A 144,179-nucleotide genomic window follows, 5' to 3' on the forward strand; every position below is an offset into this window, starting at 1 on the left:
TTGTGGGACTGCGGGGCTTGGGGAACCTGGAGAGAAGCCCTCCAGCAACAGATCACCAAATGTCAGCACATTTTAAAGGCGTATGGAGGGGAACAGCTTTCTGTTTGTAAAAGCAGTCTTCAGTATGAAGTAGATAATCAACAGAAACAAGCATGGGATATTTTTAGAAAGAAAATAGCATTCAAAGGTGCCAATGGGATTGTTGGTTCTTGAAATTTCAGGAGAGCGAAAAGGTTGTAGGCAGAGAGGGCCTGGACAATGGTTTGACATTGCAGTCTCCAGTGTTTGTGAAAGTTGACTAACTTAACCTAAATGACATACAGGACAATGAAACCTTTGCCATCTCCAGGAGTTCAGCAGAAAAGGTAACTTCCACCCATGGTTAATCTGAACAGTATGTTCTTTCTTGCTATAAAATGTTCTCCACGAGCAGGACGAAGCATAATATCTCTGCTTCAGCTATATTTCCAGAATCCTGTCCAGCACAGAGGGCACACTAGGTCCTGCTGCATCACCAGGACATCTAAACCCCACCTTTCTTCAAAAGGTAAAAAGTAAGATGGTCCACAACAGTGTGGGGAAAGTAGTCATAAATCAGCTCTTCCTAAATATGGTCTAGCTATGGAAATACAGTCACAGTTACCTGTGACATGTCACCATCCTCTCAGGCTCCTAGTGAATGAGGGGCCATTGTATTGGGAAGTTCTCAAACTGCACATTTGTGACTCCATGTACTTTCTCTCCCTGCCTATTATGTGGATTTATAATCTAAAGAAGACCAACCAAAGGACCAGAAGCCCTACTACCATCCTGATGCCTCCATGAACTCAAATAAAGCCCCGGTGGCTGACTCATGTGGGCTCACATTAAGTCAGAGTTCCCCGTTTGATTCCTAAAGCCTACCTATTACGTCTGTAAGAGGAAAGGGGAAATCAGAAATAAGGGTTCTGAAGAGTCACACTCAAGATTCTGCAAACAGGAGACCGTGGGTGTTTTCTCTTGTGCCTTGTGTCCACCTTCTCTCAGTAGCTGCAGTGCACCAGTCTCTAGAGCTGCAGTTCACCATCTCTAGAGCTGCAGTGTAACATCCTCTCTAGAGCCGCAGTGCATCCTCCTCTCTAGAGCTGAAGTGCATCATCCTCTCTAGAGCTGTACTGCATCATCCCCTCTAGAGCTGAAGTGCACCAGTCTCAAGCTTCAGTGCCTCATCCTCTCAAGAGGTGCAGTGCATCATCCTCTCTAGAGCTGCACTGCATCATCCCCTCTAGAGATGCAGTGCACCATCCTCTCTAGAGCTGCAGTGCACCATCCTCTCTAGAGCGGCAGTACATCATCCTCTCTAGAGCTGCACTTCATCATCCTCTCTAGAGCTGCACTGCATCATCCCCTCTAGAGCTGCAGTGCACCATCCTCTCTAGAGCTGCAGTGCACCATCTCAAGAGCTGCAGTGCATCTTCCTCTCTACAGCTGCAGTGCACCAGTCTGTAGAGCTGTAGTGCCTCATCCTCTCAAGAGCTGCAGTGCAACAACTTCTCTAGAGCTGCAATGCACCATCTTCTCTAGAGCTGCAATGTATCAACCTCTCTGGAGATGCAGCGCATCAACCTCTCTTGCAAAAAATAATGAGGCTACAATCGACAACCCAAGAGAAGTCAGGTAAAGAGGAGGTCCCAAAGAGGGACATGCATGGATCACCTCAAAAAGAGAAAACAAATATGATCTCTGTAAACTGGGTAGGGGTTTGAATGGATGGGATGGGAGATAAGAGCATGAGGGATCTGGATGTCCAAGCTGGAGTAGGAATGGAAAGGGAGCACAATGAAAGAGATATCTTGAGAGAGCCATTATGGGTTTAGGGAGAAACCTGGTGCTAGGGAAATCCCCAAAAACCCAATGCCTTGTTCAGCCTTGATGCATTGAGGAGGGACTTGGTCCTGCCCCAAATGAATGTGCCAGGTTTGTTGACTCACAATGGAGACCTTACCACCTATGAGGAGTGGATGTGGGAGTTTGGGGAGGAAGTGGGGATGAGAGCAGGAGATGGGGAAGGAGGGGGAAACTGTGGTTGGTATGTAAAATGAAAAAATTCTTAAATAAAAGAAATGCCTAGGACAAGGCTTCTGAAGACATGAGGAAGGCTATAGATTGACTGTTCAATGTCTTTGCTTGGATTTACTGACCTTCACTTTGACTTCAGGAATATTCAAAGCTTGTGCAAGTTCTTTTCTGTGGAAAGAAAACCACAAATGTTTAGCAGGCAATGTTTCACATGAACTGCAAAGTCATAAATGATATCTATGCTTTTTTAATATTGCTGTGCTCCCTCACACCCCCATTTAACTTTCTTTCTCAGAACTAGTCTTGCTTTTCCAATGATTTCACCTCTTATAAAAGTTTCTAAACAATAAAGATTTTAATTTTAACACACTATTAAAATTTAAATATAAATGCCAAAGTATGCAGTGAGCAAATTGTACTAAATTAAAAAACAGCACCAGGGGAAGGGAAAGGGAAACCGAAAGGAATTGATGGATAGGTACACAGTCCCTGAAAAGATGACCAGGCTACTGGTGAGGAGGTCACCCAACAAAGTGTAAATCCTTAACACTGGTGAACTTTACACTAGTGAGTATTTTGGCACACTGTACTCATGTTTCTATATTTTACAGAAATTAAAATATGACAGGAATCTCATGGTGTTGACTATGTACACTTGTTTCGGCTCAACACTACGAGCTAATACTGACTTTTACACCTACACGAGGTACCCTCCTGTACCCACCACTGAGGGAGAAGACAGCAGTGGCTTTGGGTGGGATGATAGGAAACCATGGCCTGGAAGAACAAAAGGACATCTCAACCTGAGACAACAGGGTGGTTGGGGATAGCTCCTGGTGGCAGACACATACCTGGCAAGCGCATGTGGGTACTGGGTTTCTTTGAACATTTTTTCCATTTCCTCCACCTGCCACAATGTGAACTGCAATGTGGTTCGCCGATGCTTTCGTGAGGAACGGCGCCTTGGAATCTTAATCACAGGCTCGGTTGCGGGCCTTGGCTCCTCCTGGTGATGCTCTGACGAAGAGGAGTTCGGGTCCCTACTATTCTCCTCAGAGTTGTTTTGGCCCTCACGGAACTGGCGGCTTCCGTTATTTAGTTCAAATATGCAGCAGGTGTCTCCTCCACTAGGGTTGCCACCCACCATCGCCAAGGCAGCCTCTAAGGTGGGGACCTCAGCTATCTCCTCACCAGTATCATTCTTGCTGGCCATGACTAGTAGTGGGCCGAAGCCACAGAGAGAAGTGGGGCCCCAGGAATGCCCACACTCAAGGCCTATTGTTCAGTCAGTCTCAACTACTGATCGGTCATCAAGGGAAGGCCTGAGGAAAGGGTGACGTCAATGCGTCCTTCTGCGCATGCTCCACACTTCTCCACATTCCTCCAGGTTGACCTCAACAAGCTCCTCTGCAGATGGGCGCCATAGGCTTTTCCCTCCCTGACTGACTGCTCTGGGCTTTATGACCTCTTGGGGAGGTAGGTGGTATTTGCTTTGGTGCACAAATGGTGGGTTTGGCACAAAGATGAGGAACTGAGGCAGCCACTGTGAACAGGCTTGTGAAAGGTCCTGGGAAGTTAAACCTTGCTTCCAGGGCATACATGTAGAATGAGTTTTAGCCTGCATGCACACTGCCTGTGCCTCCTAGGTTGTAAAGATGACACTGAAGGATGAATTGTGTAGCATTGCAAGATAATTGGGGAAGAGAGTATAGGAGAAAGGTGGGAACACACACAGATCACAGGACCCTTGCGTGAACATGTAGAAAATTTCTGTGGACCTCACCCTCCACCTACCACTGCTGTTCAGAGAATGGGCTTAGAACTAAGTGGATATGATCAAAATAGAGCATAATAGTTCAAGAGTGTCTGTTAGTACACTGAATGCTGGCTAGCCATTCTTCTTCATGCTCAACATCAAGATCTTGGAACTGGGTTTGAATATAATTCTAGTTAATGGCACTGTCGAAAACCAAACAAAAGACAATTTGTCCTCTCAAAAGACAAATGATCTGCTTAAGAAATAATTACCTCCGATTATAATAGCTTCATAATATCTGTTAAATTCCCCTTGTAATATTTGCCTCAGTTCTTATCACTGAGGATGTCGATGCAGTCCCTTAATCTGAGTCTCTAATATCCTTATCTTTGTCTTTTGATTAGTCTGCCTACTCATACTTTTCAAAGAACCAACTTCTAGTTACATTGATTCTTTATTGTTATTTTTGTTTCCATTTAAATAATTCCTGTGTTGATCTTGATTTCTTTTCATCTCCTGATTTGGGGTTTGGCTTATGCTTCATTTTCCAGGGCTCTCCTATGTATCATTTATTTGCACTCTCTGTCTTTTTTGTTGTTGTGTTTTGGAACAGGGTTTCTCTGTGTAACAGTCCTGGCTGTCTGGGAAGTCACTTTGTAGACCTGGCTGACCACAAACTCACAGAGATCGCTCTGCCTCTGCCTCCTGGGTGTTGGGATTAAAAGAGTGTGCCACCACCTCCGTAGTTTCATTCCATTGTGATCAGGTAAAGAATTGTTTTTCTGTATTTGTTCAGACATGCTTTGTCTCAGAATATGTGATCTATTTTGGAGAAAGTTCCATGGGAAAAATGTGTATTCTGCAGAGTTTGGATGGAATAGTCTATAGATGTCTGTTAAGGCAAAATAAAACTTTAAAATGTAATCTGAACTTTTCAGTAAATGAAGACAAGAAGAACAGCTGCCAGGAGCCAGAGTCCTCTCTGTACCAGCTTGTTCCCTATGAAAGGACTTGAAGCCACACAAGGTGCTTACCCTTCTTCAGCACTGGATTGTGATTTCTCTGGAAAAGCTTTTCCAACTCCTTCAGCTGTAGCCCTGTCACAGAGGCAGCAGCAGGACCCCCATGCTGGCACAGGCTGCATTTTGGGCACGGTAACTGGAATGGACTGTGCACTGGGCGTCAGAACTGACACAGGCTGGACATGCGGTCCTGTAATGGCACAGGCTGTACATGCTCACAGTAACATGCACAGGCTGTACCTGGGGCACAGAAACAGGCACAGGCTGTACCTGGGGCACAGGAACCGGCATAGGCTGTACCTGGGGCACTGGACCTGGCACAGGCTGTACACCAGGCACTGTTACTGACACACACTGTACTCAGGGCACCAGATGTGACATATGCTGTACACAGATCACAAAGCTGCACAGCCTTGGTGCCCCCTTTGCTCTCAGGAACTGACTTCTGAGGTGGATGCTTGTTCTTCTGGCTATTGGGACTGGCACCCTGACTGTGGGTGGGAACAGCCATGAATAGAAGAAACACAGTGTCCTGTACCGGGGACTTGCCCCACCTGACATTAGAAATAATTGTTCCACAGAGGTGGAGTGAGTTGACAAGACCATAAGGGGACAGGGAACCATGTTGAGTCAGCATGAAGCAGCATAGCACCTGAAAATCTTTCTCACTCAGCAAGGCATAGTGACCACAGATTACCAGTGTCTCCTCCTGCCATAAATGCCATTTCTGTAATACGTTACTATGGTTCAAATACTTATACCCATAGTTTAGTATCCTAAAAAAATGGAACCAACATACTGAGAATCCACCTCTTTATTGCTGAGATAATTGCAGGGAAGAAAAGGATGTCATGGCCAGCATGTGTGGCCGACACACTGTGGGCAGGGCCAGGTTCCAGGTCATCTGGCTCACAACAGAGGTGGCACTCATGTGCTGCTCCAAAATCTTCAGGGATCGTTGTTCTGGGGACCAGAACATCGATCAGCACCACCATTCTATTGCTTCTCCTGAAAATGGCTCTCCTGGTCCTAAACCATTCCTACAAACAGAAGAAAGGGTTGCTTTAGTACACTGAAGTGTACCACCACTGAAGAACACATCCTGTAACCATGTACACTGGCTCAATTTTACTAACATTTTAGAACATATATGGATTCCATCCCTGTGCTACAGGACAGAGCTACTCCCCTAGAAAAGCACCACATTTCTGATTGCCCAGGAACTGTTTATCTATCTAACCCCAAGAATGGTTAAAGACGTACCGCAAGTGTTTACTGATTGTTCAGAATGCTGGAAGCAACAGGTTTTTGTTCTCATGGAACCAGTCAAAACACCCCCATGAACCCCCTGCGGACATGGACCACCATACCCAGTCCTTCAGCTGTGGGACAGACCTAGAATATTGACTCTTCACTCTATTATTTGATATTTTTAATGCATTTGTTCAGAAGAGGATGCAGATCTAGTGCGTGGGTTGTTCCTGGTCCCTGCTGTGTGCTGAAAAGTATCAAAAAGAGTTCTTTTGGAACCTGGGAGAACTATCTCAAGGCCCATAGTTGTCTGTCAAAGGCTCCATGGTGATAGCCTTTTATGAGTATGCAGAATGCACATTTTATGAGACAAAGGGCACTTCTTCCTGCTCTATGCTTCCTCCCTAGCCTCCAAGCATACTGTCTATAGGCCTTTTTCCTTGTGGGCATGTGGTCTGGAAAAGCCAGGGCTGATTGTAATGCTGAGCAGAGTTCACATTCATAATCAACAAAAGACAGGTAAAAGGGCTATGGACCATTTGAGGTCCCTGGTCCCAGTATTGGTTCAGAACCCTGCCAAGCATGTGACATTTACAAAGCAGAGCAAGAAGTCTGAGAAAAGGTTTTCTGAGACAAGCAGAGTGAAAGAGTTGAAAGTGGACAAGAACATGGTCTCTTCACTTAAGTGAGGCATGCAGGCTGCACAGCCTTCAGAACGTCATGGAGAACACACTATGTCCTCCAAGGGACAGACAATGCACCGAGGCAACTTATGTTTCAGGTGTCCAGGTTGGCATTTCCTGCCTGAGAAAATGGAGGTCTTTCATCATCTTGAGCCTAGCCTGGTTTTGGACTTGTCTGGCGTCCTTGGGATACAACTTCAGGGTCCCACTCTTCTGCTATAATTATCCTCTAGACAACAACATCACAAGATGTGGAGTCCTTCCAAAACATTATTTTTTTTATATACTGTCCTGCAAATCTTCTTCCGTCACACCCATAGATCTTGTAAGAGCCTTCCTGAAGTTAAAAGATTCCAACATTTAGGCCTTGTGGTGGAAACACTCTATATAAGGACATATTCTGATTCCTTTTAAATGTGTACGTGCTCACACACACAGACACACACATACATACACACACACAAACACACACTCCAACTGGCACACATACAGTATTCCTCATACCTACTCTGCGACTTATTTTAGTAACAGGTTTCTTTCAGGGATCAAAATTAAGGGTACCCGCCAAACACAGGTATGTTGTCCATGTACTTAACATGTAAAGCTTCATTAAGAGAGCCTCCACGATGTAAACTGTTAGTCAAATTTTAATCTGAGCTGGAATCCCTCCTGCATTTTCCCAGGCACACCTCAGGCTTCTCACTCATTCTTACAGAGACTTATTTAGAAAAAGCACTGTCTCAATTTCCCACTCAAGTGCCACTTAAAGAGGCAACAGAACACAGTCTTTCCAGTTGGACTAGGGCACATCTTCCTACTACAGAATCCAATTTCTGCTGGAGGGTCCAGACATGGTGGCTTTGTTTCTAGAGGAAATGAGGGGTTCATGGAGCACCAAAGGACAGCCTGGATGCACTGCCTAAAAACCAGGCGCCTAGCAGGGTGTTCTGCTTACCTTACTTGAAAGCTGGGGAAGTGATTCTCTTCGAAAAGACGCTTCAGTTCCTGCAGCTGAGACTGGGTGAATCTGGTGTGGCTCTGGAATTCCCCAACCTGGAGACTCTTGGTGCCCTCAGGCATTGCCGACTCTTGCTGAGGCTGCTGTTGAACACTGCTGCTATGGCCACCTTCTGCCTGGATCCCCTTGTCCATGGGGCCAGAACTACTATCGCCAGCATGTGCTCCTTCCATTTCTTCTTCCTTTTCTCCCTCCTCTACCACTCCTGTGGCTTCCTGAGCAAGATCGGACTGAGCAAGATCTTCTTGAGCAGGCTTGCTTGGAGCAAGTTTACCCTGATCAAGCTCACCCTGAGCAAGCTCGCTCTGTACAAGCCCTCTCTTGCCTCCTTTCTCTCCAGGCTTCAGGACCACTGTATTCTCACCGGCTAGAGAGAAAAACACAAAGATAAAAATCTGAGCATCTTGGCCATGGATCATTGGAAAGCCTGGAGAGGGGCCACCGGCAGAGCCTGGTAATCGAAGTGCATGGCCACTGGCCATTCCAACAGGTTTGCTTCCCAGATTTTGCCCAAGTCCAGTCAGAACCATTTTACTGACCATGCTGTTTTTCCTGTTGCTCATCAGCTCCTGGACTCAGCATCCTGTTTAAACACTGGCTGCAGCCCTGACGAGTCTCTGTGCAGGGAATCTTTCAATCAGACCCGAGTTCCGAAGCTTTATAGCCACGTCCTCACTGTCTGGAGCCACAGGTACAGCTCTGATTCTTGATCCAGAAAACTTGTCTTCTGGACACTCAACGTAATTACAATGTGTCCAATCACATTCTGGCCTGCATAGACTCAGTGTCTTTAGGCTTGTCCTCTGAGGTGCCTAGCCTGAAGCAAGTTAGGGCTGAAAGAGCAGGGAGTACTTTAAAAAATGCAGTGAGTGTGTATGGGGTGGGGGTGCGGAACCTGTGGCTCTGGGTTGCTCCTTAGCTGACACCTCTAGTTTTGGGTAAGGCTGGACTGTTCAATTTCAGTTACAGGGAGTAACACAAAGACCTTCTCAAACTCAGCAGGCCCTTGAGCCCAGGTAAATCATTTTATTAAATTAAGGCAAAGTCCTTTAAACAAAAAGCCCCAATCTTGGATGTGCTGTCTTGAAGAGCCCAGTATGATGGCAAATATGTGGGTAGGCCAGGGCAAGATCCTCCTGAGAGACTGTGCTCCCAACAGGGCTGAATTCCACTGGTATTCACAAGCTCATTCTGATGGAGACCTTGCTCTACATAGCTGTGCTTGACCAAAGTCCTAGGGTGACCCAGATACCTGAGGACATGAAAGATTGACCCTAGGTACTGGCTCCAAACCTGTCTCACAGCTGTGAAGGTGAAAGACAGGAGGAGTAAGCAATTCTGGATTCAAGCTCTACGATGAATAATTGCAGGAAGGGGCAGAACTGAGGAAAAGTTAGTGACTCCTCAGAGTAGGTGACATTCCCAAAATTTAAAAGACCTCTGAGATCTGTCATTTCGTGGTTTTTGTTTTTAATAGGATCATGGCAGAGTCTGGACAATGGCTGAGGTAATTGTTAGAAGATGGGTTAGTTCTCTGTGTTAGCATAGGCTGAGATACTGGAGGTCCCACGGTCCACATGGTCTAGCCCACACCAAGCATATGACCATGCTCTGTTCACCTATTGCCCACCTAGTCAGGGGTGGCTCAACCCCCTCCCACCACAGGCCCCTTTGTCCATCCCTGACTAGGGCTTTGTGAGTTGTGGGCCTTGACTGTCTGGTCACCATTAGACACTGGGTGGTCATGTGTCCTCTGACATATCAGCTGTTCCAGGTGCTTTTATTTATCCTCAGCTCTCATTCTTCTCAGTCACCAAGAAGCAGCTGCAACTGTCCTTCCTCTTCTCCTTATCTCCTGTGTGGTTATGAAAGGCTTCCCTGAAACACTGAAATGGGAGGCTCTCTTAGACACAGACTTTACTCCCTCTCACAATTAGCTGCTGTAGAAGCCAGGCTATATAAGGAGACAATAGTGCCATGTCTGCTTTCCTGAAGGACTTGGTGGCCTGGTTGGACTGCCCACACTAGCTGGGAGCCCTGTCTTTATCAGTGTGAGACAGCTTTACTGTCCTACTGATAGCAGAAACTCTTTGTGTCTCATCTTCAGTGTTCCTGGCTTGGCTGTTTCAAACCAACACTCCTTTAAGCCCTCCCATCCCTGTAACATATGCAAGCAACTTAGAAATTTGAACGTGAGTGATTTTTCTTACTAAGGACAGACACCTGACTTCTGCATCCATACCAACCCCGGATTCTGAGATAAATTTCCCAATGTGCTGTTCACAGGGTTGGTTTGAAGCAGGTAAGCAATCATGCATTCAGGGTGCCCCAGAGACTGTTCATTTCCTCCCCTTTCTACAGAGCTCACAGGACACTTGGTGTATTCTTTTATTTCTGGCAGTTTGCTCCCAGGACTTAGCAAAGAGTGATGCAGAGGGATATTCCTCTCTGATGGGTGACACAGCACCCATAAAGAAGAATGCTTGCTGTGTAACCCAGAGGAGCTGTGGGGTGCACTATGGGAGTAGATAACACAGGTAAGCATCAAGGCCTGCAATGCTCCAATCAGTTATCTGTGTGAGTCTGGAAACCAGCACCTGTCTCTGCCTTTACCCTTGGTCCTCTTGACTCTCCTGTCCCCGTCTTGAACCTGGGGAAGGGACTCCACTCTGCTGATTCCTTAGGATGTCTGCTGCTAGCTTGCTGCTATCTAGTTGCCCATTCCTACATATCCGGGCAATGACAGGGAACCTGTATCCATAAGCAGCTTTTGCTGTGTAACAGCTGTGATTCATGAGCCCAATTGCAGCTCTGTGTGATTTTCTTATAAGTTATAATCCCTGAGGGACTCTCCATGATTGATATGCATTAATGAAATCTTGTGGCTCCTTCTTGTTTACTTACATGCTCAATGCTTTAGGTCAGTGATTCTCAAACTTCCTAATGCTGTGGCCCTTTAATATAGTTATGCTGTGGTGACCCCAACCATTTTTGTTGTTGCTTCCTAATTGTACTTTTGCTACTGGTATGAATCATAATATAATATCTTTGTTTAACGATGGTCTTTTAAAGGTCTGTGAACCCCAAAATTAAAAGGGTCTGCATCCCCCAAGTAGAGAACCACTGCTTCAGGTTAAGGCATGTGATTTTGGGATTTCTACACAATTTTCCCATGGGACTCTGCTCCTCATAGTTGTTAGAGGGGAAACCTACTTGCACACAGATTTTCCTGAGGGATTTCTTGGTCAGCATGTACATATCCACACACAGGTGCATTCACAATCACAATATTCACAGGCAGAAACATCTGTAGTCAAAGCCCTCCCATCCCATTGGCTGATCCCCTAGAGAGAGTCTAATATGCAGAATTTAAGAGTAGTTGTAGAAATATGAAAAACATAAAAGAAAAGTTGTCCAAAACGTTTCATAAAGCTAGTTACTGCTGAGGAAAAAAACACAAATGAATTCTAAGTCTGTTTTATTGATGAGCACAATAAAAAAAAACCTGTTTCACTGCTTAACTGAAACCCAGGACAATATTAAGTTTACCTTGAAGAGTGTTGAGATAATTCAAATGAGCAACTTTAAAAGCAATTTATCATCTGTAAGAAGAAACACAATTGTGGGATCAGGATCTATACCTGGTGCCTGTGCGGCTTTTTGGATCTCATTACCTATGATGGGACACCTTGCACAGCCTTGGTACAGAGGGGAGGGTCTTGGACCTTCCTCAACTGAATGTACTATGCTCCACCCACTCCTCATGGGAGCCTTACCTTTTTGGGGGTGGGCATAGGGCGGTAGGTGCGGGGGTTGGGGTATAGTGACTGAAGCATGAGGAGAGATGAGACAGGGATCTGTTGTTGGTGTGTAAAATGAATAAAAATTTCTTAAAGAAAATGAAGAAACACAATAAACAGAATGAATTCTTTGATGAGCTTATATCTGCATATGACATCATGTAACATACAGAAAGAATAATAAATGGGGAAGATTTCCTAGATTTGAGTCATCTTCAACAAACCCGTGGTCAGCATTGTTAGGGACACCTGAAAATCCGTGAGCCAGCTCTGCCCAGGTTGGCTCTCCCATGGGGCCTTTGTTGCTCACTGGACAGGATACACTGACCCCTGCACTGCCCACTTAGTCACAGCTCACTATGTCTTTTCTCTGTTCAGGGCTCCATGGCCTGAATTTTCAAGCCATCAAGTGATAATCATGTCTTTGTCAGGAAAGTCAGAGGCTGCCACTTAGCTCATCTGAACAACAACTGCTCTCTCTGTCTGTCTCTCCCTCTCTCTATCTTTCCCCTCTCCCTCTCTCTTTTTGTGTGTATACTGGTGTCTTGTGTAGAAATAATGAAGAGTGAGCCCCTCTCTGAACCAGGAAAGGAGTGGACAGTTCAGGGATCCTCCCTTCAGTCTTTCAACCAGCCACATGACTTTGGAGTGTTCTTGCTGAACCCCTCTGGTATGCTGTATCCCAGCAACAGTCCCTGGAGCATTCTTGCTGTGTCCAGGCCATAGGTCCTATCCCTGGTCATAGGTCTCATCCGACATGGACTCAATAAGGACTCTTCCTGCTGTTTGTAAGAGGAACATGGTTGAGAGAGACAAGGGTTGATATAGAGGGAGGCAAGGACTGGGAGAAGCCTGGGAAGACATCTAGAAAAATTGTATCCTGAGGAAGGAGAGGGTGCAGTGGCTGAAGTGATCTCCAGAGAAGTGTAGCTCTGATATAGATGGTAGAGGTATGGCCAGGAGATGGTCTGGAGACAAGCTGGGCTGGGCCAATTTTCCAGTGGAAAGGAGTCAAGGTTGGGCATAAAGATGTACCAATTATGAGCCTCGCCTGGCAGTGGTAGCACATGCTTTTAATCCCAGCACTTGAGAAGCAGAGCAAGGCACATCTCTGTGAGTATGAGGCCATTCTGGTCTACAGATCGAGATCCATGACAGGCACCAAAACTACACAGAGCAACCCTGTCTCAACACCCCACCCCCCAAAAAAATTATGAAGCCCAAGAAGGAGGTTGGAGCTGGGGTTATCCAGCAGTGCCCAGGAGAGAGGCCACTGAGAAGTCAGAAGACTGTGAAGCAGGAAGAGAGATGATGTGAGCATGACTGACTGTGCATCAGTACAGAAGTGAGGCAGGCTACAGGACAGTGGTGGGGATTTCTCATGTAAGTCAGCCTGGTCAACCAGGATCCAGTGTACAGAAGGAAACCTGGGCCTTTGTAAAATCTCCAGGACCCTAAATGTGCCTTTGTGGGGCTCAAAGACCAGTAAAAATGGTTCTGTTGTGTAGATAGTTGACCACATAAACTCCCCTGGTGCTCTCTGAGAGGGGCCTGTTCTTCCTGGATGCAAGTTTAGGCTGGAATGACAAGCTCTCAGATAGTCCTCTCGTGGGGTGGTAAGAACATTCAACTTCTTCAGTGACACCCATGTAGAATGAAGAACACTTACTAGTAGACATTGGTTATAATGACTTAGTGTGTGTTGATTTGGCTGTGATACTCACTGCAGAATTATGTCTAAACAAAACTCTGGGAAGGGCCTTGATATCCTTCATTGGAGAATTTACTCCATAAGCAAAAGTCTTACATGAGGATACATGATTTTACAGAGCATGAACATCATGCTCTCACAAGTGCATTCAGGGTGATCTTTCCAAAACACCAATCTGACTCTGCTGCTTCTCTGCTCAGACACTGCCCACTGCTGACGTCTGCCCTTTTGACTTTGCCAGAGCCCAACACTGCCCTTCTCTGACCTCATGTTCCATTTGAAGTTGTCACCATCAGTGTTCCTTGGTCCACATTTGTGCCTTCTGTTTTTATATCTAATTTAACTCCGAGGCCCTGTTGTGTGCACATTTCCTGGCCTTCACACCTGTGTGAGCAGTTCTGTACTGCCACTAGTACCTCCTATTACTGAGTTGGCATCCCTGCGGGCCTCTGGGGATAGGCCTGTCTAGTGTTGGCTGTGTTCCTGTGATTAGAAACTTATGCTGGGAACAAACAAGCAATTAAGCAGGTAGCCTGCTCCCATGTAGGAGGGAATGCAGCCCACCAATGTACCTGGGCCAACTCCAGTGTACCTGGGCCTCTCCACAAGCCTGAGGGGGTGGGCATTTTGCTGGCTACCAGATAATAGCAGTCTGCCAGAGGTTTATTCATGAGGCTATGAGACATTCTTGAAACATCTGTCCCTGTACTTACACAGGAACAAGATATTCAAATCATAATAAAATTAAAAAGGTCAGCAAGATTTGATGGGCTAGAGGAATTGTCTGCAGTTCAGATTACAAGCCTCTTCCCACTGTACACTCAGACAATTATGTGTCATGCAAGTCTTCCCTACACAGAGACATGTGGATGAGCAATGTATGGAGTGGAAAGACAATAAAAGTATGAGGTGTGAGGACCTCCCTCTCTTAAAAGTTAGCTCATGTAGAGTCATGATACATGACCTCAAAAATTCAACCAGAGACTCCTACAGCTGATAAAGTCCTTCAGTAATGTGGTAGGATAGAAGATTTCAACTCAAAAAATCAGTAGCCCTCCTGTATACAAATGATAAATGGGCTGAGAAAGAAATCAGAGAAACATCACCTTTTACAATAGCCACAGATGATATAAAATACCTTGGGGTAACTCTAACTAAGCAAGTGAAAGACCTGTGTGGTAAGAACTTTAAATCTTGGAAGAAAGGAATTGAAGAAGATATCAGAAACCTGAAAGATCTCCCATGCTCATGAATGGTAGAATTAACAGTAAAAATGGCAATCTTACCAAAAGCAATCTACAGATTCAATGCAATCCCCAACAAATCTGATCACAATTCTTCACAGACCTGGAAAGAAAAATGCTCAACTTCAAATGGAAAAACAAAAAAACCCATGATAGCTAAAGGAATCCTGTACAATAAAGCAACCTCTGGAAGCATCACCATCCCTGACTTCAAGGACTACTATAAAGCTACAGTAATACAAACAGCTTGGTACTGGCATAAAAACTGACATGTGGACCAATGGAATCGATTGTAGACCTGACACCAATCCGCTCTCCGATGAACATATGATTTTTCACAAAGAGGCCAAAACTGTACCATGGAAAAAAGAAAGCATCTTCAACAAAGAGAGCTGCCATAACTGGATGCCAACATGCAGAAGATTGCAAATAGATCTATATCTGTCACCATGCACAAACCCAAGTCCAAGTGGATCAAAGACCTCAACATAAATCCACTTACACTGAACTTGATAGAAGAGAAAGTAGGAAGTAGTCTTGAACGCATTGGCAGAGGAGAACACTTCCTAAATATAATACCAGTAGCACAGACATTGATAGCAACAATTAATAAATAGGACCTCCTGAAACTTAAAAGCTTTTCTAGAGCAAAGGATATGGTCAATAATACAAAACAACAGCTTACAGAATGGGAAAATGTCTTCACCAGCTCCACATCTGACCGAGGGCTGAACTCCAAAATATGTAAAAAACTCAGAAATCTAGACTTCAAAATACTCAACAATCCAATTAAAAAATGGGCTACAGAGTTTAACAGGGAATTCTCAACAGAAGAATCTCAAATGGCTGAAAGACATTAAGGAATAGATCAACATCCTTAGTCATCAGGCAAATGAAAATCAAAATGACTCTGAAATACCATCTTATACCTGTCCGAATGGCTAAGATTAAAAACACTCAAGACAGCTTATGTTGGAGAGGATGTGGAGCAAGCAGAACACTACTTCACTGTTAGTGGGAATGCAAACTTGCACAGCCACTCTGGAAATCAGAATGGTGGTTTATCAAAAAATTTGGAATCAATCTTCCTCAAGACCCAGCTATACCACTCTTGGGCATATACCTAAGTTATGCTCAATCTAAACACAAGGACACAGGCTCAGCTATGTTCATATCAGCATTACTCATAATAGCCAGAACCTGGAAACTCCCTGGATGCCCTTTAACTGAAGAATGGATGAAGAAAATGTGGCACATTTACACACTGGAGTACTACTCAGCAGTAAAAAAAAGCAGTGATATCATGAAATTTGCAGGCAAATGGATGGAAGTAGAAAATATCATCCTGAGTGAAGTAACCCAGACTCAGAAGGACAAAGATGGTAAATACTCCCTCATAAGTGGATACTGGATGTAGGGCAAGGGTTAGCCAGACTGCAGCTCATGGCTCCAGAGAGGCTAGCTGACAGGGAGGGACCCTGGACACAGCAATCATCCAGTGAAGTAGTAGTGGAAGGGATCTGCATTAGCAGGCTGGGGGTGGGGGAGGTGGCAGAGGGCAAGGAATGGAGGGTGAGAACATAGGGAAATGGGAGGGTCGAGCTGGAGCAGGGCTAGAGTGGGAGAGCAGGGAAGGATATACCGTGATAGATAAAGACATCATGGGAATAGGAAGAGGCAGGGTGCCAGGAAGCTCTCAGGAATCCACAGGGATGACCCCACCTTGGACTTCTGGCAGTGGTCAAGAGGGTTCCTGGACTGGTCTACTCTGGGGACCAGTCTAGTGAATAGCCTAGCTGTCATCATAGAGCCTTTGTCCAGTGACCAATGGAAGCAGATGCAGGGATCCACAGTCAGGAGGAGGAAGGAGATGGCATTTGTGGGTGGTATGTAGAGTGAGTAGAAAATTTGATAATGAAGAAAAAAGAAAAAAAGAAAATCTAATTCATTTGCTTTTGGTTACTGCTTAGGGGACCTGCAATTTTAAATGGTTATTTTATGTTCAGGAAAGTTAGGTGTTATTGATGACTCTCTGGTCTCTTACAACCCCAAGCACAAATGTGTATGTAGCCTACCTTCTAAATACTGGGTGAATTCATCTACTTTTTCCATGTTATTATGGTGTTCATAATTCACTCTGAAGTTATTCATCGTCTCTATTACCGCAAAATATTTCCATTCTCCATGCTTCTAGGTTTACTGCACTCTAAATGATCGTTCACACAGTATGTTAAACCCCAGCTACTTGTCAGAGAATTAAACATTGTTTTATGTGTAGTGTGTGCAGGTGTGTATGTGTGTGCATGTGCATATGCACATGTGTAACTGTAGAGGCAGAAGTAGGGGCCAGAGGTTGACCTAGGATGTCTATCTCGATTGCACTCCACCTCATTTGTGAGACAGAATCTCTCACTGGAACTCACTGTTTCACTTAGGCTGGCTGGCTGCCTGGCAAGGGAGCTCCAGTATCTGACTGTCTGGACATCTCTTGTCCCAGCCCTGAGAACACAGACGTGTATGTCACATTCCCTAGATTTTACATAGGTAGGGATCGGAACTTTGATCCTCATGCTTCTGTAGAGCATTTCATTCATCACACCATTTCTTTAGCCCTTGCACAAAATGTAAGACAAAACAAAATGACAGGAATTCCCTCTATCTAATCCTCCAATTACTTTTTTTTGGTATTTTTTTATTTTATTTTATCTTATTTTATTTTATTTTACATTACTATTCAGTTCTACATAACAGTCACAGATGTAATTTCCATAGACATTTTGGGACAGACAGAGAAGGCCTTTGATTTGCTTGAGAAGATGTGGAATGTGCAAGAAACCCTTGAGCAGATTAGCCAAGTCTCACAGTCTTGTGGTCTCATGTTGAAGCCAAGTCCCACAGTCTTGTGGTCACATGTGGAAGTCAATTCCCACAGGCTTGTGGTCACATGTGGAACACTCCAGGGCCTTTTGGTCAGATAAAGAAGTGAGACTCACCTGAGGAGTACTTGTAGCTATTGATGTTTCTTTGGGAGCAGGAGATGATACAAGGTCCCCCTTTTGCATTAGGGAGAAGGTTGAAACTGTCTTCCCCAGAGGAGATAATACTGACGCCCCCTTGATTGGAAGGATCAACTCTCAACCTCTTTTTGGTAGACATGAGATGCACTTGGTCCACTTTGTTAGAGGGAGACTATCTAATATTAACATCCTTAGAAGGGATATACTTGAAACCCTCTTGTGTGGATGCAGAAGATCGTAAAGCACCTTGGTTGGATATGGTAGATCCTAGGGCCCTTTGTGAGATGGGGAAGGAAGGGTCTATAGCCTCTTACATAGTTGTGGCAGATTTCTGATGTTGGAGACCGACTCTGGACAGCTGTGTCTTGAACCTTGTGTTACCTGCCACGATTTATCAAGCCTCGTGTAAATAGGAGGCTTTCAGTCTAACCTAGGAATGTAGGATTGAATAAACCTCTTTAAATCAGCTAGCTGCAGGGGCCTGGGACCAAAGCGACCTCCTGCTGACCCTCCTTAGGAATTTTCTTTGTCCTCTCCTCACTCCTGCTCCCCCTCCCTACCTGAAGCCCTGTTTATAAGCTCTAACACCCAGTCAATAAACGAGGCCTTGACGCAACTCAGACTGCTTTGTCTTTCTTCACGCGCTTGGTCTCCTTTCCCTCTCACCCCCCATTGATTCACAGGTGGTCCCTCCTCGAGACCCTCGAATAACCTGGCCTGCTGGACGGGTCAAGTGGCGCCCGAATGTGGGGCTCGAGGCACGGCGGCTCACTACTGGACGGCAAAGAGAAAACGTGGTCTGGCCAGACTCACTAGGGTAGAGGTGCCCCAACAGCATCACTCGTGCGCCGCGGGCAGCCTTGAGGTAAGTGCCGTTCATCAATCAATGGGTAAAGCACTCTCTAAAGAGGCTCTCTTCATTTAGGAAATGAAGATTTCAGGGAGAGGGGAATAAGAGTCAAAAAGAAAGAAAAAAAAAGATTTAATTAAGTTTTTCTATTTTGTGGAAGAAAAATGTCCCTGGCTGGTTATTAATGGCCCGGGCATCTACCCTTTGACGTGGAATAAAGTCAGAAAGGATAACAATAACTTGCTTAAGGATGGAGAGAATGTCCCCGATGCAGTCTTTAGTTTCTATGGAGTAATCAGAGATGTTTTATAGGATTCAGAAAAGGATAGTAGGGTGTCACATCTTCTGGCACTTGCTGAGGACCTATTAAATGATATGTCCGTCCCAGAAGACGGTAAGAGTGAGGTTGTCACAAATCACATTGAACAAAAGACCAAAAGACCCCACCGGGACCCTCAAGGGTCTAGAGGTTTATTGACATCTACCGGTAAGAGCGCTCTCTGTCTTGTCTCTGTCTCTGTCTTGTCTCGTTAAGTTTTGTGCCGGTCGACTGATTCGTACTTTGCAGGCTCTCACTGGGACAGACGTGTCCGGACAGTGATCCTGGGAGGGAAAGAGAGACGTCTCATTCCCTGATTTGGGCAAGGGACCCCCTAGTCCCAAGCCATTTGGGGCCACCCCAGAGGTGACCATTTGATTTTAGGAGTCTCCTCCAGGGAGTGCTCAGGAGAGGAGCATCTTTGGGTACCTTTCTCCATGGTGGGAGGAAGTGCCACTTTGTATTTTGTCCCAGGAAATTGTTAGAGACATCTTGTGGGGTTTTTTGTGTGTTTTATTGTGGTCATTGTTACTTGACACTCTGTTTCTCTTCCAAGAAATAAGGTACATGTCTGACTGACAGGGATGTGAAAGCCCCCTGATGTCTGTTTGATCAAGGACAGAGATCCTTGAGTCTGGATTGTTTTTGGTGTGATTGAGCCTGGAGGGTAAACTCTCCACAGAGCACATCAGGCTGTCATTGTTCTTGGAGCTTTGTTGGTTGTCTCGTTGGGGCAAAGTTTTTTTTCGTGTGCCCTTTGTCTTGTGTGTAGTGTGTTAACTGTTCTCATTGTTGACTTGACTGTGACGGACGCTATGGGACAGTCCCCTTCTTCTCCACTAGACCTTTGCCTAGCCCACCAGAAGGATGTGCGAGCCACAATCGAGGGGCTTGCTTGCTGTGAGTGAGGCCATCATCATCTCAGTGCTGATGTGCCGGTACTTGGATTGTCTGTGTAAATGTCATCTGTTTCTGCTACTCATCTCCCTTATTTTTCCCGGAGAGAAGGAGAGAGAGGCACAGCGAGAGCCACCTCCCTCCCTCCCTAGCTCTCTTGCTGTCAGGACTTAGGCAGCTGGCTGCTCTCATGAGGGTGGGGGTGCGTGCTCTCGGTACAGGAGGGCTAAGATTCTCATGTCCTGCTCTGGACAGGACAATGGCTGCCTGCAACTGACAAAACTGTGTGAACACTGAACAGAGAATCTGACTTTAGTCAGAGGAGTTAACAAAAACTTTTTTTCAGGAACACTGGCAGCCAAGGACATACTTTATGACCACTGCTCCCCCTCCCTTCCTTTACTGTGATAACTTCAAAGTCTCTTCTGCCAGCCAGGAATTTCTCTTGTTAACCCTTCTCTGTCCTGATTGTGAAACCTCAGTAACCTCCCCCCCCACAACTTCATCCCCTACAGACAAAGAGAAGCTAAAACCAGGATTCTTAAATGTAGATAAGAACTTAGACGCCTTTTTCCAGGTGGCTTTATCAACTACAGAAACTTAAGAAAACACAGAGTTAGGATATATGTCCATCTGACAGAGACTAAGTGGTCATAAAACATCCCAAACTCCCCAAACTCCCCAAACCCGGGAGACAGCTCATAAAACTCCTAAACACGGTTGCTAAACTAATGAGAAATAAAGATAACATAAAAAACTACTGATATGAACCAACATAACATAAAAAACTACTGATATGAACCTAAAAGAGGGATGTGGGCGGTGGGAGATGAATTATGTGGTCTGTGCTAGCCTTACAAAGAAAGACATGTGCTCCTTCCAACCTCCCTGCTGTGTGTGAGAAGTTTGGAACTAGCCCCCCTGCCGAGGCTTGTAAACTTCATTTGTATAAACCTTGCTTTTGCATTCTGTACCTGAGGTCTCCAGTGGCTTCTTGGGGGACGCGATCTGGGCATAACACTGATATTGCTTAATAAAGAAATGTTAAATTACCAGTTCAAGATACTGGGGAAATTATGCTTTTGTTTTCACAGGAAAAATAAAAATTTACATGGGTTTTGGTCATTTGAGTTGAATGTGTTACAAATACTTGCCATCATTTAAGAAAATTGGTTTCAAATTATTGTTGGTTAAAATAAAAGTTTAAATAAATGAATTTTTGACTTGAGGAAGCAGTTTAAGATATAAAAATTTAAAGGCTTAAGCATGTCATGATAGTTTAAAAAAATATAATGAAACTTTAAGGTCTAACTTTAAAGTTTAAGTAAACATGTTTCAGATTTCTTTCTCTTGCTATTCTGCTGTTACATGGAGACTCCAAAGGGTCATAGTTTTAAAAATGTCTGTCTACTCTGCAGGTATGAATGAAAATGTGGCCACATGTATGTTTGGTTTTGAATGTCTGAGTTTGCATGCATGTCCTTCTGTGTCAAGGAATACAAGTTAATACTAGTCATCTGGCTATCCAGATACTAGTTTAAAGCATAAACGGTTCTATTTAAACAAAAACAAACTGAGAGGTATATTTGACTAAGATATCTATAGGAGAACAAATTAGCCTGGTCATTATTACCAAACTTAGAGATATTTTCAAGATTAGGCCTAGATTTGTTTGACTAAGATACATTTAATAGATAATGGTCCTCAATCCTGTCAATGATCTGATGAATATGACATTTAAATTATTTGATTAAAAACTTACTATCGGAAACAGAGACTCCCAGCTCCCCAGATCCTAGCAATGACTCCCAAGGTCTCCAAAGAAGATATGGAATGACAAGAAGATGCCACCTGAATTGCAAACAACACTGACCACAGGGCAAGATGCCTCAATGCAACACCTGCCTCCAGGACCCAGCCCAGACTGTGGACAAGTAGTAGGACACTGTCAGTCTTCCGTGTCCCTATTCCACAGAAAAGGTACTCTGCCTTATGGGCTTGATGGTGGCAGAAGATTGATGTTGTTCTGACTGGTACCTCCAACGCTATAGAGACCTGGGTAGGGATTGATCACTGTAATTTATAGGATTGGATGCTTCTTGGTCTGCACTCAGATATAGTTTATCCTTCTCAGATCTTTGATGGCTAGGCTAGCTCTAACTTTGTCAGCATGGCAGCATCAGACAACCAGATCCTTCTGCAAGGCCATAGCTAGCCTGTTAGCTCACTTTAAAAGAAAATGTTCTAAGATGTAAAAATTTAAATAAATCATAAAGGTTTGGATATGAGTCTAAAATAAGATATGATTCAGATTACTCTCCTGTTCTATGGTTCAGAGCTTAACATTTAGGAGTCCTGATGAGCTGATAGAGCAATGACCACTTACTGTTCAGTCACAAACTCAACATTTTCGATTTGTTTTAGATGTCATCTAGATATGTCTAAATGTAAACCTAAAAGTGCTTCTCACCAGGCCAAAAATCTCTGTCCAACTTACACCTGGCTTTCTGGACAGAAGTAAAATGCCCAAATCTGTAGTTCTTGTTGGGACTCAAAGGTATAAGTCTACTTCTGCTGTTTTACAGATACCCATTATCTGCTTTGTCTACAATATGGATTTCAGTACAGATTGGTAATACTAATGTATCTAAAACTTTTATGTCATTCTGCAAAAAGGCCTCAAAGGATCAAAAGAGTCATAAAAACATAGATCCACTCCACAGAGGTCGAAAGAACCCCAGATAAGTATTCCTAAAGATGTTATTTTTCCTCTCTCCTGGTCTTGGGATTAGTGCTTTCCCCATCACTAAGGGTATGGACCTAAGGTTTCAAATAAGTTCATAAATTTTAACCTCTCTTCCTAGTTTAAATCTGTCTCAACAGATTTCTACTTGGCTGGCAGACACCTCCAAGTTTCAGTTGCTGACTCCACCACTCCAGACGACTGTGGACTCCTCCGGAAGTGCTATAGGCTAACGTGGACCAGCCCAGCTAACATGATTCTTCTCTGTCCCTATGGGGTCAGGCAGCTACATGCTACTGACAAATGTCCCCTGCCCAGTATTTGACCAGTTTTTCAGCCTTTTGGGGGAGGGGCCCTGATAACGACGTCCCAATGCCAGCTTGAAGCAGTTCAAGAAAGAAAATACATCGTCCCATTTTCCTTGTTCAAAAAAGGCTGAAATGCTGGGTCAAAAGAAAACTCCCTGGCATAGAGACCAGATGGCTATTTGTACATGAACTATGCATGGCCATTACAGGCCATGAGTTACTAAAATAGGCCATGAGGTACCAAATGTAATGCCATAATTTTAAGATTAAAATTTGCCAAAAAGAAAACGGGGGAGTGAAAGACCCTAGCCCTTCAGGCTTACACCCCCAAGCCTCAGGAATAGAGAAAACTTCAAGCACCAGGAAATGAGAAACTAAAAATCTAGTTCCAAGAGCAATCTGACTTAGCCATTGTTCAATCTCCCCTGCAACCATATAACAATGTAAAGAGATTTCTGGTAAGAGATGTGCTCAACTGTGACTGGGATAGTTGCAGGTGTTCCAGGAAGGACCACCATGACCTGTGTGTAAACTCCACTCCCGCCTTGATACCCCCCTCCCCTTTGAGGTTTCAGGAAAAATGTACCTGTTGACGCAAATTACCTGTCTGTGATCACTCTGTACCCAGACCATGATCTTGTGAAACGAAATTGTATGGGAATTGTAATCTTGTGGGTTTTTCCTTTATTATCCTATATGGGGCTTCAGTAAGATGCGGCTCTTGCTCTTAGGAGCAGGGTTTGCCCTTCTATATAGAAGCTTTAAAGAATCCCCTTGGCTTTCTACCCTGATCCCCACCCTCCTGGACCCCTGATTATTTTCCTTCTCCTTCTCATTACCTTTGGTCCCTGGGCCTTTCAGCAGTTGACTCGGTTTATCAAAAATCAGATTGATTCGGCCTTACCACGACACGTCTAGATTCATTATCACAGAGTAGATGCCAAGGAGGCTGGCCAGGAGCCCCATCAAGGACTCAGATTCAGTGTCATAAAGCCCTAACGTCCCCACGGTCTTGCTAGAGAGTACTCAATGACGGGAATAGTACAGGGCCCACGCAGGAGACAACAGTGTACAGAGGTCGTTGAGACCGGTTCAACGTGGCACCTGCCATGCGTGGGAGTCCCCCTGTATAGCCTAAGACAGAGGCTCTCTCGGACCTCCGCAACCCCGATCACATGGACTTGGTCCATTTTTGAGAAAAGAGGAGGATATGTTGGAGACCGACTCTGGACAGCTGTGTCTTGAACCTTGTGTTACCTGCCACGATTTATCAAGCCTCATGTAAATAAGAGGCTTTTAGTCTAACCTAGGAATGTAGGATTGAATAAACCTCTTTAAATCAGCTAGCTGCAGGGGCCTGGGACCAAAGCGACCTCCTGCTGACCCTCCTTAGGAATTTTCTTTGTCCTCTCCTCACTCCTGTTCCCCCTCCCTACCTGAAGCCCTGTTTATAAGCTCTAACACCCAGTCAATAAACGAGGCCTTGACGCAACTCAGACTGCTTTGTCTTTCTTCACGCGCTTGGTCTCCTTTCCCTCTCACCCCCCATTGATTCACAGGTGTCCCCTCCTCGAGACCCTCGAATAACCTGGCCTGCTGGACGGGTCAAGGTTGTCACAAATCACATTGAACAAAAGACCAAAAGACCCACCGGGACCCTCAAGGGTCCAGAGGTTTATTGACATCTACCGGTAAGAGCGCTCTCTGTCTTGTCTCTGTCTCTGTCTTGTCTCGTTAAGTTTTGTGCCGGTCGACTGATTTGTACTTTGCAGGCTCTCACTGGGACAGACGTGTCCGGACAGTGATCCTGGGAGGGAAAGAGAGACGTCTCATTCCCTGATTTGGGCAAGGGACCCCCTAGTCCCAAGCCATTTGGGGCCACCTCAGAGGTGACCATTTGATTTTATGAGTCTCCTCCAGGGAGTGCTTAGGAGAGGAGCATCTTTGGGTACCTTTCCCCATGGTGGGAGGAAGTGCCACTTTATATTTTGTCCCGAGAAATTGTTAGAGACATTTTGTGGGGTTTTTTGTATGTTTTATTGTGGTCATTGTTACTTTAAACTCTGTTTCTCTTCCAAGAAATAAGGTACATGTCTGACTGACAGGGATGTGAAAGCCCCCTGATGTCTGTTTGATCTGGATTGTTTTTGGTGTGATTGAGACTGGAGGGTCACTCTCCACAGAGCACATCAGGCTGTCATTGTTCTTGGAGCTTTGTTGGTTGTCTCGTTGGGGCAAAGTTTTTCTTTCGTGTGCCCTTGGTCTTGTGTGTAGTGTGTTAACTGTTCTCATTGTTGACTTGACTGTGACGGACGCTATGGGACAGTCCCCTTCTTCTCCACTAGACCTTTGCCTAGCCCACCAGAAGGATGTGCGAGCCACAATCGAGGGGCTTGCTTGCTGTGAGTGAGGCCATCATCATCTCAGTGCTGATGTGCTGGTACTTGGATTGTCTGTGTAAATGTCATCTGTTTCTGCTACTCATCTCCCTTATTTTCCTGGGGGGAGGAGAGAGAGGCACAGTGAGGGCCACCTCCCTCCCTCCCTAGCTCTCTTGCTATCAGGACTGCAGGCAGCTGGCTGCTCTCACGAGGGTGGGGGTTTGTGCTCTCAGTACAGGCGGGCTAAGATTCTCATGTCCTGCTCTGGACAGGGCAATGGCTGCCTGCAACTGACAAAACTGTGTGAACACTGAACAGAGAATCTGACTTTAGTCAGAGGAGTTAACAAAAACTTTTTTTCAGGAACACTGGCAGCCAAGGAGATACTTTATGACCACTGCTCCCCCTCCCTTCCTTTACTGTGATAACTTCAAGGTCTCTTCTGCTAGCCAGGAATTTCTCTTGTTAACCCTTCTCTGTCCTGATTGTGAAACCTCAGTAAATCTCCCCCACTTCATCCCCTACAGATAAAGAAAAGCTAAAACCAAGATTCTTAAATGTAGATAAGAACTTAGACGCCTTTTTCCAGGTGGCTTTATCAACTACAGAAACTTAAGAAAACACAGAGTTAGGATATATGACCATCTGACAGAGACTAAGTGGTCATAAAACATCCCAAACTCCCCAAACTCCCCAAACCCGGGAGACAGCTCATAAAACCCCTAAACACGGTTGCTAATCAAATGAGAAATAAAGATAACATGAAAAACTACTGATATGAACCTAAAGAGGCACGCGGGCGGTGGGAGATGAATTATGTGGTCTGTATTAGCCTCACAAAGAAAGACACAAGCTCCTTCCAACCTCCCTACTGTGTGTGTGAGAGAGGTTTGGAATGAGCCCCCCCTGCCGAGGCTTGTAAACTTCATTTGAATAAACCTTGCTTTTGTATTCTGTACCTGAGGTCTCCGGTGGCTTCTTTGGAGATGCAATCTGGACATAACACTGATATTGCTTGAAAAAGAAATGTTAAATTACCAGTTCAAGATACTAGGGAAATTATGCTTTTGTTTCCACAGGAAAAATAAAAATTTACATGGGTTTTGGTTATTTGAGTTCAATGTGTTACTTGCCATCATTTAAGAAAATTGGTTTCAAATTATTGTTGGTTAACATAAAAGTTTAAATAAATGATTTTTTGACTTGAGGAAGCAGTTTAAGATATAAAAATTTAAAGGCTTAAGCATGTCATGAGGGTTTAAAAAATATAATGAAACTTGAAGGTCTAACTTTAAAGTTTAAGTAAACATGTTTCAGATTTCTTTCTCTTGTTATTCTGCTGTTACATGGAGACTCCAAAGGGTCATAGTTTTAAAAAAATGTCTGTCTATTCTGCAGGAATGAATGAAAATGTGGCCACATGTATGTTTGGTTTTGAATGTCTGAGTTTGCATGCATGTCCTCTGTGTCAGGGAATACAAGTTACTACTAGTCATCTGGCTATCCAGATACTAGTTTAAAGCATAAATGGTTCTATTTAAAATAAAACAAACTGAGAGGTATATTTGACTAATATATCTATAGGAGAACAAATTAGCCTGGTCATTATTACCAAACTTAGAGATATTTTCAAGATTAGGCCTAGATTTGTTTGGCTCAGATACATTTAATAGCTAATGGTCCTCAAACCTGTCAATGATCTGATGAATATGACATTTAAATTATTTGATTAAAAACTTACTATCGGAAACAGAGACACCTAGCTCCCCAGCTCCTAGCAATGACTCCCAAGGTCTCCAAAGAAGATATGGAATGACAAGAAGATGCCACCTGAATTGCGAACGACACTGACCACAGGGCAAGATGCCCCAATGCAACGCCTGCCTCCAGGACCCAGCCCAGACTATGGACAAGTAGTAGGACACTGTCAGTCTTCCGTGTCCCTATTCCACAGAAAAGGTACTCTGCCTTATGGGCTTGATGGTTGTAGAAGATTGAAGTTGTTCTGACTGGTACCTCCAATGCTATAGAGACCTGGGTAGGGATTGATCACTGTAATTTATAGGATTGGAAGCTTCTTGGTCTGCACTCAGATATAGTTTATCCTTCTCAGATTTCTGATAGTACTGATGGCTAGGCTAGCTCTAACTTTGTCAGCATGGCAGCATCAACCAGATCCTTCTGCAAGGCCATAGCTAGCCTGTTAGCTCACTTTAAAAGAAAATGTTCTAAGATGTAAAAATTTAAATAAATCATAAAGGTTTGGATATGAGTCTAAAATAAGATATGTTTCAGATTACTCTCCTGTTTTATGGTTCAGAGCTTAACATTTAGGAGTCCTGATGAGCTGATAGAGCAATGACCACTTACTGTCCAGTCACAAGCTCAACATTTTGGATTTGTTTTAGATGTCATCTAGATACGTCTAAATGTAAACCTAAAAGTGCTTTTCACCAGGCTTAAAATCTCTGTCCAACTTACACCTGGCTTTCTGGACAGAAGTAAAATGCCCAAATCTGTAGTTCTTGTTGGGACTCAAAGGTATAAGTCTACTTCTGCTGTTTTACAGATACCCATTATCTGCTTTGTCTACAATATGGATTTCAGTACAGATTGGTAATACTAATGTATCTAAAACTTTTATGTCATTTTGTAAGTAGGCCTCAAAGGATTAAAAGAGTCATAAAAACATAGACCCACTTCACAGAGGTCGAAAGAACCCCAGATAAGTATTCCTAAAGATGGTATTTTTCCTTTCTCCTGGTCTTGGGATTACTGCTTTTCCCATTACTATGGGTATAAACCTAAGGGTTCCAAATAAATTCATAAATTTTAACCTCTGTTCCTAGTTTAAATCTGTCTCAACAGATTTCTACTTGGCTGGCAGACATCTCCAAGTTTCAGTTGCTGACTCCACCACTCCAGACGACTGTGGACTCCGGACGTGCTAAATGCTAAAGTGGACCAGCCCAGCTAACATGATTCTTCTCTGTCACTATGGTGTCAGGCAGCTACATGCTACTGACGAATGTCCCCTGCCCAGTCTTTGACCAGATTTTCAGCCTTTTGGGGGAGGGGCCCTGATATCAATACCCCAATGCCAGCTTGAAGTAGTTCCAGAAGAGAATACATCGTCCCATTTTCCTTGCTCAAAAAAGGCTGAAATGCTGGGTCAAAAGAAATCTCCCTGGCATAGAGACCAGATGGCTAATTGTACATGAACTATGCGCGGCCATTACAGGCCATGAGTTACTAAAATAGGCCATGAGGTACCAAATGTAATGCCATAATTTTAAGATTAAAATTTGCCAAAAATTTGCCCAAAAGAAAATGGGGGAATGAAAGACTCTAGCCCTTCAGGCTTACACCCCCAAGCCTCAGGAAAAGAGAAAACTTCAAGCACCAGGAAATGAGAAACTAAAAATCTAGTTCCAAGAGCAATCTGACTTAGCCATTGTTCAATCTCCCCTGCAACCATATAACTATGTAAAGAGATTTCTGTTAAGAGATGTGCTCAGCTGTGACTGGGATAGTTGTAGGTGTTCCAGGAAGGACCACTGTGACCTTTGTGTAAACTCCACTCCCGCCTTGATACCCGCCCCCCTTTGAGGTTTCAGGGAAAATGTACCTGTTGACACAAATTACCCGCCTGTGATCACTCTGTACCCAGACCATGATCTTGAGAAACGAAATTGTATGGGAATTGTAATCTTGTGGGTTTTTCCTTTATTAGCCTTTATGGGGCTTCAGTAAGATGCGGCTCTTGCTCTTAGGAGCAGGGTTTGCTCTTCTATACAAAAGCTTTAAAGAATCCCCTTGGCTTTCTACCCTGATCCCCACCCTCCTGGACCCCTAATTATTTTCCTTCTCCTTCTCATTACCTTTGGTCCCTGGACCTTTCAGCAGTTGACTCAGTTTATCAAAAATCAGATTGATTCGGCCTTACCATGACACGTCTCGATTCATTATCACAGAGTAGATTCCCAGGAGGCCGGCCAGGAGCCCCATTAAGGATTCAGATTCAGTGTCCTAAAGCCCTAATGTCCCCATGGTCTTGCTAGAGAGTACTCAATGACGGGAATAGTACAGGGCCCACACCGGAGTCAACAGCGTACAGAGGTCGTTGAGACCGGCTCAACATGGCACCTGCCATGCGTGGGAGTCCCCCTGTATAGCCTAAGACAGAGGCTCTCTCGGACCTCCGCAACCCCAATCACATGGACTTGGTCCATTTTTGAGAAAAGAGGGGGAACTGTTGGAGACCGACTCTGGACAGCTGTGTCTTGAACCTTGTGTTACCTGCCACGATTTATCAAGCCTCGTGTAAATAGGAGGCTTTCAGTCTAACCTAGGAATGTAGGATTAAATAAACCTCTTTAAATCAGCTAGCTGCAGGGGCCTGGGACCAAAGCGACCTCCTGCTGACCCTCCTTAGGAATTTTCTTTGTCCTCTCCTCACTCCTGTTCCCCCTCCCTACCTGAAGCCCTGTTTATAAGCTCTAACACCCAGTCAATAAACGAGGCCTTGACGCAACTCAGACTGCTTTGTCTTTCTTCACGCGCTTGGTCTCCTTTCCCTCTCACCCCCCATTGATTCACAGGTGGTCCCTCCTCAAGACCCTCGAATAATCTGGCCTGCTGGACGGGTCATTCTGATACTCTTGAAGGGATTGGAACAATCTCACAACCTCCTGTAAAGTGTGGGGAGGTCCTGTGGGTGCTCATGTACAGGTGGAATCAAAGGAATCCCCTTCTCTAGATGTGAAAGTTGCCACAGACTCTTGTGTACACCTGTCATATGCCATGGCCCCTTGATCACATAGGGATCCAGAACTCTGTGTACAGGTGGACTATGTCCTGGAACATCTTTTGTAGATGTGTTGAATCAGAGAAGCATTTCTTAAGGTGGGGATGTGGCTGGAGCCCCTTTTGTAGATGTATCCCTTCCCAAAGTACCTTCATCAGATAAGGTAGAACCCTGAGAAAGCTGGGCAGGTGGGGAATGTCCTGATATCCCTGGTGTATATGGCAAAAAGCCAAGAGCCTCTCCTACAGATGTTGAAAGTCTTAGAGACCCCTGGGAAAGTAGGGAAGGATGTGTTGTGTCAGCACCTTGGGCAGATGGGGAACTTGTGTGTCACACTTGGAGTGTCTTGGAATATATTTGTTTATTTTGGGACCTATGAGAAGACAGGAGGGCCATTTTGGCCAGCAGGGCCTATTTGAAGCCCAAAGACCAGTCATGAGACAGGAGGGACTTTTTGCTCAGCAGTGGATGTATGAAGCTCGCTTGGTCTGATAGGGACACCTTGAAATTCCCTTGGGCAGAGGGAGGATCTCTCCCTCTCCTTTTGCCACAGTGGGAATATCCAGGGTCCCTTTTCATAGCAGGAGAGTGTTTGAAGCTCTTTTTCTGAGAGAGAATAGGTCTTTGACCTCTGCTCTAGATGTGGAAAATCCTGGAGTCCCCATTACAGATATGGAAGCATTCAGAATCCCTGGGGAAGATGGTGAAGGTGCTAGAGCCCTTGGTGTGTGTTGAGAAGGCCCAAGCGTCCAGTTGGCAGACTTGGGAGTTCCTACCACCTCTTATGTATATGTGGAATTCTCTAGGGCCTCTTCTGAAGAGGGAACAGGTCCTTGAGTCCCCGGTGTAAATGTGGATAGTTTTGTTTCTGCTTGGGCATGTATAAGTGGTATGATGCTCACTTTGGGCAACAAGGGAAGATCTGAGCCCATTTTTAATAGTGGAGGACATTTAAATCCCTCTTGGTTTAATGGGCAAGCAATGAAATTGCCTTGATCAGAGCAGGCACGACTCAAGGGCGCTTCAGCAGAAATAGATTGCTTAGGGTCCTGGTGAGGAGAGGGGGATGTCCTCAACTGTCTTCATTAGAGGGAGTAGCTCTTTAGGCACCTTGAGCGGTTGTCAAAGGTGTTAAAGTCCCCTGAGGAGAGCTGGTGGGATTCAATCCATTTCAGGAAAATGAGAAATCTGAGAGTCACCCCTTTGGAGAAAGTTTGAAACCCCCTTTTTCTGATGAGGTTTTTTGGAGACTCCTTTGATCAGAAGAGCCTTGTCTAAAACACTTTGGGGGAGACCTCTAACAATTGGTGACCCTTAGGTAGAAGATGAACTTCTGTAACCCCTTCTGGAAGAGGAGACATGTTTGATTTTCTTTTCAACACGAGTGGCAGGTCTCTGAAATGCCTGGGCAAAACAGGAATTGCCCATAGCCCCTTGGTCACATTGGGGTCCTCCCAGAAACTCTTGGGTGGATAGAGATAGTTCCTGTGCATCTTGGGAAGAAGGGGAAGATCCCATAGCTCCATGGGTAGGTGGGGAGGGTTGCAGGGCCCCTTGAATAGGTGGGGATTTTTTTTTACATACAATTTTTTCTTTTTTTTTCTTTTATTTTACAATACTATTCAGTTGTACATAACAGCCACAGATTCCCTTGTTCTCCCACTTCCTGCCCCCCTCCCCTCGCCCCAGACCACCCTCCATTCCTACCACCTCCAGATCAAGGCCACCCTTGAGGACTGAGACGGACTTGATAGACCCAGTCCAGGCAGGTCCAGTCCCATCCTCCCAGATTGAGCCAAGCTTCACTGCATAAGTCCCAGGTTTCAAACAGCTATCTCATGCAGCGAGCCCATGACCTGGTACAACTGGCTAGATGCCTCCCAAACAGATCAAGCCAATCGACTGTCTCACCTATTCAGAGGGCCTGATCCAGTTGGGGGCCCCTCAGCCTTTGGTTCATAGGTCAAGTATTTCCATTCGTTTTGCTATTTGTCCCTGTGCTTTATCCAAACTTGGTTTCAACAATTCTCACTCATATAAACCCTCCTCTTTCTCGCTAATTAGACTCCTGGAGCTCCACCTCGGGCCTAGCCATAGATGTCTGCATCCAGATTCCTCAGTCCTTGGATGGGGTTTCTGGCACAACTATTAGGGTGTTTGGCCATCCCATCACCAGAGTAGGTCAGTCCCGCCTGTCTCTCGGCCATTGCCAGCAGTCTTTTGTGGGGGTATCTTTGTGGATTTCTGTGGGCCTCTTCAGTGAATATGTGGGGATATTACTGGTCCATGTTGGTCACTGGGAGAGTCAGCAGAAGATGGCCCAGGCACTGTGTTATCTTTGAATTTTTCACTAGCATCTCCAGCAGAGTGTCCTGAAGATGTTACACTTACTCTGGTGTCCAATTGGTCAATGTCCATAGGTTCTTCAAACACAGTAGACATTGCCAGCCTTCTTTTCACCTTCTCAGGTATGGTCCTGGTGACAGACTGTAAGGCAGATGATCTGGGTTCCCTGCTCAATAGGTAACTCCTGCACTCAGCAACCTCCTGCAAAAGTGTAACTTTTCCTCCCTTGTTCCTCTTTATATGGTCCAGGGTCTTCTTATTGGATTTTCTCTTTATAGAAGCCCTAAGACTGTTGTCTATCTGTAGTACATGAGTGAGGGAGTTTGATTGTTTTGTCCTCAGAGGGATTCTCGCACCTGAACTTGGGCCCAGTCAGTCGAATCACCCTTGGATATCTAATGTCTCTTGGGTCTTTGATGCTGGTCAAGTGCTTCCCCATTTAAGTGAGGTGTCCTTATCCCTTTGGAGGACAATTAAGGGGGTGTCAAGTTGGGGAGGCTGGGAAAATTGTGGTCTATGATCAGAGGGTAACGTCCATGCTGAGGCTCGCTGGCCTCCCTCCACATATCTGGCCATTTAGCCAATAAGGTAGTTGAACAAGGAAAAGGGAAATGGGAAATTACCCCTCTCAAGGGGCAGTGAATGTACTTGCCAATGGTGACTCATGGCAAGCGGCATGTAAGTAGTATCCTCTGAGAAAGGCTCTCCTTTCCCAAGATCTGCGGGCATGTCCAGAAGAAGCACACAGAATCTTAGTGACAGTCTCAGGAATCCAGCAATGCTCCAGAGGTTCCCTTGGAATGGCTGTCCTTGGGCCTCTACTGGCCAGTCCCAAGCTGCCTCACTGCATGCATTAGCAGGGCAAACATCCAAGTTTTCTGAATGAGGAGGGACACTGAGTATCCTCTCCTCTCCCTTAGTAACAAGGACTGTTGAAGGGGCACCATGATTGGGAAAGGCAAGGGGTGCTTGGGAATCTGTGCTCTCAGGTTCTTCTTGCATTAGGATGGTACACACTGTCAGGAGGCCATCAGTGTTGCAGTGAGGTCTGCTCAAACCTCCTAACTGAAGGAGAAAGTGTGTAGTTGGTGTTTTCTCCAGTTCTGCTAGGGTCTGCAGCTGCTCAGACCCTTGTAAACACACAGAGATTTATATTACTTATAAACTGTATGGTGTAGATGTAACCAACCATCTTATTAAAATAAGAAACACAGAACCAATGTAAAAGAGAAAGCCGAGAGGTCAGAGCTCAGAGCTAAAATCTTACCTCCTGCAGCGCTCCTAGCTTCCCCGAAAGCGAGCTACTTTCTGTGTGTCTATCTTTAAATAGTCTTTCTGTTCTGCCTTCTCATTGGTTGCAAACCCAAACACACGAATGCCTCGTCACTGCCTGTAAGTACTGCCCTCCAAGTCTTTAAGGCGTATGTCTCCAATGCTAGCTGTATCCCTGAACACACAGAGATCTACCTAGCTATTCTACCAAGTGCTGGGATTAAAGGTGTGCACCACCACGATCATGCTCTTGCTATGGCACTAATAGCTCTGACCCTTGGGCAACTTTATTTATTAACATACAATGAAAATCACATTTCAGAACAAATAAAATACCACTATAGTATGGTTGTGGCAGGCTTTTTGCTATCTAGTTCTTATATTTTAAATTAACTGATTTCTATAAATCTATACTTTGCCACATGTCTCATGGCTTACTGGTATCTTTACATTTTACTTCTCATGGCAGTGGCAGCAGCAGCTACAGGCATCTCCTGACTTAGCCTTCCACTTCCCATAATTCTCACTTCCTGCCTGGCTACTGGCCAATCAGCATTTTATTAACAATCAATCAGAGCAATAAATTCACAGCATACAGAAAGATATCCTCAGAGATAGGGTGGTCCAGACCTGACCCTCCCTCCTCAGAGACTGTGCTGGCCAGCCAATCTCTGCTTATTATGCTAGAAAAATATCATATAATAACGGTTGAATAGAACATAGGATGCCTGAAATTGATATTACAAATAGTATTCTTCATTTTACATCTGGCCTGTCCTGGGATATTTTAGATAAATATATGACAACTTCTGTGAAAGTCTTCCTGTATGCTGAAATACACCTCTAGATTGCTTCATAATACTTACTGCAATGTTCTTATTATGGAAGTACCTATTATACATAGAGGAGAAGAAAAACAATCTTCTTTGAGTACAGATGCAAGTTGTTTTTCCAGTACTCTTATCTGCTTTTGCTAAAGTTCACAGATTCAGAACGCGCGCACATGCGTGCGCGCACACACACACACACACACACACACACACACACACACACACACACACAGTTGGACTCCTGAATGTAGCCCCTGTGGCCTTAAACAATTGCTCTGTCTGTCACGGTTTACATGATGGGTCCTGTAACATTTACATATTTGGATTGCTTTTGGAAGGTCATATACTTCCCCTGAAGGCACAATATGGCCAATGGTTCATATTAGTAGCTCTCCATGTGCCATTCACCTTCATTCCAATGACACAGTTGTGGCAGAGTTGAACAGAATGATTTTTTGAAACCCTTCCTCAAGTTGATTCTTGGAAAGGTCATGTTTATATGGCCGAAGACATCCTCAGAGAGTGTAAATTTAAGGATATAGATGAAGATGTTATCATACTGATAGAGAAACTTGGTTTGCTTGTTGCACATTTTACCAGTTTTCCTTTGAGCAGTTTTTATTGTTGCTGGATGAAAGGCTTTTGTTTATTTATTTCAGTGCTGTATTTGTTGTTGTGAAGGATTTCTGTTTCCCTTTAGCTCCACAGACACTCAGGCTTGCATCATTCAGAAGCACTGGGGCACTTTCCTGTCCTCAGATTATCTTCCTGTGCTATTGCCTTAGTGATTTGGCACATGCTTTCTCCTTGGAATTTCTGAATACTTCACAATGCTTTCCATTGTTTAGCCCCAATTTATGCCACTACTTTCAATTTTAAATGTATCTGTCTCCAGGAAACCCATTCCTTTCCTACAATCTGGGATAAATTGACTTCTTGTCTAATTTTATACCTCACTGTGTTTATCTGAATACTAGCATATATCTTACCTCTTGTATACCTTTGCCTCACTTACCTGAATTTCCTGTTGTTCTTTTGATGTCCTTGAAAACATTGAATTTACATATCAACATAATGCCGCTAGGCATTAAAAACATGGTGTAGGGTAAAATGGACAGAAAATATGAATATCAATTCAGATAACATACACTTTTGAGAATTAGCTTGGCAAATCTAATGTCAGCACAAAGTACCTTTCTCAATTTAACTTGCAATTACCATTTTTAATTCAGATAACCAGTCAAAGATAAATAGAGCAGTTTATACATACATGAATGACTGTTCTAAAATGGTAATATTTAAAAGAAATTTCAAGTTTTCACTTTGTTAAATTTGTTCAACTACAATAACTTCTATGCATAGTGCATTTAATAAAGAAAACAGCTGTTTGAATAGTATATTTTGTAGCATTTAACTCATTCATGGATATTTTTTCTAAAGAGTTTTCTGTTTTATTCATTTTGTCAGATCCAGCAAGGGAGAACCATCATTGAGGCTACTGTCTCAGTGGCTGCTGCCTCATTTGCCTGCCCTGGCTGCTTTGATAACCAGGAATCCCCGTTACTGGATTCTGTTTTACAGGAATTTGGGTATCTTTTAGATATGGATAATACTGAAATATTGTTTTATGCTGTTCTGCTTTATTAAAAAGCTGGCTCTGGAGTTGGATTATGGCTCTCCTTTCCCAAATCCAAGCATGTGTCTAAAACCAAACAACATTTCCTCTCTGTCCTGAGTCAGAGAAGCTACCAGATTTTATGACAGGGGAAAGAGGGCAAAGCAAAACAGACAAAAAAACAGACTACTGGTTTCATTGAACTCTCTAAGACTTTTGCAAAAATATAAACTTTATCTCAATAATACCGTAATAATACCTTCACCTTAATAGTTTGTAAAACTAGGTGAGCAGTGCCCCAGCTGCCGTCTGTCCTGGAGCTCACATCCAGACCAGAGAGCTCTGTCTGGACCAAGAGTGATGATAAGACCAAGAACGAATCTACAAGGAGATGGGCAGAAATCCAGGCACAAGTACATACAACAAAATAAAGAGCAATACAGCATCACCAGAACCTTGCCCTCCTACAACAGCAAGACCTGAGCATCACAAAATGGAAGAAACAGAAGAACACAACCTTAAGAATAACATCATGAAGATGCTAGAGGCCTTTAAAGAAGAAATCAAAAATGAAACTGAGGAAAAGACAAACAAATAATGGGAAGAACGCTATAAAAAAAAAACTAGGGGAAAAGACAAATAAATCAGAGGAAAACAATAAATTCCTGAAAGAAAACCATGAAAAAGCAATGAAACAAATAAAGGAAACAGTCCAAGACCTGAAAAGGGAAATAGAAAAAATGAAGAAAATGTAAACAGAGGGAATGCTGGAAATAGAAAATCTGAGTAAATGAACAGGAACTACAGATGCAAGTATAATCAACAGAATGTAAGAGATGGAAGAGAGAATCTCTGGCATTGAAGACACAGTAGAAGAAATAGATTCATTAGTCAAATAAAACACTAAAGCCAACAAAGTCATGACCCAAATTGTCCAGGAAATTTGGGACACCGTGAAAAGACCAAACCTATGAATAACAGGGATACAGGAAGGAGAAGAATACCAACTCAAAGGCACAGAAAATATATTCAACAAGATCATAGAAGAAAACTTTCCCAACTTAAAGAAGGAAATGCATATGAAGATACAAGAAGCCTATAGAACACCAGGCAAGACTCCCCCAAAAAAGTCCCCTCGCCACATTAAACAACTAAACACACAGAATAAAGATAGAATATAAAGAGCAGCAAAGAAAAAGGCCAAGTGACTTAAAAAGGCAAACCCATCAGAATAACATCCGATTTCCCAGTGGAGACTTTGAAAGCCAGAAGGACCTGGACAGATGTAATGCAGACACTAAGAGACCATGGATGCCAGCCTAGAGTAATATACTCAGCAAAACTTTCCATCATCATAGACGGAGTGAACAAGACATTCCAAGACAAGGCCAGATTTAAACAATACCTATCCACAAACCCAGCCCTACAGAAAGCACTAGAAGGAAAATTCCAACCTAAGGAAGTCAGATACACCCTCGAAAACACAGGCAATGGTAAACACCACAGCAGTAAACACCAAAGCAGAGAAGTACACACACACTACCACCAAAACAACAACAACAACAGCAACAACAACAACAACAACAATAAGAACAACAAACAAAAACCAATAACAGGAAAGAACAATCACTGGTCATTAATATCCCTTAATATCAATGGAATTAATTCAACTATAAAAAGACACAGACTAACAGAATGGATACGAAAGCAGACTAATATATCCCATCTCTCTGCTGCATACAAGAAACACATCTCAAATTCAGAGACAGACACACCTAAGAATCAAAGGCTGGGAAAAGACTTTCCAATCAAATGGTCTTAAGAAGCAAGAGGGTGTAGCCATCCTAATATCCAGCAAGATAGACTTCAAACTAAAATCAATCTAAAGAGATCAAGAAGGGCATTACATACTCATCACAGGAAAGATCCACCAAGATGAAGTTTCAATTCTGAACATTTATGCCCCAAACACAAGGGCACCCACATATGTAAAAGAAACCTTACTAAAGCTTAAATCACATATAAAACCCCACACATTAATAGTGGGAGACTTCAACACCCCACTTTTACCACTGGACAGATCTGCCAAATCAAAACTTAACAGAGAAACAAAGGACTTAACTGATGTTATGACTCAAATGGACTTAATCCATGTCTACAGAACATTCTATCCTAACAAAAAAGAATATAACTTCTTCTCAGCACCCCATGGAACCTTCTCTAAAATCGACCACATACTTGGCCACAAAGCAAATCTCAACAGATACAAAACAATTGGAATAACCTCCTGTGTTTTATCAGACCACCATTGTTTAAAGTTAGATTTCAACAACAACAAAAACTCCAGAAAACCTACAATCTCATGGAAACTCGATAATATTCAACCGAATCACCAATTGGTTAAAGAAGAAATAAAGAAAGAAATTAAAAACTTCCTAGAGTTCAATGAAAATGAATATACCACATAACCAAACTTATGGGACACTATGAAAGCAGTGCTAAGAGGGAAATTCATAACACTAAATGCCCACATAAAGAAGTTGGAGAAATCTCACACTAGTGACTTAACAGCACACTTGAAAACTCTAGAACAAGAAGAAGCAAAATCACCCATGAAGAATAGATGCCAGGAAATAATCAAATTGAGAGCTGAAATCTATAAAATAGAAACAAAGAGAAGTATACAAAAAATTAATGAAACAAAGAGTTGGTTTTTTGAGAAAGTCAACAAGCTAGACAAGACCTAATCCAAATTAACCAAAAGACAGACAGAGGCCTTGATCTGGAGGTGGTGGGAATGAGGGGTGGGCTGGGGCGAAGGGGAGGGGGGCATGAAGGGGGAGAACAAGGGCATCTGTGGTTGTTACATAGACCTGAATAGTATTGTAAAATGAAAAACAAAACAAACAAACAAAAAAACAAAATCAGAAATGAAAAGGGGGACAAAACAACACACAATGAGGAAATCCAGAGAATCATCAGGTCATAGTTCAAAAACCTCTACTCCATAAAACTGGAAAATCTAAAAGAAATGGATAATTTTCTGGATAGGTAAGATATACCTATGTTAAATGAAGTCCAGATAAACTATTTAAATAGTCCAATAATCCTTAAGGAAATAGTATCAGTAATTAAAAGTCTGCCAACCAAAAAAGTCCAGGACCACGTGGTTTCAATGCAGAATTCCACCAGATCTTCAAAGAAGAGTTAATACTAATACTCTTTAAATTGTTCCACACAATAGAAACAGAAGGAACATTACCAAATTCCTTCTATGAGGCTACAATTACCCTGAGTCCTAAACTAAACCGAGATACAACAAAAAAAGACATCTACAGACCGATCTCCCTCATGAACATTGATGCAAAAATACTCAATAAAATACTGGCAAACACACTCCAAAAATACATCAAAACAATTATCCACTATGATCAAGTAGGCTTCATCCCAGGGATGCAAGGTTGGTTCAATATACAACAGTCTGTCAATGTAATACACCATATAAACAAACTGAAAGAAAAAAAACCACATTGTCCTCTCACTAGATGCGGAAAAGGCATTTGACAAAATCCAACACCCCTTCATGATAACTGTATTGGAGAGATCAGGAATACAGGGAACACACCTAAACATAATAAAGGCAATTTACAGCAAGCCAACAGCCAACATCAAATTAAATGGAGATAAACTCAAAGTGATTCCACTAAAATCAGGAATGAGGCAAGGCGGTTCGTGCTCCCCATACTTATTCAATATAGTACTTGAAGTTCTAGCCAGAGCAATAAGACAACATAAGGAGATTAAGGGGATACAAATTGGAAAGGAAGTAGTCAAGCTTTTGCTGTTTGCAGACAACATGAGAGTATACATGAGTGACCCCAAAAATTCAACCAAGAACTGATAGAGCTTATAAACACCTTCAGTAACATAGCAGGACACAAGATCAACTAAAAAATCAGTAGCCCTCCTTTATACAATTGACAAAAAGGCTGAGAAGGAAATCAGAGATACATTACCCTTTACAATAGCCACAAATATTATAAAATACCTTCGGTAATTCTAACTAAGCAAGTAAAGGACCTATATTACAAGAACTTTAAGTCCATGAAAAAAGAAATTGAAGATGTCAGAAAATGGAAAGATATCCTATGTTCATGGATAGGCAGAATTAACATAGTAAATATGGCAATCTTACCAAAAGCATTCTACAGATTCAATACAATCCCTTAAAAATACCAACACAATTCTTCACAGACCTGGAAAGAATAATACTCAACTTCATATGGAAAAGCAAAAACCCCAGGATAGCTAAAAGAATCCTGTACAATAAAATAACTCTGGAGGCATCACGATCACTGACCTCAAGCTCTAATACAGAGCTACAGTAATAAAAACACCTTGGTTCTGGCATAAAAACTGACATGTGGAACAATGGAATCGAATTGAATACCCTGACATTAATCTGCACACCTATGAACATACACTTTTTGACAAAGAAGCCAAAACTGTACTATGGAAAACAAAAGCATCTTCAACAAATGATGCTGGCATAACTGGATGTCAACATGTAGAAGGCTACAAATAGATCCATTTGATCCATATCTGTCACCGTGCACAAAACTTAAGTCCAAGTGGATCAAAGACCTCAAAATAAATACAGTTACTCTCAACCTGATAGAAGAGAAATTAGGAAGTAGTCCTGAACACATTGGCATGGGAGATCACTTCTTAAATAACACCAGTAACATAGACACTGAGAAAAAGAATCAATCAATGGGACCTCTTGAAACTGAGAAGTTTTTGTAGAGCAAAGGACATGGTCAACAAGACAAAGCGACAGCCTAGAGAGTGGGAAAACATCTTCTCCAATCCCACAACTGACAGAGGGCTGATATCCAGAATATATAAAGAACTCAAGAAATTAGACATCAAAATGCCCAACATTCCAATTAAGAAATGCGCTGGAGCTAAAAATAGAACTCTCAATATAGGAAGCTCAAATAGCTGAAAGACATATAAGGAATTGCTCAAATCCCTAATCATCAGGCAAATGCAAATCAAAATGACTCTGAGATACCACCTATCAGCTGTCAGAATGGCTAAGATCAAAAACACGATAGACAGCTTATGCTGGAGAATATATGGAGTAAGGGGAACTGTCCTCCACCGTTGGTGGGAATGCAAGCTTGCAGAGCCACTTTGGAAAACAATATGGCACTTTCTTAGAAAATTGGGAATCAATTTCCCCCAAGACCCAGCTATACCACTCTTGGGCATATACCCAAGGAATGCTCAATCATACCACAACGGCACATGCTCAGCTATGTTTATAGCAGCAATGTTTTAATAGCCAGAATGTGGAAACAACCTAGATGCCGTTCAACTGAAGAATGGATAAACAAAATGTGGTACATATACACAATGGAGTACTACTCAGCAGAGAAAAACAATGACATCATGAGGTTTGCAGGCAAATGGATGGATCTAGAAAAAAATCATCCTGAGTGAAGTAACCCAGACTCAGAAAGACAAACATTGTATGTACTAACTCCTAGGAGGATACTAGATGTAAAACAAAGGACGACTAGACTGCTACTCACAACTCATGGGAGGCTCCTTCGAAAACAGGACCCCAAGAAAGATACATGGGTCGCCCAATGACAGAGCAATGGATGAGATCTACATGAGCAAACTGAACATGGGGGTGTAATGAAGGACAAAGTTCAAGGGAAAGAGAGCTTAGGGGAGCGGGAGATCCCAGCTGTATCAAGTACAGAGTGGGGAGAACAAGAAAAAGAGACCATGATAAATGAAAACCCCATGGGAATAGGAAGAAGCAAAGTGCTAGAGCGGTTCCCAGAAATCCACAAAGATATCTTCACAATAGACTACCGGCAATGGTTGAGAGAAAGCCCGAATGGACCTACTCTGGTGATAGGATGGCCAAACACCCTAAGTGTCGTGCTAAAAATCTCATCCAATGACTGATGGACGCAGATTCAGAGATCCATGGCCATGCCCCAGGTGGAGGTCCAGGAATCCAATCAGAGAGAAAGAGGAGGGATTGTATGAGTGAGAATTGTTGAGACCAAGATTAGAAAAAGCACAGGGACAAAGAGCCAAACTAGTGGAAACACATGAACTATGAACCAATAGCTGAGGATCCCCCAACTGGTTCAGGCCCTCTAGAAAAGTGAGACAGTTGTTTAGCTTGAACTCTTTGGGAGGCCCCCAGGCAGTGGGACTGGGACCTGTCCTCAGTGCATGAGCTGGCTGTTTGGAACCTGGGGCCTATGCAGAGACACTATGCTCAGTCTGGTAGGAGGGAACTAGACCTGCCTGGACTGAATCTACCAGGTGGAGCTGAATCTAGAGAGGTGTCCTTGCCCTGGAGGAGATGGGAATGGGGGTGGGCTAGGCGTACAATGGGGGTGGGGCAGAAGGGAGGACAGAGGAATCCGTGGCTGATATGTAAAATTAAATCAAATTATAAAATTAAAAAATAAATAAACATGTCAATTTTTAAAAAAACAGTTTGCAAAACTATTCAGTACATTTTCTGTAATTTAAGATTTTAAAGTTTATTGTGTGTAGTTAAAGATCTATAAAATCTACAAGAAAATGGTTAACTTAAAATTTATTACAAAAAGGCTTAATAATTAAATATATGTGTGTGAGTATCCTTAATTTACTACAATATATTCAACACTTGTTAGAAAGACAGGATTAAAAAAAAAAGATAACAGCCATGTAATTTCACCATCATCTTGGTCAAGATGTTTTCTAACAAGAGACTTAAAGATGCATTTTATTGTGCTAAAAACATCTCTTTCTTTTACATATACAAAATTTCAGCCCTCTGGGAAAAGGTGTTCAAGTGTTTGATTTTGTATTTTTTGAGTCCTCAAGCTTTTACTATGAGTCAAAGGCATGAGTCTACTACATTTTTTACATTTCAGATTTCTGTACATATTAGAAACAACATTAATAGTAATGTATCTAAAATTTTATCTGTTGTAAATTTTAAAAATCCATATAAGCTATAAAAAGACACAACTTGGATCCACATGTCACACATCAAATGGACTCCAGATAGGTACTCCTCTCAATCAATAGCCTATGCTTCCCTACCTGCTGCTTATTACTGAGGAGAAAGTTCACATCTAAGATCCTCCTTTAAATTTCCAAACTTTAACTTCTGTCCCCAGTCTACATCTGTACCACCAGATTTCCACCCAGCCAACAGACATCAGGAGTGGGCTGCAGACAACAAACTGCTTCAAAGGCCATGAGCCTTGGACTTGCTGAAAGCTTATGTGAACCAGTCCAGCCAATGTAATTTCTCCTTGTCTCCACAGCAAACCAGATGCTTCTGATGAATGCTGTCCACTTCCTGAACGCCTAACATTGGCCTTTGATTTGCTTTACAGCCTTCAGTGTTCCTGACAAGAACATCCTAATATCAGCTGAGAAGCAGTTACAGAAGAGAGTTTAGTTCCTCACCCTTTATCCTCAACCAAAGGCTGGAATTCTGGTCTAAAGGAAACTGTTTTCCCTCTATCAAAAAGCTTTAAAAATAACAGGTATGCAACTAGCCCAGGACCTGGTACCACTGCCTAGATGCCTCCCAAACAGATCAAGCCAATCGACTGTCTCACCTATTCAGAGGGCCTGATCCAGTTGCTGGCCCCTCAGCCTTTGGTTCATAGTTAATGTGTTTCCATTCATTCGGTTATTTGTCCCTATGCTTTATCCAACCTTGGTTTCAACAATTCTCACTCATATAAACCCTCCTCTTTCTCACTAATTAGACTCCCAGCGCTCCACCCGGGGCCTAGCCGTGGATGTCTGCATCCAGATTCCTCAGTCCTTGGATGGGGTTTATGGCACAACTATTAGGGTGTTTGGCCATCCCATCACCAGAGTAGGTCAGTGCCGGCTGTTTCGCAACCATTGCCAGCAGTCTTTTGTGGGGGTATCTTTGTGGATTTCTGTGGGCCTCTTTAGCTCTTTGTTTCTTCCTTTTCTCATGTGGTCTTCATTTAGCATGGTCTCCTATTCCTTGTTCTCCCTCTCTTTTCTTGATCCAGCTAGGATCTCCCGCTCTCTTTCCCTCGACCCTCATGCTTCATTGCTCCCACTCATGTCCAGGCTGTTCATGTAGATCTCATCCATTTCTCTCTGTCTTTCTTGGGGTCCCGTTTTCCAGGTAGCCTCACTGGTGATGTGAGTAGCAGTCCAGTCATGCAGGGACGATTGGCTCAATCTAGGAGGAGGGGACTGGACCTGCCTGGACTGAGTCTATCAGGTCGATCCCAGTCCTCGGGGGAGACCTTGATCTGGAGGCGGTGGGAATGGGGGGTGGGCTGGGGGGAAGGGAAAGGGGGCAGGAAGGGAGAGAACAAAGGAATCTGTGGCTGTTATGTAGAGCTGAATAGTATTTTAAAATAAAAAAAATAACAGGTATCCATCACAGAGTCAGATATTTGACTCATGAAACTAATCAAGGGGGCAATGTAATGGTTATCATTACATTGAAAGTTTAGACTTACTATGCTTGAGAGACCCAAAACAATAATGCCTCCAACATGCAAGCTCCTAGCTTGTACAAGCTGTGTCCTAGCAGCTCCTTCTTCCCCCGTTTGTCCAAGACATTGAAGACTGTTCTTAAACTGACTGATCCTGTAAAATCTGCTGTTCTAGCAAGACAATAGGTCATAGGACTAACTACTATTTCTGTTTTTTAATCCAACTTGCTTACTCTGCTCAATGACTGGGACAACTGCAAGACATATATGTTAAAATTAGATCATGCTTACATGTAGACAGAATACATGTAATCTTGTGGTTTGGACTTTATATGCCTTGGATTAATATGACCAGGGGCTGCAACTTGGGAGTGATCTCAGTTGTAGTCTTGGTGTCATGAGCATCTGGCACAAGTTCTTATTTAATACAGCCTGTTCTAATTTAAATATATTCATGGTCACAGTGAATCTCTATGGGACTCCAGACCTACAACATTTTGTTCTATTCTAACATGTTAGTTTTTTTGTTTTATGTATGTGTGTATGTATATATGCATGTATGTATTTATTTATTTTGAGTTTTTCAAGACAGGGTTTCTTTGTGTAGTCCTGGTGCTCTTGGAACTCACACTGTAGACCAGGCTGGCCTTGAACTCATACAGATCTGCCTGCTTCTGCCTTTCTAGGGCTGGGATTAAAGGCATGTACCACAACAGCTTGGCTATTGTTTATTTTATTATTATTCCTTAAAAGCCTGTATGTTTTCAACACACACACACACACACACACACACACACACACACACACACACACAATCTTTATTCCTTGTGAATTTCACATCATGCACCCCAAATCTGTTCATTTCCCAGTCCTCCATATCCTCCCTTCACCCTTGCATCATTCCTCCCCCATAATAAAATAAAAAAACCAAACTAAACCAACCACCCAACTAACCAACCAACCAAGCAAACACAAAATCCCACTTCACTCCTCTGTCTCTCCCGCCTCTTCAACATCTATTTTCATTAAAAGAAAAAAGAAAGAATTGCTGTGACCCCTCCCCAAATAAAAAGTAAACACCACCATCAATACTATCTATGCCCACCTTCTCCTTAGATTCCTTATTTGTAGGGTTACTATTGAATCCCTTGTTCAAAGGATCAAGTGAGCCTGAGTCAAGAAGGCTTAAGTGATCCACTGTTTCACAACTAACATGTGTAGGGAATAGTCATCTGTGCAAGTAATACTCATGACTTAGAAATGTCACCCCCAAAAAACAGAAGTTGACATTTTGTTTAAAAGGCATTTCCTGAAGAGTGTACATCTATATACTAAAAAACCCCAGAAAGCATATGAAATTAAATAACTTGGAAATTCATGATTTTATTGTTAACATGAGTGCTGAATTTTAGTTAAGCTGTATATTGAGTACATGTATCCCCAGATTTCCCTTTAGCTCATGAACAAAAATTGCACTCTAGGGATAGGAGTCCCTATCCCTAAGGATAAGGACCTTTTCAGTACGAGGAGGTAGGCTCTGTAATACTACAGACCTCTCACTCTTCCTCTCTTCTGCTCTCCGATGGACAAACCATGTCTGAAATCAGAGGAAGACAAGATTGGATTTAGCATTGGCTTTCACCCCAGAGCCAGGAGATAAAAACCCACTTTAAGACATATAACACTGACTTTCTATTCATATCATAAAAGCAAATATCAGCTGTGTGTCAACTTCTGCAATAGGCCATGATTCTGTCTTTTTCCAGCAGTATAAACACTTCAGTGGTTTCTTTTTTATTGTATGGAAAGCTTAGCTTACGACTTGTTCCTTGATGTTAATTCAATATATGGTAACTGGGTAAAGGAAAGTCTTCATTCTGACATATGACCATCAGCTGTAGAATACCCTCCTCACTAGTGATACATTCCTCTTGTTTGGGCGGAGATTGTAGATCACCAAATGTCAGCACATTTTAAAGGCATATGGAGGGGAACAGCTTTCTGTTTGTAAAAGCAGACTTCAGTATGAAGTAGTTAATCAACAGAATAAATATGGGAGATTTTTAGAAAGAAAATAGCATTCAAGGGTGCCAATGGGATTGTGGTGCTTGAAATTTCAGGATAGCGAAAAGGTTGTAGGCAGAGAAGGCCTGGACAATGGTTTGACATTGCAGTCTCCAGTGTTTGTGAAAGTTGACTAACTTAACCTAAATGACATACAGGACAATGAAACCTTTGCCATCTCCAGGAGTTCAGCAGAAAAGGTAACTTCCACCCATGGTTAATCTGAACAGTATATTCTTTCTTGCTATAAAATGTTCTCCACGAGCAGGACGAAGCATAATATCTCTGCTTCAGCTATATTTCCAGAATCCTGTCCAGCACAGAGGGCACACTAGGTCCTGCTGCGTCAACAGGACATCTAAACCCCACCTTTCTTCAAAAGGCACAGAGTAAGATGGTCCACAACAGTGTGGGGAAAGTAGTCATAAATCAGCTCTTCCTAAATATGGTCTAGCTATGGAAATACAGTCACAGTTACCTGTGACATGTCACCATCCTCTCAGGCTCCTAGTGAATGAGGGGCCATTGTATTGGGAAGTTCTCAAACTGCACATTTGTGACTCCATGTACTTTCTCTCCCTGCCTGTTATGTGGATTTATAATCTAAAGAAGACCAACCAAATGACCAGAAGCCCTACTACCATCCTGATGCCTCCATGAACTCAAATAAAGCCCCAGTGGCTGACTCATGTGGGCTCACATTAAGTCAGAGTTCCCCGTTTGATTCCTAAAGCCTACCTATTACGTCTGTAAGAGGAAAGGGGAAATCAGAAATAAGGGTTCTGGAGAGCCACACTCAAGATTCTGCAAACAGGAGACCGTGGGTGTTTTCTCTTGTGCCTTGTGTCCACCTTCTCTCAGTAGCTGCAGTGCACCAGTCTCTAGAGCTGCAGTTCACCATCTCTAGAGCTGCAGTGCACCATCCTCTCTAGAGCGGCAGTGCATCATCCTCTCTAGAGCTGCACTGCATCATCCTCTCTAGAGCTGCACTGCATCATCCCCTCTAGAGATGCAGTGCACCATCCTCTCTAGAGCTGCAGTGCACCATCCTCTCTAGAGCGGCAGTGCATCATCCTCTATAGAGCTGCACTGCATCATCCTCTCTAGAGCTGCACTGCATCATCCCCTCTAGAGCTGCAGTGCACCATCCTCTCTAGAGCTGCAGTGCACCATCTCAAGAGCTGCAGTGCATCTTCCTCTCTATAGCTGCAGTGCACCAGTCTGTAGAGCTGCAGTGCCTCATCCTCTCAAGAGCTGCAGTGCAACAACTTCTCTAGAGCTGCAGTGCACCATCTTCTCTAGAGCTGCAATGTATCAACCTCTCTGGAGATGCAGTGCATCAACCTCTCTTGCAAAAAATAATGAGGCTACAATCGACAACCCAAGAGAAGTCAGGTAAAGAGGAGGTCCCAAAGAGGGACATGCATGGATCACCTCAAAAAGAGAAAACAAATATGATCTCTGTAAACTGGGTAGGGGTTAGAATGGAGGGGATGGGAGATAAGAGCATGAGGGATCTGGATGTCCAAGCTGGAGTAGGAATGGAAAGGGAGCACAATGAAAGAGATATCTTGAGAGAGCCATTATGGGTTTAGGGAGAAACCTGGTGCTAGGGAAATCCCCCAAAACCCAATGCCTTGTTCAGCCTTGATGCATTGAGGAGGGACTTGGTCCTGACCCAACTGAATGTGCCAGGTTTGTTGACTCACAATGGAGACCTTACCCCCTATGAGGAGAGGATGTGGGAGTTTGGGGAGGAAATGGGGATGAGAGCAGGAGATGGGGAAGGAGGGGGAAACTGTGGTTGGTATGTAAAATGAAAAAATTCTTAAATAAAAGAAATGCCTAGGAAAAGGCTTCTGAAGACATGAGGAAGGCTGTAGATTGACTGTTCAATGTCTTTGCTTGGATTTACTGACCTTCACTTTGACTTCAGGAATATTCAAAACTTGTGCAAGTTCTTTTCTGTGGAAAGAAAACCACAAATGTTTAGCATGCCATGGTTTGCATGAACTGCAAAGTCATAAATGATTTCTATGCTTTTTTAATATTGCTGTGCTCCCTCAGACCCCCATTTAACATTCTTTCTCAGAACTAGTCTTGCTTTTCCAATGATTTCACCTCTTATAAAAGTTTCTAAACAATAAAGATTTTAATTTTAACACACTATTAAAATTTAAATATAAATGCCAAAGTATACAGTGAGCAAATTGTACTAAATTAAAAAACAGCACCAAGGGAAGGGAAAGGGAAACCGAAAGGAGTTGATGGATAGGGACACAGTCCCTGAAAAGATGACCAGGCTACTGGTGAGGAGGTCACCCAACAAAGTGTAAATCCTTAACACTGGTGAACTTTACACTAGTGAGTATTTTGGCACACTGTACTCATGTTTCTATAATTTACAGAAATTAAAATATTACAGGAAACTCGTGGTGTTGACTATGTACACTTGTTTCGGCTCAACACTACGAGCTAATACTGACTTTTACACCTACACAAGGCACCCTCCTGTACCCACCACCGAGGGAGAAGACAGCAGTGGCTTTGGGTGGCATGATAGGAAACCATGGCCTGGAAGAACAAAAGGACATCTCAACCTAAGACAACAGGGAGGTTGGGGATAGCTCCTGGTGGCAGACACATACCTGGCAAGCGCATGTGGGTACTGGGTTTCTTTGAACATTTTTTCCATTTCCTCCACCTGCCACAATGTGAACTGCAATGTGGTTCGTCGACGCCTTCGTGAGGAACGGCGCCTTGGAATCCTAATCACAGGCTCGGTTGCGGGCCTTGGCTCCTCCTGGTGATGCTCTGACGAAGAGGAGTTCGGGTCCCTACTATTCTCCTCAGAGTTGTTTTGGCCCTCACGGAACTGGTAGCTTCCATTATTTAGTTCAAATACGCAGCAGGCGTCTCCTCCACTAGGGTTGCCACCCACCATCGCCAAGGCAGCCTCTAAGGTGGGGACCTCAGCTATCTCCTCACTAGGATCATTCTTGCTGGCCATGACTAGTAGTGGGCCGAAGCCACAGAGAGAAGTGGGGCCCCAGGAATGCCCACACTCAAAGCCTATTGTTCGGTCAGTCTCAACTACTGATCAGTCATCAAGGGAAGGCCTGAGGAAAGGGTGACGTCAATGCGTCCTTCTGCGCATGCTCCACACTTCTCCACATTCCTCCAGGTTGACCTCAACACGCTCCTCTGCAGATGGGCGCCATAGGCTTTTCCCTCCCTGACTGACTGCTCTGGGCTTTATGACCTCTTGGGGAGGTAGGTGGTATTTGCTTTGGTGCACAAATGGTGGGTTTGGCACAAAGATGAGGAACTGAGGGAGCCACTGTGAACAGGCTAGTGAAAGGTCCTGGGAAGTTAAACCTTGCTTCCAGGGCATGCATGTAGAATGAGTTTTAGTCTGCATGCACACTGCCTGTGCCTCCTAGGTTGTAAAGATGACACTGAAGGATGAATTGTGTAGCATTGCAAGATAATTGGGGAATAGAGTATGGGAGAAAGGTGGGAACACACACAGACCACAGGACCCTTGCGTGAACATGTAGAAAATTTCTGTGGACCTCACCCTCCACCTACCAATGCTGTTCAGAGAATGGGCTTAGAACTAAGTGGATATGATCAAAATAGAGCATAATAGTTCAAGAGTGTCTGTTAGTACACTGAATGCTGGCTAGCCATTGTTCTTCATGCTCAACATCAAGATCTTGGAACTGGGTTTGAATATAATTCTAGTTAATGGCACTGTCGAAAACAAAACAAAAGACAATTTGTCCTCTCAAAAGACAAATGATCTGCTTAAGAAATAATTACCTCCGATTATAATAGCTTCACAATATCTGTTAAATTCCCCATGTAATATTTGCCGAAGTTCTTATCACTGAGGATGTCGATGCAGTCCCTTAATCTGAGTCTCTAATATCCTTATCTTTGTCTTTTGATTAGTCTGCCTACTCATACTTTTCAAAGAACCAAGTTCTAGTTACATTGATTCTTTATTGTTATTTTTGTTTCCATTTAAATAATTCCTGCGTTGATCTTGATTTCTTTTCATCTCCTGATTTGGGGTTTGGCTTATGCTTCATTTTCCAGGGCTCTCCTATGTATCATTTATTTGCACTCTCTGGCTTTTTTGTTGTTGTGTTTTGGAACAGGGTTTCTCTGTGTAACAGTCCTGGCTGTCTGGAAAGTCACTTTGTAGACCTGGCTGACCACAAACTCACAGAGATCGCTCTGCCTCTGCCTCCTGGGTGTTGGGATTAAAAGGGTGCGCCACCACCTCTGTAGTTTCATTCCATTGTGATCAGGTAAAGAATTGTTTTTCTGTATTTGTTCAGACGTGCTTTGTCTCAGAATATGTGATCTATTTTGGAGAAAGTTCCATGGGAAAAATGTGTATTCTGCAGAGTTTGGATGGAATAGTCTATAGATGTCTGTTAAGGCAAAATAAAACTTTAAAATGTAATCTGAACTTTTCAGTAAATGAAGACAAGAAGGACAGCTGCCAGGAGCCAGAGGCCTCTCTGTACCAGCTTGTTCCCTATGAAAGGACTTGAAGCCACACAAGGTGCTTACCCTTCTTCAGCACTAGATCGTGATTTCTCTGGAAAAGGTGTTCCAACTCCTTCAGCTGTAGCCCTGTCACAGAGGCAACGGCAGGACCCCCATGCTGGCACAGGCTGCATTTTGGGCACTGTAACTGGAATGGACTGTGCACTGGGCGTCAGAACTGACACAGGCTGGACATGCGGTCCTGTAATGGCACAGGCTGTACATGCTCACAGTAACATGCACAGGCTGTACCTGGGGCACAGGAACAAGCACAGGCTGTACCTGGGGCACAGGAACCGGCATAGGCTGTACCTGGGGCACTGGACCTGGCACAGGCTGTACACCAGGCACTGTTACTGACACACACTGTACTCGGGGCACCCGATGTGACATATGCTGTACACAGATCACAAAGCTGCACAGCCTTGGTGCCCCATTTGCCCTCAGGAACTGACTTCTGAGGTGGATGCTCGTTCTTCTGGCTATTGGGACTGGCACCCTGACTGTCGGTGGGAACAGCCATGAATAGAAGAAACACAGTGTCCTGTACCGGGGACTTGCCCCACCTGACATTAGAAATAATTGTTCCACAGAGGTGGAGTCAGTTGACAAGGCCATGATGAGTGGACAGAGAACCATGTGGAATCAGCATGAAGCAGCATAGCACCTGAAAATCTTTCTCACTCAGCAAGGCATAGTGACCACAGATTACCAGTGTCTCCTCCTGCCATAAATGCCATTTCTGTAATACGCTACTATGGTTCAAATACTTATACCCATAGTTTAGTATCCTGAAAAAAATAGAACCAACATACTGAGAATCCACCTCTTTATTGCTGAGATAATTGCAGGGAAGAAAAGGATGTCATGGCCAGCATGTGTGGCCGACACACTGTGGGCAGGGCCAGGTTCCAGGTCATCTGGCTCACAACAGAGGTGGCACTCATGTGCTGCTCCAAAATCTTCAGGGATCGTTGTTCTGGGGACCAGAACATCGATCAGCACCACCATTCTATTGCTTCTCCTGAAAATGGCTCTCCTGGTCCTAAACCATTCCTACAAACAGAAGAAAGGGTTGCTTTAGTACACTGAAGTGTACCACCACTGAAGAACACATCCTGTAACCATGTACACTGGCTCAATTTTACTAACATTTTAGAACATATATGGATTCCATCCCTGGGCCAGTGTGTGCTAGGTATGTGCTCCAGGACAGAGCTACTCCCCTAGAAAAGCACCACATTTCTGATTGCCCAGGAACTGTTTATCTATCTAACCCCAAGAATGGTTAAAGACGTACCGCAAGTGTTTACTGATTGTTCAGAATGCTGGAAGCAACAGGTTTTTGTTCTCATGGAACCAGTCAAAACACCCCCATGAACCCCCTGCGGACATGGACCACCATACCCAGTCCTTCAGCTGTGGGACAGACCTAGAATATTGACTCTTCACTCTATTATTTGATATTTTTAATGCATTTGTTCAGAAGAGGATGCAGATCTAGTGCGTGGGTTGTTCCTGGTCCCTGCTGTGTGCTGAAAAGTATCAAAAAGAGTTCTTTTGGAACCTGGGAGAACTATCTCAAGGCCCATAGTTGTCTGTCAAAGGCTCCATGGTGATAGCCTTTTATGAGTATGCAGAATGCACATTTTATGAGACAAAGGGCACTTCTTCCTGCTCTATGCTTCCTCCCTAGCCTCCAAGCATACTGTCTATAGGCCTTTTTCCTTGTGGGCATGTGGTCTGGAAAAGCCAGGGCTGATTGTAATGCTGAGCAGAGTTCACATTCATAATCAACAAAAGACAGGTAAAAGGGCTATGGACCATTTGAGGTCCCTGGTCCCAGTATTGGTTCAGAACCCTGCCAAGCATGTGACATTTACAAAGCAGAGCAAGAAGTCTGAGAAAAGGTTTTCTGAGACAAGCAGAGTTAAAGAGTTGAAAGTGGACAAGAACATGGTCTCTTCACTTAAGTGAGGCATGCAGGCTGCACAGCCTTCAGAAGGTCATGGAGAACACACTATGTCCTCCAAGGGACAGACAATGCACCGAGGCAACTTATGTTTCAGGTGTCCAGGTTGGCATTTCCTGCCTGAGAAAATGGAGGTCTTTCATCATCTTGAGCCTAGCCTGGTTTTGGACTTGTCTGGCGTCCTTGGGATACAACTTCAGGGTCCCACTCTTCTGCTATAATTATCCTCTAGACAACAACATCACAAGATGTGGAGTCCTTCCAAAACATTATTTTTTTTTATATACTGTCCTGCAAATCTTCTTCCGTCACACCCATAGATCTTGTAAGAGCCTTCCTGAAGTGAAAAGATTCCAACATTTAGGCCTTGTGGTGGAAACACTCTATATAAGGACATATTCTGATTCCTTTTAAATGTGTACGTGCTCACACACACAGACACACAAATACACACACACACACATACACACACTCCAACTGGCACACATACAGTATTCCTCATACCTACTCTGCGACTTATTTTAGTAACAGGTTTCTTTCAGGGATCAAAATTAAGGGTACCCGCCAAACACAGGTATGTTGTCCATGTACTTAACATGTAAAGCTTCATTAAGAGAGCCTCCACGATGTAAACTGTTAGTCAAATTTTAATCTGAGCTGGAATCCCTCCTGCATTTTCCCAGGCACACCTCAGGCTTCTCACTCATTCTTACAGAGACTTATTTAGAAAAAGCACTGTCTCAATTTCCCACTCAAGTGCCACTTAAAGAGGCAACAGAACACAGTCTTTCCAGTTTGACTAGGGCACATCTTCCTACTACAGAATCCAATTTCTGCTGGAGGGTCCAGACATGGTGGCTTTGTTTCTAGAGGAAATGAGGGGTTCATGGAGCACCAAAGGACAGCCTGGATGCACTGCCTAAAAACCAGGCGCCTAGCAGGGTGTTCTGCTTACCTTACTTGAAAGCTGGGGAAGTGATTCTCTTAGAAAAGACGCTTCAGTTCCTGCAGCTGAGACTGGGTGAATCTGTTGTAGCGCTGTAAAGGCAGCCTGTCCCCAATCTGGAGACTCTTGGTGCCCTCAGGCATTGCCGACTCTTGCTGAGGCTGCTGTTCAACACTGCTACTATGGCCACATTCTGCCTGGATCCCCTTGTCCATGGGGCCAGAACTACCATTGCCAGCATGTGATCCTTCCATTTCTTCTTCCTTTTCTCCCTCCTCTACCACTCCTGTGGCTTCCTGAGCAAGATCAGACTGAGCAAGCTCTTCTTGAGAAGGCTTGCTTGGAGCAAGTTTGCCCTGATCAAGCTCACCCTGAGCAAGCTCGCTCTGTACAAGCCCTCTCTTGCCTCCTTTCTCTCCAGGCTTCAGGACCACTGTATTCTCACCTGCTAGAGAGAAAAACACAAAGATAAAAATCTGAGCATCTTGGCCATGGATCATTGGAAAGCCTGGAGAGGGGCCACCGGCAGAGCCTGGTAATCGAAGTGCATGGCCACTGGCCATTCCAACAGGTTTGCTTCCCAGATTTTGCCCAAGTCCAGTCAGAACCATTTTACTGACCATGCTGTTTTTCCTGTTGCTCATCAGCTACTGTACTCAGCATCCTGTTGAAACACTGGCTGCAGCCCTGACGAGTCTCTGTGCAGGAAATCTTTCAATCAGACCCGAGTTCCGAAGCTTTATAGCCACGTCCTCACTGTCTGGAGCCACAGGTACAGCTCTGATTCTTGATCCAGAAAACTTGTCTTCTGGACACTCAACGTAATTACAATGTGTCCAATCACATTCTGGCCTGCATAGACTCAGTGTCTTTAGGCTTGTCCTCTGAGGTGCCTAGCCTGAAGCAAGTTAGGGCTGAAAGAGCAGGGAGTACTTTAAAAAATGCAGTGAGTGTGTATGGGGTGGGGGTGCGGAACCTGTGGCTCTGGGTTGCTCCTTAGCTGACACCTCTAGTTTTGGGTAAGGCTGGACTGTTCAAATTCAGTCACAGGGAGTAACACAAAGACCTTCTCAAACTCAGCAGGCCCTTGAGCCCAGGTAAATCATTTTATTAAATTAAGGAAAAGTCCTTTAAACAAAAAGCCCCAATCTTGGATGTGCTGTCTTGAAGAGCCCAGTATGATGGCAAATATGTGGGTAGGCCAGGGCAAGATCCTCCTGAGAGACTGCTCCCAACAGGGTTGAATTCCACTGGTATTCACAAGCTCATTCTGATGGAGACCTTGCTCTACATAGCTGTGCTTGACCAAAGCCCTAGGGTGACCCAGATACCTGAGGACATGAAAGACTGACCCTAGGCACTGGTTCCAAACCTGTCTCACAGCTGTGAAGGTGAAAGACAGGAGGAGTAAGCAATTCTGGATTCAAGCTCTACGATGAATAATTGCAGGAAGGGGCAGAACTGAGGAAAAGTTAGAGAGACTCCCCAGAGTAGGTGACATTCCCAAAATTTAAAAGACCTCTGAGATCTGTCATTTCGTGGTTTTTGTTTTTAATAGGATCATGGCAGAGTCTGGACAATGGCTGAGGTAATTGTTAGAAGATGGGTTAGTTCTCTGTGTTAGCATAGGTTGAGATACTGGAGGGCCCAGGGTCCACATGGTCTAGCCCACACCAAGGAGATGACCATGCTCTGTTCACCTATTGCCCACCTAGTCAGGGGTGGCTCAACCCCCTCCCACCACAGGCCCCTTTGTCCATCCCTGACTAGGGCTTTGTGAGTTGTGGGCCTTGACTGTCTGGTCACCATTAGACACTGGGTGGTCATGTGTCCTCTGACATTTCAGCTGTCCGAGGTGCTTTTATTTATCCTCAGCTCTCATTCTTCTCAGTCACCAAGAAGCAGCTGCAACTGTCCTTCCTCTTCTACTTATCTCCTGTGTGGTTATGAAAGGCTTCCCTGAAACACTGAAATGGGAGGCTCTCTTAGACACAGACTTTACTCCCTCTCACAATTAGCTGCTGTAGAAGCCAGGCTATATAAGGAGACAATAGTGCCATGTGTGCTTTCCTGAAGAACTTGGTGGCCTGGTTGGACTGCCCACACTAGCTGGGAGCCCTGTCTTTATCAGTGTGAGACAGCTTGACTGTCCTACTGATCGCAGAAACTCTTTGTGTCTCATCTTCAGTGTTCCTGGCTTGGCTGTTTCAAACCAACACTCCTTTAAGCCCTCCCATCCCTGTAACATATGCGAGCAACTTAGAAATTTGAACGTGAGTGATTTTTCTTACTAAGGACAGACACCTGACTTCTGCATCCATACCAACCCCGGATTCTGAGATAAATTTCCCAATGTGCTGTTCACAGGGTTGGTTTGAAGCAGGTAAGCAATCATGCATTCAGGGTGCCCCAGAGACTGTTCATTTCCTCCCCTTTCTACAGAGCTCACAGGACACTTGGTGTATTCTTTTATTTCTGGCAGTTTGCTCCCAGGACTTAGCAAAGAGTGATGCAGAGGGATATTCCTCTCTGATGGGTGACCCAGCACCCATAAAGATGAATGCTTGCTGTGTAACCCAGAGGAGCTGTGGGGTGCACTATGGGAGTAGATAACACAGGTAAACATCAAGGCCTGCAATGCTCCAATCTGTTATCTGTGTGAGTCTGGAAACCAGCACCTGTCTCTGCCTTTACCCTTGGTCCTCTTGACTCTCCTGTCCCCGTCTTGAACCTGAGGAAGGGACTCCACTCTGCTGATTCCTTAGGATGTCTGCTGCTAGCTTGCTGCTATCTAGTTGCCCATTCCTACATATCTGGGCAATGACAGGGAACCTGTATTCATAAGCAGCTTTTGCTGTGTAACAGCTGTGATTCATGAGCCCAATTGCAGCTCTGTGTGATTTTCTTATAAGTTTTAATCCGTGAGGGACTCTCCATGATTGATATGCATTAATGAAATCTTGTGGCTCCTTCTTGTTTACTTACATGCTCAATGCTTTAGGTCAGTGATTCTCAACCTTCCTAATGCTGTGGCCCTTTAATATAGTTATGCTGTGGTGACCCCAACCATTTTTGTTGTTGCTTCCTAATTGTACTTTTGCTACTGGTATGAATCATAATATAATATCTTTGTTTAACAATGGTCTTTTAAAGTTCTGTGAACCCCAAAATTAAAAGGGGCTGGCTCCCCCAAGTAGAGAACCACTGCTTCAGGTTAAGGCATGTGATTTTGGGATTTCTACACAATTTTCCCATGGGACTCTGCTCATCATAATTGTTAGAGGGGAAACCTACTTGCACACAGATTTTCCTGAGGGATTTCTTGGTCAGCATGTACATATCCACACACAGGTGCATTCACAGTCACAACATTCACAGGCAGAAACATCTGTAGCCAAAGCCCTCCCATCCCATTGGCTGATCCCCTAGAGAGAGTCTAATATGCAGAATGTAAGAGTAGTTGTAGAAATATGAAAAACATAAAAGAAAATTGGTCCAAAACGTTTCATAAAGCTAGTTACTGCTGGGGAAAAAACACAAATGAATTCTAAGTCTGTTTTATTGATGAGCACAATAAAAATAACCTGTTTCACTGCTTAACTGAAACCCAGGACAATATTAAGTTTACCTTGAAGAGTGTTGAGATAATTCAAATGAGCAATTTTAAAAGCAAGTTATCAGCTGTAAGAAGAAACACAATTGTGGGATCAGGATCTATACCTGGTGCCTGTGCGGCTTTTTGGATCTCATTACCTATGATGGGACACCTTGCACAGCCTTGGTACAGAGGGGAGGGTCTTGGACCTTCCTCAACTGAATGTACTATGCTCCACTCACTCCTCATGGGAGCCTTACCTTTTTGGGGGTGGGCATAGGGCGGAAGGTGCGGGGGTTGGGGGAATAGTGACTGAAGCATGAGGAGAGATGAGACAGGGATCTGTTGTTGGTGTGTAAAATGAATAAAAAATTTCTTAAAGAAAATGAAGAAACACAATAAACAGAATGAATTCTTTGATGAGCTTATATCTGCATATGACATCATGTAACATACAGAAAGAATAATAAATGGGGAAGATTTCCTAGATTTGAGTCATCTTCAACAAACCCGTGGTCAGCATTGTTAGGGACACCTGAAAATCGGTGAGCCAGCTGTGCCCAGGTTGGCTCTCCCATGCGGCCTTTGTTGCTCACTGGACAGGATACACTGACCCCTGCACTGCCCACTTAGTCAGAGCTCACTATGTCCTTTCTCTGCTCAGCACTCCATGGCCTGAGCTTTCAAGCCATCAAGTGATAATCATGACTTTGGCAGGAAAATCAGAGGCTGCCACCTAGTTCATCTGAACCACAACTGCTCTCTCTGTCTGTCTCTCCCTCTCTCTATCTTTCCCCTCTTCCTCTCTTTTATTGTGTGTATACTGGTGTCTTGTGTAGAAATAATGAAGAGTGAGCCCCTCTCTGAACCAGGAAAGGAGTGGACAGGTCAGGGATCCTCCCTTCAGTCTTTCAACCAGCCACATGACTTTGGAGGGTTCTTGCTGAACCCCTCTGTTATGCTGTATCCCAGCAACAGGCGCTGGAGCATTCTTGTTGTATCCAGGCCTTAGGTCCTGTTTCTGGTTGCAGGTCTCTTCCTACAGGGACTCAGTAAGGACTCTTTCTGCTGTTTGTTAGAGACACATGGTCGAGAGAGACAAGTATTGATTTAGAGGGAGGCCAGGACTGAAAGCTGTGTTGGAAGACATCTAGAAGAATTGTATCCTGAGGAAGGAGAGGGTGGGAGGCTGAAGTGAGCTCCAGGGAAGGGTAGCTCTGAAAGAGATGGTAGAGGCATGGCCAGGAGATGGTCTAGGGACAAGCTGGGCCAGTTTTCCAGTACCAATTATGAGCCTCGCCAGGCAGTGGTGGCACATGACTTCAATACCAGCACTAGAGAAGCAGAGAGAGGCAGATCTCTGTGAGTTTGAGGCCATCCTGGTCTATAGAACAAGATCCATGACAGGCTCCAAAACTACACAGAGAAACTTTGTAAAAAACCCAAAAGAAAAATATGATCCCAAAGAAGGAGGTTGGAGCTGGGGTACCCAGCAGTGCCCAGGAGAGAGGCCACTGAGAAGTGAGAAGACTGTGCAGCATGAAGATGACATGGTGTGAGCATGACTGACTGTGCATCAGTACAGAAGTGAGGCAGGCTGCAGGACAGTGGTGGGTATTTCTCATGTAAGTCAGCCTGGCCAACCAGGGTCCAGTGTACAGAAAGAACTCTGGGCCTTTGTAAAATCTCCATGACCCTATATGTGCCTTTGTGGGGCTCAAATTCCAGTAAAAATGGTTCTGCTGTATGGACAGTTGACCACATAAATTACCCTGGTGACTCTGAGAGGGTCCTGTTCTTCCTGGACTCAAGATTAGGCTGGCATAACAAGCTCTCAGATAGTCCCCTGGTGGGGTGGTAAGAATGTTCAACTTCTTCAGTGACCCCCATGGAGAATGAAGAAACATACTAGTAGAAATTGTTTATAATGACTTAGTATATGTTGATTTGGCTGTGATACTCATATGTCCAAATAAAAAGCTAGGAAGGGCCTTGATATCCTTCATTGGAGAATTTACTCCATAGGCAAAAGTCTTACCTAAGGATAGATGATTTTACAGACCATGAACATCATGCTCTCACCAGTGCAGTCAGGGTGATCTTTCCAAAATGCCAACCTGACTCTGCTGCTTCTCTGCTCAGACACTGCCCACAGCTGACCTCTGCCCTTCTGACTTTGCCAGAGCCCAACATTGTCCTTCTCTGACCTCATGTTCCATTTGAATTTGTCACCATCAGTGTTCCTTGGTCCACCTTTGTGCCTTCTGGTATTATTTCTGACTTGTCCTACTTTCTAATTCGACTGCGAGGCCGTGTCCTGTGCTCACTTCCTGCCCTTCACACCTGTGTGAGCAGGTCTGTACTGCCACTAGTACCTCCTATTGCTGAGTTGTGATCCCTGAGGGCTCTGGGGATTGGCCTGTCTAGTACTGAATGTGTTCCTGTGGGCCCTGGACTCATGCTGGGAACAAGGAAGCAATTAGGCAGGTAGCCTATTCCCATATAGGAGGGAATGCAGCCCACCAATGTCCCTGTGCCAACTCCAGTGTACCTGGGCCTCTCAACAAGGCTGAGAGGGTGGGCACTCTGCTGGCTACCGGATAACAGCAGTGTGCCAATATTTTGCTAAGTGAGTGAATGACTTAGGGGTTGGACTTAGGGTTTCTGGCAGGAAAAAAGCACAGGTACCCACAGGATCCCTAGCACAACCTTCTCACCAAGCTTCAAGGAGGTCAGTGTACTAAGGATCTACGCTCTCCTCCCACAGCTTGCACTACTGGAGGAACCCTCTGGTGTCCATAGCTCTATAGCCTGCTTGACTCCCTTCCTGTTCCCATTTGTCTGTCCTGAAGCAGCAGTGGGATCCACCAGTCCTTGCTGTGACCATCCCCAACATCGGTCAGCTGGATCATGATGCTTCACCACTCCATTTCCATGAGGTGGTCTATTCTTACCTTTATTTCTTGTTTATACCTCCCTCCAGGAATAAAGTGGGCAGTCAGTGAAGAATAAAAACAAAGCAACACCCAAGAGTGGACACTTGACTAGGGAAGAAGAAAGGATGCTAAGTGATGGAGAGATGTTGGTAGTGTTTCAGCACTAAGTTTTCAGCAGGCTTCAGGGTGCCTAGCCAAGCACCATCAACCAGTGTCCCAGTAGCAGGGATCTCGGTATGCCAACTGGGAAGAGGCCCTTGCAGAGCAAGTCTGCAGAGAGCAGGTCACTGAGGAGCACAAGTGGAAGATCTCCCATGTCAGGCATATCTCAAAGGCTGGAGGAGTTTCCCTGCCTGTGTCTGAAACACCAAGTCTCCAAAGCTATGTCCCAAACTGGATCTCAAAGCAAAAGCAATGACTCTGGGAGCAGTATTGGGAACTGGTAAAACTCCCCTTATCTGAGGATGATCTCCAGTGTGTCTGTCTCCAACAGGCCTAGCAGGCCTGGGGAGCAATCTTCTCTAATGAACTTCTAGGAGCCAAGACCCCTGTCAGGGCCTTCCTTCCAGGCTTCCTGGTATGATTGACAGTTGCTATGGACTGAGCCCCTGAGGTCCAAAACCAACAGCAGTTTGGAGCTTCAGTGAGCAGGTTGTGTTTACAGGGAAGGTGTGGCCCTTGGGAAAGTAGAGTGTAGAAGGAGCCTTCCAAGTTGCGTCTCAGCTGAGACCCTGGCCTTGGTGAATGATCTTCCTAGGAAAGTTGTGGGGTCAACTATAGGAACCAATTTGCTGCAAGTAAGAAAAATGCTTCCATGCTCTGCCTTTCCAGGAGCTTGGTCAGGGTTTCAGGGCCTGCTGGTCCTTCAGCAGGCAGATCAGAGGGCTCATCTTCACCAGGGCTACTGGGGAGCAGTTTAGTAGTACTGTTCAGCCTTCATGAGTACTGGCAAAAGCTGTGAGAATGTTCATACCTGTGCTCAGGTTCCTCACCTTCCTCTTGTTCCCCCCCACACACACACACACTTCTAGTGTCTTCTCTGAATGGTCAAAGTGTCAAGAGCAGGCCTTTACACCCTGGTCTCCATCCCAGAACTGTCAGTCAAGCAGCCCCTTCGCTGGCATGTGGTCAGACTGGTTCCAAGGCAGCCAACTATTCCCAACATGTTCTGGTCACTCTTAGAATAGAAGGGGCCCTGGAGTACTAGCATGTGTCCAGGAAGTTCCTGTTTGGGGGTGGAAATATTCTGGAGTCCTGGTGCTGGATTTCTTCTCCCAGAAAAGACTTACTTCACAGTTCTAATAACCACCTCACCACTGTCTGTACTTGTATGTTTCCTGTTCTTTATCTTTGCTGTATATAATCTGTAACTGCTGTTGATGAATGTTGGAGACCGACTCTGGACAGCAGTGTCTTGAACCTGTGTTACCTGCCACAATTTATCAAGCCTCGTGTAAATAAGAGGCTTTTAGTCTAACCTAGGAATGTAGGATTAAATAAACCTCTTTAAATCAGCTAGCTGCAGGGGCCTGGGACCAAAGCGACCTCCTGCTGACCCTCCTTAGGAATTTTCTTTGTCCTCTCCTCACTCCTGCTCCCCCTCCCTACCTGAAGCCCTGTTTATAAGCTCTAACACCCAGTCAATAAACGAGGCCTTGACGCAACTCAGACTGCTTTGTCTTTCTTCACGCGCTTGGTCTCCTTTCCCTCTCGCCCCCCATTGATTCACAGGTGGTCCCTCCTCGAGACCCTCAAATAACCTGGCCTGCTGGACGGGTCAAGTGGCACCTGAACTTGGGGCTCGAGGCACGGTGGCTCACTACTGGACGGCAAAGAGAAAACGTGGTCTGGCCAGACTCACTAGGGTAGAGGTGCCCCAACAGCATCACTCGTTCGCCGCGGGCAGCCTTGAGGTAAGTGCCGTTCACTAATCAATGGGTAAAGTACTCTCTAAAGAGGCTGTCTTCATTAAGGAAATGAAGATTTCAGGGAGAGGGGAATAAGAGTCAAAAAGAAAGAAAGAAAAAAAGATTTAATTAAGTTTTTCTATTTTGTGGAAGAAAAATGTCCCTGGCTGGTTATTAATGGCCCAGGCATCCACCCTTTGACGAGGAATAAAGTTGGAAAGGATATCAGTAACTTACTTAAGGACTGAGAGAACGTCCTCGATGCATTCTTTAGTTTCTATGGAGTAATCAGAGATGTTTTAAAGGATTCAAAAAAAAAAATAGTAGGGTGTCATATCTTCTGGCACTTGCTGAGGACCTATTAAACGATGTGTCTGTCCCAGAAGATGGTAAGAGTGAGGTTGCCACAAATCACATTGAACAAAAGACCAAAAGACCCCACCGGGACCCTCAAGGGTCCAGAGGTTTATTGACATCTACCAGTAAGAGCGCTCTCTGTCTTGTCTCTGTCTCTGTCTTGTCTCGCTACGTTTTGTGCCAGTCGACTGATTTGTGCTTTGCAGGCTCACTGGGACAGACATGTCCGGACAGTGATCCTGGGAGGGAAAGAGAGACGTCTCATTCCCTGATTTGGGCAAGGGACCCCCTAGTCCCGAGCCATTTGGGGCCACCTCAGAGGTGATCATTTGATTTTAGGAGTCTCCTCCAGGGAGTGCTCAGGAGAGGAGCATCTTTGGGTACCTTTCCCCATGGTGGGAGGAAGTGCCACTTTGTATTTTGTCCCAGGAAATTGTTAGAGACATTTTGTGGGGTTTTTTGTATGTTTTATTGTGGTCATTGTTACTTTACACTCTGTTTCTCTTCCAAGAAATAAGGTACAAGTCTGACTGACAGGGATGTGAAAGCCCCCTGATGTCTGTTTGATCAAGGACAGAGATCCTCGAGTCTCGATTGTTTTTGGTGTGATTGAGCCTGGAGGGTAAACTCTCCACAGAGCACATCAGGCTGTCATTGTTCTTGGAGCTTTGTTGGTTGTCTCGTTGGGGCAAAGTTTTTCTTTCGTGTGCCCTTGGTCTTGTGTGTAGTGTGTTAACTGTTCTCATTGTTGACTTGACTGTGACGGACACTATGGGACAGTCCCCTTCTTCTCCACTAGATCTTTGCCTAGCCCACCAGAAGGATGTGCGAGCCACAGTCGAGGGGCTTGCTTGCTGTGAGTGAGGCCATCATCGTCTCAGTGCTGATGTGCTGGTACTTGGATTGTCTGTGTAAATGTCATCTGTTTCTGCTACTCATCTCCCTTATTTTCCTGGGGGGAGGAGAGAGAGGCACAGCGAGGGCCACCTCCCTCCCTCCCTAGCTCTCTTGCTATCAGGACTGCAGGCAGCTGGCTGCTCTCACGAAGGTGGGGGTGCGTGCTCTGGGTACAGGCGGGCTAAGATTCTCATGTCCTGCTCTGAACAGGGCAATGGCTGCCTGCAACTGACAAAACTGTGTGAACACTGAACAGAGAATCTGACTTTAGTCAGAGGAGTTAACAAAAACTTTTTTTTCAGGAACACTGGCAGCCAAGGACATACTTTATGACCACTGCTCTCCCTCCCTTCCTTTACTGTGATAACTTCAAAGTCTCTTCTGCCAGCCAGGAATTTCTCTTGTTAACCCTTCTCTGTCCTGATTGTGAAACCTCAGTAACCACCCCCCCAACTTCATCCCCTACAGACAAAGAGAAGCTAATACCAGGATTCTTAAATGTAGATAAGAACTTAGACGCCTTTTTCCAGGTGGTTTTATCAACTACAGAAACTTAAGAAAACACAGAGTTAGGATATATGACCATCTGACAGAGACTAAGTGGTCATAAAACATCCCAAACTCCCCAAACTCCCCAAACCCAGGAGACAGCTCATAAAACTCCTAAACACGGTTGGTGGACAAATGAGAAATAAAGATAACATAAAAAACTACTGATATGAACCTAAAGAGGGATGCGGTGGTGGGAGATAAATTATGTGGTCTGTATTAGCCTCACAAAGAAAGGCATGTGCTCCTTCCAACCTCCCTGCTGTGTGTGAGAGGTTTGGAACTAGCCCCCCTGCCGAGGCTTGTAAACTTCATTTGTATAAACCTTGCTTTTGCATTCTGTACCTGAGGTCTCCAGTGGCTTCTTTGGGGATGCGATCTGGACATAACACTGATATTGCTTGATAAAGAAATGTTAAATTACCAGTTCAAGATACTAGGAAAATTATGCTTTTGTTTCCACAGGAAAAGTAAAAATTTACATGGGTTTTGGTCATTTGAGTTCAATGTGTTACAAATACTTGCCATCATTTAAGAAAATTGGTTTCAAATTATTGTTGGTTAAAATAAAAGTTTAAATAAATGATTTTTTGACTTGAGGAAACAGTTTAAGATGTAAAAATTTAAAGGCTTAAGCATGTCATGAGGGTTTAAAAAATATAATAAAACTTTAAGGTCTAACTTTAAAGTTTAAGTAAACATGTTTCAGATTTTTTTCTCTTGCTTTTCTGCTGTTACATGGAGACTCCAAAGGGTCATAGTTTTAAAAATGTCTGTCTATTCTGCAGGTATGAATGAAAATGTGGCCACATGTATGTTTGGTTTTGAATGTCTGAGTTTGCATGCATGTCCTTCTGTGTTAAGGAATACAAATTAATACTAGTTATCTGGCTATCCAGATACTAGTTTAAAGCATAAAACGGTTCTATTTAAATAAAAACAAACTGAGAGGTATATTTGACTAATATATCTATAGGAGAACAAATTAGCCTGGTCATTATTACCAAACTTAGAGATATTTTCAAGATTAGGCCTAGATTTATTTGGCTCAGATACATTTAATAGATAATGGTCCTCAAACCTGTCAATGATCTGATGAATATGACATTTAAATTATATGTTTAAAAACTTACTATCGGAAACAGAGACTCCCAGCTCCCCAGCTCCTAGCAATGACTCCCAAGGTCTCCAAAGAAGATATGGAATGACAAGAAGATGCCACCTGAATTGCGAATGACACTGACCACAGGGAAAGATGCCCCAATGCAACGCCTGCCTCCAGGACCCAGCCCAGACTGTGGACAAGTAGTAGGACACTGTCAGTCTTCCATGTCCCTATTCCACAGAAAAGGTACTCTGCCTTATGGGCTTGATGGTGATAGAAGATTGATGTTGTTCTGACTGGTACCTCCAATGCTATAGAGACCTGGGTAGGGATTGATCACTGTAATTTATAGGATTGGAAGCTTCTTGGTCTGCACTCAGATATAGTTTATCCTTCTCAGATTTCTGATAGTACTGATGGCTAGGCTAGCTCTAACTTTGTCAGCATGGCAGCATCAACCAGATCTTTCTGCAAGGCCATAGCTAGCTTGTAAGCTCACTTAATAAAATGTTCTAAGATGTAAAAATTTAAATAAATCATAAAGGTTCGGATATGAGTCTAAAATAAGATATGTTTCAGATTACTCTCCTGTTCTATGGTTCAGAGCTTAACATTTAGGAGTCCTGATGAGCTGGTAGAGCAATGACCACTTACTGTTCAGTCACAAGCTCAACATTTTGGATTTGTTTTAGATGTCATATAGATATGTCTAATGTAAGCTTAAAAGTGCTTTTCTCCAGGCTTAAAATCTCTGTCCAACTTACACCTGGCTTTCTGGACAGAAGTAAAATGCCCAAATCTGTAGTTCTTGTTGGGACTCAAAGGTATAAGTCTACTTCTGCTGTTTTACAGATACCCTTTATCTGCTTTGTCTACAATATGGATTTCAGTACAGATTGGTAATACTAATGTATCTAAAACTTTTATGTCATTCTGCAAAAAGGCCTCAAAGGATCAAAAGAGTCATAAAAACATAGACCCACTCCACAGAGGTCGAAAGAACCCAGATAAGTATTCCTAAAGATGTTATTTTTCCTCTCTCATGGTCTTGGGATTAGTGCTTTTCCTATTACTAAGGGTATAAACCTAAGGGTTCCAAATAAATTCATAAATTTTAACCTCTGTTCCTAGTTCAAATCTGTCTCAACAGATTTCTACTTGGCTGGCAGATACCTCCAAGTTTCAGTTGCTGACTCCACCACTCCAGACGACTGTGGACTCCAGACGTGCTATAGGCTAACGTGGACCAGCCCAGCTAACATGATTCTTCTCTGTCCCTATGGGGTCAGGCAGCTACATGCTACTGACAAATGCCCCCTGCCCAGTTTTTGACCAGCTTTTCAGCCTTTTGGGGGAGGGGCCCTGATAACGACGCCCCAATGCCAGCTTGAAGCAGTTCCAGAAAGAGAATACATCGTCCCATTTTCCTTGTTCAAAAAAGGCTGAAATGCTGGGTCAAAAGAAAACTCCCTGGCATAGAAACCAGATGGCTAATTGTACATGAACCATGCATGGCCATTACAGGCCATGAGTTACTAAAATAGGCCATGAGGTACCAAATGTAATGCCATAATTTTAAGATTAAAATTTGCCAAAAAGAAAACGGGGGAGTGAAAGACCCTAGCCCTTCAGGCTTACACCCCCAAGCCTCAGTAATAGAGAAAACTTCAAGCACCAGGAAATGAGACACTAAAAATCTAGTTCCAAGAACAACCTGACTTAGCCATTGTTCAATCTCCCCTGCAACCATATAACAATGTAAAGGGATTTCTGTTAAGAGATGTGCTCAACTGTGACTGGGATAGTTGCAGGTGTTCCAGGAAGGACCACTGTGACCTTTGTGTAAACTCCACTTCTGCCTTGATACCCCCCCCCTTGAGGTTTCAGGAAAAATGTACCTGTTGACACAAATTACCCATCTGTGATCACTCTGTACCCAGACCATGATCTTGTGAAATGAAATTGTATGGGAATTGTAATCTTGTGGGTTTTTCCTTTATTAGCCTTTATGGGGCTGCAGTAAGATGTGGCTCTTGCTCTTAGGAGCAGGATTTGCCCTTCTATATAAAAGCTTTAAAGAATCCCCTTGGCTTTCTACCCTGATCCCCACCCTCCTGGCCCCCCTGATTATTTTCCTTCTCCTTCTCATTTCCTTTGGTCCCTGGGCCTTTCAGCGAGACTCGGTTTATCAAAAATCAGATTGATTTGGCCTTACCACAACATGTCTCGATTCATTATCACAGAGCAGATTCCTAGGAGGCCAGCCAGGAGCCCATCAAGGACTCAGATTCAGTGTCCTAAAGCCCTAACGTCCCCATGGTCTTGCTAGAGAGTACTCAATGACAGGAATAGTACAGGGCCCACGCAGGAGACAACAGCGTACAGAGGTCGTTGAGACCAGCTCAACATGGCACCTGCCATGTGTGGGAGTCCCCCTGTATAGCCTAAGACAGAGGCTCTCTCGGACCTCCGCAACCCCGATCACATGGACTTGGTCCATTTTTGAGAAAAGAGGGGGAACTGTTGGAGACCGACTCTGGACATCTGTGTCTTGAACCTTGTGTTACCTGCCACGATTTATCAAGCCTCGTGTAAATAAGAGGCTTTTAGTCTAACCTAGGAATGTAGGATTAAATAAACCTCTTTAAATCAGCTAGCTGCAGGGGCCTGGGACCAAAGCGACCTCCTGCTGACCCTCCTTAGGAATTTTCTTTGTCCTCTCCTCACTCCTGCTCCCCCTCCCTACCTAAAGCCCTGTTTATAAGCTCTAACACCCAGTCAATAAACGAGGCCTTGACGCAACTCAGACTGCTTTGTCTTTCTTCACGCGCTTGGTCTCCTTTCCCTCTCGCCCCCCATTGATTCACAGGTGGTCCCTCCTCGAGACCCTCGAATAACCTGGCCTGCTGGACGGGTCAGATGAAGTGTCCAGGGCCCTTAGAATTATTTTTTCTGTTTCTGGCTGTGAGTATAAAGACATTAATTTCTGGGATGAGGTCGTAGCTCATTGTGCCAAGTCTTTGTGCAACATGCATAAAAACATGGATTAGAGCCCCTGAAATACCATAAAGGGGCAGGGTGTCCCAGTCTGAAATACTTGTGACACAGAAAGCTCATAACTTCAAAGTCATTCTTGGTTTGAGAGTGAGTTTTAGCTCTGCCTAGGGCATTTTGCCCCAAAAAAATAAATATATAAAAGAAAGAAAGAAATGAAGGAAATATATATATATATATATATATATATATATATATATATATATATATATATATATATATATATATCCATTTCATATTTCATCTTATCAGTTTCATCTCCCACTCCTCATTTTCCTGTGAAGCAGTGAGCAATGGGCCCGAATTTGGTTTTTAAAATTTACTCATGTTTGTTTAAAAAAACCTGTGTGAATGTACAGCTTTGTCCTAAAAGCCTCCTTGGGATCCAGGTGTTTGCATCCCGTCTATAGTGGCCTGGTGTTTTAGGTCCTTAGGGGAGAACTCCACTCCAGCTCCCCCTCTGCTCCCCTGAGCTGCTGGTGCCCCTCTTGCATGTCTCCTGTTCCATGTGAGGGGTCAGAACAAAGCAGTAGTTCAGAGGGCTTGGGGAGCCCTTCCAATCAGTAACGTCCTAAGGAATTCCAGCCCTATGGAAGAGAACATGGCCACTTCTATATCTATAGAAAGCACGGGGGTCTAAGACCTTTGGATGTATGGAAATCCAGCTTCTATTCAGTGTCCCTCTGTACCATGTGTGATCCTGGAAGGTCCCAGGCAGTCTCATGAATGCCACAAAGAGCTAAAAGGGTAGATACAATACTGGAAAACACCGAGTGTTTCTTGAATTTTTAATGTCATCTCTATTTTTTTTATTACTATTGTGTTTTATTTTTTAACGTTTTTCTTGATTCTTTGTGAATTTCACATCATGCATTCTAATCTCACTCATCTCCCTGTGTCCTCAATTCTGCCCTGTGCCCTTGCAACATGCCCTCCAAAACAAAATTTAAAAGTAAAACTAAAACACTCAAACCAAACACACACACACACACACAAAAAAAAAAATCACTGGACCTCCTCTTGGATATTCTGATGTTGCCTTGTGTCATGGAGATCCTGCAGCTTTGGGTCTGCAGGACAGGCCCCCTCACATGCTCCAGCAGTTCATAGATGAGGTAGACTACCTTGTTATCCTGGTTCTGGGACTGGGTGGTAGCTGGGTTGGTTCAGCCTGCCAGCTTTCCCTCAATTTCACCATCCAGGCAAAACTCTCCATGTCTTCGTCTGTGGCTCTACTGCACCCTGAGTGTGGGCTGATATCCATGGCCCATGTTGTCACCAAACAGCACACTGATGCCCAGGGTCTGGGCTTCCACCGGTGGCCTTCTTGGTGCCTGAGAACTGTGCTGCTGCCAGGCCCATACAGACCTGAGTGACATGTGCTGCCACCCAGGGTCAGGGCATCACACAGGCCAAGCTGAAGCAGAGGCCATGTCTGTATACAATGAAAGATCCTGTAATAGTATATATTTTCAAGGCAAATTTATTTTTCACAACACAGGGAAAAATGTAACTCCATGTCAACATACAAAGGAAAATATATAGTATTTAAGGACTTCAATTTTCTCTTTGTGTTCACTTAACATTAAAAATCCAGATCCAATGCAGCAAACATATTTCATTTATAAATCCCACCATTCACAGAAGTTCTGTGCAGGATCTTCATGGTACTGGCTGATAGCACTCGGGAGGCAATGATAGTCAGAACTCTGTGAGTGTGAGGGCAGCTTGGTCTACAGAGCTAGTTTCAGGACAGCCAAGGCTGTTATACAGAGAAACCATGTCTTGGAAACAAAAGAAAACAACAAAACAAACAACAACAACAACAACAAAAAGGCAGCTGGTGGTGGTACACACCTTTAATCCCGGCACTCTGGAGTCATAGGCAGATGGATCCCTGTGAGTTCAAGGCCAGGCTGCTCTCCAGAACGATATCCAGGAAAGCAGGTGGTACACAGAGTAACTCTGTCTCAACACCCCCAATCCCGCCCAAAAAGTCACCTGGAAAGAGGAATTGCCTCCTTCAGATTGGCCCGTGGACATGTCAATGGGGCATTTTCTCATCAATGATTGCTGTGGGAGGAACCAGCCCAATTGTGTGTCACTGGGGGTGCCCAGCCAAATGTTCCCAGAGAAACTGTGTCATGAAAGAAAAAGTAGACTGAGAAAACCCTGGGGAACAAGGCAGTAAGCAGCACTCACCCACGGCCTCTGCATCAACTCCTGCCTCCAGCTTCCTGCCTTAGCTTCCCCAGAGGATGGATGGACTGTAACCCTTAAGCCAAGTAAGTCAACCCTTTCCTTCTCCAAGTTGCTTTTGATTTGTGTTTTATCACAGCATCAGAAAGCAGACCCGGTTGATCACTTAAGACATTCTACAGGTTAGAATCACTACAAAATTTAAATATTTGGTTAAAGACATGGAAAGGCCAGGCAGTATACAGTGAGTATATGTGCATGCTCCACAAGGTGGCACCCTTTGTATTAAGAGAAAGGTAGCTAAGCTCCACCATAAGGCAGAGCCATACTCTGGCTTGCTGTGCGCCTTTGTTTTTCTGCAGTTGGAAGACACAAGCCCAATAGGGTTGGGTTTCTTACAAGATTCCCTTCCCAATTTATTAGCAGTTTCATTGTCTTCTTTAACTTCTATTTGAAGCCTTGATTCAGCAGTTTGCCTGGGCAATCAGGAGGTGTGCCCGCTTCTTTCACATAAGGCTTCAGTGTGGGCAGGAAAATATCTACAAACTCTACACATTGCTTTACTTTCTTTTGCATTGTATCCATGAATAGATTTTTTTTCAAGACAGGGTTTGTCTCAGTAACAGCCTTGCCTATCCTGGAACTCACTTTGTAGACTTTGCTGGCCTCAAACTAACAGAGATCCACCTGCCTGGGATTAAAGGCATGCACTACCATTGCCCAGCTATCAGGGATGGATTCTTATGAAGGGAGATACTGCCCAGGAGTGTATCTGAAGCAATTGATTGTTCCCACTGCAATAATTAAGAAAAGTTTGTCTCTCCCCCTTTCTGAGGTGGGAGTCTAACATTTCTTTGGCACCAGCAGTCAGCACACATTTCTGAGGAGGTTTAGGTATGATTAAATGCATCAGCAGCACCTCCCACCTCTTATTGAGTACAAGTTAATCAATTTTATTCTCACTTCCATACTTCAGCATGACATAGTTTTGTTCCACATTTTAATTTGTGAGTGTGTGTGTGTGTGTGTGTGTGTGTGTGTGTGTGTGTGTGTGTGTGCATGTGAGCTCACTCATGTGGAGGGCAACTTGCAGAAGGTTCTGTCCTTTCACCATATGGTTCCTGGGGATGAAACTCAGATCCTCAGCTTTGGCACAAGTACCTTCTCCCACTGACTGAGGCATGGTGCCTGCCCTGGGGTGCTTTCATTTTCTTTGTTTGAATTGAATTCATGAAACATCAGCACAAATAAATCTCTATAATAGCTGTTATCTTCGGAACACAAGAGAGAGTTGGAGTGGAGGCTTAAACTTCACACTATCAGGGCCTGAGAGATGGCTCAGTGCTTAAGAGAACTGGCTGCTCTTCCAGAGGCCTGGGACTTGATTCCCAAAATCCACATGGTGACTGACAGTGGTCTATAACTCCCATTCCAGAGGATCTGATCTCCTCTTCTGCCTTCCATGGGCAATGCATGCACATGGTACACAGACATACATGTAGGCAAAACACACATGCACATAAAATAAAGATAATAAATAAATCTTTTAAAATCTTCCATGTTTTTCATCAAAAATCTTAAAATTTCCCAGATCACTAACATTTTGCTGGGAAGATGTTTTATGTCACCATTCTTCTGTTCAAACACACAAACCATTTCTGCTGCTCAAATTCAGTTGGAGATCTTTTCATCCTTAGCAATGTAACTTCATAACTTCACCCCATGCCTGCGCTGTTAAATGCATTTTGAGTCTTTAGTACCTGGTACTCTACCTTTCCACTGTTAAATTGGTGTTGTGTCATTGCCCTTCCACCTTCTACCTCTTTCTACTATTCACTCTTTCCAGATGCTGTTGCTGAGGGCCCATCCAGGAAACACAGCATGTCCAGAACCAATACACTATACATACCCTGCCAGAGAACCACCTCACTATTCCTTCTGCTAGACTGCCAGTAAACAACAGAGCTCTTTGAATGAAGCTCCTGTTAAGACTCACACTTCAGATGTGTGGCTCTCTCATTTCTCCTTCATCAGAGGCCAGATCGTCCTCATTTTCAACACTTTTAGGGTCCTGATCACTTATGGAAGACATTATTTATGAGGCTACAAAAGTTAATTAATTGTTCCCACTCATGACCAGGCTGTTCATGTAGATCTCATCCATTTCTCCGTGTCTTTTTTTGGGGGTCCCGTTTTCCAGGTAGCCTCACTGGTGATGTGAGTAGCAGTCCAGTCATCCTTGTTCCACATCTAGCATCTTCCTATGAGTGAGTACATACCATATTTGTCTTTCTGAGTCTGGGTTACCTTACTCAGGATGATTTTTTCTAGATCCATCCATTTGCCTGCAAACCGTATGATGTCATTGTTTTTATCTGCGGAGTAGTATTCCATTGTGTATATGTGCCACAATTTATTTATCCATTCTTCAGTTGAAGGGCATCTAGGTTGCTTCCAGGTTTTGGCTATTACAAACAATGCTAATATGAACATAGCTGAACCAAAAGCTGAGGGGCCCCCAACTGGATCAGGCCCCCTGAATGGGTGAGACAGTCATTTGGCTTGATCTGTTTGGGAGGCAGCTGTGAGTTGGTGCCGGGTCCTGGGCTCGTTGCATGAGTTGGCTGTTTGAATCCTGGGACTTATGCAGGGATGCTCGGCTCGGTCTGGGAGGGGGGTACTGGACCTGCCTGGGCTGCGTCTACCAGGTCAATCCCGGTCCTCGGGGGAGACCTTGATCTGGAGGAGGTGGGAATGGGAGGTGGGCTAGGGGGAGGGGGAGGGTGGCGAGATGGGTAGAACAGGGGAATCTGTGGCTATTATGTTGAACTGAATGGTGTTGTAAAATAAAAAAAAAAAGTTAATTAAATAAAATACCTACATCTGTTTCTGAAGCTACTAGAAACATATACTTAAAGAAAAATCTAAAGTGAGCCTCTGAGCCGGGGAAGGTGGGCAATATCTTGCATGCTCTGGGCTGGGTGGCAGGAGAGAAGCCTAAGCCTCCCTCCAATCTGGAATGTTTGGAGTCTCCTGTTTCTTTTGAAGCAGCAGGACCTCTGTATACTGTTGCTCCTAGGGCCATGCTTGCTGCACAGAAGAAGGGTCAGGTGAGCAGAGACCTGTATTCCCACAGTGAAGACGAGTGCTGCCTGATCCAGTGAGTCCTGTGACTGGCCTTTGGAAGATTCAGGTGTGTACTGAACTCATGTGTGTGGGCAGGAGGCTGTGCTGTCTGAAAACGCACTGACCACCTACTGGGGACAGTGAGGATCCTTGGACATGTTTCTGCTCCTACGCATTCAGAATGGGGGTCAGGAGTGAGAGACAGAGAACAAGCCACTTTCTGTGCAAATCCAGAAAGACCAGAGAAACAACTGTGAAGCTCAGGGGCTACTGAAGGTGACACAGGCTTGTCACCTCATGAAAGAAGACCTCTTTGTCAACCTGTTTGAATCTTGTGTACAGAGACTTTTTGCATCTACATTCTACAAAGCAGAAGAAAATATTGTGAAAATCTGTCTTTATTGGTACTGTTATTCCAATGCCAACGATATAGAGACACATAATTTTCAACAGCCCATCTCCATGTGGCTCTTGGACAAGGATGGCATCCTAGGGCTCCTCCATGTCCCTCATGGAAATGTGGTCCTGGATCCCAGGTGGTGTGCTCCTGAGCATCGCTTTCTTCTCACTGGCCCTCTGTTTGGCTCTCCTGTTGTTAAACCAAGTCTGAAAGCAGAGGAGAACAGGAAATGTCTCAGCATGCTGGGCACTTTGATGCAAAGAGGCACATCATCGGGACACTGGCATTCTGAACTGCCCTTCAGCAGCTCTCTTCCAAATGCTCAGCCACCCAGGGCAGAAGCAGGCAGGGTGTGTTCAGTGTTAGAGGCCATGGCTAGACTCCAGTTAACCCTGCCTTCTTCACAGAAATCTGAAAACAGTACCAGCAATCACTATTTCTGAAAAGTCATAGTATGCCTGCTCCTTCTGATCACACAATAAGAGCAGCAGCCCTGTGCTAAGTTCTGGAAAAGACTCGGTGCAAGACAAGTGCACATTTAATGTGATTTCCAAGGTGCACTTTTATGGGTGTCTTATTCACCGAAGCTGGGTCATCTCTAATGAATTAACTGGTTTTGACTGTTTCATCCCTTAGACAAGGTTTCAAGAGCATTAATCCTCACCCCCCCCTTCCACCGCCCTTGGGACAGTTTGTAGATTGTGTTAGGGTGGAGGCAACATCTGAATTGAAACCAATCCTCCAGATGAAAATTGAGTGCTGCTATCTCATGCACACTCACAGAGGAGGAGGAGCAACCACTTGGACTATGAAGCTCTGTCCCCACATCAGTGTCATCATATCATGTGTGAGTTGGTTCTTGTGGGTTCCATGGGCAGATTGGTAACTTGCCCCGATAGCTAGTAGATTATCCTTTAGCTAAGTGTACACAGCTAATTTTTAGTAATTCAACGCAACTGAATCCTTTGATAGCCCTGTTTGATCCTGCATCAACTTGAGTCTCTACAGCAGCATCCTCAGCCCCGAATGACTCCACATTAGTTTCCTGTAAAGGACAATGGTGGTGAAGGAAGTAAACATGAGTACTGAGTAAATAACCATGCACTAACAGGTATGTGTTCTACATGTATATAATTATAGAGCCCTTGCTGTGTAAAGACCTTGGCTTTGCACACAGAACATGGGCAGCAAGTGGTTGCTTTGGGTTTCTGTTTCCATCAGGAAGTCACTTTACTTCCAGGAATAGGCAAGAAGCACTAGCTGAAGTATAGATCTTCCACCTTCCAATGAAGAAGCCAGTGACTGTCATCATAGGAAAACAGAAATTATACTCCTACTGAAAAAGACCCAGGACACTGGTCCAAGACCTTAAGTGCTCCAGATGGCCTACCCTGCCCCATGCTTTCTCAGATTTACTGACCTGCACTTTGGCTTCGGGCACATTCATGTTTCTGGCAAGCACCCGTCTGTGTAGAGAAAGCCACAGAGATCAGTAGTCAATGTTATGAGAAGCATCACAGGCTGAAAACAGTGTGTACTTGTGACAGTCATTGTCTTCCTGCTAAACTCAAGGATGTGTCACTGATAAAGCGACATGTTTTTCAAAGGTTTCATATCATCACAACATTAAAAGTGTTGTGTTGTAGATTGATGATCAAAATGACTCTAATTAGCTTACACAAATAATTTCAATGCAGTATTTTATAAATGAGTACAAAGGCAGAAGTCTATGAGAGAGACATTATGTAAATTTTAAGCATAGGGAATAGGTAGGAAACATGTGAAAGGCTGCATGATGGCAGGATCTTATTCTCCTGACACTGTTTCCTATAAATTTTGTTTAGTACCTAATGGGAAGACCAGGAAGAAGTTGGGGTGGGCGTAGAGGGGTGGGTGGGGAGAAAATGAGATAAAATAGAGCACATGAAAAATATAATCTTCTGTGCATCATTGGACACAACCAAGAGTGTGTAGCCAGAACTGATAGTGGAGACCTGTAAGTCCAGCTATTTGGGAATCTAAGGCAGAAGGGTCACAATATAAGGACTGAGTGGGCTCTAGTCTAAGTTCAAGGTCACCCTAAGGAAGGTAGAAAGACCCTATCTCAATCAGTAAGAGGAGGCTCGTAGCCCAGGCAGGGAGTCTCAGATTTGTATTCCTAGTACTTGAACACCAGAGAGAGGATAGCCTCAAGAACAAGATTAGCTTGGTTTACACTGGGAGGTCCATTTCAGCAAGTACTCCAAAGGAAGCCCATTTTTAAAGAAACCAAACACCCCTTTAGTACCACCAAGGAATGGTGGCTATGGCCATAGATTTAGTGAACTGCCTGTGGAGTGTACACATTCCCTGCCTTCAACCATCACCACAGACACACAAAAGTGACAAAGACAACCACAACGTAGGAAAATGTTTGGGAAGAACACTGTCACAATCTCTTACCCAGTAGGGTAGCTAACACAATCAAGAGGTGAGGATGCAGAGAAAACAGGAGCTTCTAGACTGTGGATGGAAATATCTACTCATGAACCATGTGAGGAAAAGCATTGCTTAGGAAAAGACTCAATCCAGTAACTCCATTTCAGAGTTTACATAGACAAGACCAGAAGCCTGGAGGTGAAGAGAATTTTGTCATCCCAGGTAACATCAACCCCACCCCCATAGCCACAAGGCAAAAACAACCCTGAACTCCTCAGAGGAGGGATTCTGAACAAAGACAGGGTATGTTGATACAGTAGTGTGAGATTCAGACCCAAAAGATCTGAACAGCAGCAGAAACTACAGCTGAAAAGCCCGAGAACTATGACAAATCAATCAAAAAAGGACGTTGACCTCTATCACAGGCGGCCTGTAGAGCACTACTGTTTACACCAGGAAGGAAGAAGACATTAGGTTCTGGGGTAGAAGAAGAAGGGAATTTTGATACAGTGGGTCAAGAGGAATGGACTTCTAGAGCTCTGTCAGACAAATCATAACATTGCAGAATTCTAAAGCATCAGAATAGTTTGAGTTCCTACACGATTTTCATTCACCCATGTTGCACCACGGTTGAGAACCGAGATAAAGAAGGACATGAGCAGTGAGCACACCTGTCTCATGCCACCACTGCATGAAAACACTAACCTTGATTCAAACATGAGCTCGATGCCACAAAGCAAATTCCACACACCCATCATGGGGTAGAAGCTACCTGTGGTTTGGAAATGAATGGGGAGGATGGGCCTCCCCAGAAGGGGCAAAGGCCAGGTCAATATGAACACTAGTCTCTGGAGGCCAGGGTGCCTCCTAATGCCAGCCACATACCTTGTGAGCACATCTGGATACTGGGTTTCTTGGAAAATGATCTCCATTTCCTGCACCTGCCACTGTGTGAAGTGGAACTGGGTTTGGTGCCTGCTGGGCTGTATCCTTGGAACCTCAGCCAGCAAGATGGCTGGCTCCTCTGGGTCCGCCTCCATGGCAACCTGGTTGATGTGGTCACCTTCAGGACCCAGGCTCATGTGGCCTCCCTGGTTGAGGTTGCCCTGTTGGTTCTCACTGTTGTCCAGACTTAGAGCTCCTTCATAGACCCTGCCACCTGATTTTGGTGCTCCCTCATGTTCAGGGTGGGGCCCAATGTCGTCCTCACAGTCCTCCAGATGATGGCAGAAGTTGTCGTTGTAATTGTGGAGGTTCTCCATGGCTGCTGCTCCTCAGACGCCTAGTCACCAGCACACTCCCTGAGGTGTTTGGAAGGAGCTTTACCCTGGGGGCTTTCAGTGGGTTGCTGACACGAAGATTCAGGCCCTCCTCTTTCTAGATTGCTATTGGCTTTCTGAGTGCTTCCTACATTAGTGGGTGTGTCTCTGAAGTGAGAATTGGCTGGGACATGGCCCAAGCATGGGATGGGGGAAGGACAGTGTTTCTTACTTTTAGAAGACCTGCTCAGACCTGGCTGCCTACCCTGGCCCGTGGTCTTGGACCTCACAGAACTCCTTGGGAATGGGGCTATGGGAGATTGCAGGCTGATTTTAGCATGGAGAGTGGGGAAGGGGGGGACTCACAATGACCACATGAGGCATGGGTGAAGATTGGATAATTTCTCAACATCCCAGACCCCACATTTCCTAGTCTCTATGACACATGAGATGAACATTGAGTGGACAGGGTCAGTTCTGTGCGTGTCTGCTTCAAGAGTCTTCAAGGACTCTGAAAGCACAGGCCAGTCTCTGACCTTTACCTTCCATAGTGACATTTTGGTCCTATGTTTACAGTGTGTTGTGCAGTACTGCAAAAAAAGCCAGTGCAACCCTTGGAAAAGTTACAAGGGAAGTCATAGAAACTGAGCCTCATGATTTCAGGAAGAAGCTGTGTATGGATTTGGGATTTCTGAGGGAAGGGATGTTTACAACATGCCCTCAATGAACAGCAGAATGTCTTCACTTCTAAAGTGTCAATGAAAGCTCTTTCTCTTAGACAGATCCCAGCCAGTCATATGTAGTCAGCTGTCAGAAACACAGATGCCTTTTCACACATATTTACCTGGTCTCGCCACCATCTCTGCCATGTTTTATGAAGGTGCCCTCTCACAGACACACTACTGGTCCCTTGCACAGCAATGTAAGCCTCAGAAAAGTGGAGCCTCATCTACTTGATAGGAAGGCCAGTCAGAACCTGAGCCAGACATGTGGTCACCTAGAGGATGCCTCAAAAGGGTCTGGCCCTACAGCTGGATAAACATTTTGTGTAGCAGTTTCCTCCAAGATAATACATTCCATTTGGAGGAAAGCTCCTGAAGACACACGACATTCCAAATGGAGGTGAAACATTTCATAATAAGGGAGAGATGGTTAAGACACAGAAAGTAAAAGGCTCAAAAGCTCCAACCAGCCTTACTAGATGTTTGTAGAATATTGCCCCTTCTCTGCATCAATTGATATTTTTAATGCATTTGTTCAGGAGAGAATGCAGATCTAGCTGGTGGGTTGTTCCTGGTCCCTGCTGTGTGTTGAAAAGTATCAAAAACCCCGGAGAACTATCTCAAGGCTCAAAGCTGTCCGTGAAAGGATCCATGGTGATAGCCTTTTGTGAGTATCCAGAATGCACATTTTATGAGACAAAGGGCACTTCTTCCTGTTCTATGCTTCCTCCCTAGCCTCCAAGCATACTGTCTATAGGCCTTTTCCCTTATGGGCACGTGGTCTGGAAAAGCCAGGGCTGATTGTAATGGTGAACACAGTTCACATTCATAACCAACAAAAGACTGGTAAAAGGGCACTGGGACGTTTGAGGTTCCTGGTCCCAGTATTGATTGAGAACTAAGACAGGCATGTGACATTTACAGACTAGAACAAAACAAGTCTGAGAAAAGTTTTTCTGAGACACGCAGAGTGAAATAGTTGAAGGTGGGCAAGAACATGATCTCTTCACTTAAGTGAGGCATGCAGCTGCACAGCCTTCAGAAGGTCATGGAGAACACACTATGTTCACCGAGGGTCAGACAAAGCACCTTGGCAACTTACGTTTTCAGGTGTCCAGGTTTGCATTTCCTACCTGAGAAAATGGAGGTCTTTCATCATCTTGAGCCTAGCCCGGCTGTGGACTTATCTGGCGGCCTTGGGATACAACTTTAGGGTCCCACTCTTCTGCTATAATTATCCTCTAGACAACGTCACAAGACGTGGAGCCCTCACCAAATAATATTATTTTTAGAATACTGACCAGCACATCTGCCTCTGACACACCCATCCATCTTGCAAGATCCTTCCTGAAGTAAAAAGATTCCAACATTTAGGCTTTTTGGTGGAAATAAACTGTATAAGGACATGTCCTGTTTGCTTAAATGTTTGTGTCCACACTTGTGTGTGCGCACAGGTATACACACACACACACACACACACACACACACACACACACACACACACTATTCTTCACACATACTTTGAGACTTACTTTAGTAACAGGTTTCTTTTAGGGACCAAAATTAAGGGTAATCCTCCAAACACAAGTATGTCGTCTATGTACTTAACATGTAAACCTTCATTAAGAGAGCCTCCATGATGAAAAGTGTTAGCCAAATTTTAATCTGAGGTGGAATCCCTCCTGCATTTTTCCAGCCACACCTAAGGCTTCTCACTCATTCTTTTTTTTAAATATTTTAATTTCCTATGGCATTTAAGGTAATTTGAGAAGTATATAATTAAATTTGTATTTTTGTGCCTTAGTATCATTTAGTAGAAATATTTTAAAAATCTTTTCAATTTAATTTATTTTTATATTTTTAATCCATCCTAATTCTGTTTACATTGTTATTTTAAGTTTGTTATGTTGTACAAAAATAAAAATTAAAAATTGAAGTTTTAGTAGTAAAGACAGGATACAATTTGTTATTTTGTTAATGTTATAGTGTGTTATTGAATGTTGCTAATCTAACGATGTAGCCATCTATTAAATATTTTGTAATTTAAGTAACCTTTTTTTTTTTGACAGCCAAATCGTCTTCATTGAGGGAATCGGTCTCTAGGCCTGGGGCCCTCACTGCACAGCTTGTTAATTGGCTCTGCCTCCAGAATCCTATGGCTTCATCACATCTGGAAGCTCCAGAGTGCTGGAGAAGGGCTCAATGTGCAGGGCTTCAAAGGCATCATCTGCTTGGAAGGCCAGGCCCACTGTGGCTGGGGCCTGTATCCAAGCTGTCTGGCTAGTGAACCCACAGTTGCCCAGAGTTTTTCTGTCATCAAGGAGCTGGTCATCCTTGTACAGCCGCTGCTCTTCTGGAGGCTGCTGGAGGATGCCTTGGACAACATGCTTTAGCTGGAACACGGTACTTGACTCCTTGGCTTCTGTGAAGATGGTGGTCTTGTGGCGGCGGATCATGAGAAACAACTTCTCTGATGGTTGTGAGTCCCATGGTGCAGAGCCAGCTCTGGTGCTTTCCCTGAAGGCTTTACAGGAGCCAGGGAAAAAAAGGAGCCATTCTTTCTTCAAAGACAACTCCTGTAATCTAAAAACCTTGCCATGTGGCTCGTGGCTTACTGGTGTCTTCACATGCTTCTTATCATGGTGGCAGCTGACAGTCCTCACTCATTCTTACAGAGACTCATTTAGAACAAGCACTGTCTTAATTTACAACTCATACGCCACTTTAACAGGCAACAAAACACAATCTTTTCAGTTGGACTATGGCACATGCCTTACTCCAGAATCCAATTTCTGCTGGAGGGTCCAGACATGCTTGCTTTGTTTCTAGAGAAAATCAGGGGTTCAGGGAGCACCAAAGGACAGCCTGGATGCACTACCTGAAAACCAGGCGCCTAGCAGGGTGTTCTGCTTACGTTACTTGAAAGCTGGGGAAGTGATTCTCTTCGAAAAGACGCTCCAGGTCCTGCAGCTGAGACTTGGTGAATCTGGTGTGGCTCTGGAAATCCCCAGCCTGGAGACTCTTGGTGCCCTCAGGCATTGCCACCTCTTGCTGAGGTTGCTGTTGAACACTGCTGCCATGGCCACCTTCTGCCTGGATCCCCTTGTCCATGGGGCCAGAACTACCATCGCCAGCATGTGCTCCTTCCATTTCTTCTTTGTTTTTGTTTTCTCCCTCCTCTACCACACCTGTGGCTTCCTGAGCAAGATCGGACTGAGCAAGATCTTTTTGAGCAGGCTTGCTTGGAACAAGTTCGCCCTGATCAAGCTCACCCTGAGCAAGCTTGCTCTGTACAAGCCCTTTCTTGCCTCCTTTCTCTCCAGCCTTCAGGACCACTGCATTCTCACCTGCTAGAGAGAAAAACACAAAGATAAAGATCTGAGCATCTTGGCCATGGATCATTGGAAAGCCTGGAGAGGGGCCACGGGCAGAGCTGGGTAATCGAAGTGCATGGCCACTGGCCTTTCCAACAGATTTGCTCCCGGGATTTTGCCCTAGTCCAATCAGAACCATTTTACTGACCACGCTGTTGTTCCTGTTGCTCATCAGCTCCTAGACTCAGCATCCTGTTGAAACACTGGCTGCAGTGCTGGCAAGTCTCTGTGCAGGAAATCCTTCAATCAGACCCGAGTTCCGAAGCTTTATAGCCACGTCCTCACTGTCTGGAGCCACAGGTACAGCTGTGACTCTTGACCCGGAAGGCTTGTATTCTGGACACTCAACGTAATTACAATGTGTCCCATCACATTCTGGCCTGCACAGACTCAGTGGCTTTCGGCTTGTCCTCTGAGGTCATAGACTGAAGCACGTTAGGGCTGAAAGAGCAGGGAGTACTTTAAAAAACACAGTGAGTGTGGTCGTGGGGGTGCAGAACCTGTGGCTCTGGGTTGTTCCTTAGCTGACACCCCTAGTTTTGGATAAGGATGGACTGTTCAAATTCAGTCACAGGGAGTAACACAAAGACCTTCTCAAACTCAGCAGGCCCTTGAGCCCAGGTAAATCATTTTATTAAATTATGCAAATGTCCTTCAAACAAAATGCCCAAATCTTGGATGTGCTGTCTTGAAGAGCCCTGTATGATGACAAATATGTGGGTAAGCCAGGGCAAGATCCTCCTGAGAGACTGTGCTCCCAACAGGGCTGAATTCCACTGGTATTCACAAGCTCATTCTGATGGAGACCTTGCTCTACATAGCTGTGCTTGCCCCAAGGTCCTAGGGTGACCCAGATACCTGAGGACATCAAATATTGACCCTGGGTACTGGCTCCAAACCTGTCTCACAGCTGTGAAGGTGATAGACAGGAGGAGTAAGCAATTCTGGATTCAGCTCTACAAAGAAACATTGCAGGAAAGGACAGAACTGAGGAAAAGTTAGAGAGACTCCCCAGAGTAGGTGACATTCCCAAAATTAAAAATAGCCACTGAGCTCTGTCATTTCGTGGTTTTTGTTTTTAATAGGATCATGGCAGAGTCTGGACAATGGCTAAGATAATTGTTAGAAGATGGTTTATTTCTCTGTGTTAGCATAGGCTGAGATACTGGAGGGGCCACGGTCCACATGGTCTAGCCCACACCAAGGAGATGATCATGCTCTGTTCACCTATTGCCCACCTAGTAAGGGGTGGCTCAACCCCCTCCCACCACAGGCCCATTTATCCATCCCTGACTAGGGCTTTGTGAGTTGTGGGCCTTGACTGTCTGGTCACCATTAGACACTGGGTGGTCATGTGTCCTCTGACATTTCAGCTGTCCGAGGTGCTTTTAATTATCCTCAGCTCTCTTTCTTCTCAGTCACCAAGAAGCAGCTGCAACTGTCCTTCCTCTTCTCCTTTTCTCCTGGGTCGTTGTGAAAGGCTTCCCTGAAACACTGAAATGGGAGGCTTTCTTATACACAGACTTTACTCACTCTCACAATTATCTGCTGGAGAAGCCAGGCTATTTAAGGAGCCAATAGTGCCATGTGTGCTTTCCTGAAGAACTTGGTGGTCTGGTTGGACTGCACACTAGCTGGGAGCCCTGTCTTTATCATTGTGAGACAGCTTGACTGTCCTACTGATCACAGAAACTATTTGTGTCTCATCTTCAGTGTTCCTGGCTTGGCTGTTTCAAACCAACGCTCCTTTTAGCCCTCCCATCCCTGCAACATATGTGAGCAACTTAGAAATTTGAACGTGAGTGCTTTTTCTTACTAAGGACAAAGACCTACTTCCTGTTTTCATGCCAACCCCAGATTCTGAGATAAATTTCCCACGATGCTGTTCACAGGGTTGGTGTGAAGCAGGTAAGCAATCATGCATTCAGGGTGCCTCAGAGACTGTTCATTTCTTCCCCTTTCTACAGAGCTCACAGGACACTCGGTGTATTCTTTTATTTCTGAGAGTTTACTCCCAGGACTTAGCAAAGAGTTATGCAGAGGGATATTCCTCTCTGATGGGTGACTCAGCACCCTAAAAGATAGATGCTTGCTGTGTAACCCAGAGGAGCTGTGGGGTGCACTATGGGAGTAGCTAACACAGGTAAACAGCAATGCTCCAATCTGTTATCTGTGTGAGTCTGGAAACCAGCACCCGTCTCTGCCTTTACACTTGATCCTCTTGACTCTCCTGTCCCCGTCTTGGACCTGGGGAAGGGACTCCACTCTGCTGACTCCTTAGGATGTCTGCTGCTAGCCAGCTGCTATCTAGTAGCCCAATCCTACATATTCTTGATATGACAGGAAATATGTACCCTAAGGAGCTTTTGTTATAGAACAGCAGTGATTCATGAGCCCAATTACTGCTCTGTGTGATTTTCCTATAAGTTATCTTTTGTGAGCAACTTTCCAGGATTGAAATGCATTAATATAATCTTGTGCCTCCTTCATGTTTAGTTACATGCTCAATGCTTTAGGTCAGTGATTCTCAACTTTCCTAATGCTGTGGCCCTTTAATATAGTTGCTCATGCTGTGGTGACACCAACCATTTTCATTGTTACTTCCTAATTGTAATTTTGCTACTATTATGAGTCATAATATAATATCTTTGTTTTCCAAAGGTCTTAGTAAATTTTTGTAGACCCCAAAAGTAAAAAGGGCTACCACCCACAAGTTGAGACCCACGAGTTTAGGTTAAGGCATGTGATTGTGGAGTTTCTACACCATTTTCCCATGGGACTCTGCTCATCATAGTAATTAGATCAGAACCCGACCTGCACACAGATTTTCCTGAGGAATGACTTGATCAGCATGCACACGTCCACACACAGATGCATTCACAGTCACAACATTCACATGCAGAAACATCTGTAGCGAAAGCCCTCTCATCCCATTGTCCCATCCCCTAGAGAGAAGCTAATCTGCAGAATGTAAGAGTAGTTTTAGAAATATGGAAAGCATAAAAGGAAAGTAGTCCAAAATGTTTCATAAAGCTAGTTACTGCCTGGAAAAAAAAACAAAAATGAATTCTAAGTCTGTTTTATTGATGACACAAGTTTAAAAAAAAAAAAAAACCCTGGATCACTTCTTAACTGAAATCCAAGACAATATTAAGTTTACCTTGAAGAGTGTTGAGATAATTCAAATGAGCAATTTTAGAAGCCATTTATCAGCTCTAAGAAGAAACATAATTGTGGGATCAGTATCTATACCTGGTGCCTGTGCGGCTTTTTGGAGCTCATTACCTATGATGGGAAACCTTGCACAGCCTTGGTACAGAGGGGAGGGTCTTGGACCTTCCTCAACTGAATGTACTATGCTCCACCCACTCCTCATGGGAGCCTTACCTTTTTGGGGGTGGGCATAGGGCGGTAGGTGCGGGGGTTGGGGGAATAGTGACTGAAGCATGAGGAGAGATGAGACAGGGATCTGTTGTTGGTGTGTAAAATGAATAAAAAATTTCTTAAAGAAAAAAGAAGAAACCTAATTGACAGAATGAATTCTTTGATGAGCTTTTATCTGTATATGACATCATGTGACATACAGAAAGAATAATAAATGGGGAAGCTTTCTTAGATTTGAGTCATCTTCCACACACCCGTGGTCAGCATTGTTATGGACACCTGACAATCGGTGAGACAACTGTGCCCAGGTTGGCTCTCCCACGAGGTCTTTGTTTCTCACAGGACAGGATACACTGAGCCCTGCACTGCCCACTTAATCACAGCTCACTATGTCTTTTCTCTGTTCAGGGCTCCATGGCCTGAGTGTTCAAGCCATCAAGTGATAATCATGTCTTTGGCAGGAAAGTCAGAGGCTGCCACTTAACTCATCTGAACAACAACTGCTCTCTCTGTCTGTCTCTCCCTCTCTCTATCTTTCTCCTCTCCCTCTCTCTTTTTGTGTGTATACTGGTGTCTTGTGTAGAAATAATGAAGAGTGAGCCCCTCACTGAACCAGGAAAGGAGTGGACAGGTCAGGGATCCTCCCTTCAGTCTTTCAACCAGCCACATGACTTTGGAGTGTTCTTGCTGAACCCCTCTGGTATGCTGTATCCCAGCAACAGTCCCTGGAGCATTCTTGCTGTATCCAGGCCATGGGTCCTATCCCTGGTCATAGGTCTCATCCTACATGGACTCAATAAGGACTCTTCCTGCTGTTTGTAAGAGGAACATGGTTGAGAGAGACAAGGGTTGATATAGAGGGAGGCAAGGACTGGGAGAAGCCTGGGAAGACATCTAGAAGAATCGTATCCTGAGGAAGGAGAGGGTGCAGTGGCTGAAGTGATCTCCAGAGAAGTGTAGCTCTGATATAGATGGTAGAGGTATGGCCAGGAGATGGTCTGGAGACAAGCTGGGCTGGGCCAATTTTCCAGTGGAAAGGAGTCAAGGTTGGGCATAAAGATGTACCAATTATGAGCCTCGCCTGGCAGTGGTAGCACATGCTTTTAATCCCAGCACTCAAGAAGCAGAGCAAGGCACATCTCTGTGAATATGAGGCCATTCTGGTCTACAGATCGAGATCCATGACAGGCACCAAAACTACACAGAGCAACCCTGTCTCAACACCCCACCCCCCAAAAAAATTATGAAGCCCAAGAAGGAGGTTGGAGCTGGGGTTATCCAGCAGTGCCAAGGAGAGAGGCCACTGAGAAGTCAGAAGACTGTGAAGCAGGAAGAGAGATGATGTGAGCATGACTGACTGTGCATCAGTACAGAAGTGAGGCAGGCTACAGGACAGTGGTGGGGATTTCTCATGTAAGTCAGCCTGGTCAACCAGGATCCAGTGTACAGAAGGAAACCTGGGCCTTTGTAAAATCTCCAGGACCCTAAATGTGCCTTTGTGGGGCTCAAAGACCAGTAAAAATGGTTCTGCTGTGTAGATAGTTGACCACATAAACTCCCCTGGTGCTCTCTGAGAGGGGCCTGTTCTTCCTGGATGCAAGTTTAGGCTGGAATGACAAGCTCTCAGATAGTCCTCTCGTGGGGTGGTAAGAACATTCAACTTCTTCAGTGACACCCATGTAGAATGAAGAACACTTACTAGTAGACATTGGTTATAATGACTTAGTGTGTGTTGATTTGGCTGTGATACTCACTGCAGAATTATGTCTAAACAAAACGCTGGGAAGGGCCTTGATATCCTTCATTGGAGAATTTACTCCAGAAGCAAAAGTCTTACCTGAGGATAGATGATTTTACAGAGCATGAACATCATGCTCTCACAAGTGCAGTCAGGGTGATCTTTCCAAAACACCAACCTGACTCTGCTGCTTCTCTGCTCAGACACTGCCCACAGCTGACCTCTGCCCTTCTGACTTTGCCAGAGCCCAACACTGCCCTTCTCTGACCTCATGTTCCATTTGAAGTTGTCACCATCAGTGTTCCTTGGTCCACCTTTGTGCCTTCTGTTTTTATATCTAATTTAACTCCGAGGCCCTGTCGTGTGCACATTTCCTGGCCTTCACACCTGTGTGAGCAGTTCTGTACTGCCACTAGTACCTCCTATTACTGAGTTGGCATCCCTGGGGGCCTCTGGGGATTGGCCTGTCTAGTGTTGGCTGTGTTCCTGTGATCAGAAACTTATGCTGGGAACAAACAAGCAATTAAGCATGTAGCCTGCTCCCATGTAGGAGGGAATGCAGCCCACCAATGTACCTGGGCCAACTCCAGTTTACCTGGGCCTCTCCACAAGCCTGAGGGGGTGGGCATTTTGCTGGCTACCAGATAATAGCAGTCTGCCAGAGGTCTCTTCATGAGGCTATGAGACATTCTTGAAACATCTGTCCCTGTACTTACACAGGAACAAGATATTCAAAACATAATAAAATTAAAAAGTTCAGCAAGATTTGATGGGCTAGAGGAATTGTCTGCAGTTCAGATTACAAGCCTCTTCCCACTGTACACTCAGACAATTATGTGTCATGCAAGTCTTCCCTACACAGAGACATGTGGATGAGCAATGTATGGAGTAGAAAGACAATAAAAGTATGAGGTGTGAGGACCTCCCTCTCTTAAAAGTTAGCTCATGTAGAGTCATGATACATGACCTCAAAAATTCAACCAGAGACTCCTGCAGCTGATAAAGTCCTTCAGTAATGTGGTAGGATAGAAGATTAACTCAAAAAATCAGTAGCCCTCCTGTATACAAATGATAAATGGGCTGAGAAAGAAATCAGAGAAACATCACCTTTTACAATAGCCACAGATGATATAAAATACCTTGGGGTAACTCTAACTAAGCAAGTGAAAGACCTGTGTGGTAAGAACTTTAAATCTTGGAAGAAAGGAATTGAAGAAGATATCAGAAAACTGAAAGATCTCCCATGCTCATGAATGGTAGAATTAACAGTAAAAATGGCAATCTTACCAAAAGCAATCTACAGATTCAATGCAATCCCCAACAAATCTGATCACAATTCTTCACAGACCTGGAAAGAAAAATGCTCAACTTCAGATGGAAAAACAAAAAAACCCAGGATAGCTAAAGGAATCCTGTACAATAAAGCAACCTCTGGAAGCATCACCATCCCTGACTTCAAGGACTACTATAAAGCTACAGTAATACAAACAGCTTGGTACTGGCATAAAAACTGACATGTGGACCAATGGAATCGATTGTAGACCTGACACCAATCCGCTCTCCGATGAACATATGATTTTTCACAAAGAAGCCAAAACTGTACCATGGAAAAAAGAAAGCATCTTCAACAAAGAGAGCTGCCATAACTGGATGCCAACATGCAGAAGATTGCAAATAGATCTATATCTGTCACCATGCACAAACCCAAGTCCAAGTGGATCAAAGACCTCAACATAAATCCACTTACACTGAACTTGATAGAAGAGAAAGTAGGAAGTAGTCTTGAACGCATTGGCAGAGGAGACCACTTCCTAAATATAATACCAGTAGCACAGACATTGATAGCAACAATTAATAAATAGGACCTCCTGAAACTTAAAAGCTTTTCTAGAGCAAAGGATATGGTCAATAATACAAAACAACAGCTTACAGAATGGGAAAATGTCTTCACCAGCCCCACATCTGACCGAGGGCTGAACTCAAAAAAATATGTAAAAAACTCAGAAATCTAGACTTCAAAATACTCAACAATCCAATTAAAAAATGGGCTACAGAGTTTAACAGGGAATTCTCAACAGAAGAATCTCAAATGGCTGAAAGACATTAAGGAATAGATCAACATCCTTAGTCATCAGGCAAATGAAAATCAAAATGACTCTGAAATACCATCTTATACCTGTCAGAATGGCTAAGATTAAAAACACTCAAGACAGCTTATTTTGGAGAGGATGTGGAGCAAGCAGAACACTACTTCACTGTTAGTGGGAATGCAAACTTGCACAGCCACTCTGGAAATCAGAATGGTGGTTTATCAGAAAATTTGGAATCAATCTTCCTCAAGACCCAGCTATACCACTCTTGGGCATATACCTAAGGTATGCTCAATCTAACCACAAGGACACAGGCTCAACTATGTTCATATCAGCATTACTCATAAGAGCCAGAACCTGGAAACTCGCTGGATGCCCTTCAACTGAAGAATGGATAAAAAAAAATGTGGCACATTTACACAATGGATTACTACTCAGCAGTAAAAAAAAAAAAAGCAGTGATATCATGAAATTTGCAGGCAAATGGATGGGAGTAGAATATCATCCTGAGTGAGGTAACCCAGAGTCAGAAGGACAAAGATGGTAAATACTCCCTCATAAGTGGATACTGGATGTAGGGCAAGGGATAGCCAGACTGTAGCTCACGACTCCAGAGAGGCTAGCTGACAGGGAGGGACCCTGGACACAGCAATCATCCAGTGAAGTAGTAGTGGAAGGGATCTGCTTTAGCAGGCTGGGGGTGGGGGAGATGGCAGAGTGCAAGGAATGGAGGGTGAGAACATAGGGAAATGGGAGGGTCGGGCTGGAGAGGGGCTAGAGTGGGAGAGCAGGGAAGGATATACCATGATAGATAAAGACATCATGGGAATAGGAAGAGGCAGGGTGCCAGGAAGCTCTCAGGAATCCACAGGGATAACCCCACCTTGGACTGCTGGCAGTGGTCAAGAGGGTTCCTGGACTGGTCTACTCTGGGGACCAGTCTAGTGAATAGCCTAGCTTCATCATAGAGACTTTATCCAGTGACCAATGGAAGCAGATGCAGGGATCCACAGTCAGGAGGAGGAAGGAGATGGCATTTGTGGGTGGTATGTAGAGTGAGTAGAAAATTTGTTAATGAAGAAAAAAGAAAAAAAGAAAATCTAATTCATTTGCTTTTGGTTACTGCTTAGGGGACCTGAAATTTTAAATGGTTATTTTATGTTCAGGAAAGTTAGGTGTTATTGATGACTCTCTGGTCTCTTACAACCCCAAGCACAAATGTGTATGTAGCCTACCTTCTAAATACTGGGTGAATTCATCTACTTTTTCCATGTTATTATGGTGTTCATAATTCACTCTGAAGTTACTCATCGTCTCTATTACCGCAAAATATTTCCATTCTCCATGCTTCTAGGTTTACTGCACTCTAAATGATCGTTCACACAGAATGTTAAACCCCAGCTACTTGTCAGAGAATTAAACATTGTTTTATGTGTAGTGTGTGCACGTGTGTATGTGTGTGCATGTGCATATGCACATGTGTAACTGTAGAGGCAGAAGTAGGGGCCAGAGGTTGACCTAGGATGTCTATCTCGATTGCACTCCTCCTCATTTGTGAGACAGAATCTCTCACTGGAACTCACTGTTTCACTTAGGCTGGCTGGCTGCCTGGCCAGGGAGCTCCAGTATCTGACTGTCTGCACATCTCTTGTCCCAGCCCTGAGAACACAGACGTGTATGTCACATTCCCTATATTTTACATAGGTAGGGATCTGAACTTCGATCCTCATGCTTGTGTAGAGCATTTCATGCATCACACCATTTCTTTAGCCCTTGTACAAAATGTAAGACAAAAAAACTGACAGGAATTCCCTCTATCTAATCCTCCAATTACTTTTTTTGGTATTTTTTTATTTTATTTTATCTTATTTTATTTTATTTTACATTACTATTCAGTTCTACATAACAGTCACAGATGTAATTTCCATAGACATATTGGGACAGACAGAGAAGGCCTTTGATTCGCTTGAGAAGATGTGGAATGTGCAAGAAACCCTTGAGCAGATTAGCCAAGTCCCACAGTCTTGTGGTCACATGTGGAAGCCAAGTCCCACAGTCTTGTGGTCACATGTGGAAGTCAATTGCCACAGGCTTGTGGTCACAAGTGGAACACTCCAGGGCCTTTTGGTCAGATAAAGAAGTGAGACTCACCTGAGGAGTACTTGTAGCTATTGATGTTTCTTTGGGAGCAGGAGATGATACAAGGTCCCCCTTTTGCATTAGGGAGAAGGTTGAAACTGTCTTCCTCAGAGGAGATAATACTGACGCCCCCTTGATTGGAAGGATCAACTCTCAACCTCTTTTTGGTAGACATGAGATGCGCTTGGTCCACTCTGTTAGAGGGAGACTATCTAATATTACCATCCTTATAAGGGATATACTTGAAACCCTCTTGTGTGGATGCAGAAGATCGTAAAGCACCGTGGTTGGATATGGTAGATCCTACGGCCCTTTGTGAGATGGGGAAGGAAGGGTCTATAGCCTCTTACATAGTTGTGGCAGATTTCTGACACTCTTGAAGGGATTGGAACATTCTCACAACCTCCTGTAAACTGTGGGGAGGTCCTGTGGGTGCTCATGTACAGGTGGAAACAAAGGAATCCCCTTCTCTAGATGTGAAAGTTGCTACAGACTCTTGTGTACACCTGTCATATGCCATGGCCCCTTGATCACATAGGGATCCAGAACTCTGTGTACAGGTGGACTATGTCCTGGAACATCTTTTGTAGATGTGTTGAATCAGAGAACCATTTCTTAAGGTGGGGATGTGGCTGGAGCCCCTTTTGTAGATGTATCCCTTCCCAAAGTACCTTGATCAGATAAGGTAGAACCCTGAGAAAGCTGGGCAGGTGGGGAATGTCCTGATATCCCTGGTGTATATGGCAAAACTCCAAGAGCCTCTCCTACAGATGTTGAAAGTCTTAGAGACCCCTGGGAAAGCAAGGAAGGATGTGTTGTGTCAGCACCTTGGGCAGATGTGGAACTTGTGTGTCACACTTGGAGTGTCTTGGAATATATTTGGTTATTTTGGGCCCCATGAGAAGACAGGAGGGCCATTTTGGCCAGCAGGGCCTATTTGAAGCCCAAAGACCAGTGACGAGACAGGAGGGACTTTTTGCTCAGCAGTGGATGTATGAAGCTCGCTTGGTCTGATAGGGACACCTTGAAATCCCCTTGGGCAGAGGGAGGATCTCTCCCTCTCCTTTTGCCACAGTGGGAATATCCAGGGTCCTTTTTCATAGCATGAGAGTGTTTGAAGCTCTTTTTGTGAGAGAGAATAGGTCTTTGACCTCTGCTCTAGATGTGGACAATCCTGGAGTCCCCATTACAGATATGGAAGCATTCAGAATCCCTGGGGAAGATGGTGAAGGTGCTAGAGCCCTTGGTGTGTGTTGAGAAGGCCCAAGCGTCCACTTGGCAGACTTGGGAGTTCCTACCACCTCTTATGTATATGTGGAATTCTCTAGGGCCTCTTCTGAAGAGGGAACAGGTCCTTGAGTCCCCGGTGTAATGTGGATAGTTTTGTTTCTGCTTGGGCATGTATAAGTGGTATGATGCTCACTTTGGGCAACAAGGGAAGATCTGAGCCCATTTTTAATAGTGGAGGACATTTAAATCCCTCTTGGTTTAATGGGCAAGCAATGAAATTGCCTTGATCAGAGCAGGCACGACTCAAGGGCGCTTCAGCAGATATAGATTGCTTAGGGTCCTTTGAGGAGAGGGTGAATGTCCTCAACTGTCTTCATTAGAGGGAGTAGCTCTTTAGGCACCTTGAGCGGTTGTCAAAGGTGTTAAAGTCCCCTGAGGAGAGCTGGTGGGACTCAATCCATTTCAGGAAAATGAGAAATCTGAGAGTCACCCCTTTGGTGAAAGTTTGAAACCCCCTTTGTCTGATGAGGTTTTTTGGAGACTCCTTTGATCAGAAGAGCCTTGTCTAAAACACTTTGGGGGAGACCTCTAACAATTGGTGATCCTTAGGTAGAAGATGAACTTCTGTAACCCCTTCTGGAAGAGGAGACATGTTTGATTTTCTTTTAAACACGAGTGGCAGGTATCTGAAATGCCTGGGCAAAACAGGAATTGCCCATAGCCCCTTGGTCACATTGGGGTCCTCCCAGAAACTCTTGGGTGGATAGAGATAGTTCCTGTGCATCTTGGGAAGAAGGGGAAGATCCCAGAGCTCCATGGGTAGGTGGGGAGGGTTGCAGGGCCCCTTGAATATGTGGGGATTTTTTTTTACTTACAATTTTTTCTTTTATTTTACAATACTATTAAGTTGTACATAACAGCCACAGATTCCCTTGTTCTCCAACTTCCTGCCCCCCTCCCCTCGCCCCAGACCACCCCCCATTCCTACCACCTCCAGATCAAGGCCACAATTGAGGACTGAGATCGACTTGATAGAACCAGTCCAGGCAGGTCCAGTCCCATCCTCCCAGATTGAGCCAAGCATCCCTGCATAAGTCCCAGGTTTCAAACAGCTATCTCATGCAGCGAGCCCATGACCTGGTACAACTGGCTAGATGCCTCCCAAACAGATCAAGCCAATCGACTGTCTCACCTATTCAGAGGGCCTGATCCATTTGGGGGCCCCTCAGCCTTTGGTTCATAGTTCAAGTGTTTCCATTCGTTTTGCTATTTGTCCCTGTGCTTTATCCAACCTTAGTTTCAACAATTCTCACTCATATTAAACCTCCTCTTTCTCGCTAATTAGACTCCTGGAGCTCCACCTGGGGCCTAGCTATAGATGTCTGCATCCAGATTCCTCAGTCCTTGGATGGGGTCTCTGGCACAACTATTAGGGTGTTTGGCCATCCCATCACCAGAGTAAGTCAGTCCTGCCTGTCTCTCGGCCATTGCCAGCAGTCTTTTGTGGGGGTATCTCTGTGGATTTCTGTGGGCCTCTTCAGCGAATATGTGGGAATATTACGGGTCCAAGTTGGTCACTGGGAGAGTCAGCAGAAGATGGCCCAGGCACTGTGTTATCTTTGAATTTTTCATTAGCATCTCCAGCACAGTGTCCTGAAGATGTTACACTTACTCTGGTGTCCAATTGGTCAATGTCCATAGGTTCTTCAAACACAGTAGACATAGGCAGGCTTCTTTTCACCTTCTCAGGTATGGGCCTGGTGGCAGACTGTAAGGCAGATGATCTGGGTTCCCTGCTCAATAGGTAACTGCTGCACTCAGCAACCTCCTGCAAAAGTGTAACTTTTCCTCCCTTGTTCTCCTTTATAGGGGCCAGGGTCTTCTTATTGGATTTTTTCTTTATAGAAGCCCTAAGACTGTTGTCTATCTGTAGTACATGAGTGAGGGAGTTTGATTGTTTTGTCCTCAGAGGGATTCTCGCACCTGAACTTGGGCCCAGTCAGTCGAATCACCCTTGGGTATCTAATGTCTCTTGGGTCTTTGATGCTGGTCAAGTGCTTCCCCATTTAAGTGAGGTGTCCTTACCCTTTGGAGGAAAATTAAGGGGGTGTCAGGTTGGGGAGGCTGGGAAAACTGTGGTCTATGATCAGAGGGTAACGTCCATGCTGAGGCTCGCTGGCCTCCCTCCACATATCTGGCCATTTAGCCAATAAGGTAGTTGAACAAGGAAAAGGGAAATGGGAAATTACCCCTCTCAAGGGGCAGTGAATGTACTTGCCAATGGTGACTCATGGCAAGCGGCATGTAAGTAGTATCCTCTGAGAAAGGCTCTCCTTTCCCAAGATCTGCGGGCATGTCCAGAAGAAGCACACAGAATCTTAGTGACAGTTAGTCTCAGTAATCCAGCAATGCTCCAGAGGTTCCCTTGGAATGGCTGTCCTTGGGCCTCTACTGGCCAGTCCCAAGCTGCCTCACTGCATGCATTAGCAGGGCAAACATCCAAGTTTTCTGAATGAGGAGGGACACTGAGTATCCTCTCCTCTCCCTTAGGAACAAGGACTTTTGAAGGGGCACCATGATTGGGAAAGGCAAGGGGTGCTTGGGAATCTGTGCTCTCAGGTTCTTCTTGCATTAGGATGGTACACACTGTCAGGAGGCCATCAGTGTTGCAGTGAGGTCTGCTCAAACCTCCTAACTGAATGAGAAAGTGTGTAGTTGGTGTTTTCTCCAGTTCTGCTAGGGTCTGCAGCTGCTCAGACCCTTGTAAACACACAGAGATTTATATTACTTATAAACTGTATGGTGTAGATGTAACCAACCATCTTATTAAAATAAGAAACACAGAACCAATGTAAAAGAGAAAGCCGAGAGGTCAGAGCTCAGAGCTAAAATCTTACCTCCTGCAGTGCTCCTAGCTTCCCCGAAAGAGAGCTACTTTCTGTGTGTCTGTCTTTAAATAGTCTTTCTGTTCTGCCTTCTCATTGGTTGCAAACACACGAATGCCTCGTCACTGCCTGTAAGTACTGCCCTCCAGGTCTTAAAGGCATATGTCTCCAATGCTAGCTGTATCCCTGAACACACAGAGATCTACCTAGCTATTCTACCAAGTGCTGGGATTAAAGGTGTGCACCACCACCATCATGCTCTTGCTATGGCACTAATAGCTCTGACCCCTGGGCAACTTTATTTATTAACATACAATGAAAATCACATTTCAGAACAAATAAAATACCACTATAGTATGGTTGTGGCAGGCTTTTTGCTATATAGTTCTTATATTTTAAATTAACTGATTTCTATAAATCTATACTTTGCCACATGTCTCATGGCTTACTGGTATCTTTACATTTTACTTCTCATGGCAGTGGCAGCAGCAGCTACAGGCATCTCCTGACTTAGCCTTCCACTTCCCATAATTCTCACTTCCTGCCTGGCTACTGGCCAATCAGCATTTTATTAACAATCAATCAGAGCAATAAATTCACAGCATACAGAAAGATATCCTCAGAGATAGGGTGGTCCAGACCTGACCCTCCCTCCTCAGAGACTGTCCTGGCCAGCCAATCTCTGCTTATTGTGCTAGAAAAATATCAAATAATAGCGTTTGAATAGAACATAGGATGCCTGAGATTGATATTACAAATGGTATTCTTCATTTTACACATGGCCTGTCCTGGGATTTTTTAGATAAATATATGACAACTTCTGTGAACATCTTCCTGTAGGCTGAAATACACCTCTAGATTGCTTAAAAATACTGTAATGTTATTATTATGGAAGTACCTATTATATATATATATATATATATATATATATATATATATATATATATATATATATATATAATAGGTATATATATGTATATAATAGGACCTGGACAGATGTAATGCAGACACTAAGAGACCATGGATGCCAGCCTAGAGTAATATACTCAGCAAAACTTTCCATCATCATAGACAGAGTGAACAAGACATTCTAAGACAAAGCCAGGTTTAAATACTACTTATTCACAAACCCAGCCCTACAGAAAGCACTAGAAGGAAAATTCCAACCTAAGGAAGTCAGATACACCCTCAAAAACACAGGCAACAGATAACACCACAGCAGTAAACACCAAAGCAGAGAAGTACACACACACTACCACCAAAACAACAACAACAACAACAAACAAAAACCAATAACAGGAATGAACAATCACTGGTCATTAATATCCCTTAATATCAATGGAATTAATTCAACTACAAAAAGACACAGACTAACAGAATGGATACGAAAGCTGACTAATATATCCCATCTCTCTGCTGCATACAAGAAACACATCTCAAATTCAAAGACAGACACTACCTAAGAATCAAAGTCTGGGAAAAAACCTTCCAATCAAATGGTCTTAAGAAGCAAGAGGGTGTAGCCATCCTAATATCCAGCAAGATAGACTTCAAACTAAAATCAATCAAAAGAGATCAAGAAGGGCATTACATACTCATCACAGGAAAGATCCACCAAGATGAAGTTTCAATTCTGAACATTTATGCCCCAAACACAAGGGCACCCACATATGTAAAAGAAACATTACTAAAGCTTAAATCACATATAAAACCCCACACATTAATAGTGGGAGTCTTCAACACCCCACTTTTACCACTGGACAGATCTGCCAAATCAAAACTTAACAGAGCAGTAAAGGACTTAACTGATGTTATGACTCAAATGGACTTAATCCATATCTACAGAACATTCTATCCTAACAAAAAAGAATATAACTTCTTCTCAGCACCCCATGGAACCTTCTCTAAAATCGACCACATACTTGGCCACAATGCAAATCTCAACAGATTCAAAACAATTGGAATAACCTCCTGTGTTCTATGAGACCACTATGGTTTAAAGTTAGATTTCAACAACAACAAAAACTACAGAAAACCTACAATCTCATGGAAACTCAATAATATTCAACTGAATCACCAATTGGTTAAAGAAGAAATAAAGAAAGAAATTAAAAACTTCCTAGAGTTCAATGAAAATGAATATACCACATAACCAAACTTATGGGACACCATGAAAGCAGTGTTAAGAGGGAAATTCATAGCACTAAATGCCCACATAAAGAAGTTGGATAAATCTCACACTAGTGACTTAACAGCACACTTGAAAGCTCTAGAACAAGAAGAAGCAAAGTCACCCAGAGAGAATAGATGCCAGGAAATAATCAAATTGAGAGCTGAAATCTATAAAATAGAAACAAAGAGAAGTATACAAAAAATTAATGAAACAAAGAGTTGTTTTTTTGAGAAAGTCAACAAGATAGAAAAGACCTAATCCAAATTAACCAAAAGACAGACAGAGGCCTTGATCTGGAGGTGGTGGGAATGAGGGGTGAGCTGGGGGGAAAGGGAGGGGGGCATGAAGGGGGAGAACAAGGGAATCTGTGGTTGTTATGTAGAACTGAATAGTATTGTAAAATAAAAAAATGAAAAACAAAACAAAAAACAAAACCAAAAAAAAAGAAAACAAAATCAGAAATGAAAAGGGGGACATAACAACAGACAGCGAGGAAATCCAGAGAATCATCAGGTCATACTTCAAAAACCTCTACTCCATAAAACTGGAAAATCTAAAAGAAATGGATAATTTTCTGGATTGGTACCATATACCTATGTTAAATCAAGACCAGATAAACTATTTAAATAATCCAGTAATCCTTAAGGAAATAGTATCAGTAATTAAAAGTCTCCCAACGAAAAAAAGTCCAGGACCACATGGTTTCAACGCAGAATTCTACCAGATCTTCAAAGAAGAGTTAATACTAATACTCTTTAAATGGTTCCACACAATAGAAACAGAAGGAACATTACCAAACTCCTTCTATGAGGCTACAATTACCCTGATTCCTAAACCAAACAAAGATACAAGAAAAAAAAGACAACTACAGACCGATCTCCCTCATGAACATTGATGCAAAAATACTCAATAAAATACTGGTAAACAAACCCCAAAATACATTAAAACAATTATCCACTATGATCAAGTAGGCTTCATCCCAGGGATGCAAGGTTGGTTCAATATACAACAGTCTGTCAATGTAATACACCATATAAACAAACTGAAAGAAAAAAACACATGATCTTCTCACTAGATGCGGAAAAGGCATTTGACAAAATCCAACACCCCTTCATGATAAATGTATTGGAGAGATCAGGAATACAGGGAACATACCTAAACATAATAAAGTCAATTTACAGCAAGCCAACAGCCAAAATCAAATTAAATGGAGATAAACTCAATGTGATTCCACTAAAATCAGGAACGAGACAAGGCTGTCTGTGTTCCCCATACTTATTCAATATTGTACTTGAAGTTCTAGCCAGAGCAATAAGACAACATAAGGAGATTAAGGGGATACAAATTGGAAAGGAAGAAGTGAAGCTTTTGCTCTTTGCAAACGACATGAGAGTATACATGAGTGACCCCAAAAATTCAACCAATAACTGATAGAGCTTATAAACACCTTCAGTTACACAGCAGGACACAAGATCAACTAAAATAATCAGTAGCCCTCCTACATACAATTGACAAACAGGCTGAGAAGGAAATCAGAGATACATTACCCTTTACGATAGCCACAAATATTATAAAATGCCTGCGGTAATTCTAACTAAGCAAGTAAAGGACCTATATTACAAGAACTTTAAGTCCATGAAAAAAGTAATTGAAGATGTCAGAAAATGAAAAGATATCCTATGTTCATGGATAGGCAGAATTAACATAGTAAATATGGCATTTTTACCAAAAGCAATCTACAGATTCAATACAATCCCTTAAAAATACCAACACAATTCTTCACAGACCTGGAAAGAATAATACTCAATTTCAGAGGGAAAAGCAAAAACCCCAGGATAGCCAAAAGAATCCTGTACAATAAAATAACTCTGGAGGCATCACGATCACTGATCTCAAGCTCTAATATAGAGCTACAGTAATAAAAACAGCTTAGTCCTGGCATAAAAACAGACATGTGGAACAATGGAATCGAATTGAATACCCTGACATTTATCTGCACACCTATGAACATACACTTTTTTGACAAAGAAGCCACAACTGTACTATGGAAAAACGAAAGCATCTTTAACAAATGGTGCTGGCATGACTGGATGTTAACATGTAGAAGGCTACAAATAGATCCATGTGATCCATATCTGTCACCGTGCACAAAACTTAAGTCCAAGTGGATCAAAGACCTCAAAATAAATACAGTTACTCTCAACCTGATAGAAGTGAAAGTAGGAAGTATTCTTGATCACATTGGCATGGAGATCACTTCTTAAATAACACCAGTCTCATAGACACTGAGAAAAAGAATCAATCAACGGGACCTCTTGAAACTGAGAATTTTTTGTAGAGCAAAAGATATGGTCAACAAGACAAAGCAACAGCCTAGAGAGTGGGAAAACATCTCCAATCCCACATCTGACAGAGGGCTGATATGCAGAATATATAAAGAACTCAAGAAATTAGACATCAAAATGCCCAACATTCCAATTAAGAAACTGGCTAGAGCTAAAAATAGATCTCTCAACATAGGAAGCTCAAATAGCTGAAAGACATATAAGGAATTGCTCAAATCCCTAATCATGAGGGAAATGCAAATTAAAATGACTCTGAGATACCACCTATCAGCTGTCAGAATGGTTAAGATCAAAAACACGGAAGACAGCTTATGCTGGACAAGATATGGATCAAGGGGAACTGTCCTCCACCATTGGTGGGAATGCAAGCATGTACAGCCACTTTGGAAAACAATATGGCGCTTTTAGAAAATTGGGAATCAATCTCCCCCAAGACCCAGCTATACCACTCTTGGGCATATACCCAATGAATGCTCAATCATACCACAAGGGCACATGCTCAGCTATGTTTATAGCAGCATTGTTTGTAATAGCCAGAATGTGGAAACAACCTAGATGCCGTTCAACTGAAGAATGGATAAACAAAATGTGGTACATATACACAATGGAGTACTACTCAGCAGAGAAAAACAATGACATCATGAGGTTTGCAGGCAAATGGATGGATCTAGAAAAAAATCATCCTGAGTGAGGTAACCCAGACTCAGAAAAACAAACATTGTATGTACTAACTCATAGGAGGATACTAGATGTAAAACAAATGACGACTAGAGTGCTACTCACAACTCAAGGGAGGCTCCCTCAAAAACAGGACCCCAAGAAAGATACATGGGTCACCCAATGACAGAGAAATGGATGAGATCTACATGAGCAAACTGAACGTGGGGGTGTAATGAAGGGCAAAGTTCAAGGGAAAGAGAGCTTATGGAGCGGGAGATCCCAGCTGTATCAAGTACAGAGAGGGGAGAACAAGGAAAAAGAGACCATGATAAATGAAATCCCCATGGGAATAGGAAGAAGTAAAGTGCTAGAGCGGTCCTCAGAAATCCACAAAGATATCTTCACAATAGACTACCGGCAATGGTTGAGAGAAAGCCTGAAAGGACCTACTCTGGTGATAGGATGGCCAAACACCCTAAGTGTTGTGCTAGAAATCTCATCCAATGACTGATGGAAGCAGATTCAGAGATCCATGGCCATGCCCCAGGTGGAGGTCCAGGAATCCAATCAGAGAGAAAGAGGAGGGATTGTATGAGTGAGAATTGTTGAGACCAAGATTGGAAAAAGCACAGGGACAAAGAGCCAAACTAGTGGAAACACATGAACTATGAACCAATAGCTGAGGATCCCCCAACTGGATCAGGCCCTCTACAAAAGTGAGATAGTTGTTTAGCTTGAACTCTTTGGGAGGTCCCCAGGCAGTGGGACTGGGACCTGTCCTCAGTGCATGAGCTGGCTGTTTGGAACCTGGGGCCTATGCAGGGACACTATGTATGTATGTATGTATGTATATAAGCATGTATGTATTTATTTATTTTGAGTTTTTCAAGACAGGGTTTCATGTGTAGTCCTGGTGGTCTTGGAACTTACACTGTAGACCAGGCTGGCCTCGAACTCATAGAGATCTGCCCGCTTCTGCCTCTTGAGGGCTGGGATTAAAGGCATGTACCATAACAGCTTGGCTATTGTTTATTTTATTATTATTCCTTAAATGCCTGTATGTTTTCAACACACACACACACATACACACACACACACACAATCTTTATTCTTTGTGAATTTCACATCATGCACCCTAAATCTTTTCATTTCCCAGTCCTCCTTATCCTCCCTTCACCGTTGCATCATCTCTCCCCCATAATAAAATAAAAAAACCAAACTAAACCAACCACCCAACTAACCAACCATCCAAGCAAACACAAAAGCCCACTTCACTCCTCTGTCTCTCCCGCCTATTCAACATCAATTTTCATTAAAAGAAAAAAGAAAGAATTGCTGTGACCCTTCCCCAAATAAAAAATAATCATCACCATCAATAGTTTCTGTGCCCACCTTCTCCTTAGATTCCTTATTTGCAGGGTTGCTATTGAATCCCTTGTTCAAAGATCAAGTGAGCCTGAATCAAGAAGGCTTAAGAGACCCACTGTTTCACAACTAACATGTGTAGGGAATAGTCATCTATGCAAGCAATACTAATGACTTCGAAATGTCACCCCCAAAAAACAGAAGTTGACATTTTGTTTAAATGGCCTTTCCTGAAGAGTGTACAACTATATACTACAAAACCCCAGAAAGCATATGAAATTAAATAACTTGGAAATTCATGATTTTATTGTTAACATGAGTGCTGAATTTTAGTGAAGCTGTACATTGAGTACATACGTCGCCAGATTTCGCTCTTGCTCCTCAACAAAGATTGCACTCTAGGGATAGGAGTCCCTATCCCTAAGGATAAGGACCTTTTAAATACGAGGAGGGATGCTCTGTAATACTACACTCTTCTCACTCTTCCTCTCTTCTGCTCTCCGATGGACAAACCATGTCTGAAATCAGAGGAAGACAGGATTGGATTTAGCAATGGCTTTCACCCCAGAGCCAGGAGATAAAAACCCACTTTAAGACATATAACACTGACTTTCTATTCATATCATAAAATCAAATATCAGCTGTGTGTCAACTTCTGCAATACGCCATGATTCTGTCTTTTTCCAGCAGTATAAACACTTCAGTGGTTTCTTTTTTATTGGATGGAACACTTAGCTTACGACTTGTTCCTTGATGTTAATTCAATATATGGTAACTGGGTAAAGGAAAGTCTTCATTCTGACATTTGATCATCAGCTGTAGAATACCCTCCTCACTAGTGATACATTCCTCTTGTTTGGGCAGATATTGTAGATCACCAAATGTTGGCACCTTTTAAAGGCCTATGGAGGGGAACAGCTTTCTGTTTGTAAAAGCAGTCTTCAGTATGAAGTAGATAATCAACAGAAACAAGCATGGGAGATTTTCAGAAAGAAAATAGCATTCAAGGGTGCCAATGGGATTGCTGGTGCTTGAAATTTCAGGAGAGCGAAAAGGTAGTAGGCAGAGAGGGCCTGGACAATGGTTTGACATTGCAGTCTCCAGTGTTTGTGAAAGATGACTAACTTAAACTAAATGACATACAGGACACTGATACCTTTGCCATCTCCAGGAGTTCAGCAGAAAGTGTAACTTCCACCCATGGTTAATCTGAACAGTATGTTCTTTCTTGCTATAAAATGTTCTCCAGGAGCAGGACGAAGCATAATATCGTTGCTTCACCTACATTTCTAGAATCCTGTCCAGCACAGAGGGCACACTAGGTCCTGCTGCGTCAACAGGACATCTAAACCCCACCTTTCTTCAAAAGGTAAAGAGTAAGATGGTCCACAACAGTGTGGGGAAAGTAGTCATAAATCAGCTCTTCCTAAATATGGTCTAGCTATGGAAATACAGTCACAGTTACCTGTGACATGTCACCATCCTCTCAGACTCCTAGTGAATGAGGGGCCATTGTATTGGGAAGTTCTCAAACTGCACATTTGTGACTCCATGTACTTTCTCTCCCTGCCTATTATGTGGATTTATAATCTAAAGAAGACCAACCAAAGGACCAGAAGCCCTACTACCATCCTGATGCCTCCTTGAACTCAAATAAAGCCCCAGTGGCTGACTCATGTGGGCTCACATTAAGTCAGAGTTCCCCCTGTTTGATTCCTAAAGCCTACTTATTACGTTTGTAAGAGGAACGGGGAAATCAGAAGTGAGCGTTTTGGAGAGTCACACTCAAGATTCTGCAAACAGGAGACCGTGGGTGTTTTCTCTTGTGCCTTGTGTCCACCTTCTCTCAGTAGCTGCAGTGCACCAGTCTCTAGAGCTGCAGTTCACCATCTCTAGAGCTCCAGTGTAACATCCTCTCTAGAGCTGCAGTGCATCATCCTCTCTACAGCTGCAGTTCATCATCCTCTCTAGAGCTGCAGTGCACCCGTCTCTAGAGCTACAATGTATCAACATCTCTAGAGATGCAGTGCATCAACCTCTCTTGCAAAAAATAATGAGGCTACAATCGACAACCCAAGAGAAGTCAGGTAAAGAGGAGGTCCCAAAGAGGGACATGCATGGATGACCCCAGGAAGAGAAAACAAATATGATCTCTGTAAACTGGGTAGGGGTTAGAATGGAGGGGATGGGAGATAAGAGCATGAGGGATCTGGATGTCCAAGCTGGAGTAGGAATGGAAAGGGAGCACAATGAAAGAGATATCTTGAGAGAGACATTATGGGTTTAGGGAGAAACCTGGTGCTAGGGAAATCCCCAAAAACCCAATGCCTTGTTCAGCCTTGATGCATTGGGGAGGGACTTGGTCCTGCTCCAACTGAATGTGCCAGGTTTGTTGACTCACAATGGAGATCTTACCCCCTATGAGGAGTGGATGTGGGAGTTTGGGGAGGAAGTGGGGATGAGAGCAGGAGATGGGGAAGGAGGGGGAAACTGTGGTTGGTATGTAAAATGAAAAAAATCTTAAATAAAAGAAATGCCTAGGACAAGGCTTCTGAAGACATGAGGAAGGCTGTAGATTGACTGTTCAATGTCTTTGCTTGGATTTACTGACCTTCACTTTGACTTCAGGAATATTCAAAACTTGTGCAAGTTCTTTCCTGTGGAAACAAAACCACAAATGTTTAGCATGCCATGGTTTGCATGAATTGCAAAATCATAAATGATTTCTATGCTTTTAAAATATGGCTTTCCTCCCTCACACCGCCATTTAACTTTCATTCTCAGAACTAGTCTTTCTTTTGCAATGATTTCACCTCTTATAAAAGTTTCTAAACAATAAAGATTTTAATTTTAACACACTATTAAAACTTAAATATAAATGCCAAAGTGTACAGTGAGCAAATTGTACTAGATTAAAAAACAGCAACAGGGGAAGGAAAGGGAAACCGAAAGGAATTGATGGATAGGGACACAGTCCCTGAAAAGATGACCAGGCTACTGGTGAGGAGGTTACCCAACAAAGTGTAAATCCTTAACACTGGTGAACTTTACACTAGTGAGTATTTTGACACACTTTAGTCATGTTTCTATATTTTACAGAAATTAAAATATGACAGGAAACTCGTGGTGCTGACAATGTACACTTGTTTTGAGTCAACACTACACGCTAATACTGACTTTTACACCTACACAAGGCACCCTCCTGTACCCAACACAGATGGAGAAGACAGCAGTGGCTTAGGGAGGGATGATAGGAAACCAGGGCCTAGAAGAACAAAAGAACATCTCAACATGTGACAACAGGGAGGTTGGGGATAGCTCCTAGTGCCAGACTCATACCTGGCCAGCGCATGTGGGTACTTGGTTTCTTTGAACAATTTTTCCATTTCCTCCACCTGCCACAGTGTGAATTTGAATGTTGTTTGCCGCCGCCTTTGTGAGGAACGGCGCCTGGGAATCCTAATCACAGGCTCGGTTGAGTGCCTTGGCTCCTCCTGGTGATGCTCTGACGAAGAGGATTTCGGGTCCATACTGCTCTCCTCAGAGTTGTTTTGGCCCTCACGGACCTGGCGGCCCCCGTTATTTAGTTCAACTTCGCAGCAGCCGTCACCTCCACTAGGGTTGCCACCCACCATCGCCATGGCAGCCTCTAAGGTGGAGACCTCAGCTATCTCCGCACCATTCTCATTCTTGCTGGCCATGACTAGTAGTGGGCTGAAGCCACAGAGAGAAGTGGGGCCCCAGGAATGCCCACACTCAAGGCCTATTGTTCGGTCAGTCTCTACTACTGATGGGTCATTAAGGGAATGCCTGAGGAAAGGGTGACGTCAATGCGTCCTTCTGCGCATGCTCCACACATCTCCACATTCCTCCAGGTTGACGTCAACACGCTCCTCTGCAGATGGGCGCCATAGGCTTTTCCCTCCCTGACTGACTGCTCTGGGCTTTATGACCTCTTGCGGAGGTAGGTGGTATTTGCTTTGGTGCACAAATGGTGGGTTTGGCCCAAAGATGAGGAACTGAGGGAGCCACTGTGAAAGGTCCTGGGAAGTTAAACCTTGCTCCCAGGGCATGCATGTAGAATGAGTTTTAGCCTGCAATGCACACTGCCTGTGCCTCCTAGGTTGTAAAGATGACACTGAAAGATGAATTGTGTAGCATTGAAAGATAATTGGGGAATAGAGTATGGGAGAAAGGTGGGAACACACACAGACCACCGGACCCTTGCGTGAACGTGTAGAAAATTTCTGTGGACCTCACCCTCCACCTACCAATGCTGTTCAGAGAATGGGCTTAGTTCTAAGTGGATATGATCAAAATAGAGCATAATAGTTCATGAGTGTCTGTTAGTACACTGAATGCTAGCTAGCCATTCTTCTTCATGCTCAACATCAAGATCTTGGAACTGGGTTTGAATCTAATTCTAGTTAATGGCACTGTCGAAAACCAAACAAAAGACACTTTGTCCTCTCAAAAGACAAATGATCTGCTTAAGAAATAATTACCTCCGATTATAATAGCTTCACAATATCTGTTAAATTCCCCTTGTAATATTTGCCTCAGTTCTTATCACTGAGGATGTTGATGCAGTCCCTTAATCTGAGTCTCTAATATCCTTATCTTTGTCTTTTGATTAGTCTGCCTACTCATACTTTTCAAAGAACCAAGTTCTAGTTACATTGATTCTTTATTGTTATTTTTGTTTCCATTTAAATAATTCCTGTGTTGATCTTGATTTCTTTTCATCTCCTGATTTGGGGTTTGGCTTATGCTTCATTTTCCAGGGCTCTCCTATGTATCATTTATTTGCACTCTCTGGCTTTTTTGTTGTTGTGTTTTGGAACAGGGTTTCTCTGTGCAACAGTCCTGGCTGTCTGGGAAGTCACTTTGTAGACCTGGCCGACCACAAGCTCACAGAGATCGCTCTGCCTCTGCCTCCTGGGCGTTGGGATTAAAAGGGTGCGCCACCACCTCCGTAGTTTCATTCCATTGTGATCAGGTAAACTACAAGGAATTGCTTTCCTGTAGTTGTTGAGACTTGCTTTGTCTCAGAATATGTCATCTATTTTGGAGAAATTTCATGGGAAAAATGTGTATTCTGCAGAGTTTGGATGGAATAGTCTGTAGATGTCTGTTAAGGCCATTTGATCTATAATATCTTTAATTTGCATATTTCTGTTTATTTTTTGTTAGGGAGACATATCAATTGGTGAGAATTAGGTATTAAAGTCACCCACCAGTATTGGCCTAGAGTTAATCTGGCTTGAATCTAATATTATTTGTTAGGAAATCAGGTGTACCTGCTTGAGGCATACTTTTAGAATCATAAAGTCCTCTTACATTCCCTTAGTCCATAAGTAGTGACTCTCTTTATATTTTCTCACTAGATTTTGTTGGAAGTCTCTTTCTTTAGCTATTGGAACAGTGTCACCTGCTTGTTTCCTAGGCCCATTTACTCGGAACTTTTTCCATTCTTTCACCCTAGGGTGACATCTGCCTTTTATTGTGACCTCTGCTTCTTGGAGGCAGCAAGTAGATGTTTCCTGTCACTTGATGCAATCTACTAGTTTGTGCTCGTTTTCCTGATGATTTATTTTTATTTTCAATTGTGTGTGCCCATGCCTATATGTAGGTCTGTGCATGTGATTGCAGGTGTTCAAAGAGCCCTGTAGTTTGGTTGTGGAATTGAGACCATTAGTACTCAGTTATTGTTGAAAAGTAGGTGTTAATTCCTGTGATTTGTTGATTTTGTAGGTTTTTTTCTTTTCCCCTCTTGCTTAACTATTATCCTAGTGTGGTTTATTCTTTGCTGTGGATTTGTGGAGGAATTTGTTTTTCTCTTCACTCCAAATGATTCCTATAAGTATTTTCTATGGAGCTAGCTTAGTGCTCATGCATTCCTTTAGCCTGTTTTTTTTTTAATCCATGGAGTGTGTTTATTTTCCTTTCAGTTACAACAGACAGCATTGCTATCTATAGTCATCTGGGTTGGCAACTGAGTCAGAATTGAAATGCATCTGCCCAGGCCTCCTGCCTGTAAAGTTGCAGCTGAATAATCGGCTGCCATTCTGCCAGTCTGCCCTATGGGACATGGCGTGTCTGGCTGCTGCTGAGATGCTGTCTTTGTTCTGTGTCTTTAGTGTTCTTATTGTGAGGAGGACCAGTTCTTTCCTGGTCTGTCTCCTGGTGTTCTAAGCACTTCACATCTGGATTGACCTCTCTTTTTCCAGCTCTGAGAAGTTTTCTGTTATGAGTTGTTTTAAAAACATATTTTGCTTCCAGGTTTTGGCTGTTACAAACAATGCTGATATGAACATAGCTGAACAAGTGCTCTTGTGGTATGATTGAGCATTTCTTGGGTATATGCCCAGGAGTGGTATAGCTGGATCTTGGGGGAGATTGATTCCCAATTTTCTAAAAAAGTGCCATATTGATTTCCAAAGTGGTTGTACAAGCTTGCATTCCCACCAGCAGTGGAGGAGAGTTCCCCTAGTTCCACATCCTCTCCAGCATAAAGTGTCTTCAGTGTTTTTGATCTTAGCCACTCTGACAGGCATAAGGTGGTATCTCAGAGTTGTTTTGATTTGCATTTCCCTGATGATTAGGGATGTTGAGCAATTCCTTAAATGTCTTTCAGCCATTTGGGTTTCCTCTGTTGAGAATTCTCTGTTTAATTCTAAAGCCCATTTCTCAACTGGACTGTTGGTCGTTTTGATGTCTAATTTCTTGAGTTCCTTATATATTCTGGATATCAGCCCTCTGTCACATGTGGGGTTGGTGAAGATCTTTTCCCTTCTGTAGGCTGTCGCTTTGCCTTTTTGACCGTATCCTTTGCTCTACAAAAGCTTCTCAGTTTCAAGAGGTCCCATTGATTGATTGTTTGTCTCAGTGTCTGCGCTACTGGTGTTATATTTAGGAAGTGATCTCCTATGCCAATGCATTCAAGACTATTTCCTACTTTCTCTTCTAGCAGGTTCAGAGTAGCTGGATTTATATTGAGGTCTTTGATCCACTTGGACTTAAGTTTGTAATAGCCAAAACCTGGAAACAGCCTAGATGCCCTTCAACTGAAGAATGGATAAATAAATTGTGGCACATATACACAATGGAATACTACTCAGCAGAGAAAAACAATGACATCATACGGTTTGCAGGCAAATGGATGGATCTAGAAAAAATCATCCTGAGTGAGGTAACCCAGACTCAGAAAGACAAATATGGTATGTACTCACTCATAGGAAGATGCTAGATGTGGAACAAGGATGACTGGACTGCTACTCACATCACCAGTGAGGCTACCTGGAAAACGGGACCCCAAAAAAAGACAAGGAGAAATGGACGAGATCTACATGAACAGCCTGGTCATGAGTGGGAACAATGAAGGGCTACGGTCGAGGGAAAGAGAATGGGAGATCCTAGCTGGATCAAGAAAAGAGAGGGAGAACAAGGAATAGGAGACCATGGTAAATGAAGACCACATGAGAAGGTGAGAAGGGGAGGAAGCAGAGAGCTAGGGAGGCTCACGGAGATCCACAAAGATACCCCCGCAAAAGACTGCTGGCAATGGTCGCGAGACGGCAGGAACTGACCTACTCTGGTGATGGAATGGCCAGACACCCTGATAGTTGTGCCATAAACCCCATCCAAGGACTGAGGAATCTGAATGCAGACATCCACAGCTGGGCCCCTGGTGGAGCACTGGGAGTCTAATTAGTGAGAAAGAAGAGGGTTATATGAGCGAGAATTGTTGAAGCCAAGGTTGGATAAAGCACTGGGACAAATAACCAAATGAATGGAAGCACAGGATCTATGAACCAAAGGCTGAGGGGCCCCCAACTGGATCAGGCCCCCTGAATGCGTGAGACAGTTGATTGGCTTGATCTGTTTGGGAGGCAGCTGTGCATTGGTGCCGGGTCCTGGGCTCATTGCATGAGTTGGCTGTTTGAATCCTGGGACTTATGCAGGGACACTTGGCTCGGTCTGGGAGGCAGGGAATGGACCTGCCTGGACTGAGTCTACCAGGTCGACCCCGGTCCTCGGGGGAGACCTTGATCTGGAGGAGGTGGGAATAGGGGGTGGGCTGGGGGGAGGGGGGGCGAGAGGGGGAGAACAGGGGAATCTGTGGCTATTATGTTGAACTGAATGGTGTTGTAAAATAATAATAAAAAAAGGAATTGAAAAAAAAAAGAAAAGAAAACATAGGACATCAACCTCTGACTTCCACACCCATAAAAAAAAAAAGAAAATCACATATTTCCAGGCTGCTGTCATTAATAAAATATAATTTTATTAAGGGAATTACAAAAGAGAGAGAAACTATACAATTCAGCTACCATTGCTTACTAGTAAAATATTCTGACTAAGTAACTTCATATACTAACTTTTAATGTACTAACTCTGCTGCTTTGCAAGATCCCTACAATGTCTCCTCCCATGATTTTGCCTTTTAAAAATTTATTATAAGAAAATTGAAAGTGTTTGATTAGCTTTTGTAAAAAATATTATTGGACTTTATGGAATAAAATTCATTTAATTTAAAAAAATATTTTACACCTTTAACTTGATTCTTCTCCTTCTATGCTGTTGTCATGGATCTCTCAGGGTGTTGAGTGTCTTGGATTCCCACTGATGCATTCTTTGTCTTGTTTTGATTGTTCCAACAACTTAACTGTATTTAATTTCTCAACCACGTTTACATTTTCCCAGAAAGCAGTTTGTGATTAACTTTATTCTGCATGTCTTTTACTTCTTGTTCTTTGCTTCTGATCCTTAACTATTTATTTCTGATTTAAGTTTGTATTTTCTCTGTCATTTTAGAATGGAAGCAGCATGATATAACACACTTTTTATTAATAGTGAGCTGGTTCATTCAAGTGGATTTCCTGCCCTCCCCTCCAGTGCCAGTAATACCCAACAACAGCTCCGGTTAGTACAACAACGACCAAATATCCAGAGAGGTGTCAGAAGAGACACTCCCAGGTTGGTGGTAACCAACAGGTGTCTATTTGGACTTTTAAGACCTACTCCACAGGAGGGAAATCATCCCTCATCCTAGAAACCTAGACAACGTCCCATGGCTGGCTAGTGAGGTTATGTATCTTAGAAGAGAATTTACAATTGCCACGATGATAGACTGGAATAATTCAAACCGCATTATTAATCTTATCCTTATATAAGTGTGACTACCACCCCTAGTAGGAGAACCCTCTGTCTACAGCAAAGGGAGACCATCAGAGAAGCCACACTTGGGCAGGATGCAGAGAACATTGGCTCATGGGGAGCACAGCTCCAGTGCCTACATCTACATCACAGTTCCTGCATCTATGATTCAGGAAACGCAGGGGAAGAGAGGGGCTGAAAGATTTTAATAGCCTCAATACCAGGATGTCTGCTGTGAAACAGTCACTCACAGAACTGGCTGCATAAATGAGATCTGACCATTTGCCCATATCACCAGACAAGATAATGGAGAGATGGTAAAGTGTCCATGGAAGGAGAGACACTATGTACTGGGATTTTCAGTCTGAGCTTTATTTTGTTCCTAGACAGAGAACTGTGGGCAAGTAGTGACTACAGAAAGAGGGGGAAATGACCTCTCCCAGGGATGAGCCCTCTAAGTGGTTAGTCAAGGCAAAGGAGCAGCCCTGAAATCATATACACACAAACAACTAAAGCCGACTTAGCAGGCCGTATTCACACAGTTGTTCATACATATATGTCTATACGTAGAAGAGTAAGTGAAAAGAGGCAATTAATGTGAGAGTAGTGGGGGAAGTCATGGAAGGAGTTGGAAGGAGGGGACTTGGGAGAAATTGAGGGAGGAGAGATTCTATCAGTCCATTTCTTTTATTTAGTTGGCTTTAGTTGGCTTTCTGCTTCTGTAATAAAACATAGGAACTAAAGCAAACCGGGGAGGAAAGGGTTTATTTCCTCTCAGAGCTTACAGTCTATCACGGAGAGAAGTCAGGGTAGGAACTGGAGGCAGGAACTGAGGCAGAAGCTGTGTAGAGATGTTGCTTAATGGCTTGCTCCTCTTGGCTTCTTCAGCCTGCTTTCCAATACACTCCAGGATGTCCTGCACTGGGGTGGCTCCACCCAAAGTGGAAGGGACCCTTCCATGTCAATCATTAATCCAGAAAACGCTCCTCAGAATTGCTTACTGCATGGAGCCTATTTCCAATGGAGAATCCCTCTTTCTAGATGCGTCTAGCTTCTGGCTACTTGACAAAAAACTTGTCACCACAACAGACACTTTGTCCACTGGAAAAAGAAAAGAAAAACCAAAACAATATAAGGAGAAACAGACAAAAATGGTTCTCTCAGATTCTATGGTTGGTATGAAATCCCAGTTATGGCCAGAACCATCTCTGTCTGGATAAACACCACCTCCCTAGAGATTTTCAATGTCGCTCTTGCCCATGTGTGGTACAACATGGTCAGGGTGAGGATGAAAAAACTATGATGGAGGACAGGAGAATTCATGGGTCAATGTAAACACCCCTTAGCAAACTCCCTTGACATAAATGTCTACTGATGCTTACTCTGTGATGTCCCCCCCACAGAAGGAGACCTTGTCATTTTCTTTAAATGGCATTTCCTTGATAACTGTCATACATACCATACTAATGCAGAAGACACATGAAGAAAGACTATTTATTTCAAATACAGGTTCTTAGGGAAGAAAGATGTAACAACATGTGGGTGGAAGACAAAAATGCATCTGCAAGTGGATCCTGGTCAAGGCGGGCACTCTGGGGCTCCGGCTGCCAGGAGACAGAGGCCTCTTTGTACCAGCTTGTTCCCTATGAAAGGACTTGAAGCCACACAAGGTGCTTACCCTTCTTCAGCACTGGATCGTGATTTCTCTGGAAAAGGTGTTCCAACTCCTGCAGCTGTAGCCCTGTCACAGAGGCAACGGCAGGACCCCCATGCTGGCACAGGCTGCATTTTGGGCACGGTAACTGGAATGGACTGTGCACTGGGTGTCAGAACTGACACAGGCTGGACAGGCGGTCCTGTAATGGCACAGGCTGTACATGCTCACAGTAACAGGCACAGGCTGTACCTGGGGCACAGTAACAGGCACAGGCTGTACCTGGGGCACAGGAACCGGCACAGCCTGTACCTGGGGCACTGGACCTGGCACAGGCTGTACACCAGGCACTGTTACTGACACAAACTTCACTCAGGGCACCAGATGTGACATATGCTGTACACAGATCACAAAGCTGCACAGCCTTGGTGCTCCCTATGCTCTCAGGAAATGGCTTCTGAGGTGGATGCTCATTCTTCTGGCTATTGGGACTGGCACCCGGACTGTGGGTGGGAACAGCCATGAATAGAAGAAACACAGTGTCCTGTACCGGGGACTTACCCCACCTGACATTAGAAATAATTGTTACAAAGAGGTGGAGTGAGTTGACGAGGCCATGATAAGGGGACAGAGAATCATGTGGAGTCAGCATGAAGCAGCATAGCACATGGAAATCTTTCTCACTCAGCAAGGCATAGTGACCACAGATTGCCAGTGTCTCCTTCTGCCATAAATGCCATTTCTGTAATACGCAACTATGGTTCAAATACTTATACACATATTTTAGTATCCTGAAAAAAATAGAACCAACATACTGAGAATCCACCTCTTTATTGCTGAGATAATTGCAGGGAAGAAAAGGATGTCATGGCCAGCATGTGTGGCCGAGACACTGGGTGCAAGTCCTAGTTCCAGGTCATCTGGCTCACAACAGTGGTGGCACTCATGCGCTGCTCCAAAATCTTCAGGGATCGTTGCTTTGGGGACCAGGTGGTGCATCGATCAGCACCACCATTCTATTGCTTCTTCTGAAAATAGCTCTCCTGGTCCTAAACCAATCCTTCAAGCAGAAGAAAGGGTTCCTTTAGTACACTGAACTGTACCACCACTGAAGAACACATCCTGTAACCATGTATACTTGCTCAATTTTACTAACATTTTAGAACATATATGGATTCTATCCCTGTGCCAGTGTGTGATAGGTATGTGCTCCAGGACAGAGCTACTCCCCTAGAAAAGCACCACATTTCTGATTGCCCAGGAACTGTTTATCTATCTCACCCCAAGAAAGATTGAAGACTTACCTCAAGTGTGTATTGATTGTTCAGAATGCTGGAAGCAACAGGTTTTTGTTCTCATGGAAACAGTCAAAACACCCGCATGAAGCACCTTATGACATGTACCACCACACACAGTCCTTCAGCTATGGGACAGATGTAGAATATTGCCCCTTCTCTGCATCAATTGATATTTTTAATGCATTTGTTCAGAAGAGAATGCAGATCTAGTGCGTGGGTTGTTCCTGGTCCCTGCTGTGTGCTGAAAAGTATCAAAAACCCCGGCGAACTATCTCAAGGCTCAAAGCTGTCTGTGAAAGGCTCCATGGTGATAGCCTTTTGTGAGTATCCAGAATGCACATTTTATGAGACAAAGGGCACTTCTTCCTGCTCTATGCTTCCTCCCTAGCCTCCAAGCTTACTATCTATAGGACTTTTCCCTTGTGGGCATGTGGTCTGGAAAAGCCAGGACCGATTGTAATGGTGAGCACAGTTCACATGCGTAACCAACAAAAGACTGGTAAAAGGTCTATGGGACATTTGAGCTTCCTGGTCCCAGTATTGATTGAGAACTAAGCCAGGCATGTGACATTTGCAGACTAGAAGAAAACAAGTCTGAGAAAAGGTTTTCTGACACACACAGAGTGAAAGTATTGAAAGTGGGCAAGAACATGATCTCTTCACTTAAGTGAGGCATGCAGGCTCCACAGCCTTCAGAAGGTCATGGAGAACACACTATGTCCACCAAGGGCAGACAAAGCACCTTGGCATCTGAGGTTTCAGGTGTCCAGGTTGGCATTTCCTACCTGAGAAAATGGAGGTCTTTCATCATCTTGAGCCTAGCCTGGCTGTGGACTTGTCTGGCGTCCTTGGGATACAACTTCAGGGTCCCACTCTTCTGCTATAATTATCCTCTAGACAACTACTACATCACAAGATGTGGAGCCCTTACAAAACATTTTTTTAAATACTGACCTGCACATCTTCTTCTGTCACACCCATAGATCTTGCAAGAGCCTTCCTGAAGTGAAAAGATTCCAATATTTAGGCCTTGTGGTCGAAACAAACTATATAAGGACATATTCTGATTCCTTTTAAATGTGTGCGTGCTCACACACACAGACACACACATACATACACACACACACACACACAAACACACACTCCAACTGCCCCACATACAGTATTCCTCACAACTATTTTGCAACTTATTTTGTAACATGTTTCTTTCAGGGATCAAAATTAAGGGTACCCCCCAAACACAGGTATGTTGCCCATGTACTTAACATGTAAAGCTTCATTAAGAGATCCTCCACGACATAAACTGTTAGTCAAATTTTAATCTGAGCTGGAATCCCTCCTGCATTTTCCCAGCCACACCTCAGGCTTCTCACTCATTCTTACAGACACTCATTTAGAACAAGCACTGTCTAAATTTCCCACTCAAGTGCCACTTAAAGAGGCAACAGAACACAGTCTTTCTAGTTGGACAAGGGCACATCCCCTTACTACAGAATCCAATTTCTGCTGGAGGGTCCAGACATGGTGGATTTGTTTCTAGAGGAAATGAGGGGTTCAGGGAGCACCAAAGGACAGCCTGGATGCACTACCTGAAAACCAGGCGCCTAGCAGGGCGTTCTGCTTACCTTACTTGAAAGCTGGGGAAGTGATTCTCTTCGAAAAGACGCTCCAGGTCCTGCAGCTGAGACTGGGTGAATCTGGTGTGGCTCTGGAAATCCCCAGCCTGGAGACTCTTGGTGCCTTCAGACATTGCCACCTCTTGCTGAGGCTGCTGTTGAACACTGCTGCCATGGCCACCTTCTGCCTGGATCCCCTTGTCCATGGGGCCAGAACTACAATCACCAGCATGTGCTCCTTCCATTTCTTCTTTGTTTTCTCCCTCCTCTACCAATCCTGTGGCTTCCTGAGCAAGACCGGACTGAGCAAGCTCTTCTTGAGCAGGCTTGCTTGGAGCAAGTTCGCCCTGATCAAGCTCACCCTGAGCAAGCTTGCTCTGTACAAGCTCTCTATTGCCTCCTTTCTCTCCAGGCTTCAGGACCACTGCATTCTTACCTGCTAGAGAGAAAAACACAAAGATAAAGATCTGAGCATCTTGGCCATGGATATTTGGAAAGCCTAGAGAGGGGCCACGGGCAGCGCCGGGTAATCGAAGTACATGGCCACTGGCCTTTCCAACAGATTTGCTTCCCGGATTTTGCCCAAGTCCAATCAGAACCATTTTACTGACCATGCTGTTGTTCCTGTTGCTCATCACCTCGTGGACTCAGCATCCTGTTGAAACACTGGCTGCAGCCCTGGCGAGTCTCTGTGCGGGGAATCTTTCAATCAGACCCGAGTTCCGAAGCTTTATAGCCACGTCCTCACTGTCTGGAGCCACAGGTACAGCTCTGATTCTTGACCCAGAAAACTTGTCTTCTGGACACTCAACGTAATTACAATGTGTCCAATCACATTCTGGCCTGCACAGGCTCAGTAGCTGTCGGCTTGTCCTCTGAGGTGTCTAGCCTGAAGCACGTTAGAGCAGAAAGAGCAGGGAGTACTTTAAAAAAAGCAGTGAGTGTGTGTGGTGGGGGTGCGGAACCTGTGGCTCTGGTTTTCTCCTTAGCTGACAGCCCTAGTTTTGGATAAGGCTGGACTGTTCAAATTCAGTCACAGTGAGTAACACAAAGACCTTCTCAAACTCAGCAGGCCCTTGAGACCAGAAAAATCACTTTTTTAAATTATGGAAAAGTCCTTCAAACAAAACGCCCCAATCTTGGATGTGCTGTCTTGAAGAGCCTTGTATGATGGCAAATATGTGGGTAGGCCAGGGCAAGATCCTGCTGAGAGACTGTGCTCCCAACAGGGCTGAATTCCACTGGTATTTACAAGCTCATTCTGATGGTGGAGACCTTGCTCTACATAGCTGTGCTTGACCAAGGTCCTAGGGTGACCCAGATACCTGAGGACATCAAAGATCGACCCTAGGTACTGGCTCAAAACCTGTCCCACAGCTGTGAAGGTGAAAGACAGGAGGAGTAAGCAATTCTGGATTCAGCTCTACAAAGAATCATTGCAGGAAGGGGCAGAACTGAGGAAAAGTTAGACTCCCCAGAGTAGGTGACATTCCCAAAATTTAAAAGAGCCACTGAGCTCTGTCATTTCATGGTTTTTGTTTTTAATAGGATCATGGCAGAGTCTGGACAATGGCTGAGATAATTGTTAGGAGATGGTTTATTTCTCTGGGATAGCATAGGCTGAGACACTGGAGGTCCCACGGTCCACATGGTCTAGCCCACACCAAGGAGATGATCATGCTCTGTTCACCTATTTCCCACCTAGTCAGGGGTGGCTCAACCACCCCCCCACCACCACAGGCCCCTTTGTCCATCCCTGACTAGGGCTTTGTGAGTTGTGGGCCTTGACTGTCTGATCACCATTAGACACTGGGTGGTCATGTGTCCTCTGACATCTCAGATGATCATGTGGTTTTTTTCTTTCAGTTTGTTTATATGGTGTATTACATTGACTGATTTCCGTATGTTGAACCATCCTTGCATCCCTGGGATGAATCCTACTTGGTCGTGATGGATGATTGTTTTGATGTATTCTTGGATTCGGTTTGCCAATATTTTGTTGAATATTTTTGCATCAATGTTCATGAGGGAGATTGGTCTGTAGTTCTCTTTCTTTGTTGCATCTTTGTGTGGTTTGGGTATCAGGGTAATTGTAGCCTCATAAAAAGAGTTTGGTAGTGTTCCTTCTGTTTCTATTGTGTGGAACACTTTGAAGAGGATTGGTATTAGTTCTTCTTTGAAAGTCTGGTAGAATTCTGCACTAAAACCATCTGGTCCTGGGCTTTTTTTAGTTGGGAGACTTTTGATGACTGTTTCTATTTCTTTAGGGGTTATTGGTCTATTTAAATGGTTTATCTGGTCTTGATTTAATTTTGGTATTTGATATTTATCCAGAAAATTGTCCATTTCTTCCTGGTTTTCCATTTTTGTGGAGTACAGGTTTTTGAAGTATGATCTGATGATTCTCTGGATTTCCTCATTGTCTGTTGTTATGTCTCCCTTTTCATTTCTGATTTTGTGAATTTGGGTGTTCTCTCTTTGCTTTTTGATTAATTTGGCTAGTGGTTTGTCTATCTTGTTGATTTTTTCAAAGAACCAACTCTTTGTTTCATTGATTTTTTGTATTGTTCTCTTGTTTTCTATTTCGTTGATTTCAGCCCTCAATTTGATTATTTCCTGGCGTCTATTTCTCCTGGGTGAGTTTGTTTCTTTTTGTTCTAGAGCTTTCAGTTGTGCTGTTAATTCATTGGTATGGGATTGCTCCATCTTCTTTATGTGTGCATTTAGAGCTATGAATTTTCCTCTTAGCACTGCTTTCATAGTGTCCCATAAGTTTGGGTATGTTGTACTTTCCTTTTCATTGAATTCTAGGAACTCTTTAATTTCTGTCTTTATTTCTTCCTTGACCCATTGATGTTTCAGGTGGGTATTATTCAGTTTCCATGAGTTTGTGGGTTTTCTATAATTTTTGTTGTTATTGAGTTCTAACTTTAAGGCATGGTGGTCTGATAAGATACAGGAGGTTATTCCAATTTTTTTGTATCTGTTGAGATTTGTTTTGTGTCCAAGCATGTGGTCAATTTTTGAGAAGGTTCCATGGGGTGCTGAGAAGAAGGTATATTCTTTTGTGTTAGGATGGAATATTCTGTAGATATCTGTTAGGTCCATTTGAGTCATAACATCTGTTAGGTCCTTTATTTCTTTGTTAAGTTTCAGTCTGGTAGATCTATCTTTTGGTGAGAGTGGTGTGTTAAAGTCTCCCACTACTAATGTGTGGGGTTTGATGTGCATTTTAAACTTTAGTAGTGTTTCTTTTATGAATGTGGGTGCTTTTGTATTTGGAGCATAAATGTTTAGAATCGAGACTTCATCTTGGTGGATTTTTCCTGTGATGAATATGTAATGTCCATCCTGGTCTCTTTTGATTGATTTTAGTTTGAAGTCTATTTTATTAGATATTAGGATAGCTACACCAGCTTGTTTCTTAGGTCCATTTGCTTGGAAAACCTTTTCCCAGCCCTTTACTCGGAGGTAGTGTCTGTCTTTGGAGTTAAGGTGTGTTTCTTGTATGCAGCATATGGATGGGTCCTGTTTTCTAATCCATTCTGTTAGCCTGTGTCATTTTATAGGTGAGTTGAGACCATTGATATTGATGGATATTAATGACCAGTGATTGTTAATTCCTGTTATTTTTTTGGTTGTGTTGTGTTGTCCTTCCGTGGTGTATGTTGGTGTAGGATTATCTATTGCTTGATTTTTCATGGATGTGTTTAGCTTCTTTGGGTTGAATTTTCTCTTCTAGTGCTTTCTGTAGGGCTGGGTTTGTGGACAGGTATTGATTAAATCTGGTTTTATCCTGGAATATTTTGTTTACTCCGCCTATGGTGATTAAGAGTTTTGCTGGGTATAATAGTCTGGGTTGGCATCCATGGTCTCTTAGTGTCTGCATGAGGTTTGTCCATGATCTTCTATCTTTCATAGTCTCTATTGAGTAGTCTGGTGTTATTCTGATGGGTTTGCCTTTATATGTTACTTGGTCCTTTTCCTTTGCAGCTCTTAATATTTTTTCTTTATTCTGTGTGTTTAGTGTTTTGATTATTATGTGGCGAGGGGACTTTTTTTTTGGATCCAGCCTATTCGGTGTTCTGTAAGCTTCTTGTATCTTCATAGGTATTTCTTTCTTTAGGTTAGGAAAGTTTTCTTCTATGATTTTGTTGAATATATTTTCTGTGCCTTTGAGTTGGTATTCTTCTCCTTCTTCTATCCCTATTATTCTTAGGTTTGGTCTTTTCATGGTGTCCCAAATTTCCTGGACGTTTTGTGTTAGGACTTTTTTGTCTTTATTGTTTTCTTTGACTGACGAATCTATTTTCTCTATCGTGTCTTCAGTGTCAGAGATTCTCTGTTCCATCTCTTGCAATCGGTTGGTTATGCTTGTTTCTGTAGTTCCTGTTCGTTTTGTCAGGATTTCTATTTCCAGCATTCCCTCAGCATGTGTTTTCTTTATTGTCTCAAATTCATTTTTCAGATCTTGGAATGTTTCTTTCATCTGTTTAATTGCTTTTTCTTGGCTTTCTTTGATTTCTTCCCATTTTTTGTTCGTTTTTTCTTCCATTTCTTTAAGGGAGTTTTTTATTTCCTCTTTAATGGAGTTTTTCATTTCCTCTTTAAGGGAAGTTTTTATTTCCTCTTTAAGGGAGTTTTTTATTTCCTCTTTAAGGAAAGTTTTTATTTCCTCTTTAAGGTAGTTTTTCAATTCCTCTTTAAGGAAAGTTTTTATTTCCTCATTGAGGGAATGTTTTATTTCTTCTTTAAGGGCCTCTATCATCTTCTTAATGTCATTTTTAGGGTTGATTTCTTCTGCTTCTTCTGTCATGGTATGTTTAGGTCTTGCAGGTGTAGAATCACTAGGTTCTGATGTTGCCATATAGGTCTTTATGTTGTTGCCTGTATTTTTGCACTGGCGTCTACTCATCTCTTCCTCTGTGAGGTGCAGATGGTGTCTGTGTCTGAGAGTGCCTCTCTTGTTCTAATTTTTAGTCTTGGTTTAGTAGTGGTTCTTGGTTAAATTGGTGCTATTGGGCTATTTCTTCAGGGGCAGCTGATTTCGATCGGTGAATTATATACTTATGATTCTGGTGATCTGGTTTGGTGTCTGGGTAGCGCCTTCTTCTGTGTTCTCAGGTCACTTTTTGTTCATTTGTCAACTCCTCAGCTGATCTTGTTTCTTCAGACTTTAAACTGTAGGCATCTGAATCCTCTCCCAGATGGGTTTCAGCTGAGTAGGGTAGTCTCACCAACACCTCCAAGTTGTTGGGTTTCACAGGATCAGCAGCTGGGCCCTGGGTTGTCCTCAGATGGAGTGTTCAGATTCGTTCTGGTTCTGACCCACGGAGATAGCTTCTTCCCCAGTTGTTGGGGTTAGGGGCGTCCCTGTTCCAAGCTGTGTCTGCTTGTCTCCGTCCCTGGGCCTGTTTACCTCTGCGGTCCTCCGCAGGGCCTGTGGTCCCTGTCAGCTGCCGCTGGTTCTGTCTGCCTCTGGGGGCCGCCACCGGGCCTGAATGTTTCTGTAGGCCACTGCCGCCAGGCACGTCTACCTCAGCGGGCTGCCGCTGGGTCCGTCTACCTCCATAGGCTGCCACCACAGGCCTACCTGCGTCTGCTTGTCTCCGCCGCCGGGCCTGTCTACCTCTGTGGGCCGCTGCTGGGCCTGAATGTCTCTGCCGGCTGCCGCCGGGTCTGAATATCCCTGTCGGCTGCCGCCGCTGGGCATGTCTACCTCAGCAGGCTGTTGCTGGGCCCGTCTACCTCCGCGGGCCGCCACCGCAGGCCTACCTGCGTCTGCTTGTCTCTGCCGCCGGGCCTGTCTACCTCTGTGGGCCGCTGCTGGGCCTGAATGTCTCTGCCGGCTGCCGCCGGGCCTGAATGTCCCTGTTGGCCACTGCCGCCGGGCCCGTTTACCTCAGCGGGCCGCTGCTGGGCCCGTCTACCTCTGTGGGCCGCCGCTGGGCCTGAGTGTCTCTGCCAGCTGCCGCCGGGTCTGAATATCCCTGTCGGCTGCCGCCGCTGGGCCCGTCTACCTCCACGGGCCCCCGCCACAGGCCTACCTGCTTGTCTCTGCCGCCGGGCCTGTCTACCTCTGTGGGCTGCCGCTGGGCCTGAATGTCTCTGCCGGCTGCCGCCGGGTCTGAATCTCATTGTCTTCTTTAACTTCTATTTGAAGCCTTGATTCAGCAGTTTGCCTGGGCGATCAGGAGGTATGCCTGCTTCTTTCACATAAGGCTTCAGTGTGGGCAGGAAAATATTTACAAACTCTACACATTGCTTTTCTTTCTTTGGCATTGTATCCATGAACAGATTTTTTTTTTCCAGTCAGGGTTTCTCAGTAACAGCCTTGGCTATCCTGCAACTCACTTTGTAGGCTTTGCTGGCCTCGAACTCACAGAGATCCACCTGCCTGGGATTAAAAGCATGCACTACCATTGCCCAGCTACCAGGGATGGATTCTTATGAAGGGAGAGACTGGCCAGGAGTGTATCTGAAGCAATTGATTGTTCCCACTGCAGTTCTTATCTTTTAAAAAATTAAGAAAAGTTTGTCTCTCCCCCTTTCTGAGGTGGGAGTCTAACATTTCTTTGGCACCAGCAGTCAGCACACATTTCTGAGGAGGTTTAGGTATGGTTAAATCCACCAGCAGCAACTCCCACCTCTTATTGAGTACAAGTTATTCAATTTTATTCTCAATTTCATACTTCAGCATGACATAGTTTTGTTCCACATTTTAATTTGTGAGTGTGTGTGTGTGTGTGTGTGTGAGTGTGTGTGTGTGTGTGTGCATGTGAGCTCACTCATGTGGAGGGCAACTTGCAGAAGGTTCTGTCCTTTCACCATATGGTTCCTGGGGATGAAACTCAGATCCTCAGCTTTGGCACAAGTACCTTCTCCCACTGACTGAGGCATGGTGCCTGCCCTGGGGTGCTTTCATTTTTTTTGTTTGAGTTGAATTCATGAAACATCAGCACAAATAAATCTGTATAATAGCTGTTATCTTCGGAACACAAGAGAGAGTTGGATGGATTGGAGGCTTAAACTTCACACTATCAGGGCCTGAGAGATGGCTCAGTGCTTAAGAGAACTGGCTGCTCTTCCAGAGGACTGGGGCTTGATTCCCAAAATCCACATGGTGACTGACAGTGGTCTATAACTCCCATTCCAGAGGATCTGATCTCCTCTTCTGCCTTCCATGAGCAATGCATGCACATGGTACACAGACATACATGTAGGCAAATAACATGCACATAAAATAAAGATAATAAATAAATCTTTAAAAAATCTTCAATGTTTTTCATCAAAAATCTTAAAATTTCCCAGATCACTAACATTTTGCTGGGATGATGTTTTATGTCACCATTCTTCTGTTCAAACACATAAACCATTTCTGCTGCTCAAATTCAGTTGGAGATCTTTTCATCCTTAGCAATGTAACTTCAATACTTCTCCCCATGCCTTCACTGTTATATGCATTTTGCTTCTTTAGTGCCTGGTACTCTGCCTTTCTACTGTTAAATTGTTGTTGTGTCATTGCCCTTCCACCTTCTACCTCTTTCTACTATTCACTCTTTCCAGATGCTGTTGCTGAGGGCCCATCCAGGAAACACAGCATGTCCAGAACCGTTACACTATACATACCCTGCCAGAGAACCACCTCACTATTTCTTCTGCTAGACTGCCAGTAAACAACACAGCTCTTTGAATGAAGCTCCTGTTAAGACACATACTCCAGATGTGTGGCTCTCTCTTTTCTCCATCATCAGAGGCCAGACCGTCCTCATTTTCGACACTTTTAGGGTCCTGATCAATTTGAAGAAATTATTTATGAGGCTACAAAAGTTAATTAAATAAAATACCTACATCTGTTTCTGAAAATACTAGAAACATATACTTAAAGAAAAATCTGAAGTGAGCTTCTGAGCCGGGGAAGTTGGGCAATATCTTGCATTCTCTGGGCTGGGTGGCAGGAGAGAAGCCTATGCCTCCCTCCAACCTGGAATGTTTGGAGTCTCCTGTTTCTTTTGAAGCAGCCGGACCTCTGTCTACTGTGGCTCCTAGGGCCATGCTTGCTGCACAGAAGACGGGTCAGGTGAGCAGAGACCTGTATTCCCACAGTGAAGACGAGTGCTGCCTGATCCAGTGAGTCCTGTGACTGGCCTTTGGAAGATTCAGGTGTGTACTGAAATCATGAGTGTGGGCAGGAGGCTGTGCTGTCTGAAAACGCACTGACCACCCTCTGGGGACAGTGAGGATCCTTGGACATGCTTCTGAGAACATAGGGAAATGGGAGGGTCGGGCTGGAGAGGGGCTAGAGTGGGAGAGCAGGGAAGGATATACCATGATAGATAAAGACATCATGGGAATAGGAAGAGGCAGGGTGCCAGGAAGCTCTCAGGAATCCACAGGGATGACCCCACCTTGGACTGCTGGCAATGGTCAAGAGGGTTCCTGGACTGGTCTACTCTGGTGACCAGTCTAGTGAATAGCCTAGCTGTCATCATAGAGCCTTTGTCCAGTGACCGGTGGCAGCAGATGCAGGGATCCACAGTCAGGAGGAGGAAGGAGATGGCATTTGTGGGTGGTATGTAGAGTGAGTAGAAAATTTGTTAATGAAGAAAAAAGAAAAAAAGAAAATCTAATTCATTTGCTTTTGGTTACTGCTTAGGGGACCTCCAATTTTAAATGGTTATTTTATGTTCAGGAAAGTTAGGTGTTATTGATGACTCTCTGGTCTCTTACAACCCCAAGCACAAATATGTATGTAGCCTACCTTCTAAATACTGGGTGAATACATCTACTTTTTCCATGTTATTATGGTGTTCATAATTCACTCTGAAGTTACTCATTGTCTCTATTTCTGCAAAATATTTTCATTCTCCCTGCTTCTGGGTTTACCAAACTCCAAATGATTGGTCACACAGAATGTCAAACCCCAGCTACTTGTCAGAGAATTAAACATTGTTTTATGTGTAGTGTGTGCACGTGTGTATGTGTGTGCATGTGCACATGAACATGTGTAACTGTAGAGGCAGAAGTAGGGGCCAGAGGTTGACATAGGATGTGTACCTCGATTGCACTCCACCTCATTTGTGAGACAGAATCTTTCACTGGAGCTCACTGTTTCACTTAGGCTGGCTGGCTGCCTGGCCAGGGAGCTCCAGTATCTGACTGTCTGCACATCTCTTGTCCCAGCCCTGAGAACACAGACGTGTATGTCACCATCCCTAGATTTTACATAGGTAGGGATCTGAACTTAGATCCTCATGCTTATGTAGAGCATTTCATTCATCACAGCATTTCTTTAGCCATTGTACAAAATGTAAGACAAAAAAATTGACAGGAATCCCCTGTATCAAATCCTACAATTACTTCTTTTTGGTATTTTTTATTTTATTTTATTTTATTTTACATTACTATTCAGTTCTACATAACAGTCACAGATGTAATTTCCATAGACATTTTGGGACAGACAGAGAAGGCCTTTGATTCACTTGAGAAGATGTGGAATGTGCAAGAAACCCTTGAGCAGATTAGCCAAGTCCCACAGTCTTGTGGTCACATGTGGAAGCCAAGGCCCACAGTCTGTTGGTCAAATGTGGAAGTCAATTCCCACAGGCTTGTGGTCACATGTGGAACACTCCAGGGCCTTTTGGTCAGATAAAGAAGTGAGACTCACCTGAGGGGTACTTGTAGCTATTGATGGTTCTTTGGGAGCAGGAGATGATACAAGGTCCCCCTTTTGCATTAGGGAGAAGGTTGAAACTGTCTTCCTCAGAGGAGTAATACTGACGCCCCCTTGATTGGAAGGATCAACTCTCAACCTCTTTTTGGTAGACATGAGATGCGCTTGGTCCACTCTGTTAGAGGGAGACTATCTTACCATCCTTATAAGGGATATACTTGAAACCCTCTTGTGTGGGTGCAGAAGATCGTAAAGCACCTTGGTTGGATATAGTAGATCCCAGGGCCCTTTGTGAGATGAGGAAGGAAAGGTCAATACCCTCTTACATAGTTGTGGCAGATTTCTGATACTCTTGAAGGGATTGGAACATTCTCACAACCTCCTGTAAAGGGTGGGGAGGTCCTGTGGGTGCTCATGTACAGGTGGAATCAAAGGAATCCCCTTCTCAGGATGTGAAAGTTGCTACAGACACTTGTGTACACCTGACATATGCCATGGCACCTTGATCACATAGGGGTTGGATCCAGAACTCTGTGTACAGGTGGACTATGTCCTGGAACATCTTTTGTAGATGTGTTGAATCAGAGAACCATTTCTTAAGGTGGGGATGTGGCTGGAGCCCCTTTTGTAGATGTATCCCTTCCCAAAGTACCTTGATCAGATAAGGTAGAACCCTGAGAAAGCTGGGCAGGTGGGGAATGTCCTGATATCCCTGGTGTATATGGCAAAACGCCAAGAGCCTCTCCTACAGATGTTGAAAGTCTTAGAGACCCCTGGGAAAGTAGGGAAGGATGTGTTGTGTCAGCACCTTGGGCAGATGTGGAACTTGTGTGTCACACTTGGAGTGTCTTGGAATATATTTGGTTATTTTGGGCCCCATGACAAGACAGGAGGGCCATTTTGGCCAGCAGGGCCTATTTGAAGCCCAAAGACCAGTGACGAGACAGGAGGGACTTTTTGGCAGGCAGTGGATGTATGAAGCTCACTAGGTCTGATAGGGTCACCTTGAAATCCCCTTGTTCAGAGGGAGGATCTCTCCGTCTCCTTTTGCCACAGTGGGAATATGCAGGGTCCCTTTTCATAGCAGGAGAATGATTGAAGCTCATTTTGTGAGAGAGAATAGGTTTTTGATCCTCTGCTCTAGATGTGGACAATCCTGGAGTCCCCTTGACATATATGGGAGAATACAGATCCCCTGGGGAAATGGTGAAGGTGCTAGAGCCCTTGGTGTGTGTTGAGAAGGCCCAAGTGTCCACTTGGCAGACTTGGGAGTTCCTACCACCTCTTATGTATATGTGGAATTCTCTAGAGCCTGTAGCTAGAGTTTTCTTGCCTTGCCCACAGTCAGGACAAATCTTTGTCACCCGCCAGTCCCACAGCCGCTCAGACCCAACCAAGTAAACACAGAGACTTATATAGCTTACAAACTGTATGGCCGTGGCAGGCTTCTTGCTAACTGTGCTTATAGCTTAAATTAATCCATTTCCATAAATCTATACCTTGCCACGTGGCTGGTGGCTTACCGGCATCTTCACATGCTGCTGGTCATGGCGGCGGCTGCAGTGTCTCTCCGCATCAGCCTTCCACCTCCCAGAATTCTCCTCTCTCCTTGTCCCACCTACTTCCTGCCTGGCCACTGGCCAACCAGTGTTTTATTTATTGACCAATGAGAGCAATTTGACATACAGACCTTCCCACAGCAAGAGCCCCTTCTGAAGTGGGAACAGGTCCTTGAGTCCCCGGTATTCATGCAACGAGCCCAGGACCTGGTACCACTGCCTAGATGCCTCCCAAACAGATCAAGCTAATCAACTGTCTCACTTATTCAGAGGGCCTGATCCAGTTGGGGGCCCCTCAGCCTTTGGTTCATAGTTCATGTGTTTCCATTCATTTGGCTATTTGTCCCTGTGCTTTATCCAACCTTGGTTTCAACAATTCTCACTCATATAAACCCTCCTCTTTCTCGCTAATTAGACTCCAAGAGCTCCACCTGGGGCCTAGCCGTAGATGTCTGCATCCAGATTCCTCAGTCCTTGGATGGGGTTTATGGCACAACTATTAGGGTGTTTGGCCATCCCATCACCAGAGTAGGTCAGTGCCAGCTGTTTCTCGGCCATTGCCAGCAGCAGTCTTTTGTGGGGGTATCTTTGTGGATTTCTGTGGGCCTCTTTAGCGAATATGTGGGGATATTACTGGTCCATGTTGGTCACTGGGAGAGTCAGCAGAAGATGGCCCAGGCACTGTGTTATCTTTGAATTTTTCACTAGCATCTCCAGCAGAGTGTCCTGAAGATGTTACACTTACTCTGGTGTCCAATTGGTCAAAGTCCATAGGTTCTTCAAACACAGTAAACTTAGCCAGGCTTCTTTTCACCTTCTCAGGTATGGGCCTGGTGACAGACTGTAAGGCAGATGATCTGGGTTCCCTGCTCAATGGGTAACTCCTGTACTCAGCAACCTCCTGCAAAAGTGTAACTTTTCCTCCCTTGTTCCTCTTTATAGGGTCCAGGGTCTTCTTACTGGATTTACTCTTTATAGAAGCCCTAAGACTGTTGTCTATCTCTAGTACATGAGTGAGGGAGTTTGAATGTTTTGTCCTCAGAGGGATTCTGGCACCTGAACTTGTGCCCAGTCAGTCGAATCACCCCTGGATGTCTAATGTCTCTTGGGTCTTTGATGCTGGTCAAGTGCTTCCCCCATTTGAGTGAGGTGTCCTCATCCCTTTGGAGGAAAATTAAGGGGGTGTCAGGTTGGGGAGGCTGGGAAAACTGTGGTCTATGGTCAGAGGGTAACGTCCATGCTGAGGCTCGCTGGCCTCCCTCCACATACCTGGCCATTAGCCAATAAGGTAGTTGAACAAGGAAAAGGGAAATGGGAAATTACCCCTCTCAAGGGGCAGTGAATGTACTTGCCAATGGTGACTCATGGCAATCCGCATCTAAGTAGTATCCTCTGAGAAAGGCTCTCCTTTCCCAAGAACTGCGGGCATGTCCAGAAGAAGCACACAGAATCTTGGTGACAGTTCGTCTCAGGAATCCAGCAATGCTCCAGAGGTTCCCTTGGAATGGCTGTCCTTGGGCCTCTACTGGACAGTCCCAAGATGCCTCACTGCATGCATTAGCAGGGCAAACATCCAAGTTTTCTGAATGAGGAGGGACACTGAGTATCCTCTCCTCTCCCTTAGTAACAAGGACTGTTGAAGGGGCACCATGATTGGGAAAGGCAAGGGGTGCTTGGGAATCTGTGCTCTCCGGTTCTTCTTGCACTAGGATGGTACACACTGTCAGGAGGCCATCAGTGTTGCAGTGAGGTCTGCTCAAACCTCCTAACTGAAGGAGAAAGTGTGTAGTTGGTGTTTTCTCCAGTTCCGCTAGGGTCTGCAACTGCTCAGACCCCTGTAAACACAGAGATTTATATTACTTATAAACTGTATGGTGTAGATGTAACCAACCATCTTATTAAAATAAGAAACACAGAACCATTGAAAAACAGAAAGCCGAGAGGTCAGAGCTCAGAGCTAAAATCTTACCTCCTGCAGTGCTCCTAGCTTCCCCGAAAGAGAGCTACTTTCTGTGTGTCTATCTTTAAATAGTCTTTCTGTTCTGCTTTCTCATTGGTTGTAAACCCAAACACATGACTGCCTCGTCACTGCCTGGAAGTACTACCCTCCAGGTCTTAAAGGCATATGTCTCCAATGCTAGCTGTATCCCTGAACACACAGAGATCTACCTAGCTATTCTACCTAGTGCTGGGATTAAAGGTGTGCACCACCACCATCATGCTCCTGCTATGGCTCTAATAGCTCTGACCCCTGGGCAACTTTATTTATTAACATACAATGAAAATAACATTTCAGAACAAATAAAATACCACTATAGTATGGCTGTGGCAGGCTTTTTGCTATCTAGTTCTTATATTTTAAAATAACTGATTTCTATAAATCGATACTTTGCCACATGGCTCATGACTTACCGGTATCTTTACATTTTACTTCTCATGGCAGTGGCAGCAGCAGCTACAGGCATCTCCTGACTTAGCCTTCCACTTCCCATAATTCTCCTCTCGCTTTATCCCACCTACACTTCCTGCCTGGCTACTGGCCAATCAGCATTTTATTAACAATCATTCAGAGCAATACATTCACAGCATACAGAAAGATATCCCCAGAGATAGGGTGGTCCAGACCTGACCCTCCCTCCTCAGAGACTGTGCTGGTCAGCCAATCTCTGCTTATTGTGCTAGAAAAATATCAAATAATAGCGTTTGAATAGAACATAGGATGACTGAAATTGATATTACAAATGGTATTCTTCATTTTACGCATGGCCTGTCCTGGGATTTTTTAGGTAAATATATGACAACTTCTGTGAATGTCTTCCTGTATGCTGAAATGTACCTCTAGATTGCTTAAAAATACTGTAATGTTATTAGTATGGAAGTACCTATTATATATATATATATATATATATATATATATATATATTATACACATATGTGGGTATGTGTATAGTTAGACAAGAAGGACAAGAAAAATAATCTCCTTTGAGTAAAATGCAAGTCATTTTTCCAATAGTCATATCTGCTTTCGCTTAAGTTCACAGATTCAGAACACACACACACACACACACACACACACACACACACATACACACACACAGTTGCACTCCTGAATGCAGCAGCCCCTGTGGCCTTAAACAATTGCTCTGTCTGTCACTGTTTACATGTTGGGTCCTATAACATTTGCATATTTGGATTGCTTTTGGAAGGTCATATACTTCCCCTGAAGGCACAATATGGCCAATGGTTCATATTACTGGCTCTGCATGGGCCATTCACTTTCATTCCAATGACACAGTTGTGGCAGAGTTGAACAGAATGATTTTTTGAAACCCTTCCTCAAGTTGATTCTTGGAAAGGTCATGTTTATATGGCCGCAGACATCCTCAGAGAGTGTAAATTTAAGGATATAGATGAAGATGTTATCATACTGATAGAGAAACTTGGTTTGCTTGTTGCACATTTTACCAGTTTTCCTTTGAGCAGTTTTTGTTGTTGCTGGATGAAAGGCTTTTGTTTATTTATTTCAGTGCTGTATTTGTTGTTGTGAAGGATTTCTGTTTCCCTTTAGCTCCACAGACACTCAGGCTTGCATCATTCAGAAGCACTGGGGCACTTTCCTGTCCTCAGATTATCTTCCTGTGCTATTGCCTTAGTGATTTGGCACATGCTTTCTCCTTGGAATTTCTGAATACTTCACAATGCTTTCCATTGTTTAGCCCCAATTTATGCCACTACTTTCAATTTTAAATGTATCTGTCTCCAGGAAACCCATTCCTTTCCTACAATCTGGGATAAATTGACTTCTTGTCTAATTTTATACCTCACTGTGCTTATCTGAATACTAGCATATATCTTACCTCTTGTACACCTTTGCCTCACTTACCTGAATTTCCTGTTGTTCTTTTGATGTCCTTGAAAACATTGAATTTACATATCAACATAATGCCGCTAGGCATTAAAAACATGGTGTAGGGTAAAATGGACAGAAAATATGAATATCAATTCAGATAACATACACTTTTGAGAATTAGCTTGGCAATTCTAATGTCAGCACAAAGTAGCTTTCTCAATTTAACTTGCAATTACCATTTTTAATTCAGATAACCAGTCAAAGATAAATAGAGCAGTTTATACATACATGAATGACTGTTCTAAAATGGTAATATTTAAAAGAAATTTCAAGTTTTCACTTTGTTAAAGTTGTTCAACTACAATAACTTCTATGCAAAGTGCATTTAATAAAGAAAACAGCTGTTTGAATAGTATATTTTGTAGCATTTAACTCATTCATGAATATTTTTTCTAAAGAGTTTTCTGTTTTATTCATTTTGTCAGATCCAGCAAGGGAGAACCATCATTGAGGCTACTGTCTCAGTGGCTGCTGCCTCATTTGCCTGCCCTGGCTGCTTTGATAACCAGGAATCCCCGTTACTGGATTCTGTTTTACAGGAATTTGGGTATCTTTTAGATATGGATAATACTGAAATATTGTTTTATGCTGTTCTGCTTTATTAAAAAGCTGGCTCTGGAGTTGGATTATGGCTCTCCTTTCCCAAATCCAAGCATGTGTCTAAAACCAAACAACATTTCCTCTCTGTCCTGAGTCAGTGAAGCTACCAGATTTTATGACAGGGGAAAGAGGGCAAAGCAAAACAGACAAAAAAACAGACTACTGGTTTCATTGAACTCTCTAAGACTTTTGCAAAAATATAAACTTTATCTCAATAATACCTTAATAATACCTTCACCTTAATAGTTTGTAAAACTAGGTGAGCAGTGCCCCAGCTGCCATCTGTCCTGGAGCTCCCATCCAGACCAGAGAGCTCTGTCTGGACCAAGAGTGATGATAAGACCAAGAACGAATCTACAAGGAGATGGGCAGAAATCCAGGCACAAGTACATACAACAAAATAAAGAGCAATACAGCATCACCAGAACCTAGCCCTCCTCCAACAGCAAGACCTGAGCATCACAAAATGGAAGAAACAGAAGAACGCAACCTTAAGAATAACATCATGAAGATGCTAGAGGCCTTTAAAGAAGAAATCAAAAATGAAACTGAGGAAAAGACAAACAAATAATGGGAAGAACGCTATAAATAAAAACTAGGGGAAAAGACAAATAAATCAGAGGAAAACAATAAATTCCTGAAAGAAAACCATGAAAAAGCAATGAAACAAATAAAGGAAACAGTCCAAGACCTGAAAAGGGAAATAGAAAAAATGAAGAAGACGTAAAGAGAGGGAATGCTGGAAATAGAAAATCTGAGTAAATGAACAGGAACTACAGATGCAAGTATAATCAACAGAATGTAAGAGATGGAAGAGAGAATCTCTGGCATTGAAGACACAGTAGAAGAAATAGATTCATTAGTCAAATAAAACACTAAAGCCAACAAAGTCATGACCCAAATTGTCCAGGAAATTTGGGACACCGTGAAAAGACCAAACCTATGAATAACAGGGATACAGGAAGGAGAAGAATACCAACTCAAAGGCACAGAAAATATATTCAACAAGATCATAGAAGAAAACTTTCCCAACTTAAAGAAGGAAATGCATATGAAGATACAAGAAGCCTATAGAACACCAGATAAGACTCCCCCAAAAAAGTGCCCTCGCCACATTAAACAACTAAACACACAGAATAAAGATAGAATATAAAGAGCAGCAAAGAAAAAGGCCAAGTGACTTATAAAGGCAAACCCATCAGAATAACATCCGATTTCCCAGTGGAGACTTTGAAAGCCAGAAGGACCTGGACAGATGTGATGCAGACATTAAGAGACCATGGATGCCAGCCTAGAGTAATATACTCAGCAAAACTTTCCATCATCATAGACGGAGTGAACAAGACATTCCAAGACAAGGCCAGGTTTAAATAATACTTATTCACAAACCCAGCCCTACAGAAAGCACTAGAAGGAAAATTCCAACCTAAGGAAGTCAGATACACCCTCAAAAACACAGGCAACGGTAAACACCACAGCAGTAAACACCAAAACAGAGAAGTACACACACACTACCACCAAAACAACAACAACAACAGCAACAACAACAACAATAACAACAACAAACAAAAACCAATAACAGGAAAGAACAATCACTGGTCATTAATATCCCTTAATATCAATGGAATTAATTCAACTATAAAAAGACACAGACTAACAGAATGGATACGAAAGCAGACTAATATATCCCATCTCTCTGCTGCATACAAGAAACACATCTCAAATTCAGAGACAGACACATCTAAGAATCAAAGGCTGGGAAAAGACTTTCCAATCAAATGGTCTTAAGAAGCAAGAGGGTGTAGCCATCCTAATATCCAGCAAGATAGACTTCAAACTAAAATCAATCAAAAGAGATCAAGAAGGGCATTACTTACTCATCACAGGAAAGACCCACCAAGATGAAGTTTCAATTCTGAACATTTATGCCCCAAACACAAGGGCACCCACATATGTAAAAGAAACCTTACTAGAGCTTAAATCACATTTAAAACCCCACACATTAATAGTGGGAGACTTCAACACCCCACTTTTACCACTGGACAGATCTGCCAAATCAAAACTTACCAGAGAAACAAAGGACTTAACTGATGTTATGACTCAAATGGACTTAATCCATATCTACAGAACATTCTATCCTAACAAAAAGAATATAACTTCTTCTCAGCACCCCATGGAACCTTCTCTAAAATCGACCACATACTTGGCCACAAAGCAAATCTCAACAGATACAAAACAATTGGAATAACCTCCTGTGTTTTATCAGACCACCATAGTTTAAAGTTAGATTTCAACAACAACAAAAACTCCAGAAAACCTACAATCTCATGGAAACTCAATAATATTCAACTGAATCACCAATCGGTTAAAGAAGAAATAAAGAAAGAAATTAAAAACTTCCTAGAGTTCAATGAAAATGAATATACCACATAACCAAACTTATGGGACACTATGAAAGCAGTGCTAAGAGGGAAATTCATAACACTAAATGCCCACATAAAGAAGTTGGAGAAATCTCACACTAGTGACTTAACAGCACACTTGAAAGCTCTAGAACAAGAAGAAGCAAAATCACCCAGGAAGAATAGATGCCAGGAAATAATCAAATTGAGAGCTGAAATCTATAAAATAGAAACAAAGAGAAGTATACAAAAAATTAATGAAACAAAGAGTTGGTTTTTTGAGAAAGTCAACAAGCTAGACAAGACCTAATCCAAATTAACCAAAAGACAGACAGAGGCCTTGATCTGGAGGTGGTGGGAATGAGGGGTGGGCTGGGGCGAAGAGGAGGGGGGCATGAAGCGGGAGAACAAAGGAATCTGTGGTTGTTATGTAGAACTGAATAGTATTGTAAAATAAAAAAATGAAAAACAAAACACACAAACAAACAAAAAAACAAAATCAGAAATGAAAAAGGGGACATAACAACACACAATGAGGAAATCCAGAGAATCATCAGGTCATAGTTCAAAAACCTCTACTCCATAAAACTGGAAAATCTAAAAGAAATGGATAATTTTCTGGATAGGTAAGATATACCTATGTTGAATGAAGTCCAGATAAACTATTTAAATAGTTCAATAATCCTTAAGGAAATAGTATCAGTAATTAAAAGTCTGCCAACCAAAAAAGTCCAGGACCACATGGTTTCAATGCAGAATTCTACCAGATCTTCAAAGAAGAGTTAATACTAATACTCTTTGAATAGTTCCACACAATAGAAACAGAAGCAACATTACCAAATTCCTTCTATGAGGCTACAATTACCCTGATTCCTAAACTAAACAAAGATACAACAAAAAAAGACAACTAGAGACCGATCTCCCTCATGAACATTGATGCAAAAATACTCAATAAAATACTGGCAAACAGACTCCAAAAATACATCAAAACAATTATCCACTATGATCAAGTAGGCTTCATCCCAGGGATGCAAGTTTGGTTCAAAATACAACAGTCTGTCAATGTAATACACCATATAAACAAACTGAAAGAAAAAAAACCACATTGTCCTCTCACTAGATGCGGAAAAGGCATTTGACAAAATCCAACACCCCTTCATGATAACTGTATTGGAGAGATCAGGAATACAGGGAACACACCTAAACATAATAAAGGCAATTACAGCAAGCCAACAGCCAACATCAAATTAAATGGAGATAAACTCAAAGTGATTCCACTAAAATCAGGTATGAGGCAAGGCTGTCCGTGCTCCCCATACTTATTCAATATAGTACTTGAAGTTCTAGCCAGAGCAATAAGACAACATAAGGAGATTAAGGGGATACAAATTGGAAAGGAAGTAGTCAAGCTTTTGCTGTTTGCAGACGACATAAGAGTATACATGAGTGAACCCAAAAATTCAACCAAGAACTGATAGAGCTTATAAACACCTTCAGTAACATAGCAGGACACAAGATCAACTAAAAAAATCAGTAGCCCTCCTTTATACAATTGACAAACAGGATGAGAAGGAAATCAGAGATACATTACCCTTTACAATAGCCACAAATATTATAAAATACCTTCGGTAATTCTAACTAAGCAAGTAAAGGACCTATATTACAAGAACTTTAAGTCCATGAAAAAAGAAATTGAAGATGTCAGAAAATGGAAAGATATCTTATGTTCATGAATAGGCAGAATTAACATAGTAAATATGGCAATCTTACCAAAAGCAATCTACAGATTCAATACAATCCCTTAAAAATACCAACACAATTCTTCACAGACCTGGAAAGAATAATACTCAACTTCATATGGAAAAGCAAAAACCCCAGGATAGCTAAAAGAATCCTGTACAATAAAATAACTCTGGAGGCATCACGATCACTGACCTCAAGCTCTACAATAGAGCTACAGTAATAAAAACACCTTGCTTCTGGCATAAAAACCGACATGTGGAACAATGGAATCAAATTGAATACCCTGAAATTAATCTGCACACCTATGAACATACACTTTTTGACAAAGAAACCAAAACTGTACTATGGAAAAACAAAAGCATCTTCAACAAATGATGCTGGCATAAATGGATGTCAACATGTAGAAGGATACAAATAGATCCATATGATCCATATCTGTCACCGTGCACAAAACTTACATCCAAGTGGATCAAAGACCTCAAAATAAATACAGTTACTCTCAACCTGATAGAAGAGAAATTAGGAAGTAGTCCTGAACACATTGGCATGGGAGATCACTTCTTAAATAACACCAGTAACATAGACACCGAGAAAAAGAATCAATCAATGGGACCTCTTGAACCTGAGAAGTTTTTGTAGAGCAAAGGACATGGTCAACAAGACAAAGCGACAGCCTAGAGAGTGGGAAAACATCTTCTCCAATCCCATATCTGACAGAGGGCTGATATCAAGAATATATGAAGAACTCAAGAAATTAGACATCAAAATGCCCAACATTCCAATTAAGAAATGCGCTAGAGCTAAAAATAGAACTCTCAACATAGGAAGCTCAAATAGCTGAAAGACATATAAGGAATTGCTCAAATCCCTAATCATCAGGCAAATGCAAATCAAAATGACTCTGAGATACCACCTATCAGCTGTCAGAATGGCTAAGATCAAAAACACAGAAGACAGCTTATTCTGGAGAATATATGGAGTAAGGGGAACTGTCCTCCACCGTTGGTGGGAATGCAAGCTTGTACAGCCACGTTGGAAAACAATATGGCACTTTCTTAGAAAATTGGGAATCAATTTCCCCCAAGACCCAGCTATACCACTCTTGGGCATATACCCAAGGAATGCTCAATCATACCACAATGGCACATGCTCAGCTATGTTTATAGCAGCATTGTTTGTAATAGCCAGAATGTGGAAACAACCTAGATGCCCTTCAACTGAAGAATGGATAAAGTAAATGTGGTACATATACACAATGGAGTACTACTCAGCAGAGAAAAACAATGACATCATGAGGTTTGCAGGCAAATGGATGGATCTAGAAAAAAATCATCCTGAGTGAAGTAACACAGACTCAGAAAGACAAACATTGTATGTACTAACTCCTAGGAGGATACTAGATGTAAAACAAAGGACGACTAGACTGCTACTCACAACTCATGGGAGGCTCCTTCGAAAACAGGACCCCAAGAAAGATACATGGGTCGCCCAATGACAGAGAAATGGATGAGATCTACATGAGCAAACTGAACATGGGGGTGTAATGAAGGGCAAAGCTCAAGGGAAAGTGAGCTTACGGGAGCGGGAGATCCCAGCTGTATCAAGTACAGAGTGGGGAGAACAAGAAAAAGAGACCATGATAAATGAAAACCCCATGGGAATAGGAAGAAGCAAAGTGCTAGAGAGGTCCCCAGAAATCCACAAAGATATCTTCACAATAGACTAGCGGTAATGGTTGAGAGAAAGCCCGAACGGACATACTCTGGTGATAGGATGGCCAAACACCCTAAGTGTTGTGCTAGAAATCTCATCCAATGACTGATGGAAGCAGATTCAGAGATCCATGGCCATGCCCCAGGTGGAGGTCCAGGAATCCAATCAGAGAGAAAGAGGAGGGATTGTATGAGTGAGAATTGTTGAGACCAAGATTAGAAAAAGCACAGGGACAAAGAGCCAAACTAGTGGAAACACATGAACTATGAACCAATAGCTGAGGATTCCCCAACTGGTTCAGGCCCTCTAGAAAAGTGAGACAGTTGTTTAGCTTGAACTCTTTGGGAGGCCCCCAGGCAGTGGGACTGGGACCTGTCCTCAGTGCATGAGCTGGCTGTTTGGAACCTGGGGCCTATGCAGGGACACTATGCTCAGTCTGGTAGGAGGGAACTAGACCTGCCTGGACTGAATCTACCAGGTGGAGCTGAATCCAGAGAGGTGTCCTTGCCCTGGAGGTGATGGGAATGGGGGGTGGGCTAGGCGTACAATGGGGGTGGGGCAGAAGGGAGGACAGAGGAATCCGTGGCTGATATGTAAAATTAAATCAAATTATAAAATTAAAAAATAAATAAACATGTCAATTTTTAAAAAAAAACAGTTTGCAAAACTATTCAGTACATTTTCTGTAATTTAAGATTTTAAAGTTTATTGTGTGTAGTTAAAGATCTATAAAATCTACAAGAAAATGGTTAACTTAAAATTTATTACAAAAAGGCTTAATAATTAAATATATGTGTGTGAGTATCCTTAATTTACTACAATATATTCAACACTTGTTAGAAAAAAAGGATTAAAAAAAAGATAACAGCCATGTAATTTCACCATCATCTTGGTAAAGATGTTTTCTAACAAGAGACTTAAAGATGCATTTTATTGTGCTAAAAACATCTCTTTCTTTTATATATACAAAATTTCAGCCCTCTGGGAAAAGGTGTTCAAGTGTTTGATTTTGTATTTTTTGAGTCCTCAAGCTTTTACTATGAGTCAAAAGCATCAGTCTACTACATTTTTTACATTTCAGATTTCTGTACATATTAGAAACAACATTAATAGTAATGTTTCTAAAATTTTATCTGTTGTAAATTTTAAAAATCCATATAAGCTATAAAAAGACACAACTTGGATCCACATGTCACACATCAAATGGACTCCAGATAGGTACTCCTCTCAATCAATAGCCTATGCTTCCCTACCTGCTGCTTATTACTGAGGAGAAAGTTCACATCTAAGATCCTCCTTTAAATTTCCAAACTTTAACTTCTGTCCCCAGTCTACATCTGTACCACCAGATTTCCACTCAGCCAACAGACATCAGGAATCGGCTGCAGACAACAAACTGCTTCAAAGGCCATGAGCCTTGGACTTGCTGAAAGCTTATGTAAACCAGTCCAGCCAATGTGATTTCTCCTTGTCTCCACAGCAAACCAGATGCTTCTGATGAATGCTGTCCACTTACTGAATGCCTAACATTGGCCTTTGATTTGCTTTACAGCCTTCAGTGTTCCTGACAAGAACATCCTAATATCAGCTGAGAAGCAGTTACAGAAGAGAGTTTAGTTCCTCACACTTTATCCTCAACCAAAGGCTGGAATACTGGTCTAAAGGAAACTGTTTTCCCTCTATCAAAAAGCTTTAAAAATAACAGGTATGCAACTAGCCCAGGACCTGGTACCACTGCCTAGATGCTTCCCAAACAGATCAAGCCAATCGACTGTCTCACCTATTCAGAGGACCTGATCCAGTTGGGGGCCCCTCAGCCTTTGGTTCATAGTTAATGTGTCTCCATTCATTCGGTTATTTGTCCCTATGCTTTATCCAACCTTGGTTTCAACAATTCTCACTCATATAAACCCTCCTCTTTCTCACTAATTAGACTCCCAGCGCTCCACCCGGGGCCTAGCCGTGGATGTCTGCATCCAGATTCCTCAGTCCTTGGATGGGGTTTATGGCACAACTGTTAGGGTGTTTGGCCATCCCATCACCAGAGTAGGTCAGTGCCGGCTGTCTCTCGACCATTGCCAGCAGTCTTTTGTGGGGGTATCTTTGTGGATTTCTGTGGGCCTCTTTAGCTCTTTGTTTCTTCCTTTTCTCATGTGGTCTTCATTTAGCATGGTCTCCTATTCCTTGTTCTCCCTCTCTTTTCTTGATCCAGCTAGGATCTCCCGCTCTCTTTCCCTCGACCCTCACCCTTCATTGCTCCCACTCATGTCCAGGCTGTTCATGTAGATCTCATCCATTTCTCTGTGTCTTTCTTGGGGTCCCGTTTTCCAGGTAGCCTCACTGGTAATGTGAGTAGCAGTCCAGTCATGCAGGGACGATTGGCTCAATCTGGGAGGAGGGGACTGGACCTGCCTGGACTGAGTCTATCAGGTCGATCCCAGTCCTCAGGGGAGACATTGATCTGGAGGCGGTGGGAATGGGGGGTGGGCTGGGGGGAAGGGAAAGGGGGCAGGAAGGGAGAGAGCAAAGGAATCTGTGGCTGTTATGTAGAGCTGAATAGTATTTTAAAATAAAAAAAAATAACAGGTATCCATCACAGAGTCAGATATTTGACTCATGAAACTACTCAAGGGGGCAATGTAATGGTTATCATTACATTGAAAGTTTAGACTTACTTTGCTTGAGAGACCCAAACCAAAAATGCCTCCAACATGCAAGCTCCTAGCTTGTACAAGCTGTGTCCTAGCAGCTCCTTCTTCCCCCGTTTGTCCAAGACATTGAAGACTGTTCTTAAACTGACTGATTGTAGATGTAACCAACCGTCTTACTAAATAAGAAACACAGAAACAATGTAAAAGAGAAAGCCGAGAAGTCAGAGCTCAGAGCTAAAATCTCACCCTTCCTCCTGCTGTCCCAGCTTCGCGAAAAGAGACCTACCTCCTGTCGGTTCGTATTTTTAAAGTATGTTGTTCTGCCTTCTCATTGGTTGTAAACCCAAACACATGACTGCCTCGTCACTGTCTGAATGTACAGCCCCCTAGGTCTTAAAGGCATATGTCTCCAATGCTGGCTGTATCCCTGAACACACAGAGATCTTATGGGATTAAAGGCGTGTGCCACCACCGCCACACTCTTGCTATGGCTCTAATAGCTCTGACCCTGAACACACAGATATCTATGGGATTAAAGGCGTGTGCCACCACCGCCACACTCTTGCTATGGCTCTAATAGCTCTGACCCTGAACACACAGATATCTATGGGATTAAAGGCGTGTGCCACCACCGCCACACTCTTGCTATGGCTCTAATAGCTCTGACCCCCAGACAACTTTATTTATTAACATACAATCAAATTAATATTTCAGTACAAATCAAAATAATATTTCAATACAATTAGATTACCACCACATTTCCCCTTTTCTATTTTAATAAAAAGAAAAAAAGCAAAAGGTTATGACTAACAAAAGAAAAACTATATACAAAAGTACAATAACTATATACAATATATACAAGTAATAAATACCTAAACAGGTATTTGACGAATCAGAGAAAATAATTCCATTATCTATCCTATTTTGATAATTCCAAGATGTATCTAATGTACTTTCTATCCTAATTAATTTTCAACTATAACTAACTAATCTTCAACCATAACTAACTAATCTTCAACTCCCTCAGAGACCCAAGAAGGGAATAATATTAGCTAACAAAAATAAAAACAGGAAGTGCATGCAAGCAACTTCCAAAAAAATTTTGTGAGTTGACAGAAACAGCCAGCTGCCTGGGCAGTCACCTGAGGTTTCTCCGCAGTGTTGGGGCATCATCTATAGGCCTATAGGCTTAGTGTATCTGACAGACTCATTTGTGAAGTAGGATGTACACAAGGTCAACAGTTCAACCTCACATTGGGTGAGAGCAGTCCACGTACCAGAAACACCTGAATTCCACTAGTGTCCTGTCATGATTCAGGATTTTAAATTCTGGAAATTGTTGACAGTTTTTTAATTCAGCTGTCCATTCTTCTTGGCTGTGTATATATGGCTTCATCTCAGCATCCCCTTCTTCTCCACATCCCTCTATTAAATGCCAGTCTACTTTTGAGAGGCATGAGCTTTCAGCTGCTGTTCCATTGTACAACAGAATCCATCGGCCCTCTGCCTGTTAAGCTGCCTTCGAAGAAAAGGGCACCGTACCTTTTCCGGATGCGAAGGCCACTTCAGGGATGGGGCCATATTGTCCTGGCCTCAGAAGATGCCTTTTGATAAAGCCATAACCACACTTGTTTTGGCAAGAATCAGTAGTCCCTTGTTTCGTGATCTGTCTGTCCATTTTGTCCTGTTGATTCGAGGATACTTTGTTGTCCAGTGGCTAAATTTTGCCAGAATGAAAGTTGACTCCATATGCAGTTTCTTCAATGCCCATATTTTCTCCAAAGTAGATTGGTACTGCCAGGAGCCGACATGTCTCAAAAAAGAAAAATTTTCTAAGTTATTAAAACATTTTAAATGCCATATTCTGTAGATCTCTGAAGGGTTTGAAGATGACCTGTCTAAAACATCTCTGCTCAATTTTTAAAACATATCTAATATGACTACAAGTTCTATGATAATGTCTAACTACTAGCTTTCATTTCTTTATATCCTAATAGTTGATAATAATAACATTCAAGGATCAGAAATTTGCATTACATTGTTAAATGGATGGAATAAATACAATTAGAAATATACATATAGCATTTTCTAACAATATCAGTTTCAAATTTGTGTACAATATAAAACAATTCAATCCAATGTAAAGTATTTAAAACTAGTAATTGTCTTTTTCTTTTCTTTCTTTCTTTCTTTCTTTCTTTTTTTCTTTTTTTTTTTAAACAAGAACCTTAAATCTAATCTCCTTTGCTTAGGCTTTTTCCTAACCCTTGACAATAACTTGTAACCAACCCCCCTAAATACTGAAAATTATCCCAGACCCAAAACCCATTAAAAAGACCAAAAAACCACCTGCCCCACACCACCTCTTTGGGAATGTGGGCGTCGTATTCTTAAAATTGCTTCCTGCTGGGTATGGGCGAAGTTTTCTTTATCCTGAAAGAAAAATTTTAGGTTAATTGTCAAATTCTAAGAGAGGTAACTATATCCTTCACTATCCAGTCTGTGTATAATGCCAAAGTTCAGGGTTTATCTCAAGTCCTTATTCAAGTAGTCTTTGAGACTGGATCATCTCAGCTAGTCATCTCAAAATTGCTCTGAGCACCTTGTAGTTCAAAGCTGATCTGTGGATGATGTTTGTCAGCTTAATGATATTATTATTGTCCACGTGGAATTGTTGTTGTTGTGGGGCCCCATCTTCTTTCTGGAGACTTCAGTTGATATTAGGCCTGGCCGTGATTTCCTGCAGAAAACTGATAAGAGACTCGAACACAAAAACATATATATGCAGCTAGCCTTTTTTCTAGAATTAGTTAGTACTCTATGTGACCATTCATATCTTAACAAAGTTTAAAATGTATATATATATAAATCTTGTAAATTTTGATATAAAATTTATACTTTGAGAAAAGTTTAAAGAATCAGAATAGAATCAAAGAGTTGAGATTAGTAATAGAATAGTCCCTTAATTAATTTTGCTTTTGTCCTGTACCATAGCAGAAGATGGCTCTTATTCTGGCATGATACAGGGAGTTTGCATTTTCCTTTTAACAACATGCTTGATTTTAAAGAAGGAGAGAGCCATTCTCCAACTCCAAAGTCAGCTTTAAATTTTAATTGAACTGGGACTGTTAGAAGACCAATAGTGTTAAATCTTTAGAGAAAAGCAGAAACAAACATTTAGGAAGACATAAAATTTTTTTTTTAGATAATATATACCCATACACCATTTCACTCTGTTTCTTGGGATAGATGATTTGTCCCTTTTCTTCAGTTGTCTCATTTGTCCAGTGTTCTTCAGATTCCTTAACCTTCATTCTCCTAAAAGACAAAAACAAAAACTTTTCCCCAAGACTAATTTTGGGGATGTTCCTTTTTGGCAAGTTATTATCTGATGAAATGAAAAGGCATGTTTTATTGATACAAGTTAGTTTAAATTGGATGTTCATGCTGGTTGATGAACTATCACCTCCTCTAATTAAGAGGTCTCTCTTGTTCAAATCGAACCTTTATCAATTTTGATGGTACCCACAGCTTATCTTCTCCTGTAGAAACAAAAGCAAAACCACGTCCCCAATGTAATACATACCCTGGTTTCCATTCTGAGGTCAGCACATTCTTAAAGTATATAGGCTGATTTAATTCTGTAGTTTTTTCTATTATCCAATGTCTCTCTGCAGCTGTTGTTCCTTTCTCATTGGCATTCAGAAAATTCAAAGTTAGAAGAGCATTATGCAGTCTATTTCTGGGGGTTTTTGTTACCCATTTCTGTTTATTTAGCATATCCTTTAGAGTTCTGTTTGATCTTTCTATAACTGCTTGACCTGTAGGATTATGTGGTATGCCTGTAATATGCTTTATATTGTAATAAGCAAAAAACTGTTTCATTTTAACAGAGACATATGATGGAGCATTGTCAGTTTTGATTTGTGCAGGTATACCCATGATGGCCATAACTTCTAGCAAATGAGTGATTACAGAATCAGCTTTTTCAGAACTCAAAGCAGTTGCCCATTGAAATCCTGAATAAGTATCGATAGTGTGGTGTACATATTTCAATTTTCCAAATTCTGCAAAGTGAAACACGTCCATCTGCCAGATCTCATTTCTCTGAGTACCCTTTGGGTTACATCCTGCTGGTAATGGCGTCTGATTGTAGAAGGAACAAGTAGGACATTTCTTTATTATTTCTTTGGCTTGTTGCCAGGTTATGGAAAAATCCTTTTTTAAACCTTTACTATTAACGTGATGTTTTTTATGAAATTCTGAGGCCTCCAGCACATTTCCTATCAATAA

The 144,179-nt window shown here is 43.4% G+C and overlaps 6 protein-coding genes, 1 long non-coding RNA gene and 1 pseudogene across 8 annotated transcripts in view; all 8 read right to left on the reverse strand.

Moving 5' to 3' along the window:
* The window catches only part of LOC143266841 (homeobox protein Rhox13-like), a 4,242-nt gene extending 889 nt beyond the window's left edge, over nt 1–3,353 (reverse strand). Inside the window, exons 1-2 of the mRNA XM_076561591.1 lie at nt 2,910–3,353; nt 2,181–2,226 (exon numbers count right to left, since the gene is read on the reverse strand). Of these exons, the coding sequence (XP_076417706.1) occupies nt 2,181–2,226; nt 2,910–3,271 (408 nt within the window). The 5' untranslated portion in view covers nt 3,272–3,353. The remainder of the gene's footprint in view (nt 1–2,180; nt 2,227–2,909) is intronic.
* A 42,510-nt stretch (nt 3,354–45,863) lies between these two features.
* LOC143270933 (uncharacterized) lies at nt 45,864–49,762 on the reverse strand. The gene is made up of 3 exons (XM_076562297.1): nt 49,169–49,762; nt 48,440–48,485; nt 45,864–46,053 (listed from the first exon to the last, which is right to left on the reverse strand). The coding sequence occupies exons 1-3, from the start codon at nt 49,528–49,530 to the stop codon at nt 45,934–45,936; spliced, it is 528 nt and encodes a 175-aa protein (XP_076418412.1). The 5' UTR covers nt 49,531–49,762; the 3' UTR covers nt 45,864–45,933.
* A 1,493-nt stretch (nt 49,763–51,255) lies between these two features.
* On the reverse strand, nt 51,256–116,444 carry LOC143271051 (uncharacterized). Its single transcript, XM_076562923.1, has 6 exons — nt 116,247–116,444; nt 115,645–116,071; nt 114,974–115,019; nt 51,895–52,139; nt 51,456–51,649; nt 51,256–51,335 (listed from the first exon to the last, which is right to left on the reverse strand). Exons 1-6 carry the CDS (start codon nt 116,287–116,289, stop codon nt 51,256–51,258), a joined length of 1,035 nt encoding a protein of 344 aa, XP_076419038.1. The 5' UTR covers nt 116,290–116,444.
* LOC143270886 (uncharacterized) lies at nt 52,683–54,778 on the reverse strand. Of its 2 annotated transcripts, none has more exons than XM_076562148.1 (3): nt 54,622–54,778; nt 54,011–54,446; nt 52,683–53,392 (listed from the first exon to the last, which is right to left on the reverse strand). In XM_076562148.1, exons 1-2 carry the CDS (start codon nt 54,662–54,664, stop codon nt 54,040–54,042), a joined length of 450 nt encoding a protein of 149 aa, XP_076418263.1. In that variant the 5' UTR covers nt 54,665–54,778; the 3' UTR covers nt 52,683–53,392; nt 54,011–54,039. The 2 variants fall into 2 exon arrangements, with proteins under 2 accessions (XP_076418263.1, XP_076418262.1); XM_076562147.1 differs by having other exon boundaries at nt 52,686–53,392; nt 54,011–54,449.
* Nucleotides 80,679–81,382, reverse strand: LOC102922881 (elongin-B pseudogene; annotated as a pseudogene).
* On the reverse strand, nt 81,436–82,120 carry LOC143270921 (uncharacterized). The gene is made up of 2 exons (XM_076562270.1): nt 82,048–82,120; nt 81,436–81,875 (listed from the first exon to the last, which is right to left on the reverse strand). Exons 1-2 carry the CDS (start codon nt 82,088–82,090, stop codon nt 81,436–81,438), a joined length of 483 nt encoding a protein of 160 aa, XP_076418385.1. The 5' UTR covers nt 82,091–82,120.
* LOC143270781 (uncharacterized) lies at nt 102,193–105,714 on the reverse strand. The gene is made up of 3 exons (XM_076561887.1): nt 105,248–105,714; nt 104,520–104,565; nt 102,193–102,426 (listed from the first exon to the last, which is right to left on the reverse strand). Exons 1-3 carry the CDS (start codon nt 105,607–105,609, stop codon nt 102,346–102,348), a joined length of 489 nt encoding a protein of 162 aa, XP_076418002.1. The 5' UTR covers nt 105,610–105,714; the 3' UTR covers nt 102,193–102,345.
* LOC143270993 (uncharacterized) lies at nt 111,816–112,664 on the reverse strand. Its single transcript, XR_013048230.1, has 2 exons — nt 112,527–112,664; nt 111,816–112,168 (listed from the first exon to the last, which is right to left on the reverse strand). It is a non-coding gene; the product is annotated as an uncharacterized LOC143270993 (long non-coding RNA).
* Nucleotides 116,445–144,179: the final 27,735 nt, after the last annotated feature.

This window comes from Peromyscus maniculatus, chromosome X (assembly GCF_049852395.1).
Source record: "Peromyscus maniculatus bairdii isolate BWxNUB_F1_BW_parent chromosome X, HU_Pman_BW_mat_3.1, whole genome shotgun sequence".
In the NCBI taxonomy this organism is placed as follows: Eukaryota; Metazoa; Chordata; class Mammalia; order Rodentia; family Cricetidae; genus Peromyscus; species Peromyscus maniculatus.

Bases quoted from the DNA above. Each gene is read 5' to 3' on its own strand.
- LOC143270933 (XM_076562297.1), bottom strand. From the start codon at position 49,530: ATGGCCAGCAAGAATGATCCTAGTGAGGAGATAGCTGAGGTCCCCACC. The intron at 48,486-49,168 runs GTATGTGTCTGC...TTCTTTCCACAG, and splicing joins TACCCACATGCGCTTGCCAG to AAAAGAACTTGCACAAGTTT. The intron at 46,054-48,439 runs GTCAGTAAATCC...CTCTGATTTCAG, and splicing joins TTCCTGAAGTCAAAGTGAAG to ACATGGTTTGTCCATCGGAG.
- LOC143270886 (XM_076562147.1), bottom strand. From the start codon at position 54,664: ATGCTGAGTACAGTAGCTGATGAGCAACAGGAAAAACAGCATG. The intron at 54,450-54,621 runs GTCAGTAAAATG...TTTTCTCTCTAG, and splicing joins GCAACAGGAAAAACAGCATG to CAGGTGAGAATACAGTGGTC.
- LOC143270921 (XM_076562270.1), bottom strand. From the start codon at position 82,090: ATGCTGAGTCTAGGAGCTGATGAGCAACAGGAACAACAGCGTG. The intron at 81,876-82,047 runs GTCAGTAAAATG...TTTTCTCTCTAG, and splicing joins GCAACAGGAACAACAGCGTG to CAGGTGAGAATGCAGTGGTC.
- LOC143270781 (XM_076561887.1), bottom strand. From the start codon at position 105,609: ATGGCCAGCAAGAATGAGAATGGTGCGGAGATAGCTGAGGTCTCCACC. The intron at 104,566-105,247 runs GTATGAGTCTGG...TTGTTTCCACAG, and splicing joins TACCCACATGCGCTGGCCAG to GAAAGAACTTGCACAAGTTT. The intron at 102,427-104,519 runs GTCAGTAAATCC...CTCTGATTTCAG, and splicing joins TTCCTGAAGTCAAAGTGAAG to ACATGGTTTGTCCATCGGAG.
- LOC143271051 (XM_076562923.1), bottom strand. From the start codon at position 116,289: ATGCTGAGTCCACGAGGTGATGAGCAACAGGAACAACAGCATG. The intron at 115,020-115,644 runs GTAAGCAGAACG...TTTTCACTTCAG, and splicing joins TTCCCCAGCTTTCAAGTAAG to GAAGGCTCTTGCAAGATCTA. The intron at 51,336-51,455 runs GTACAGTGTGTG...CCTGTGCCCCAG, and splicing joins TGTCACATCGGGTGCCCCGA to GTACAGCCTGTGCATGTTAC.